General features: G+C 49.1%; 1 protein-coding gene across 1 annotated transcript; it reads left to right on the top strand.

Annotated features, from left to right (window-relative positions):
• The first annotated feature begins 38,303 nt into the window (after nucleotides 1–38,303).
• Nucleotides 38,304–131,177, top strand: CACNG4 (calcium voltage-gated channel auxiliary subunit gamma 4). Its single transcript, XM_077460650.1, has 4 exons — nucleotides 38,304–38,801; nucleotides 86,551–86,634; nucleotides 104,036–104,176; nucleotides 124,886–131,177. Exons 1-4 carry the CDS (start codon nucleotides 38,579–38,581, stop codon nucleotides 125,419–125,421), a joined length of 984 nt encoding a protein of 327 aa, XP_077316776.1. The 5' UTR covers nucleotides 38,304–38,578; the 3' UTR covers nucleotides 125,422–131,177.
• Nucleotides 131,178–144,179: the final 13,002 nt, after the last annotated feature.

Genomic DNA, 144,179 nt, shown 5'->3' with positions numbered 1-144,179 from the left:
ACCGGGGGAGGGAAAATGGCTAATTGGGCCCAATTTGGAGATTTTCCCTTAGGGGTGTACTGACTTTTGTTGCCAGCGGTTTAGACATTAATGGCTGTGTGTTGAGTTATTTTGAGGGGACAGGAAATTTACACTGTTATACAAGCTGTACACTCACTACTTTACATTGTAGACAAGTGTCATTTCTTCAGTGTTGTCACATGAAAAGATAATAGAAGAAAAGATTCACACACATGTGAGGGGTGTACTTACTTTTGTGAGATATAGTATATATATATATACAGTATGTGATGACAGGTCCACTTCAATCCCATCAACATGCTGTGTCCCTTTTCCCCCATCACAGGGGGTGTGTGGTCGGGGTGTGGGGTTGGCGGGGGTGGGTAATGAGGTGGGGGGGCGGTGGAGTGACACCCTGGGATCTCCTGGGACGGGGGGGTCACAGATGTTCAGGCTCAGTGTGTGTCAGGAGCAGCTGACTGGCCGCAGGCGCAGCGCACGCCAAACACAGCACCAACCTGATGAATAATAGACCGTGGCGGCTTCTTATTCTGAGGCTGGAAATTTGTGGGATTTCACAGACCGGGCCCACATGGGGGAGGGGGGGATTTAACCTCTTCATCACCATGACTCTGAATGACCTTGTGATAAAAGGTTACAGCTGATGTTACATTGTATAGGAAATGAGGACTGAGATTCATGGAGCTTCTCTCCCCTTCCTCATCTCATCGGCTGCACATTTCAGGATAGACACAGAGATCCGGGGGAAGAGAAAAGTTCACCAAGAAAAGACGAGGAGAGCCGCGGACGGCCATGACACTTCAGTGAGGAGGGACATGGGGATCCAGCCATAGTCCCTGTACTCACTGAATGATGAGGACTACCACCCCCAACTTCTACACACACTGTACAGAGGGTGCTCCTCCGCTGATAATGGAGACCCGGGGCCCCAAACTACAAGAGCCACATTAAATATTTTACTATTAATCATGGGCCAAACAAAATCCCCATATGGGTTCTTCTTACATCATGGTCCCCATTAAAATCTCCCTTAGCGTCTCCCCTTACATCAGGGCCCCCCCCATCAGAGTCCACTCTTACATTAGGGTCTCCAAAAGTGTCCTTCCTTAAATCAGAGTTTCCCCTCAAATCAGGGTCCCCATCAAAGTCCCCCTACTACATATAAAAGGTCCTTACCACAGTGCATCCTTACATCAGGGTCCCCCTCATAGTCCACTTTTACATAAGGGTCCCCATCAAAGTCCCCCATACATTGGAGGCTGCCATAGGAGTCTTCCCTTAAATCAGAGTTTGCCTTAAGTGTCCCCCCTTACATCAGGGTCCCCATTACAGTCACCCCTTTTCAGGGTCCCCAGCAGAATCTCCCCTTACATCAGAGTCCCAATTACAGTCAACCCCAGGGTCCCCATTACAGTCACCCCTTATCAAGGTCCCCATTACAGTCACCCCTTTTCAGGGTCCCCAGCAGAATCTCCCCTTACATCAGGGTCCCCATCAAAGTCCCCCTACTACATATAAAAGGTCCTCTCACCACAGTGCATCCTTACATCAGGGACCCCAGCATAGTCCACTTTTACATAAGGGTCCCCATCAAAGTCCCCCATACATTGGAGGCTGCCATGGGAGTCTTCCCTTAAATCAGAGTTTGCCTTAAGTGTCCCCCCTTACATCAGAGTCCCCATTACAGTCACCCCTTATCAAGGTCCTCATTACAGTCACCCCTTTTCAGGGTCCCCAGCAGAATCTCCCCTTACATCGGGGTCCCCATTAGAGTCTCCCATACACCAGAGTCTGCCTTAAGAGTCTCCCCATACATCAGGGTCCCTATTACAGTCGCCCATTATCAGGGTCCCCATCAATGTCTCTCCTTACATCAGAGTCTGCCTTAAGCGTTTCCCCTTACATCAGGGTCCCCTTTACAGTCACCCCTTATCAGGGTCCCCAGCAGAGTCTCCCCTTACATCAGGGTCCCCATTACAGTCTCCCATACATCAGAGGTTGCCTTAGGTGTTGCCCCTTACACCAGAGTCTGCCTTAAGCATGCTGCCTTACATCAGGGTCCCTATTACAGTCACCCCTTATCAGGGTCCCCATCAGGGTCTTACATCAGAGTCTCCCCTTACATCAGAGTCTGCCTTAAGCGTCTCCTATTAGATTAGGGTCCCCATAAGAGTCCAGCTTATATTGGGGTCCCTATCAGAGCCCCCCCCCCCTTTATTCTTTATGCAGCTATAAGACCATACAACAGAACAACATATTACATATTACAGCGCGCACATGCAAAAAAGACATTTTCCTCCCGCAAGGCTATTTAAAACACCTAGACATTTTCAAAAAACATTATCAAAAAATCTGGGGATTTGGTCGCACTGTATTGCTATACGGTGCTTAAGCCCACTTACTGCGACAAAGTACCCCATGATTAGGGGGTCCTACACTATCCATAGAATGGGGGATCCGGCTCCTCTGAACCATGGGGGCCACACACTCCTCTATATGGGAGAACTAAAGGACTCCACCTATGACACAGAGACATTAATGAGAGGCCAATTACTTCTCCCATATAGAAGAGTATAGCTCCCATGGTTCAGAGGAGCAGGATCCCCCACACAGCCACTGTGCCCATCAAATGCAGCCATTTGTGCCCATCAAATGCAGCCACTTGTGCCCATCGAAGGCAGCCACTTGTGCCCATCATATGCAGCCACTTGTGCCCATCATATGCAGCCACTTGTGCCCATCATATGCAGCCACTTGTGCCCATCAAATGCAGCCACTTGTGCCCATCAAATGCAGCCACTTGTGCCCATCAAATGCAGCCACTTGTGCCCATCAAATGCAACCACTGTGCCCATCAAATGCAGCCACTGTGCCCATCAGATGCAGCCACTTGTTCCCATCATATGCAGCCACTTGTGCCCATCAAATGCAGCCACTTGTTCCCATCATATGCAGCCACTTGTTCCCATCATATGCAGCCACTTGTGCCCATCAAATGCAGCCACTTGTGCCCATCAAATGCAGCCACTTGTGCCCATCAAATGCAGCCACTTGTGCCCATCAAATGCAGCCACTGTGCCCATCAAATGCAGCCACTGTGCCCATCAGATGCAGCCACTTGTTCCCATCATATGCAGCCACTTGTGCCCATCAAATGCAGCCACTTGTTCCCATCATATGCAGCCACTTGTGCCCATCAAATGCAGCCACTTGTGCCCATCAAATGCATCCACTTGTGCCCATCAAATGCAGCCACTGTGCCTATCAGATGTAGCCACTTTTTCCCATCATATGCAGCCACTTGTGCCCATCAAATGCAGCCACTTGTGCCCATCAAATGCAGCCACTGTGCCCATCAAATGCAGCCACTGTGCCCATCAGATGCAGCCACTTGTTCCCATCATATGCAGCCACTTGTGCCCATCAAATGAATCCACTTGTGCCCATCAAATGCAGCCACTGTGCCCATCAGATGTAGCCACTTGTGCCCATCAAATGCAGCCACTTGTGCCCATCAAATGCAGCCACTGTGCCCATGAGTCCGGTCGCGGGACCTGCGGACTCGATCGCCGCCGGGCATACCCGCGATCGTCTCACGGGACGGCTGAATGGACAACATTTCTCCATTCTGCCTAGCAACTAGTGACGCTGATCTCTGCTCCATGTGATTGGAGCAGAGATCAGTGTTCACTAAATGAAAGCCCAACCCCCCCCCCAGTTAGTAACACACCCCTAGGAACACTTAACCCCTACACTGCCACCCACTGGTTAACCCCTTTCACTGCCAGTGTCATTTACACAGGAATCACTGTATTTATATAGCACTGATTACTGTATAAATGACAATGGTCCCAAAAATGTGTCAAAAATGTCCGATGGGTCCCCCACAATGTCGCAGTCACAATAAAAATCGCTGATCGCCGCTATTACTAGTAAAAAAAAAAATAATAAAAAATTATTAATAAAAATGCTATAAAACTATCCCTATTTTGTAAACGCTATAACTTTTGCGCTAACCAATCAATAGTCGCTTATTGCGATTTTTTTTACCAAAAATATGTAGAAGAATACGTATCGGCCTAAACTGAGGGAAAAAAATGTTTTTTTTATATATTTTTGGGGGATATTTATTATAACAAAAATAATGCGTTTTTTTCAAAATTGTCGCTCTATTTTTGTTTATAGCGCAAAAAATAAAAACTGCAGAGGTGATCAAATACCACCAAAAGAAAGCTCTATTTGTGGGGAAAAAAAGGACGTCAATTTTGTTTGGGAGCCACGTCGCACGACTGCGCAATTGTCAGTTAAAGCGACGCAGTGCCGAATCGCAAAAAGTGGTCTGGTCTTTGACCAGCAAAATGGTCCGGTCTGCAAGTGGTTAAGAATATATACCGGGGTTATGGCAGCTACCCGCATCGATCTGCTGCCATAACCCCGGTATTCTACGCCCAAGTACTGACGGACACCGACTCCGATTTGGATGGACATACCCTCAAATGAAATGTGAGAGTGCGACCTTTCAGCCCATATCCATTATATAACTATAGCTTGAAAATGTTTTGGTAAATACCTGAAAAAACGTAAACGTGTGCCTGTGTCCAAATATATATATATATTGGACCTAACTGTATATGTGAATATGCCCCATTGGGGTTTACAAGTGTAGAAAAGTTTCCACTTTGTATCCATCTTCACCTGCAACCTTTACAGAGAACCAGAAGGGATGTGTGAAACAATGGCTGGTGGGGAAAAAAATAAAATAAGGTTTACAAGCGGAGTGTTCCTTTAAGGGGCCGATGCTGCGGTTGAATTCTGTACAGCGGGATGTTGGCGCCCCAACATGGAAGATTTGTTTTATGCCCCAGAGTTCTGCCAGGAAATGTGTGATCTACACCAGATGAAGGAACGTCTGATCATTAATATTTCACCGACTGAGAATACTGGAAGAAAAGCATTTGGGAGCCGAGGGGGGTGCAGCGCTCCAGTTTGGGGGGGGGGGTGTATCGCTCCAGTTTGGGGGGGGTGCAGTGCTCCAGTTTGGGGGGGGGTGCAGTGCTCCAGTTTGGGGGGGGGTGCAGTGCTCCAGTTTGGGGGGGTGTATCGCTCCAGTTTGGGGGGGTGCAGCCCTCCAGTTTGGGGGGGTGTATCGCTCCAGTTTGGGGGGGTGTATCGCTCCAGTTTGGGGGGGTGTATCGCTCCAGTTTGGGGGGGGTGTATCGCTCCAGTTTGGAGGGGGTGTATCGCTCCAGTTTGGAGGGGGTGTATCGCTCCAGTTTGGAGGGGGGTGTATCGCTCCAGTTTGGGGAGGGTGTATCGCTCCAGTTTGGGGGGGGTGTATCGCTCCAGTTTGGAGGGGGGTGTATCGCTCCAGTTTGGAGGGGGGTGTATCGCTCCAGTTTGGGGGGGTGTATCGCTCCAGTTTGGAGGGGGGTGTATCGCTCCAGTTTGGGGGGGGTGCAGCGCTCCAGTTTGGGGGGGGTGTATCGCTCCAGTTTGGAGGGGGGTGTATCGCTCCAGTTTGGAGGGGGGTGTATCGCTCCAGTTTGGGGGGGTGCAGCCCTCCAGTTTTGGGGGGGTGCAGCGCTCCAGTTTGGGAGGGTGGGTGCAGCCCTCCAGTTTGGGGGGGGGTGCAGCGCTCCAGTTTGGGGGGGGGTGTATCGCTCCAGTTTGGGGGGGGGTGTATCGCTCCAGTTTGGGAGGGTGGGTGCAGCCCTCCAGTTTGGGGGGGGTGTATCGCTCCAGTTTGGGAGGGTGGGTGCAGCCCTCCAGTTTGGGGGGGGTGTATCGCTCCAGTTTGGGAGGGTGGGTGCAGCCCTCCAGTTTGGGGGGGGGTGCAGCGCTCCAGTTTGGGGGGGGGTGTATCGCTCCAGTTTGGGGGGGGGGTGTATCGCTCCAGTTTGGGGGGGTGCAGCGCTCCAGTTTGGGGGGGCAGAGTTCAAGATGTTAAGATGTTACCACTTCAGGGGTCTGGAAAAATATCAGATCTCACGCTGCTTATACATTCTTCTTCTGTAACACATTTGTGATTTTTCTCACTTATAAAAGAGATACAGACATTTCTATCAGTTTTGTGAATGTCATAAAAAATTGATACAAATATAAAAAAAAAAAAAAAAAAAAAAAAAAAGAGAGAGTAAAAGCGTCAGAAGATCTGCCATTTATAAAATAAGTTCGGGTGAATTCACACACATACACACATGATTGCATTGTAATGCGTGTTTTCATGGCGGCGCACATGTGCGACGTGCGGATTTCATGCAGTGGACCTTCCATGCACATTTATGCATCGAAAACTGCCCATTAATAAAGGTCCAGATTACGTCCTACAGCTCTCCCCCCACACCTGATGTGATGGGGGTCTTGGAGAAACCTCTAATACAATGAAGCCGGCTACTCAGTAACATTAATCGCAGCAATCCTTTACTGGCTACATGGCGGGACGCAGCAGTAACACCATAATGCGTTTTGGTCAAAGCCTTACTCATGAGTAAGGCTTTGGCTGAAACGCGTTAGCACGTTGCTACTGTGTCTTGCCATGTGGTCAATAAAGAGATTGTTGCAATGAATGTTACCAAGTAGACGGCTTCATTGTATTAGAGCAGGGGTCTCTGAACTTTCTGAACAAGGGGCCAGTTTACTGACCTTCAGACTTTGGTGGGGCCGAACTGGGACTGTGGCCAGTGGGAGTAGAAAATGCCCTATCACTGGTGTCAGTGGGAGGAATAGTGCCCCATTATTGGTGTCAGTGGGAGGAATAGTGCCCCATTACTGGTGTCAGTGGGAGGAATAGTGCCCCATTATTGGTGTCAGTGGGATGAATAGTGCGCCATCATTGGTGTCAGTGGGAGGAATAGTGCCCCATCATTGGTGTCAGTGGGGGGAATAGTGCCCCATCATTGGTGTCAGTGGGGGGAATAGTGCCTCATCATTGGTGTCAGTGGGAGGAATAGTGCCCCATCATTGGTGTCAGTGGGAGGAATAGTGCCCCATCATTGGTGTCAGTGGGAAGAACAGTGCCCCATCATTAGTGTCAGTGGGGGGAATAGTGCCCCATTATTGGTGTCAGTGGGAGGAATAGTGCCCCATCATTGGTGTCGGTGGGAGGAATAGTGCCCCATCATTGGTGTCAGTGGGAGGAATAGTGCCCCATCATTGGTGTCAGTGGGAAGAACAGTGCCCCATCATTGGTGTCAGTGGGGGGAATAGTGCCCCATCATTGGTGTCAGTGGGGGGAATAGTGCCCCATCATTGGTGTCAGTGGGAAGAACAGTGCCCCATCATTGGTGTTAGTGGGAAGAACAGTGCCCCATCATTGGTGTCAGTGGGAGGAATAGTGTCCCATCATTGGTGTCAGTGGGAAGAATAGTGCCCCATCATTGGTATCAGTGGGGGGAATAGTGCCCCATCATTGGTGTCAGTGGGAGGAATAGTGCCTCATCATTGGTGTCACTGGGAGGAATAGTGCCCCCGTCATTGGTATCAGTGGGGGGAATAGTGCCCCATCATTGGTGTCAGTGGGAGGAATAGTGCCCCATCATTGGTATTGGTGAGAGTCTACCTACTGTAAGGTCTACCATCCCACCCCTGACATATAATGGAATTGAGACAATGCTCCATGTCCTGCAATGGGTACTTTAGAAGCCGTTGTCGGTGGATGCCACCTCTTTAGAATGATACGTGTCTTTATGCACCAAGAATTAGAATGTCTATCCTCCCTTCTGATTGGTTACCACTCTGTTAACACTTTGATAATTTCTTTGTCTCTGTTAACCACTTCAGCCCCGGGCCAATTGTCAGCCTAAGGACCAGAGGTCTTTTTACAATTTGGCACTGCGCTGCTTTAACTGGTAATTGCGCGGTCATGCAATGTTGTACCCAAACTAAATTTGCGTCCTTTTCTTCCCACAAATAGAGCTTTCTTTTGATGGTATTTGATTGCCTCTGCGATTTTTATTTTTTACGATATAAAAGGAAAAAGACTGAAAATTTTGAAAAAAAAGATATTTTCAAATTTTTGTTATAAGAAAAATCAAATAAACTAAATTTTAGTCATACATTTAGGCCAAAATGTATTCAGCCACATGTCTTTAGTAAAAAAAATGTCAATAAGCGTATATTTATTGGTTTGCGCAAAAGTTATAGCGTCTACAAACTAGAGTACATTTTCTGGAATTTACACAGCTTTTAATTTACGACTGCCTATCTCATTTCTTGAGGTGCTAAAATGGCAGGGCAGTACAAACCCCCCCCCCCAAATTACCCCATTTTGGAAAGTAGACACCCCAAGGAAATTGCTGAGGGGCATGTTGAGCCCATTTAATATTTATTTTTTGTCCCAAGTGATTAAATAATGACACAAAAAAAAAAAAAAAAAGTTTACAAAAAGTTGTCACTAAATGATATATTGCTCACACATGCTATGGGCAAAAGTGGAATTGCACCCAAAATATATTCTTCTGCTTCTCCTGAGTACGGGGATACCACATGTGTGGGACTTTTTGTGAGTCTAGCCGCGTACGGCACCCCGAAAACCAATCACCACCTTCAGGATTTCTAAGGGTGCAAATTTTTGATTTCACTCCTCACTACCTATCACAGTTTCGAAAGGCCATAAAATGCCAAAATAACAGTTTTTCAGGATTTAAATATAAAACGCTACAAAAAAAAACTGTTAGCGATGGCAGGGATCGGGCCTGACTCTGCGATCGCTGCAGTTATGTGTTTAGTGTTTTGTAAGTGACAGTGATCGATCGATACTGCACTTGGGTGGGCTGGGTGGAGGGGCAAAACGCAGGTGCTAGCAGGTATCTGGGCTGATCCCGCTAACAATGCGTTTTTTTGGAACCCTAAACTGCTGGGGACGCTAGTATAGATCTGATCAGATCAGATATTGATCTGTTTAGATACTATACCACTACGTGAGGTGTATGCTTTGCGCGTGGGTATTAGCGGTCACGGCACTAACCTAGCACTGCCTGGGGCGACGCAGACCCTGACCCTAAAACCTAATTGATATCACCCGCCGGGTGATCAGGGGGTTAAACCTTTATTGGGTAATAAATGGTGGGTGCTCTGATGCTATAAAAAGCAAACTAACCAGAGTCACCCGTAACACTTATACGGTGATCACTGGTGAAAGGGTTAACTAGGGGCAATCAGGGGGTTCAAATTTTTATTAGGTAGTATATGGGGGTCCCTGGCGCTATATAAAAACCTGATGGGGAACCTAAATAACTAACTGGCTAACCAGCGTCACCAGTGACACTTATACAGTGATCGCTGGTGAAAGGGTTAACTCTAGGGGCAATCAGGGGGTTAAAACCATTATTGGGTAGTATAGCGGGGTACCTAAGGCTATAAAAACCTGGCGGTGAACCTAAAAAAATAACTAGCTACCTAACGACACTAGCGACACTGATGCAGTGATCAGAAAAACGATCACTTAGTGACACTGGCAAAAGGGAGTGAAAGGGTTAACTAGGGGCAATCAGGGGGTTAAAACCATTATTGGGTAGTATATCGGGGTACCTAGCGCTATAAAAACCTGGCGGTGAACCTAAAAAAATAACTAGCTACCTAACGACAGTAGTGACACTAATGCAGCGATCAGAAAAATGATCGCTTAGTGACACTGGCAAAAGGGGGTGAAAGGGTTAACTCTAGGGGCAATCAGGGGGTTAAACCTTTATTGGGGGTGGGGTAGGGGGCTACCCTGGACCTAACACTAACTGCCCTGACAGTTTTTCCTGTCACAACTGACACTAAATGCAGTGATCAGTAAATAAATGATCACTGCAATCAGTGACACTGTGACTGGGGGGGGGGGGCGGGGGGACATCGGGGGGGGTGATCTGGGGGGGGGGGGTTGTGTGCCTATGTGTACCTACATGTCAGTGTAGTGATTGGTGTACTTACTATGTCCTCTCCTCGCAGTCCGGTCAAAAAGACCGCCCCAAGGAGAATGGCATCACTTCCTCCCTGCCTGTGTTTACTATACACAGTGGGAGGAAGCTTCTCATTCGCCAGGAGCGATCGAGAGGGGGTGGCCAGAAACCAACGGCCATCCCCTCATCCCGGATCGCTCCTGAAGCGAAACGGACCGCCGCATCCAGCGGGAGGGGGTCCAATCGGACCCCCCCCACCCGCTGGAAGGCAGGCACGTACGGGTACGTGCTTGTGCCGTACATGCCATTCTGCCGACGTAGATTTACATGCGGCGGTCCTTAAGTGGTTAATGTCTAAAACCAAAAATAAAGAATTTATTGAGTTTTCGAGTGATTTGGAGTGGTTTTTTTTTTCTCATTTATTTTGCATCTTTCCGGATGGGAAAGCGGTGTTTAGCGGTGTTTAGAGGCCGCCTTACCTTAGGAGGCAGATGGTAGGGCTGCTGCTCCTCACTCAGAGGCCGTTGATTCTCCTCCCCGCCGAAGAGGACGTGGGTCCTGAGATCGGATTGGCCGGGAGTAATAAGACTCTCTGGCCAATTCGGTCTCAGGACCCACTTCCTGATTGGCCTGGGAGGAGAATCAGGAAGACAATAGCCAACATTTTGGAAGGCCGCCACCGCTCCCACCCTTGATAACACATAGATGTGAACAGGACCAATGTGACAGACCGAGCGTCACAGAAGACTGGTGAATTGGGGGGGGGGGGGTCACAGGTGTCTATGCTGTCAGAAATAACATCTAGAACGAAGGGTAACAGTAGCTTAGATTGAGAGGGAACAAATATTTTAAAGGCACCACATCCAATTTACATCACAATGGTGGAATCTCCACCTCTAAGGCAGGAGGAAGGGAGAGGAGAAAAATGGTGGACAGCGTGGACTTCATCTGGTGACTGAAAGGATCTTTACCAAATTTTATTGGCAATGACAAATAGTTAAAATAAATACCGGTAGATAAATAACAATAAAAATTATATAAAAACTCTATTATAAATTGAGGGCTCCCCAAAGACTGAACAAGGCCATGAGCGGTACATTGGGGGGGGGGGGGAGGGGGTCCTCGTCCACCTTGTTGTTCTCTCTAAAGATTGAACAGAACTCAATCGATGGACGCGGTGAAATGAACCGACGTATGAGATTGTGTTGGAGAAGTTGCATTAGTGAAACGCGTGGCCTTTGCTTTCCTGGTTGTTTGAGGTGAGTCTTCCGCATTGGCGGTATTCAGTAGATCGGCTTAGGGGGACTCTAGGAAGCGGCACCATGCGCCTCGTGCCTCGGTGATCCTACACATGGCACCCAGCTGGGTTTTTGGTTTTCTCTGCCTTGTCTCTCTCTGTCATGTTTATCTTTATTAAACACGGTGCCAGCTTGTCTGATTTCACACCCCACAGGACCTCGGCTGCCACAGAGCCAAAGAAATCCCTTCAGGTGTGCGGGGAAAATGGAAGACGTGACGGATGGCGGATGAACGCACAAAGCCGGTATAAGGAAAGGCTGCGCCCGTTCCAAGCTCTGGTGCCGTACAGGATGCTGAGGATGGGGGATGGGGGGTTCAGCGGAGAGATGGGCCAATATTAAACACTTCCCAATTATCTCTACGTTAGAAATTCCTTCAGTGCATTTTAGAATGCTGCTATAACCGGTGGCATAGCGTTATATGGCATAGCGTGGGTTGTCAGCACCTGGGCCATGGCAAGTAATTTGATCCCCCTAACGCGTGGACTTTTAGATATCGCCACCCTGATCACACCCCCAGATACCCCCATCCCCACACCCTGATCCCTCCACCAGATTCCCCCACTCTGATCACACCTCCATATACCCCTCTCCCCCCACTCTGATCACACCTCCATATACCCCTCTCCCCCCACTCTGATCACACCTCCATATACCCCTCTCCCCCAGATTCAGATTCCTCCACTCTGATCCCAACACCAATCCCCCCCCACCCCCATCCTTCCACTCTGATCACATCTCAAGATCCCCCACCACATCCACCCACTCTGAACACCCCCACCAGATCCCTCCACTAATCAAATCCCCAGATCCCCCACTGAATCCCTCCACTCTGATTACACCCTCAAATACCCCTCTTCTCCAGATTCAGATTCCTCCACTCTAATCACAACCCCAGGTCCTCCACCAATTACCTCCCCCTCTGATCACACCCCGAGGACCCCCCACCAAATCCCTCCACTCTGATCCCACCTCCCATCCCTGGGGTGGAAACACCTGTGCGGGTCAACAGAGCAATGGCACACTGACACTTGGGGGTCCCAGAACAATGACACACTGACACTTGGGGGTCCAGAACAATGACACACTGACACTTGGGGGTCCCAGAACAATGACACACTGACACTTGGGGGTCCAGAACAATGACACACTGACACTTGGGGGTCCAGAACAATGACACACTGACACTTGGGGGTCCAGAACAATGACACCCTGACACTTGGGGGATCCAGAACAATGACACCCTGACACTTGGGGGTCCAGAACAATGACACACTGACACTTGGGGGTCCCAGAACAATGACACACTGATACTTGGGATCCAGAACAATGACACACTGACACTTGGGGGGTCCAGAACAATGACACACTGACACTTGGGGGTCCAGAACAATGACACACTGACACTTGGGGGTCCAGAACAATGACACACTGACACTTGGGATCCAGAACAATGACACACTGACACTTGGGGGTCCAGAACAATGACACTCTGACACTTGGGGGTCCCAGAACAATGACACACTGACACTTGGGATCCAGAACAATGACACACTGACACTTGGGGGTCCAGAACAATGACACTCTGACACTTGGGGGTCCCAGAACAATGACACCCTGACACTTGGGGGTCCAGAACAATGACACACTGACACTTGGGGGTCCAGAACAATGACACACTGACACTTGGGGGTCCAGAACAATGACACACTGACACTTGGGGGATCCAGAACAATGACACCCTGACACTTGGGGGTCCAGAACAATGACACACTGACACTTGGGATCCAGAACAATGACACACTGACACTTGGGGGATCCAGAACAATGACACACTGACACTTGGGGGTCCAGAACAATGACACACTGACACTTGGGGGTCCAGAACAATGGCACACTGACACTTGGGATCCAGAACAATGACACACTGACACTTGGGGGTCCAGAACAATGACACACTGACACTTGGGATCCAGAACAATGACACACTGACACTTGGGGGGTCCAGAACAATGACACACTGACACTTGGGGGTCCAGAACAATGACACACTGACACTTGGGGGTCCAGAACAATGACACACTGACACTTGGGATCCAGAACAATGACACACTGACACTTGGGGGTCCAGAACAATGACACTCTGACACTTGGGGGTCCCAGAACAATGACACACTGACACTTGGGATCCAGAACAATGACACACTGACACTTGGGGGTCCAGAACAATGACACTCTGACACTTGGGGGTCCCAGAACAATGACACCCTGACACTTGGGGGTCCAGAACAATGACACTCTGACACTTGGGGGTCCCAGAACAATGACACCCTGACACTTGGGGGTCCCAGAACAATGACACACTGACACTTGGGGGTCCAGAACAATGACACACTGACACTTGGGGGTCCAGAACAATGACACACTGACACTTGGGGGGTCCAGAACAATGACACACTGACACTTGGGGGTCCCAGAACAATGACACACTGACACTTGGGGGGTCCAGAACAATGACACCCTGACACTTGGGGGTCCAGAACAATGACACCCTGACACTTGGGGGTCCCAGAACAATGACACACTGACACTTGGGGGGTCCAGAACAATGACACCCTGACACTTGGGGGTCCCAGAACAATGACACACTGACACTTGGGATCCAGAACAATGACACACTGACACTTGGGGGATCCAGAACAATGACACACTGACACTTGGGGGTCCAGAACAATGACACACTGACACTTGGGGGATCCAGAACAATGACACCCTGACACTTGGGGGTCCCAGAACAATGACACCCTGACACTTGGGGGATCCAGAACAATGACACACTGACACTTGGGGGTCCCAGAACAATGACACACTGACACTTGGGGGTCCAGAACAATGACACACTGACACTTGGGGGTCCCAGAACAATGACACACTGACACTTGGGGGTCCCAGAACAATGACACCCTGACACTTGGGGGTCCAGAATAATGACACACTGACACTTGGGAGATCCAGAACAATGACACACTGACACTTGGGGGTCCAGAACAATGACACACTGACACTTGGGGTCCCAGAACAATGACACACTGACACTTGGGGGTCCCAGAACAATGACACCCTGACACTTGGGGGTCCAGAATAATGACACACTGACACTTGGGGGTCCAGAACAATGACACCCTGACACTTGGGGGTCCAGAACAATGACACCCTGACACTTGGGGGTCCAGAACAATGACACACTGACACTTGGGGATCCAGAACAATGACACACTGACACTTGGGGGTCCAGAACAATGACACACTGACACTTGGGGGATCCAGAACAATGACACCCTGACACTTGGGGGTCCAGAACAATGACACACTGACACTTGGGGATCTCCAGAACAATGACACCCTGACACTTGGGGGTCCAGAACAATGACACCCTGACACTTGGGGGTCCAGAACAATGACACCCTGACACTTGGGGGTCCAGAACAATGACACACTGACACTTGGGGATCCAGAACAATGACACCCTGACAATTGGGGGTCCCAGAACAATGACACCCTGACACTTGGGGGTCCAGAACAATTACACACTGACACTTGGGGGTCCAGAACAATGACACCCTGACACTTGGGGGTCCAGAACAATGACACACTGACACTTGGGATCCAGAACAATGACACCCTGACAATTGGGGGTCCCAGAACAATGACACCCTGACACTTGGGGGTCCCAGAACAATGACACACTGACACTTGGGGGTCCCAGAACAATGACACCCTGACACTTGGGGATCCAGAACAATGACACCCTGACAATTGGGGGTCCCAGAACAATGACACCCTGACACTTGGGGGTCCCAGAACAATGACACCCTGACACTTGGGGGTCCCAGAACAATGACACACTGACACTTGGGGGTCCCAGAACAATGACACCCTGACACTTGGGGGTCCCAGAACAATGACACCCTGACACTTGGGGGTCCCAGAACATCATGGACTCCATTACTGAAGGGAATATGATGAGAAGTTTGGAGTGGAGAATAATGATGGGAAATGTCTTGTAGAAGTGAAGGAGAAATGATTAGAAGAAGGAATAATCGGCAGTGACGGAGCTCCTCGGTGAGCGGACTCTGACTCACTAGCTGCGGGGTACACTCCACATTCTTCAAAACTCCAGAATCTGTCAGATCAACCGACGGCTTGGAGAACTCTGCAAAGACCGAGCAGTAAGAAGACGTGACAGTTTGGGGGCTCGGGCCCCTCCGCCACTGCATCAGAATCCTTCCCCACCCCCATCAGCTCCACATACTGGGGATGAATACAGTCGCTGTGCATACAGGTCTGTTGGAGGAGCAATGGACGGAGGTTGTAGCCTCTGATGATGGTGGAGGTCACAGGGCTGTGCTCAGGTCCTATCTTCTAGTAGGAAGTCACAAGGTCAGAGGCTGCCGCAGGGGCTGATCTGTGTCAGACATTTGTAAACACAGCCAAGAGCATGCCAAAGTCGCTGAGAGTTTTATATAAAATAAAGAGGACCTGTCCACAGAGTACACCGATATTTAGAGAATTCAGTCTAATAATGTATTAGTATGTACAAGGCTTTCTCCTCAGGAAATAGGTGCAGGAAACCTCCCACCCAACCCCTCATCTCTGCCCCCTGTCCCCCTCTGAGCACCAGCCCTTGGTTCCACCCCCTACCCACCTCCCAGTACCGCCCTACTTAGAGGATACAATACAAAGTGTCCTTTTGAGGTGTTAAGTCATTTGTATGGAATTTGTTAAAAAAAGCAGTAAAATTAATACCCTTCAGCAACAATAGATCCCCCCAGCAACCCTTCCCAGCAACAAGAGAACCCCCCCAACAAGAGACCCCCCAGCAACAAGAGACCCCCTCACTACAAAATACCTTCCAGTAACAATAGACCTCCCCAGCAACAAGAGACCCCCTAGCAACAAGAGAACCCCCCCCAACAAGAGACCCCCCCCAACAAGAGACCCCCCAGCAACAAGAGACCCCCTCACTACAAAATACCTTCCAGTAACAATAGACCTCCCCAGCAACAAGAGACCCCCTAGCAACAAGAGAACCCCCCCCAACAAGAGACCCCCCAGCAACAAGAGACCCCCTAGCAACAAGAGACCCCCTAGCAACAAGAGAACCCCCCCCAACAAGAGACCCCCCAGCAACAAGAGAACCCCTGCCAGCAACAAGAGACCCCCCAGCAACAAGAGAACCCCCCCAACAAGAGACCCCCCAGCAATAAGAGACCCCCCAACAAGAGACCCCCCAGCAATAAGAGACCCCCCACTACAAAATACATCCAGCAACCAGAGACCCCCTTCTGGCAACAATACACCCCCCAGCAAAAAAAAGACCCCCAGCCACAAGAGACCCCCTTCCGGCAACAATACACTACCCCAGCAACAAGAAACCCCCTGCTAGCAACAAGAGACCCCTCAGCAACAATAGACCCCTCCAGCAACAAGAGACCCCCCCAGCAACAAGAGATCCCCTGCCAGCAACAAGAGACCCCCTGCCAGCAACAAGAGACCCCCTTCCGGCAACAAGAGACCCCCTGCCAGCAACAAGAGACCCCCTTCCGGCAACAAGAGACCCCCTGCCAGCAACAAGAGACCCCTTCAGCAACAAGAGACCCTCCAGCAACAAGAGACCCTCCAGCAACAAGAGACCCCCGAGCAACAAGAGACCCCCTTCCGGCAACAAGAGACCCCTTCAGCAACAAGAGACTCCTCCAGCAACAAGAGACCCTCCAGCAACAAGAGACCCCCCCAGTAACAATAGACCCTCCCAGAAACAATAGACCCCGCAGCAACAAGAGAGCCCCGCTACAAAATACCTCCAGCAACAAGAGACCCCCTGCTGGCAACAATAAACCCCCCAGCAACAAGAGACACCCAGCAACAAGAGTCCCCCTGCCAGCAACAAGAGACCCCCAGCAACAAGAGACCCTTCCCAGCAACAAGAGACCCTTCCCAGCAACAAGAGACCCTTCCCAGCAACAAGAGACCCCCAGCAACAAGAGACCCTTCCCAGCAACAAGAGACCCCCCCAGCAACAAGAGTCCCCCAGCAACAAGAGACCCCCCCAGCAACAAGAGTCCCCCTGCCAGCAACAAGAGACCCCCAGCAACAAGAGACCCCCCCCAGCAACAAGAGACCCTTCCCAGCAACAAGAGACCCCACCAGCAACAAGAGTCCCCCTGCCAGCAACAAGAGGCCCCCAGCAACAAGAGACCCCCCCAGCAACAAGAGACCCTTCCCAGCAACAAGAGACCCCCCCAGCAACAAGAGTCCCCCTGCCAGCAACAAGAGGCCCCCAGCAACAAGAGACCCCCCCAGCAACAAGAGTCCCCCTGCCAGCAACAAGAGGCCCCCAGCAACAAGAGACCCCCCCCAGCAACAAGAGTCCCCCTGCCAGCAACAAGAGACCCCCAGCAACAAGAGACCCCCCCAGCAACAAGAGACCCTTCCCAGCAACAACAGACCACCCGAGTAACAAGAGACCCCACTACAAAATACCCTTTAGCAACAATAGACCCCCCCAGAGCAACAAGAGACCCCTTCCAGCAACAAGAGACCCCCCAGCAACAACAGACCCCCCCAGAGCAACAAGAGACCCCTTCCAGCAACAAGAGACCCCCCAGCAACAAGAGACCCCCCAGCAACAAGAGACCCCCCAGCAACAAGAGACCCCCCAGCAGCAAGAGACCCCGCCAGCAACAAGAGACCCCACCAGCAACAATAGACCCCCAGCAACAACAGACCCCCCAGCAACAACAGACCCCCCCACTACAAAATACCTCCAGAAACAAGAGACCCCCTTCCGGCAACAATACACCCCCCCAGCAAAAAAGACCCCCAGCAACAAGAGACCCCCTGCCAGCAACAAGAGACCCCCTTCCGGCAACAATAGACCCACCCAGCAACAAGAGACCCCCTGCCAGCAACAAGAGACCCCCCAGCAACAAGAGACCCCCCAGCAACAAGAGACCCCCCAGAGCAACAAGAGACCCCTTCCAGCAACAAGAGACCCCTTCCAGCAACAAGAGACCCCCCAGCAACAAGAGACCCCCCAGCAGCAAGAGACCCCCCAGCAGCAAGAGACCCCGCCAGCAACAAGAGACCCCACCAGCAACAATAGACCCCCAGCAACAACAGACCCCCCACTACAAAATACCTCCAGAAACAAGAGACCCCCTTCCGGCAACAATACCCCCCCCAGCAAAAAAGACCCCCAGCAACAAGAGACCCCCTGCCAGCAACAAGAGACCCCCTTCCGGCAACAATAGACCCACCCAGCAACAAGAGACCCCCCAGCAACAAGAGACCCCCTGCTGGCAACAATAGACCCCCCAGCAACAAGAGACCCCCAGCAACAAGAGACCCCCCCAGCAACAAGAGACCCCCCAGCAACAAGAGACCCCCCAGCAACAAGAGACCCTTCCCAGCAACAAGAGAACCCCCCCAACAAGAGACCCCCCAGCAACAAGAGACCCCCTCACTACAAAATACCTTCCAGTAACAATAGACCTCCCCAGCAACAAGAGACCCCCTAGCAACAAGAGAACCCCCCCCAACAAGAGACCCCCCAGCAACAAGAGAACCCCCCCAACAAGAGACCCCCCAGCAACAAGAGAACCCCCCCAACAAGAGACCCCCCAGCAACAAGAGAACCCCCCCAACAAGAGACCCCCCAGCAACAAGAGAACCCCCCCAACAAGAGACCCCCCAGCAATAAGAGACCCCCCACTACAAAATACATCCAGCAACCAGAGACCCCCTTCTGGCAACAATACACCCCCCAGCAAAAAAAAGACCCCCAGCCACAAGAGACCCCCTTCCGGCAACAATACACTACCCCAGCAACAAGAAACCCCCTGCTAGCAACAAGAGACCCCTCAGCAACAATAGACCCCTCCAGCAACAAGAGACCCCCCCCAGCAACAAGAGATCCCCTGCCAGCAACAAGAGACCCCCTGCCAGCAACAAGAGACCCCCTTCCGGCAACAAGAGACCCCCTGCCAGCAACAAGAGACCCCCCAGCAACAAGAGACCCCCTTCCGGCAACAAGAGACCCCCTGCCAGCAACAAGAGACCCCTTCAGCAACAAGAGACCCCTCCAGCAACAAGAGACCCTCCAGCAACAAGAGACCCCCGAGCAACAAGAGACCCCCTTCCGGCAACAAGAGACCCCCTTCCGGCAACAAGAGACCCCTTCAGCAACAAGAGACTCCTCCAGCAACAAGAGACCCTCCAGCAACAAGAGACCCCCCAGTAACAATAGACCCTCCCAGAAACAATAGACCCCGCAGCAACAAGAGAGCCCCGCTACAAAATACCTCCAGCAACAAGAGACCCCCTGCTGGCAACAATAAACCCCCCAGCAACAAGAGACACCCAGCAACAAGAGTCCCCCTGCCAGCAACAAGAGACCCCCAGCAACAAGAGACCCTTCCCAGCAACAAGAGACCCTTCCCAGCAACAAGAGACCCCCCCAGCAACAAGAGTCCCCCAGCAACAAGAGACCCCCCCAGCAACAAGAGTCCCCCTGCCAGCAACAAGAGACCCCCAGCAACAAGAGACCCCCCCAGCAACAAGAGTCCCCCTGCCAGCAACAAGAGACCCCCCCAGCAACAAGAGACCCTTCCCAGCAACAAGAGACCCCCCCAGCAACAAGAGTCCCCCTGCCAGCAACAAGAGGCCCCCAGCAACAAGAGACCCCCCCAGCAACAAGAGTCCCCCTGCCAGCAACAAGAGGCCCCCAGCAACAAGAGACCCCCCCCAGCAACAAGAGACCCCCTGCCAGCAACAAGAGACCCCCAGCAACAAGAGACCCCCCCAGCAACAAGAGACCCTTCCCAGCAACAACAGACCACCCGAGTAACAAGAGACCCCACTACAAAATACCCTTTAGCAACAATAGACCCCCCCAGAGCAACAAGAGACCCCTTCCAGCAACAAGAGACCCCCCAGCAACAACAGACCCCCCCAGAGCAACAAGAGACCCCTTCCAGCAACAAGAGACCCCCCAGCAACAAGAGACCCCCCAGCAACAAGAGACCCCCCAGCAGCAAGAGACCCCCCAGCAGCAAGAGACCCCGCCAGCAACAAGAGACCCCACCAGCAACAATAGACCCCCAGCAACAACAGACCCCCCAGCAACAACAGACCCCCCCACTACAAAATACCTCCAGAAACAAGAGACCCCCTTCCGGCAACAATACACCCCCCCAGCAAAAAAGACCCCCAGCAACAAGAGACCCCCTGCCAGCAACAAGAGACCCCCTTCCGGCAACAATAGACCCACCCAGCAACAAGAAACCCCCTGCCAGCAACAAGAGACCCCCCAGCAACAAGAGACCCCCCAGCAACAAGAGACCCCCCAGAGCAACAAGAGACCCCTTCCAGCAACAAGAGACCCCTTCCAGCAACAAGAGACCCCCCAGCAACAAGAGACCCCCCAGCAGCAAGAGACCCCCCAGCAGCAAGAGACCCCACCAGCAACAATAGACCCCCAGCAACAACAGACCCCCCAGCAACAACAGACCCCCCAGCAACAACAGACCCCCCACTACAAAATACCTCCAGAAACAAGAGACCCCCTTCCGGCAACAATACCCCCCCCAGCAAAAAAGACCCCCAGCAACAAGAGACCCCCTGCCAGCAACAAGAGACCCCCTTCCGGCAACAATAGACCCACCCAGCAACAAGAGACCCCCCAGCAACAAGAGACCCCCTGCTGGCAACAATAGACCCCCCAGCAACAAGAGACCCCCAGCAACAAGAGACCCCCCCAGCAACAAGAGACCCCCCAGCAACAAGAGACCCTTCCCAGCAACAAGAGACCCTTCCCAGCAACAACAGACCACCCCAGTAACAAGAGACCCCACTACAAAATACCCTCTAGCAACAATAGACCCCCCCAGAGCAACAAGAGACCCCTGCCAGAAACAATAGACCCCCAGCAACAAGAGACCCCCCAGCAACAAGAGACCCCGCCAGGAACAAGAGACCTCGCCAGCAACAAGAGACCCCGCCAGCAAAATAATACCCTCCAGCAACAAAAGTCCCCCCCAGCAACAAGAGACCCCCACCAACAAAAACCCCCCAGCAACAAGAGACCCCTCCCCCAACAACAGATCCTTCCCAGAGACAAATGACCCCCAGCAACATTCGAGCACATAACAAAAGATTCCCCAGCAGCAAGCACCAATAAACCCTCAAACACTTCTCAGCAGATGCCAAAGCCCCCCCCCCCAAAAAAAAAAAAAAAATAATGAGCATTATCTGTCAGCAAACCCCCCCCCCACAAAAAAATATGAGAACTCATTTTCACACTTACCCACTAAGCATACATTCCCTTTGCAAGCCAACATTTTTCCCAAACAAAAATTCCCCCTCTTCCAGTATAAATTCCCCCTCCCAGCTCAAATCCCCCTTCCTTCCCCAACTCCTCCCCTTCCCAACCACCAACCCCAGTACAAATCCCCTCCCTCCCCAAATCCCCTCCCATCCCAAATCCCCCCCAGCACAAATCCCCTCCCTCCTTAAATCCCCCCCAGCACAAATCCCCTCCCTCCTTAAATCCCCCCCAGCACAAATCCCCCACTTCCCAAATCCCCCCCAGCACAAATCCCCTCCCTCCCCAAATCTCTTCCCTTCCCAAATCCCCCCCAGCACAAATTCCCTCCCTCCCCAAATCCCCTCACTTCAGAAATCCCCCCCAGCACAAATCCCCTCCCCCTCAAATCCCCCCCAGCACAAATCCCCTCCCTCCCCAAATCTCCTCTCTTCCCAAATCCCCACCCAGCACAAATCCCCTCCCTCCCCAAATCCCCCCCACCCAACACAAATCCCTCCCTCCCCAAATCCCCTCCCTTCCCAGTACAAATCCTCTACCACTTACATTTTCACCGCACACATTCTGTATGTAAACGGTGTTCACACCACACTTATACAAACACAGAGTAATTAGACCTCCCCCGTCACTCTAAACTGGCAACCTGTAAAGGCTAATGGAGATTTTTAGGTACCGTAGTTTGTCGCCATTCCGCCATTCCGCGGGTGAATGGAATTTTAAAGCGTGAAAATGTTAGGTATCTATTTACTTGGCGTAACATCATCTTTTATATTTTAGCAAAATGTTATTTATTATATAGTGTTTCTGTGCAATAAAATTCATTAAAGCGTTTTTCCCCTCCCCAAAAAATTGTTCTTGAAAAACCGCTGCGGAAAATCATGAGACATAAAAATTTGCAACACCCACCATTTTATTCTCCAGGGCAGTGATGGCGAACCTTGGCACCCCAGATGTTTTGGAACCACATTTCCAATGATGCTCACACAGTGTAGTTGAGCATCATGGGAAATGTAATTTTCCATCACTGTTCGAGGGTCTCTGCTAAAATATATATATATACAGTGCCATGAAAAAGTATTCATACCCCTTGAAATTTCCCACAGTTTGTCATGTTACAACAAAAATGTAAATGTATTTTATTGGGATTTTATGTGATGGACCAACACAAAGTGTCACATAATTGTGAAGTGGAAGGAAAATGATAAATGATACAAATAAATATGTGAAAAGTGTGGGGGAGGGGCATTTGTATGGCGCCCCCTTTACTCCAATACCCCTAACTAAAATCTAGAGGAACCAATTGCCTTCAGAAGTCACTTAATTAGTAAATAGAGTCCACCTGTGTGTAATCTAATCTCAGTATAAATACAGCTGTTCTGGGAAGCCCTCAGAGGTTTGTTAGAGAACCTTAGCGAACAAACAGCATCATGAAGGCCAAGGAACACACCAGACAGGTCAGGGATAAAGTTGTGGAGAAGTATAAAGCAGGGTTAGGTTAGAATAAAATCTCCCAAGCTTTGATCATCTCACGGAGCTCTGTTCAATCCATCATCGGAAAATGGAAAGAGTACGGCACAACCGCAAACCTACCAAGACATGGCCGTCTCCCTAAACTGACCGGGCCGGGCAAGGAGAGCATTCATCAGAGAAGAGCCAAGAGGTCCATGGTAACTCTGGAGGAGCTGCAGAGATCCACAGCTCAGGGGGAGAATCTGTCCACAGGACAACTATTAGTCGTCTCTCCACAAATCTGCCCTTTATGGAAGAGTGACAAGAAGAAAGACATTGGAGAAAGAAAGTCATAAGAAGTCCTGTTTGTAGTTTGTGAGAAGCCATGTGGGGGAGGGGGCAGCAAACATGTGGAAGAAGGTGATCTGGTCAGAGGAGACCAAAATTCTACTTTATGGCCTAAAAGTAAAATGCTATGTGTGGGGAAAACTAACACCGCCCATCCCCCTGAACACACCATCCCCACCGTGAGACATGGTGGTGGCAGCATCATGTGGTGGGGATGGTTTTCTTCAGCAGGGACAGGGAAGCTGGTCAGAGTTGATGGGAAGATGGATGGACACTCCTAAACCTTGTTGACGGTATTCCCAGAAGAGGTGAAGCTGTTATAGCTGTAAAGGGCGGGGCCAACTCAATACTGAACCCTACAGACTGAGACTGGGATGTCATTAAATGGGCGTGTAAAGGCAGACACCCCAATACTTTTGGTAATTCAGTGCATGTTTGGGGGGATCCAAGTAATTTTCTGGCAAAAAAATGCTGATGGCTACATGTAGGAGAGAAATGTTAGAATTGGCCTGGGTGGGAACTGGTTAAAGGGGTTATAAACCCTCAAGGTTTGCATTCTATGCATTGATGTAAAAAACCTCTTACTTACCTGAGCCCGATCGTTCCTGCACACCCGCTCCAGCCAGTGTCTCAGGTCCGGATTGGATAGATTGATAGCAGAGCAGCCATTGGCTCCCGCTGCTGTCAATCAAATCCAATGATGAGAGAGCCGAGCCTACCCCGACTTGTTCACCCCCCGACTTTGTTGGGGTAGGCGGAACACTTTGGTGGGGGTGGGACAGCCAGACCCCTTTGACCTCTGGGGGACATGCCTGCTGACCTTTGATCTTTGGGGGAGGTCCCTATTCCAATCCCTAAGTCCTAACCCAGTTCTTCTAGGGGAAACCCTAACCCTAAACCATAACCCTAACTCTAAACCCTAACCCTAACCCTAAGGCGGAACACTTTGGTGTGGGTGGGTGAGCCAGATCCCTTTGACCTCTGGGGGACATGCCTGCTGACCTTTGATCTTTGGGGGAGGTCCCTATTCCAATCCCTAAGTCCTAACCCAGTTCTTCTAGGGGAAACCCAGCCCTAAACCATAACCCTAAGGCGGAACACTTTGGTGGGGGTGGCTCAGCCAGATCCCTTAACATTTGACCTCTGGGGGACACGCCTGCTGAACTTTGACCTTTGAGGGGGGTCCCTATTACAATCCCTGAGTCCTAACCTTGTGCTTCTAGGGGAAACCCTAACCCTGAGTCCAAACCCTAACCCTAAGACCTAATCCTAAACCCTAACCATAAAACCTAACCCTAAAACTAAGCCCTAACCCTAAACCCAAACCCTAATCCTAAACCCTAATCCTAAAACCTAACCCTGACACTAAGGCCGCGTACACACGGGCGGACTGTTCGCTCAACTTTGTCCGCTGAACAGTGTTTCAGCGGACAGTCCGCTCGTGTGTGGGGCTTCAGCGGACAGTTTCAGCGGACAGTTTGACGAACAAAGTTTTTCGGAAATTCCGAAAAACTGTCCGCTGAAACTTTGTTTGAGCGAACAGTCCGCCCGTGTGTAGGCCACTTTCGAAATGAGCAAACTGTTCCCGCTCGGAGGAAAGTCTGCTCATTACGAGCGCGTCTCCAGGTAGGCGGGGCCCGCGACGGAGACGTCGCTGGCCCCGCCGCCTGGTATGGACTTAAAGGGGAACCCCAACGCCGAAAAAAATCAGCGTGGGGGTCCCCCCAAAGTCCACAACAGACCCTTGTCCGAGCACGCTACCCGGCCGGCCAGGAAAGGGGGGCGAGCGAGCGCGCCCCCCCTCCCGAGCCGTACCAGGCCGCGTGCCCTCAACATGGGGGGTGCCTTGGGGAAGGGGGGCCGCGCGGCCCCCCCACCCCAAAGCACCTTGTCCCCATGTTGATGAGGACAAGGGCCTCTTCCCGACAACCCTGGCCGTTGGTTGTCGGGGTCTGCGGGCGGGGGGCTTATCGGAATCCGGGAGCCCCCTTTAATAAGGGGGCCCCCGGATACCGGCCCCCCACCCTATGTGAATGAGTATGGGGTACAATGTACCCCTACCCATTCACCTGTAAAATAAAAGTACCCAAAAAAAAAACACAACACACGAGATAAAATATTTTATTGCACAGCTCCGGGGGTCTTCCGTCTTCGGGGGTCTTCTCGCCGGACTCCTCCGCTATCTTCGTGTAGCTCTTTTGCTAGCGGAGGAGTCCGGCTTTCTTCCTCCCCGCCGCCGGCCTCTTCTCCCGACTTCGGGGGTCTTGTCCCCCTCTTCGGTTCTTCTGCCGGGCCACCGCGCCTTCTTATAGCTCTTTTGCAGGCGGTGGCCCGGTCTTCTGTCGCCGCCGCCTTCCGTTCTTCTGCCGGGCCACCGCGCCTTCTTATAGCTCTTTTGCAGGCGGTGGCCCGGTCTTCTGTCGCCGCTGTCGCCTTCCGGTCGCCTTCCGTTCTTCTTCTTGTTCTTCTTCTTCTTCTCCAGGAGATGTTGACACGTCGCTCTCTCCGGCCGGAATGCCAGAGCCGCGCTGTGCGGCCACTTATATAGTGACAATGGGGCGGTGTCACATGGTATATGTCACATGGGTTGGTCACATGGGTTGATGTCACATGGGGACTATGACATCGTAAGGGCGCGGGGTCACCATGTGACCAACCCATGTGACATATACCATGTGACACCACCCCATTGTCACTATATAAGTGGCCGCACAGCGCGGCTCTGGCATTCCGGCCGGAGAGAGCGACGTGTCAACATCTCCTGGAGAAGAAGAAGAAGAACAAGAAGAAGAACGGAAGGCGACCGGAAGGCGACAGCGGCGACAGAAGACCGGGCCACCGCCTGCAAAAGAGCTATAAGAAGGCGCGGTGGCCCGGCAGAAGAACCGAAGAGGGGGACAAGACCCCCGAAGTCGGGAGAAGAGGCCGGCGGCGGGGAGGAAGAAAGCCGGACTCCTCCGCTAGCAAAAGAGCTACACGAAGATAGCGGAGGAGTCCGGCGAGAAGACCCCCGAAGACGGAAGACCCCCGGAGCTGTGCAATAAAATATTTTATCTCGTGTGTTGTGTTTTTTTTTTTGGGTACTTTTATTTTACAGGTGAATGGGTAGGGGTACATTGTACCCCATACTCATTCACATAGGGTGGGGGGCCGGTATCCGGGGGCCCCCTTATTAAAGGGGGCTCCCGGATTCCGATAAGCCCCCCGCCCGCAGACCCCGACAACCAACGGCCAGGGTTGTCGGGAAGAGGCCCTTGTCCTCATCAACATGGGGACAAGGTGCTTTGGGGTGGGGGGGCCGCGCGGCCCCCCCTTCCCCAAGGCACCCCCCATGTTGAGGGCACGCGGCCTGGTACGGCTCGGGAGGGGGGGCGCGCTCGCTCGCCCCCCTTTCCTGGCCGGCCGGGTAGCGTGCTCGGACAAGGGTCTGTTGTGGACTTTGGGGGGACCCCCACGCCGATTTTTTTCGGCGTTGGGGTTCCCCTTTAAGTTCATTCCAGGCGGCGGAGCCCGCGACGTCTCCGTCGCGGGCCCCGCCTACCTGCACACGCGCTTGAAATGAGCGGACTGTTGCCTCGTGTGTGGGCGAGTCCGTTCATTTCAAAAGTTGCGCGGACTTAGTACGACAAACAAAGTTTGCCGTATTTGTCCGCTCAAAAAGTGCCGTGTGTGGGCGTGTTCGTTCATTCAAAAGTTTGAGCGGACTGTTTGACGAACTTAGTTTCGGCAGACAGTCCGCCCGTGTGTACGCGGCCTAAGCCCTAATCCTAAACCCAAACCCTAACACCTAACCCTAACACTAAACCCTAACCCTAAGCCCAAACCCTAAAACCTAACCCTAAACCCTAATCCTAAACCCTAATCCTAAACCCTAACCCTAAGACTTAACCCTAACACTAAACCCTAACCCTAAGCCCAAACCCTAACCGTAAGACCTAACCCTAAACCCTAATCCTAAACCCAAACTCTAATCCTAAACCCTAATCCTGAGCCCTAACCCAGTCCCGCTGTCTGTGTCAATAGATGCAGCAGCAGGACACCGTAGCACGCCCGAACGGGTGCCTCGAGGAACGGCGCACTCGAGAAGAGGAGGAGCCAGGAGGGGCGCTGAGGGACTCCAGAAGAGGAGGATTGGGGGCCACTCTGTGTAAAACAAACTGCACAGAGGAGGTAAGTATGACATGTTTGTTTAAAAAATAAAATAAAAAATGGAACCTTTAGTTATCATTTAAAAATAGAAGTGATGTGTAGACTGGCTTTGCTCTGATAAGGTGGTCTGTCCCTGGAAACACTTTAGCTGGAGAGTTTCGGTGGCACTCGGTTTGTGTTGGTAAATCACCATACGAGGGTTCCCCCGTCACTTGGGTCTGGTCTATAATGCTGTATTAGCCTATGGCTGTTGGGAATATGCACTCCTTACTGGTCCTAGTCCAGTAAAGTTTGGTCTGGTAATGCACTGGGGGTCTTTGCACCCCTTCTTTTTTTTTATTTTTTATTTTTTTATATCTTTGTAATCACAGAAAGGTTGAAGGATCGCCCCATCTAGACGACAATTTTCTTGGTCATCAGATGAAGAGACCTGCGTCCTCATATCATTTCATAAAAACGCTAAAAATGAAAGCCCGGCTGCTAAATATCAGGCATTTCCAGCGGCAGCCGCGGTTGGCAGGACTCAGACATCACGTTTTATTACTGGTACAATGACAGTGATTGGTGACAAGGCGTTTTCCATGTCACTCACAATAGCTATTCAGATCTGAGCGGTACGATGAGGTGGGGGGTGGGGGGGTAAATCTGCGCCTGAGAGATTGTTTAGATCTTTACTCCTTGGGGGGGAACTCTTTTAAAGAAAAGCGAATTGGGCCTTTCGCCTTCCCTGCGGTAAGCGGAGATGGCGATATTGTCTCTTAATTGATAAGAGGAAAGCGTCGCCCCGCAGTGTTTAAATGTCAGCCGGAGGGATTTGTCTTTTCCGCGTCTCGGAGGCACAATGAAGGAGACGTACGGCTTTCTCCGGGAACAATCCTCAGATGAAGGCTGAGCCAAGGCTTCATTAAAAAAAAAAAAAAAAAAAAAAGACGATGACTTCATGAACGCCGCCAAAAAGCCGAGCCACAAAAAAGGAACGCGTAAAAAAAAAAAAAAAAAACGCACAAAGACAATCGGAACCTCGTACCAGCCAATCGTGTTTACAAAAAATAATAGTTACGGCATCAATTATGTTCATCAATACCTTTCATTGATGTCGTTCCATCAAACTGTGTGATTGACGGCGGGCGGGGGGGGGGGGGTGTTGGACAGACCAGTGGTTGTCAACTTATGAACTAAAGGGGGCCCACATGTGGCCCCTGACAAAGGCCGCACATAATGTTCAATATACACTATATTACCAGTCGTATTGGGGCGCCTGCCTTTACACACACACACAAGCTTTAATTGCATCCCAGTCTTGGACCAGAGGGTTCAGTATTGAGTTGGCCCACCATTCGCAGTTATAACACCTTCAACTCTTCTGGGAAGGCCGTCCGCAAGGTTTAGGAGGGTGTCTATGGGAATGTTTGACCATTCTCCCAGAAGAGCATGGAGAAGTGCACTGATGTTGGATGAGAAGGCCTGGCTCGCAGTCTCAGTTATAATTAATTTCTATCGGGTTGAGGTCAGTCAAGTTGCTACACCCCAATCTCGCTCATCCATGTCTTTATGGACCTTGCTTTGTGCACAGGTCAAAATCATTTGATGGAGGGGGGATTTTGGTGTGGGGGTGAAGGGGGATTATGGTGTGGGGGGAGGGGTGATTATGGTGTTGGGGTTGTTTTTCAGGGGTTGGGTTGGGCCCCTTAGTTCCAGTGAAGAGAACTCTGAAGGTGACAGCATACCAAGACATTTTGGACAATTTCATGCTCCCAACTTTGTGGGAGGAGTTTGGGGACGGCCCCTTCCTGTTCCAACATGACTGCCCACCAGTGTACAAAGCAAGGTCCATAAAGACATGGATGAGTGAGTTTGTGGAGGAACTTGACTGGCCTGCACAGAGTCCTGACCTCAACCTGATAGAACACCTTTGGGATGAATTAGAGTGGGGATTGTGAGCCAGGCCTTCTCCAACATCAGTGCCTGACCTCCCAAATGCTCTTCTGGAAGAATGGTCAAACATTCACCATAGACACCCTCCTAAACCTTGTGGACGGCCTTCCCAGAAGAGTTATAGCTGCAAAGGGCGGAGCCAACTCAATATTGGGATGCCATTAAAGTTCATGTATGTGTAAAGGCAGGTGTCCCAATACTTTTGGTAATATCGTGTATGTTTAGGGGTTCTACTTCTAAAGAAATGATTGCGTGTAAGCAGGGGTTAGTATCCCTTTTAGGGAAAGCCCCCCGCTGGGTGGACATGGCGAGTGTGGCTAGCTCATAGAAGGGATGCAGCGTGGTGTGGCAGCAATAATACGCTCAGTCCAAGGGCGATGTAAAGAACTTGTATTAAAGTATTGCAAAGACAGTTCATACTAAACCTGGTGGGAAGACATCCCAAGCGGGAGCACTCGCAGGTCCCAACAACATGTGGAGCGCAGGTTTCAGCCAAACTGACAGCGCCTGTTAGAAGGGGCAGAATGCAGCCTGGTTGTCTTGGGCCCAAGCGGGAAGATGTCCAGAGAAGCTGTGAACCCTCCGCTTTCCCTCCTAGTCAAAAACCTTTCCCTGTCGCTAGATCTGTCCCGAACAGATGGGGAACATGTCCCTACTCTACCCACTCGCAAAAATGCACGCCAAGTCTATAGGCAGGGCCTTAAATATGCTCTGCCAGACCCAAGAGGGACGTCAGAGTCACATGGGCAGCAGCATCCAATCGAATAGCTTCCCCAGTGACCCAGGAAACCATAGAGGAACCATGTTCCTCCTGACTTCCTCTCCAACTGCAATGCCAGTGCAGACAAGCGCCACCTACTGTGGAGAAAGTAGACTGCAGCTGCCTACAAGCTTAGCCCTTTTATAGTCTAGAACTTCAGGAGCCTGGGGTAGAGGGTGATGGGAAGAGACTACCCCCTAGTATAGTGGTATGTAAGCTTGTAGTCTCAGGAAGTAAGCCCCTTGGGTTAGGCCTGATTAAGGCTGGGTTGGAGAGCCCATTTCTGGGGACGCAGTGTGAGGAAACTGGAAGAGCTGGGTGGCAAGCCTATCTTTAAGGTGAAATGTGAACAGTGTTGCTGATGTCGGTTGTAAAGAGGCAGACATGAAGAACCGTACATTATGCTCCCGCTACAGTAACATGTTAGACGGCTGAAGATGTGGACACGCCTTATTTCTGCAGGTGGGCCTCGGGCCAGGAGAACGCGAGTGACCAAAGATAGAGGAGGCCTCTCCATGTTTCAGGTTCCTGTGCAGAAATATGATGGGGAGGACCCCAGACCAGCACGACCATAGCTGCTGGCAAATCAAGGGCCCTGCTTACATACAGGGCCATCTTTAATATTGATTGTACCCCCCCTGGGCAAACATTTTCTCCAAACCCCCTGAATCCACTTATCAACTATTTGCAGGCAGAGCGGACTCAAAAGGGGCAAAAGGGGCAGCTGCCCTGGGCCCGGTCATTGCTGTGGGGCCCAAAGCAGCTGCCCCCTTTGCCCAGTGTTAAAGATGGCCCTGCTTACATATATAACAATCTGATCTGAAATTAAAGGTGGCTTTCCTACACCTATGAATAATGCCTCAACCCAGGAAATCCTTGGTGGTGACAATCTTCACAAACTGGTGAAATAAGAGATTCATCTCTGTGGGATCACGTTCTCCTTGGATGAGATAACATGAAAATAAATATATTTATTATTAGAATTTATACTTCCCATTACAAGTACAGTAAAGTATCAATTTAAACTGTTATAAGACAATAGATTGGTTGGTACAATTTGTTACATAGTTATTTATTGATTGAACAGGGCGGGGTCCTGTACTGGTGACAGAGATCCGTTAAGAGGTGATTCCTGGTTGGTTGTGGCGGGGACCTCCCATCACTTTCTTTTGGAATAAGCCTTCCATTTATGATATCATCATTCCTCATTTATGATATCATCATTCCTCATTTATGATATCATCATTCCTCATTTATGATATCATCGGCACTCATTTATGATATCATCATTCCTCATTTATGAGATCATCATTCCTCATTTATATCATCGGTCCTCATTTATATCATCATTCCTCATTTATGATATCATCGGCACTCATTTATGATATCATCATTCCTCATTTATATCATCATTCCTCATTTATGAGATCATCATTCCTCATTTATGATATCATCATTCCTCATTTATATCATCGGTCCTCATTTATATCATCATTCCTCATTTATATCATCATTCCTCATTTATGATATCTTCGGTCCTCATTTATGATATCATCATTCCTCATTTATGATATCATCGGTCCTCATTTATGATATCATTGGTCCTCATTTATGATATCATCATTCCTCATTTATGATATCATCGGTCCTCATTTATATCATCATTCCTCATTTATATCATCATTCCTCATTTATATCATCATTCCTCATTTATGATATCATCGGTCCTCATTTATATCATCATTCCTCATTTATATCATCATTCCTCATTTATATCATCATTCCTCATTTATGATATCATCATTCCTCATTTATGATTCCTCAGTTATGATATCATCGGTCCTCAGTTATGATATCATCGGTCCTCAGTTATGATATCATCGGTCCTCATTTATGATATCATCATTCCTCATTTATGATATCATCGGTCCTCATTTATGATATCATCGGTCCTCATTTATGATATCATTGGTCCTCAGTTATGATATCATCATTCCTCATTTATGATATCATCATTCCTCATTTATGATTCCTCAGTTATGATATCATCGGTCCTCAGTTATGATATCATCGGTCCTCAGTTATGATATCATCGGTCCTCATTTATGATATCATCGGTCCTCAGTTATGATATCATCGGTCCTCAGTTATGATATCATCGGTCCTCAGTTATGATATCATTGGTCCTCAGTTATGATATCATCATTCCTCAGTTATGATATCATCATTCCTCAGTTATGATATCATCGGTCCTCAGTTATGATATCATTGGTCCTCGGCGAGCTCTGCCCAGACTACAGAGAACTGCTTACTAATGAAAGCCAACAGTTAACCCTTCCACAGCCAGCAGTCCATTGCTGAGCAGTCTTCAAAGTAATTAGACATATTCGCAGCATACCTCTAAATCAGACCCCCCCCCCCCCCCCCATTTATGGTATCTGTAAATGCCCCTCCCCCACCCCGGCAAACAAAGAAGAGGGGTCTGCGATGAGTTCTGCTCCCATCTGCAGGATCAGCGGCTCTGTCACCTTACTGAGTGAAAAGGGGTTAATAAAGGGGTGAGGATTTAACTCTTAACATGAGATGTGAAGTGATGGTGCTGGGCTTACATGTGACATGTATGTGAAGTGATGGTGCTGGGCTTACATGTGACATGTATGTGAAGTGATGGTGCTGGGCTTACATGTGACATGTATGTGAAGTGATGGTGCCGGGCTTACATGGGACATGTATGTGAAGTGATGGTGCTGGGCTTACATGTGACATGTATGTGAAGTGATGGTGCTGGGCTTACATGTGACATGTATGTGAAGTGATGGTGCTGGGCTTACATGTGACATGTATGTGAAGTGAGGGTGCTGGGCTTACATGTGACATGTATGTGAAGTGAGGGTGCTGGGCTTACATGTGACATGTATGTGAAGTGATGGTGCTGGGCTTACATGTGACATGTATGTCAAGTAATGGTGCTGGGCTTACATGGGACATGTATGTGAAGTGATGGTGCTGGGCTTACATGGGACATGTATGTGAAGTGATGGTGCTGGGCTTACATGTGACATGTATGTCAAGTGATGGTGCTGGGCTTACATGTGACATGTATGTCAAGTAATGGTGCTGGGCTTACATGTGACATGTATGTGAAGTGATGGTGCTGGGCTTACATGGGACATGTATGTGAAGTGATGGTGTTGGGCTTACATGTGTGACATGTATGTGAAGTGATAGTGCTGGGCTCACATGTGACATATATGGGAAGTGATAGTGCTGGGCTCACATGTGACATGTATGTGAAGTAATGGTGCTGGGCTCACATGTGACATGTATGGGAAGTGATAGTGCTGGGCTCACATGTGACATGTATGTGAAGTGATGGTGCTGGGCTTACATGTGACATGTATGTGAAGTGATGGTGCTGGGCTTACATGTGTGACATGTATGTGAAGTGATGTTCTGGGCTTACATGTGTGACATGTATGTGAAGTGAGGGTGCTGGGCTTACATGTGACATGTATGTGAAGTGATGGTGCTGGGCTTACATGTGAAATGTATGTGAAGTGAGGGTGCTGGGCTTACATGTGACATGTATGTGAAGTGATGGTGTTGGGCTTACATTTGACATGTATGTGAAGTAATAGTACTGGGCTCACATGTGACATGTATGGGAAGTGATGGTGCTGGGCTTACATGTGACATGTATGTAAAGTGAGGGTGCTGGGCTTACATGTGTGACATGTATGTGAAGTGATGGTGCTGGGCTTACATGTGATATGTATGTGAAGTGAGGGTGCTGGGCTTACAATTATGATATCATCGGTCCTCATTTATGATATCATCGGTCCTCATTTATGATATCATCGGTCCTCGGCGAGCTCTGCCCAGACTACAGAGACATGTATGTGAAGTGATGGTGATGGGCTGACATGTGACATGTATGGGAAGTGATAGTGCTGGGCTCACATGTGACATATATGGGAAGTGATAGTGCTGGGCTCACATGTGACATGTATGTGAAGTGATGGTGCTGGGCTCACATGTGACATGTATGGGAAGTGAGGGTGCTGGGCTCACATGTGACATGTATGTGAAGTGAGGGTGCTGGGCTTACATGTGTGACATGTATGTGAAGTGATGGTGCTGGGCTTACATGTGACATGTATGTGAAGTGATGGTGCTGGGCTTACATGTTACATGTATGTGAAGTGATGGTGCTGGGCTTACATGTGACATGTATGTGAAGTAATAGTGCTGGGCTCACATGTGACATATATGTGAAGTAATGGTGCTGGGCTCACATGTGACATGTATGGGAAGTGATAGTGCTGGGCTCACATGTGACATGTATGTAAAGTGATGGTGCTGGGCTTACATGTGACATGTATGTGAAGTGAGGGTGCTGGGCTTACATGTGTGACATGTATGTGAAGTGATGGTGCTGGGCTTACATGTGACATGTATGTGAAGTGATGGTGCTGGGCTTACATGTTACATGTATGTGAAGTGATGGTGCTGGGCTTACATGTGTGACATGTATGTGAAGTAATAGTGCTGGGCTCACATGTGACATATATGGGAAGTGATAGTGCTGGGCTCACATGTGACATGTATGTGAAGTGATGGTGCTGGGCTTACATGTGACATGTATGGGAAGTGATAGTGCTGGGCTCACATGTGACATGTATGGGAAGTAATGGTGCTGGGCTCACATGTGACATGTATGGGAAGTGATAGTGCTGGGCTCACATGTGACATGTATGTGAAGTGATGGTGCTGGGCTTACATGTGACATGTATGGGAAGTGATAGTGCTGGGCTCACATGTGACATGTATGGGAAGTAATGGTGCTGGGCTCACATGTGACATGTATGTGAAGTGATGGTGCTGGGCTTACATGTGTGACATGTATGTGAAGTGATGGTGCTGGGCTTACATGTGACATGTATGTGAAGTGATGTTCTGGGCTTACATGTGTGACATGTATGTGAAGTGAGGGTGCTGGGCTTACATGTGACATGTATGTGAAGTGATGGTGCTGGGCTTACATGTGTGACATGTATGTGAAGTGAGGGTGCTGGGCTTACATGTGACATGTATGTGAAGTGAGGGTGCTGGGCTTACATGTGACATGTATGTGAAGTGAGGGTGCTGGGTTTACATGTGAAATGTATGTGAAGTGAGGGTGCTGGGCTTACATGTGACATGTATGTGAAGTGATGGTGTTGGGCTTACATGTGACATGTATGTGAAGTAATAGTGCTGGGCTCACATGTGACATGTATGGGAAGTAATGGTCCTGGGCTCACATGTGACATGTATGGGAAGTGATAGTGCTGGGCTCACATGTGACATGTATGTGAAGTGATGGTGCTGGGCTTACATGTGTGACATGTATGTGAAGTGATGGTGCTGGGCTTACATGTGACATGTATGTGAAGTGATGTTCTGGGCTTACATGTGTGACATGTATGTGAAGTGAGGGTGCTGGGCTTACATGTGACATGTATGTGAAGTGATGGTGCTGGGTTTACATGTGAAATGTATGTGAAGTGAGGGTGCTGGGCTTACATGTGACATGTATGTGAAGTGATGGTGTTGGGCTTACATGTGACATGTATGTGAAGTAATAGTGCTGGGCTCACATGTGACATGTATGTGAAGTAATAGTGCTGGGCTCACATGTGACATATATGGGAAGTAATGGTGCTGGGCTCACATGTGACATGTATGGGAAGTGATAGTGCTGGGCTCACATGTGACATGTATGTAAAGTGATGGTGCTGGGCTTACATGTGACATGTATGTGAAGTGAGGGTGCTGGGCTTACATGTGTGACATGTATGTGAAGTGATGGTGCTGGGCTTACATGTGACATGTATGTGAAGTGAGGATGCTGGGCTTACATGTGTGACATGTATGTGAAGTGATGGTGCTGGGCTTACATGTGTGACATGTATGTGAAGTGAGGGTGCTGGACTTACAATTATGATATAATCGGTCCTCATTTATGATATCATCATTCCTCATTTATGATATCATCGGTCCTCAGTTATGATATCATCGGTCCTCATTTATGATATCATCATTCCTCATTTATGATATCATCGGTCCTCAGTTATGATATCATCGGTCCTCAGTTATGATATCATCGGTCCTCATTTATGATATCATCGGTCCTCATTTATGATATCATCGGTCCTCAGTTATGATATCATCATTCCTCAGTTATGATATCATCATTCCTCAGTTATGATATCATTGGTCCTCAGTTATGATATCATCGGTCCTCAGTTATGATATCATCATTCCTCAGTTATGATATCATTGGTCCTCAGTTATGATATCATTGGTCCTCAGTTATGATATCATCATTCCTCAGTTATGATATCATCATTCCTCAGTTATGATATCATTGGTCCTCAGTTATGATATCATTGGTCCTCAGTTATGATATCATCATTCCTCAGTTATGATATCATCATTCCTCAGTTATGATATCATCGGTCCTCAGTTATGATATCATCGGTCCTCAGTTATGATATCATCGGTCCTCAGTTATGATATCATCGGTCCTCGGCGAGCTCTGCCCAGACTACAGAGAACTGCTTACTAATGAAGCCAACAGTTAACCCTTCCACAGCCAGCAGTCCATTGCTGAGCAGTCTTCAAAGTAATTAGACATATTCGCAGCATACCTCTAAATCAGACCCCCCCCCCCCCATTTATGGTATCTGTAAATGCCCCTCCCCCACCCCGGCAAACAAAGAAGAGGGGTCTGCGATGAGTTCTGCTCCCATCTGCAGGATCAGCGGCTCTGTCACCTTACTGAGTGAAAAGGGGTTAATAAAGGGGTGAGGATTTAACTCTTAACATGAGATGTGAAGTGATGGTGCTGGGCTTACATGTGACATGTATGTGAAGTGATGGTGCTGGGCTTACATGTGACATGTATGTGAAGTGATGGTGCTGGGCTTACATGTGACATGTATGTGAAGTGATGGTGCTGGGCTTACATGGGACATGTATGTGACGTGATGGTGCTGGGCTTACATGTGACATGTATGTGAAGTGATGGTGCTGGGCTTACATGTGTGACATGTATGTGAAGTGATGGTGCTGGGCTTACATGTGTGACATGTATGTGAAGTGATGGTGCTGGGCTTACATGTGACATGTATGTGAAGTGATGGTGCTGGGCTTACATGTGACATGTATGTGAAGTGATGGTGCTGGGCTTACATGTGTGACATGTATGTGAATTGATGGTGCTGGGCTTACATGTGTGACATGTATGTGAAGTGATGGTGCTGGGCTTACATGTGTGACATGTATGTGAAGTGCTGGTGCTGGGCTCACATGTGACATATATGTGAAGTGAGGGTGCTGGGCTTACATGTGACATGTATGTGAAGTGATGGTGCTGGGCTTACATGTGACATGTATGTGAAGTGAGGGTGCTGGGCTTACATGTGCCATGTATGTGAAGTGATGGTGCTGGGCTTACATGTGAAATGTATGTGAAGTGATGGTGCTGGGCTTACATGTGACATGTATGTGAAGTGATGGTGCTGGGCTTACATGTGAAATGTATGTGAAGTGAGGGTGCTGGGCTTACATGTGACATGTATGTGAAGTGATGGTGCTGGGCTTACATGTGAAATGTATGTGAAGTGAGGGTGCTGGGCTTACATGTGACATGTATGTGAATTGATGGTGCTGGGCTTACATGTGACATGTATGTGAAGTGATGGTGCTGGGCTTACATGTGACATGTATGTGAAGTGATGGTGCTGGGCTTACATGTGACATGTATGTGAAGTGAGGGTGCTGGGCTTACATGTGACATGTATGTGAAGTGAGGGTGCTAGGCTTACATGTGACACGTATGTGAAGTGTGCAGGCTCTTCGCACCGCTCTCTCCTGATACTGGAAGAAAGGGGGCTGTGTTGTTTTCCTCTATGTAGACTTCCCTGGGGGTCTCATCCAGCCAGAACCCCACATGCCTATTTGCATATCTCTTGTCTGATTGGAGCAGAGGGAAAAAGGGGAGTGTCTGAGGTGGAGGGCTTCTACCCCAATGAGTTAACATTAGGAGAGGCTCTGATTAGCAGATACTTTTTTTTGTCAGTGATAAGCCTCCCTTTGTGTTCCCTATAGAGGAAGGGTAGCTGTTAACCCTTTCCTGGGAGGAAGAGGGGAAGGGGCACCCATGCCCAGCTGCTTTCCTTTGTCTGAGGTTGCTGTTGGATGGAAGCATTGTCTGTGGCTGGGCTCCCAGGGGACTCGCAGCGCTCCGCTCCTGTTGCTCAGTCTCGCTCCACCTCCAGCCTGGGCTTCTGGAATATGAGGCACCATGGGCTGGTGTGATCGTGGGGTCCAGATGCTGCTGACCACCGTAGGGGCTTTCGCAGCCTTCAGCCTGATGACCATCGCCATTGGCACCGACTACTGGCTCTACTCCCGGGCTCACATCTGCAACGGGACCAACTTCACCATGGACGACCCCCAGAGCCAACCTAAGAAGACCAAGGGGGACCTCACCCACTCAGGACTCTGGAGGATCTGTTGTATTGAGGGTGAGTGTGTGGGGGGGGGGGGGGGGGCATCCTAGAAATGATATCATTGCCGCTCTCTGAGGGCCCCCTGTTGGCTCTAAGCTGATCTTGACCAGGTGGTACCTCAGTCTTTTTTATTGTGTTTTTGATGTGGTTGCTTAGTAACCAGCATCTGGAGATCCAGCAGCATCCCTGTGATAGATAGCAAGACATTACCAGGATCTTTACACATCTTTGTGTGGCCTGCTGTGAGAATCCTCCCTTCAACCCTGTACTTAGCTATAGAAAGTAATACTGTACACCGGGGGGGTGCCCGACATTGTGATAGAATAAGATGTTTAACTCGCCCTTGTATAATAATACTCTGCAGAACTATGGTGGTGTCAGCTCTTCAGGTCTGTTCATGGCTCAGAGAAATATTCTGCAATATAATAGGATGTTTTATCTAATATACAATAAGTTTATACAGACTCTGAAAGGGAAGGGCTTTCACATGGTAATGGAAATTATGGAAAGGGTTCATTTAGCTTCTATTCTGACACCACAGACTGTGTTACAGTGTGCATTGATGGGAGGGGAATGAATGTCATGAAATCTTGATGGGAAGCTTGTTTAGGTGAGTTTGGATAGAGGAGCTGTCCAACCGGCTCTGATGCTGAAAAAGCCCAGCTGTTACGTGATGGAGATGCAAATTGACCGCGGTGCTGAAGCTGACCAGCTGTTCGGTGATGGAGATGTCCATTGACTGTGGTGCTGAAGCTGACCAGCTGCTAGGTGATGGAGTTGTCCATTGACTGTGATGTTGAAGTTGACCAGGGATGGAGATATCCATTAACTGTGGTGCTGAAGCTGACCAGCTGCTAGGTGATGGAGCTGTTCATTGATTGTTGTGCTGATGCTGCCCAGATATTAGGTGATAAGGGATTGTCCATCAGCTTTGGTGCTGTTAAGTGATGGAGATGTCCATCGGGTCTGGTGCTAAAACTGTCCAGCTGTTAGGTGATGGAGATGTCCATTGACTGTGGTGCTGAAGTTGACCAGGGATGGAGATATCTATTGGCTGTGGTGCTGTTAGATGATGGAGCTGTTCATTGATTGTTGTGCTGATGCTGCCCAGATATTAGGTGATAAGAGATTGTCCATCGGCTCTGGTGCTGTTAAGTGATGGAGATGTCCATTGGGTCTGGTGCTAAAATTGTCCAGCTGTTAGGCAATAGAGCTGTCCACTGACTATGGTGCTGAAGCTGGCCAGCTGTTAGGTGATAGAGATGTCCATTGGCTGTGGTGCTGAAGATGACCAGCTCTTAAGTGATGGAGCTGTCCATCAGGTCTGGTGCTAAAACTGTCCAGCTGTTAGGTGATGGAGATGTCCATTGACTGTGGTGCTGAAGTTGACCAGCTGTTAGATGATGGAGCTGTTCATTGATTGTTGTGCTGATGCTGCCCAGATATTAGGTGATAAGAGATTGACCATCAGCTCTGGTGCTGTTAGGTGATGGAACTGTCCATCAGGTCTGGTGCTAAAACTGTCCAGCTGTTAGGAAATGGAGCTGTCCACTGACTGTGGTGCTGAAGCTGGCCAGCTGTTAGGTGATGGAGATGTCATTGACTGGAGTGCTGAAACAGCCAAGCTGTTAGGTGATTGAGATTGTCCATTGGCTTTGGTGCTGAAGCTGCCCAGCAGTTAGGTGATGGAGCTGTCCATCAGGTCTGGTGCTGAAGCTGTCAATTGCCTCTGGCGCTGGAGGCGACTGGGCTATCCATCGGTTCTGGTGTTGAAACCAAACATCTATGAAGTGATTGAGCTGTCCATTGGTTCTGCTGCTAAAACTGTCCAGCTGTTAGGCAATGGAGCTGTCCACTGACTGTGGTGCTGAAGCTATCCAGCTCTTAGGTGATGGAGATGTCCATTGGCTGTGGTGCTGAAGCTGAGCAGCTGTTGGATGATGAAGATGTCCATTGGCTGTGGTGCTGAAGCGGAGCAGCTGTTAGGTGATGGAGATGTCCATTGACTGTGGTGCTGAATCTAACCAGCGGTTAGTTGATGGAGATGTCCATTGACTGTGGTGCTGAATCTAACCAGCGGTTAGGTGATGGAGATGTCCATTGACTGTGGTGCTGAATCTGACCAGCGGTTAGGTGATGGAGATGTCCATTGACTGTGGTGCTGAATCTGACCAGCGGTTAGGTGATTGAGATGTCCATTGACTGTGGTGCTGAATCTAACCAGCAGTTAGGTGATGGAGATGTCCATTGACTGTGGTGCTGAATCTGACCAGCGGTTAGGTGATTGAGATGTCCATTGACTGTGGTGCAGAAATTGCCCAGCTGTTAGGCAATGGAGGTGTTAAAGTGTATGTAAACCCCCACCTTGTAAAACAACTCATTCAGTTTAAAATAGAAATAAAAGGCAAAATATTTGTGTATAGATATTTAAAAAAAAAAATTTTAAATTTGAAACTCTTTTTTTTTAATAAGTGATCACATTTCTCTGTTCTCAGCTGCATAAGAGCTGGGGGAGTAAAAACAGCAGCACACTTAGCTTTCCAGTGAAAGACTGTGTGAAAAAGGGGGGGGGGTGCATAATGTGTTTTTTCATAGGAAAGCAAAAGGAGGACTTTCTCATACAAGTACATGGTAAAGCAGCCACATATCTGTCAATTGCCTCTGGCGCTGAAGGTGGCTGAGCTAGCTAACCATCGGTTCTGGTGTTGAAGCTAAACAGCCATGAAGTGATTGAGCTGTCCATTGGGTCTGCTGCTAAAACTGTCCAGCTGTAAGGTGATGGAGATGTCCATTGATTGTGGTGCTGAAGCTGGGCAGTTGTTAGGTGATGGAGATGTCCATTGACTGTGGTTCTGAAGCTGGGCAGTTGTTAGGTGACGGAGTTGTCCATTGATTGTGGTGCTGAAGCTGGGCAGTTGTTAGGTGACGGAGTTGTCCATTGATTGTGGTGCTGAAGCTGGGCAGTTGTTAGGTGATGGAGTTGTCCATTGAGTGGTGCTGAAGCTGGGAAGTTGTTAGGTGATGGAGATGTCCATTGATTGTGGTGTTGAAGCTGGGCAGTTGTTAGGTGATGGAGTTGTCCATTGATTGTGGTGTTGAAGCTGGGCAGTTGTTAGGTGATGGAGATGTCCATTGATTGTGGTGCTGAAGCTGGGAAGTTGTTAGGTGATGGAGATGTCCATTGATTGTGGTGTTGAAGCTGGGCAGTTGTTAGGTGATGGAGTTGTCCATTGAGTGGTGCTGAAGCTGGGAAGTTGTTAGGTGACGAAGTTGTCCATTGATTGTGGTGCTGAAGCTGGGCAGTTGTTAGGTGATGGAGTTGTCCATTGAGTGGTGCTGAAGCTGGGAAGTTGTTAGGTGACGAAGTTGTCCATTGATTGTGGTGCTGAAGCTGGGCAGTTGTTAGGTGATGGAGTTGTCCATTGAGTGGTGCTGAAGCTGGGCAGTTGTTAGGTGACGAAGTTGTCCATTGATTGTGGTGCTGAAGCTGGGCAGTTGTTAGGTGATGGAGATGTCCATTGATTGTGGTGTTGAAGCTGGGCAGTTGTTAGGTGATGGAGTTGTCCATTGAGTGGTGCTGAAGCTGGGCAGTTGTTAGGTGATGGAGATGTCCATTGATTGTGGTGTTGAAGCTGGGCAGTTGTTAGGTGATGGAGTTGTCCATTGAGTGGTGCTGAAGCTGGGAAGTTGTTAGGTGATGGAGATGTCCATTGATTGTGGTGTTGAAGCTGGGCAGTTGTTAGGTGATGGAGTTGTCCATTGATTGTGGTGTTGAAGCTGGGCAGTTGTTAGGTGATGGAGATGTCCATTGATTGTGGTGCTGAAGCTGGGAAGTTGTTAGGTGATGGAGATGTCCATTGATTGTGGTGTTGAAGCTGGGCAGTTGTTAGGTGATGGAGTTGTCCATTGAGTGGTGCTGAAGCTGGGCAGTTGTTAGGTGATGGAGATGTCCATTGATTGTGGTGTTGAAGCTGGGCAGTTGTTAGGTGATGGAGTTGTCCATTGAGTGGTGCTGAAGCTGGGAAGTTGTTAGGTGATGGAGATGTCCATTGATTGTGGTGTTGAAGCTGGGCAGTTGTTAGGTGATGGAGTTGTCCATTGATTGTGGTGTTGAAGCTGGGCAGTTGTTAGGTGATGGAGATGTCCATTGATTGTGGTGCTGAAGCTGGGAAGTTGTTAGGTGATGGAGATGTCCATTGATTGTGGTGTTGAAGCTGGGCAGTTGTTAGGTGATGGAGTTGTCCATTGAGTGGTGCTGAAGCTGGGAAGTTGTTAGGTGACGAAGTTGTCCATTGATTGTGGTGCTGAAGCTGGGCAGTTGTTAGGTGATGGAGTTGTCCATTGAGTGGTGCTGAAGCTGGGAAGTTGTTAGGTGACGAAGTTGTCCATTGATTGTGGTGCTGAAGCTGGGCAGTTGTTAGGTGATGGAGTTGTCCATTGAGTGGTGCTGAAGCTGGGCAGTTGTTAGGTGACGAAGTTGTCCATTGATTGTGGTGCTGAAGCTGGGCAGTTGTTAGGTGATGGAGATGTCCATTGATTGTGGTGTTGAAGCTGGGCAGTTGTTAGGTGATGGAGTTGTCCATTGAGTGGTGCTGAAGCTGGGCAGTTGTTAGGTGATGGAGATGTCCATTGATTGTGGTGTTGAAGCTGGGCAGTTGTTAGGTGATGGAGTTGTCCATTGAGTGGTGCTGAAGCTGGGAAGTTGTTAGGTGATGGAGATGTCCATTGATTGTGGTGTTGAAGCTGGGCAGTTGTTAGGTGATGGAGTTGTCCATTGATTGTGGTGTTGAAGCTGGGCAGTTGTTAGGTGATGGAGATGTCCATTGATTGTGGTGCTGAAGCTGGGAAGTTGTTAGGTGATGGAGATGTCCATTGATTGTGGTGTTGAAGCTGGGCAGTTGTTAGGTGATGGAGTTGTCCATTGAGTGGTGCTGAAGCTGGGAAGTTGTTAGGTGACGAAGTTGTCCATTGATTGTGGTGCTGAAGCTGGGCAGTTGTTAGGTGATGGAGTTGTCCATTGAGTGGTGCTGAAGCTGGGAAGTTGTTAGGTGACGAAGTTGTCCATTGATTGTGGTGCTGAAGCTGGGCAGTTGTTAGGTGATGGAGTTGTCCATTGAGTGGTGCTGAAGCTGGGCAGTTGTTAGGTGACGAAGTTGTCCATTGATTGTGGTGCTGAAGCTGGGCAGTTGTTAGGTGATGGAGATGTCCATTGAGTGGTGCTGAAGCTGGGCAGTTGTTAGGTGATGGAGATGTCCATTGAGTGGTGCTGAAGCTGGGCAGTTGTTAGGTGACGAAGTTGTCCATTGATTGTGGTGCTGAAGCTGGGCAGTTGTTAGGTGATGGAGTTGTCCATTGAGTGGTGCTGAAGCTGGGCAGTTGTTAGGTGACGAAGTTGTCCATTGATTGTGGTGCTGAAGCTGGGCAGTTGTTAGGTGATGGAGTTGTCCATTGAGTGGTGCTGAAGCTGGGCAGTTGTTAGGTGACGAAGTTGTCCATTGATTGTGGTGTTGAAGCTGGGCAGTTGTTAGGTGATGGAGTTGTCCATTGAGTGGTGCTGAAGCTGGGCAGTTGTTAGGTGATGGAGATGTCCATTGATTGTGGTGTTGAAGCTGGGCAGTTGTTAGGTGATGGAGTTGTCCATTGAGTGGTGCTGAAGCTGGGAAGTTGTTAGGTGATGGAGATGTCCATTGATTGTGGTGTTGAAGCTGGGCAGTTGTTAGGTGATGGAGTTGTCCATTGAGTGGTGCTGAAGCTGGGAAGTTGTTAGGTGATGGAGATGTCCATTGATTGTGGTGCTGAAGCTGGGCAGTTGTTAGGTGACGAAGTTGTCCATTGATTGTGGTGCTGAAGCTGGGCAGTTGTTAGGTGATGGAGTTGTCCATTGAGTGGTGCTGAAGCTGGCCAGCTGTTAGGTGACTGAGCTATCTACTGGCTATGGTGTTGAAGCTATACAGCTGTGAAGTGATGGAGCCATCCATTGGGTTTGGTGCTAAAGCTGCCCAGTTGTTAGGTGATTGCCCATTGGGTCTGAAGCCGAAGCGTCCATTCGGTCTTTGCGCTGGGTTCATCGTGTCTGATGCTTAAAGTGGTATTAAACCCTCAAGGTTTTTCACCTCCTATACATGAAGGTGAAAAACCTTCTGTAGTGCAGCAGCCCCCCCCGGAGGCCCCATTTGACTTACCTGAACCCGATCGATGAGAACGAGGCCATCAGCTCCAGCCGCTGTCTCGGGTCCTCATTGAACAGATTCATAGCGGCAGGAGCCATTGGCTGCTGGGGGGCGGGGCTGAGTCCTGCTGTCTGTGTCAAAGGACGCAGTAGCAGGACTCGGTAGAGCGTCTGCACAAATGCCCCCATGGAATGCGGCTCTCCATGGGGGCACTTGACGCGGGGAGGAGCCAGGAGTGTCGCTGGGGGACCCCAAAAGAGGAGGATCGGGGTCGTTCTGTGCAAAACCCTTGCACAGAGGAGGTAAGTATGACATGTTTGTTATTTAAAAAAAAAAAAAAAAAAAAAACCTTACAACCCTTTTAAGCTCAAAAACAAAAATGTTATATATTACGGCTTAACAATCATTAGATGCGGCGGCTGCATTCATTTTCTTTTTTAGGTTCTTTCCCTCTGTCTTCACCTGGTTATTTGGTCAGTAACACACCTCCTGTATGAAGGAGCACAGGGGGTGCCTTTGGAAAGCAGCATTCTTGGTCTGGGGGGAGGGGAGTGTTTGATGGACTAGCAGATTTAAATACACTAACAAATTGAAGCCGCACTCCAGCTCACAATTTTATAATCAGACACATTTATTTCGTTTTTTTTTTTTTGCTTGTTTGTTTTGGGTCTGGGGGTGAAGCTGGCCGGCGGTTGTGGTGCTAAGGCTGGTCTGTGGTTGTGCTGAATAAAGGGATACAGCAAGAAAGGAAGGCGAGGATTATTGATAGTTACCCCCAATGCTGCCCCCCTCTCCATCCACTGGGTGGGCGGGAGCCCTATGAACAGGAGTGGGGAGTAGAAAGGGAGGAGGCTTGTATGGATTTCTACTTCTTATCCATAGATTTCCCTTTACTTTCCTAATTAGCAGCCAAGCTGTGGCATTAATGATCTCCTCCGGGGCTGATGTTCTGAGCGGCTGAATTGTGCTTGTTAGAGGGCTGCAGCGCAGGTTGGACAGCTTGGGGGTCTTGCTGGTGGCACAGTGACTGCAATGAAGAGGTTTTATGTCAGGGACGGATCCAGCCCACCTGATCTGGGGGTGCAGGAACAAAAGTCAGGTGGGCATGGGGGGTCAATGCTGTGTGTGAGTCGCTGACAGTCGGTCGCACAGTGTGGTAGAGAACCCGCATTCCCCGCTCACCCACCGCACTTCTCTACCACCAGTCACCCCCTGGAAGTAGACATGTGACATTCCTTTCCTTCCGAATTAATATTCAGACACATTTTTTGTAATTCGGAGATTCGGATATATCCAAAAACCAGAATTACAATATAAACAAATTTTACCAAAAGCTCCGAATAACGTAACAAAATTCGGACTGAAATTCGAATCGAATTTTACATTAACCACTTGCAGACCGGACCAATTTGCTGGTCAAAGACCAGACCCCTTTTTGTGAGTCGGCACTGCGTCGCTTTAACTGACAATTGCGCGGTCGTGCGACGTGGCTCCCAAACAAAATTGACGTCTTTTTTTTCCCCACAAATAGAGCTTTCTTTTGGTGGCATTTGATCACCTCTGCGGTTTTTATTTTTTGCGCTATAACCAAAAATAGAGCGACAATTTAGAAAAAAACGCATTATTTCTTACTTTTTGGTATAATAAATATCCCCCAAAAATATATAAAAAAACATTTTTTTCCCCTCAGTTTAGGCCGATACGTATTCTTCTACATATTTTTGGTAAAAAAAATCGCAATAAGCGATTATTGATTGGTTTGCGCAAAAGTTATAGCGTTTACAAAATAGGGATAGTTTTATAGCATTTTTATTAATAATTTTTTTTTTTTTTTTACTAGTAATGGCGGCGATCAGCGATTTTTATTGTGACTGCGACATTGTGGGGGACCCATCGGACATTTTTGACACATTTTTGGGACCATTGTCATTTATACAGTAATCACTGCTATATAAATGCAGCGATTCCTGTGTAAATGACACTGGCAGTGAAAGGGTTAACCAGTGGGTGGCAGTGTAGGGGTTAAGTGTTCCTAGGGGTGTGTTACTAACTGTGGGGGGGTTGGGCTTTCATTTAGTGAACACTGATCTCTGCTCCAATCACATGGAGCAGAGATCAGCGTCACTAGTTGCTAGGCAGAATGGAGAAATGTTGTTTACACAGCATTTCCTCCATTCGGCTGCTCCGTGAGACGATCGCGGGGATGCCTGCGGCGATCGAGTCCGCGGGTCCCGCGACCGGACTCACGGGGGTCCCGACCAGCGCGGGAGCGCGCCGCTGGCGGCGCGCTCCCGATGGCAGGGCGGCATTGAATATTGGACGTACCTGTATGCCAATATGCCTGCCCGTGCCATTCTGTCGACGTACATCACGTGCGCTGGTCGGGAAGTAGTTAAACTCCAGTCGAATTCTAACTACACATTAGAGCTGCACGATTAATCGTTAAAAAACCGCAATCTCGATTCACTCACCCCCCCCCCCCCCCCCACGATCTCTTCCACTGAGAGTAGGTGATTCTTTCATATAAACAAGTGGAGAGATTATCTGCTCACTCAGCTGACAAAAGAAAGCATCCCGGGCAATCTGCCAAGTTTAGAACTTGAAACATTGTAACTAACGCTTACTTCTTTAGGTCAAAGGGATAAACAAATAATCTGGGCAGCCTGACAAACTTTCAACTGTGTTAATGCAGGAAGTTTAATCACTTAAAGTCTAAATCTTTTTCCGACACTTCTTTTTTAATTTAAAATCAATATTTTTTGCTAGAAAATTACTTGGAACCCCCAAACATTATAATATATATATAATTTTAGCAGAGACCCTAGGGAATAAAATGGCAATTGCTGCAATATTTTATGTCACACTGTATTTGCCCAGCAGTTTTTCAAATGCAATTTTTTGGGAAAAAATACAATTCAATAAATAAAAAAAAAAAATGAAACAGTAAAGTTAGCACAATTTTTTTTTGTTTTAATGTGAAAGATGATGTTACGCCGCGAGAATCGTGAGAGAATCGTGATCTATCTTCTAAGCAAAAAAAATCGTGATTCTCATTTTAGCCAGAATCGTGCAGCTCTACTTCACATTTTGCTGAAATCAAAGACTGTGTGTTATTAGAGGACCACTTCGATAAATAATGCTGTTTTTGTTCATCCAAAGGCGATTTAAGGAGTCATTGTAATCACTTGATGAAAATTGTATTTTTTATTTTTTTGTTTGTTCACTTTGCTGCATTCAAGTTTGAAAACTTTATAACATTTTCGTTTCGACGGATTCGAAAATGTATCGATCTGAACGCTTCGAACCGAAAAGAATCGGTGAATTCGAAGAAAATGTGAAAATTCCGAATACGAATTGAACGAATCAACCAAATTGAACTAAACAAAATAATTAGATTAACTCATCGAAACAAAACAAATTTTGACGTCATTGACATGTACCCTGGAAGTAAAGTCTGACAGGTAGTGCAGAGGGGATGAGGGCGTGCACAGGGAACAATAGTATGTATTATCAGAGTCCTCACTATATCAGGTGTCCCTATCAGAGACCCCCCACATATCAGGGTCCCCATCAGGGCCCCACTTTATGTCAGGGTCCCCATCAGAGCCACACCTTATGTCAGGGTTCCCATCAGGGCCCCACCTTATGTCAGGGTCCCCATCAGGACCCCACCTTATATCAGGGTCCCCATCAGGGCCCCACCTTATGTCAGGGTCCCCACCAGGGCCCCACCTTATGTCAGGGTCCCCATCAGGGCCCCACCTTATGTCAGGGTCCCCATCAGGGCCCCACCTTATGTCAGGGTCCCCATCAGGGCCCCACCTTATGTCAGGGTCCCCATCAGGGCCCCACCTTATGTCAGAGTCCCCATCAGGGCCCCACCTTATGTCAGGGTCCCCATCAGGGCCCCACCTTATATCAGGATCCCCATCAGGGCCCCACCTTATATCAGGATCCCCATCAGGGCCCCACCTTATATCAGGATCCCCATCAGGGCCCCACCTTATATCAGGATCCCCATCAGAACCCCACCTTATGTCAGGGTCCCCATCAGAGCCCCACTTTAGGTCAGGGTCCCCATCAGAGCCCACCGCCCTTACATCAGGTGTCCCCATCAGGCTGGCTCATGGACCAGTGGATGCGCTCTCAGAGACTTGGGGGGGGGGGCACAACTATGTAACTATGTAACAACTAAAATCTAGGAGAAGTATAGCCCACCCAGCACCCCCTAGATCTGGGCCTGTTTTATGTATGGACTGTATATGGTCTGGAGTGGAGATGAAGGCTGTACTTTTATCCTTCACCTGAGGTGAGAGATTGACCCGGATTCTGTAACTTAAACCCCCCCCCCCCCCCACCCCCTTCAGATACAATACTGATCAATCCGCAATGTAGAAAAATGAATACAATGAAATCACAACTGTCTGTGTTCCCTACGGCAACCATCACACTCCTTCCATCCCCCTCTAATGTAGATTGGGAAACCGAGTGACTGAGGCCTATCATAGCTGGAAGCAGGAAATGTCTGGTGCTCCATTGTATCGTTCTACTCATTGTATCCTTCTACTCCTTGTATCCTTCTACTCCTTGTATCCTTCTACTCCTTGTATCCTTCTACTCATCGTATCCTTCTACTCATCGTATCCTTCTACTCATCGTATCCTTCTACTCATCGTATCCTTGTATCCTTCTACTCCTTGTATCCTTCTACTCCTTGTATCCTTCTACTCATTGTATCCTTCTACTCCTTGTATCCTTCTACTCCTTGTATCCTTCTACTCCTTGTATCCTTCTACTCCTTGTATCCTTCTACTCATCGTATCCTTCTACTCATCGTATCCTTCTACTCATCGTATCCTTGTATCCTTCTACTCCTTGTATCCTTCTACTCCTTGTATCCTTCTACTCATTGTATCCTTCTACTCATTGTATCCTTCTACTCCTTGTATCCTTCTACTCATCGTATCCTTCTACTCATCGTATCCTTCTACTCATCGTATCCTTCTACTCATCGTATCCTTCTACTCATCGTATCCTTCTACTCATCGTATCCTTCTACTCCTTGTATCATTAATGATGGGAGTAATACCCTAGTGAGACCCACACAAGACTTCTCTCTCTCTCTTCTCTTCTTTTTCTCTCTCCTCTTCTCCTACTCAATCCTTTGTCTCCTTTTGCTTCTATTTTCGAATTCTTCCTCTCTTCTCTTTTTCCTCATCTTTTCTTTCTCTAGCTCTCTCTTTCTTTTTATCATTCCTCCCCCCCCCCCCCCCCCCCCCACTTATTCTCTTCTCTCTCATCTCCTCCAGTTTACTCCTTCCTTTCTCTTTATTTCTGCTCCCTCTCCTTTTTTCCCCTCTCTTACTCTGTTCTTCTCCAGCTCATTTTTCCATCTCTAGCTCTATTAACACCCCCCTCCCCCAAAGAAAACCAACCCCCCCCAAAACCCATTACTCTCTCCACATTCCTCTCTCTTTCTCCACCATCTTTCCTTTCCCTCTCTTTGTTTCTCACTTCTTATTCCACTTCTGTCCCCCTCCCTTCTTTCTCCTCTTCTCTCTCTGCTCTTCTCTTTCTCTCATCTTCTCCACCTCACTCCTCCCCTTTTATTTCTATTACCCCCTCCCCCAAACCCTCTCACTCTCCAGGTTCCTCCTCTCTCATTCCCCCTTTTTATTTCTATTACCCCCCCCCCCCAAACCCTCTCACTCTCCAGGTTCCTCCTCTCTCATTCCCCCTTTTCTTTCCTCACCATCTTTTCTTCCTCTCTCCATCTCTCTCTTTCTTACTCCTTTTCTCACTTCTGTTTCCCCCTCTGCCCCCCACCCTGTCTCTCTCTTCTCTTCCCTCATCTTCCCCATCTTACTCCAGTTCTCTCTCTACCCCCCCCCCCCCCCATGTTCCTCTCTAATTCACTCTTCTATTTTTCCCCACCATCTTTTCTTTCCTTCTCTATCCCTCTCTTTCTTCTTTCTTACTCTGTTTCTCACTTCTCTTGTCCCCCTCTGTCCCCACCCTCTCTGGCTCACTCCTCCATTTCTCTCAACCCCTCCAACCCCTCCCCCACCCTCTCTCCATGTTCCTCTCTCATTCCCTCTTCTCTTTTTTTGCCCTCTTTTCTTTGCCTCTCTGCAGTATCCTGTTTTCTGCCCCCCCCCCCCCCCCCGTCCCGTCACCCACCCTTCATCTTTCTCCTCTTTTCTCTCTCTTTTCTTCTCTTTCTATCATCTTCTTTATCTCACTCCTCCCTTTTTCCTTCTATTACCCTCTCCCTCTAATGCCCTGTAAGACTTTCCGACAGAAAATGTACGATCGGATCGTGTTGTCGGAAAATCCGATCGTGTGTGGGCTCCATCTGACTTTTTCCATCGGAATTTCCAACACACAGAGTTTGAGTGCTGGCTTTAAAATTTTCCGACAACAAAATCCAATTGTTTAAATCCCGATCGTGTGTAGACAATTCCGACAGACAAAGTGTCACGCATGCTCAGAATAATTTCCGAGACGAAAGCTATTGGCTACTGGCTTCTTTATAGTTCCAATGTACGTGTTGTACGTCACCTCGTTCTGATCAATCAGATTTTATGACAACTTTGTGCGACCGTGTGTATGCAAGACATGTTTGGGCCAAAATCCATCGGAAAAATTCGAGGGATTTTGCTGTCGGAATGTCCATCTCTACTTTCCATCTCCCTCTTCCCCACCATCTCTTCCCGGGTCTGTACACCCGCTGTGCCCATTATGAGGGGTTCCCACCATCCCTGTGCTGAGTTCCCGGCTCTGTACACCCGCTGTGCCCATTATGAGGGGTTCCCACAATCCCCGTGCTGAGTTCCCGGGTCTGTACACCCGCTGTGCCCATTATGAGGGGTTCCCTCCATCCCTGTGCTGAGTTCCTGGGTCTGTACACCCGCTGTGCCCATTATGAGGGGTTCCCACCATCCCTGTGCTGAGTTCCCGGGTCTGTACACCCGCTGTGCCCATTATGAGGGGTTCCCACCATCCCTGTGCTGAGTTCCTGGGTCTGTGCACCCGCTGTGCCCATTATGAGGGGTTCCCTCCATCCCTGTGCTGAGTTCCTGGGTCTGCACACCCGCTGTGCCCATTATGAGGGGTTCCCACCATCCCTGTGCTGAGTTCCTGGGTCTGTACACCCGCTGTGCCCATTATGAGGGGTTCTCACCATCCCTGTGCTGAGTTCCCGGGTCTGTACACCCGCTGTGCCCATTATGAGGGGTTCCCACCATCCCTGTGCTGAGTTCCCGGCTCTGTACACCCGCTGTGCCCATTATGAGGGGTTCCCACAATCCCTGTGCTGAGTTCCCGGGTCTGTACACCCGCTGTGCCCATTATGAGGGGTTCCCACCATCCCTGTGCTGAGTTCCCGGGTCTGTACACCCGCTGTGCCCATTATGAGGGGTTCCCACCATCCCTGTGCTGAGTTCCTGGGTCTGTACACCCGCTGTGCCCATTATGAGGGGTTCCCACCATCCCTGTGCTGAGTTCCCGGGTCTGTACACCCGCTGTGCCCATTATGAGGGGTTCCCACCATCCCTGTGCTGAGTTCCTGGGTCTGTGCACCCGCTGTGCCCATTATGAGGGGTTCCCTCCATCCCTGTGCTGAGTTCCTGGGTCTGTGCACCCGCTGTGCCCATTATGAGGGGTTCCCACCATCCCTGTGCTGAGTTCCTGGGTCTGTGCACCCGCTGTGCCCATTATGAGGGGTTCCCACCATCCCTGTGCTGAGTTCCTGGGTCTGTACACCCGCTGTGCCCATTATGAGGGGTTCCCACCATTCCTGTGCTGAGTTCCCGGGTCTGTACACCCGCTGTGCCCATTATGAGGGGTTCCCACCATCCCTGTGCTGAGTTCCTGGGTCTGTACACCCGCTGTGCCCATTATGAGGGGTTCTCACCATCCCTGTGCTGAGTTCCCGGGTCTGTACACCCGCTGTGCCCATTATGAGGGGTTCCCACCATCCCTGTGCTGAGTTCCTGGGTCTGTACACCCGCTGTGCCCATTATGAGGGGTTCCCTCCATCCCTGTGCTGAGTTCCTGGGTCTGTACACCCGCTGTGCCCATTATGAGGGGTTCCCACCATCCCTGTGCTGAGTTCCCGGGTCTGTACACCCGCTGTGCCCATTATGAGGGGTTCCCACCATCCCTGTGCTGAGTTCCTGGGTCTTTACACCCGCTGTGCCCATTATAAGGAGTTCCCACCATCCCTGTGATCTGTTAAATGTTAGAAAGGTAAGGTTTTAGTGTTAGGTAGACGCTCGTGGATTTAAGAGGGAGTAAAAATATATGTAAACCTAATCATTAAATGTCAAATTATGGTGATCCTGCCATGGAGGTCTCATTTAGATTTGCGGTTGGGTGTAATTAAAAAAAACACATGGGTGGGCCAAGTTTTTAGAGCCTCCCCAACTACCCCCCTTCCCTGGACCTGCAGAGGCAGTGGATGGGGGTGTTTACATGACGCAGTTATTATGCTTTGCGGTAGAAACCATCACTCTTGTCATGTTCAGTGGGCAGTAAGACCGCCTAAGGCAACCGATTCAAGTGAGTGGGGTTGAGCTGCAAAGCCCCCCCAACTGTATGTAACACGCACTCTTGTGTCGCACCGGTGCGCCAATTACAGGGCTAAAACAGGCAGTGAGAAAGCATCTCACTGCCCATCAAATGTCTCTAAAGAGCAATCCAAACGTGGATCACTTTTCAGGAGCCAGGCAGTTAAGATGTAAAATGTATGCTTAGAGAGTGAAAACGGTCTGTTGTCTGTCTCTCAGTTGTGCTTTTGCATTGTCACCCCGTCACATGCTCAGACATGGTCCAGTGAGACGGCCCAGATCAATGAAGTGCAGCCGACACTATAGCAAGTGCATGTGGACAAGAAGTGGCTGAAAGAGGCCGCAGGGGATGAGCAGCACTGAGATATAAAATAAAAAGGGGGGTGAAAATAATACTTTAAATCAGGCCAATTGTTAATAATTCTGTGCATAGAAGAAGCGAAATGTGGCAGATTTCTCATTTACATCTACTGACTTGTTTCAGTGTCAGGTCTGGCGGGTTTAGGCAGGCAAGGGGGGGAGGGAGGGGGTAGTTGTTAGGGGGGAGCGGTAAGATTAAGGACACGTTTTAGCTCAGGGACACTTCGGGGAGATTTCCACTTGATTTCCGCGCTGAAAGCCAAATACAGCGAAAACTAACAAGCAGCAATTAATGCAGCTCCGTGTTCATTAAAAGATAATGAAATGTATTTTTTATTGTGTAAGGATCAGGATTGTACTTTGTATCAGCCTCTTGTATTCTCAGATACAGCAGCACTCTGACAGGGGAAGGCTGCGCCACCAGGGCCGGGACAAGGGGTGGGCGGGCTGGGCGCAGCAGTAGGAGGGCCAGGGCCGCTGGTGAGGCAGTACAGGCAGCCCTCCTGTACCAGGCCCAGGCCCCATCAGTTTAAAAAGGGGGGCCCAGATACCTCCCCAGCAGGCAGGGGCGGACTGACAACTCATGGGGCCCCCGGGCAATAGGAGATTATGGGGTCCCCAGGCAATCAGAGATTATGGGGCCACATAGTATACACAAACACACACACAGTATAATATCACACACACAGTACACACAGACATGTTACTATTGGCTGAGAAGGTACTGGAGAGGTGGGGCAACTATAATCTCAGGTTTTACTGAGGCTGGCAACCCTGATGGGGCCCCCTAGTGGCATGGGGCCCTCAGGCAGTGCCCGAGTAGCCCAATGGTCAGTCCACCCCTGCCAGCAGGAGTGATGACTGCACTGCGTTACTGCCAGCTCTTGTTGCCCCCGCCCGCAGCTCTGCCACCTTCTCCTACATTTTCTCCCACCGGTTGCACTGCAGGGGGATTGGTGTCTTGGCCCTCATTCTGCTGTCCAGGCCCCCCCTATGTGCCCCTCCTTCCCAGTGCTGCTGGCTTCCCTCCCCCCACCAGCAGATGCTGAGGGCACACGGGGGGAGATTCAGGGTGGAGAGCGAAGGGGGGGCATTAGATATGTCTCATTTACCAGCCCCTTCCTTTCAACAATGAACACACTGAGCGATTGGTGCCGATCACTCGCGGTGTTCATTCACCACTGATTCATAGTAGGTTGTGTTTACTATGCTTCACTTTGTGAATGAACAGGAAACCTCAGAGCACTTCCCAGTCATTCCCTGTCCAGTGTGGCTGAGGCAGCAGAGAAAGGAACTGGGGAATCTCTTTCCTCAATCCCTTCTCTGTCTCAAATGTGAGATATCACCCTGATATTTCACCAAAAAAACAAAACGGGGGGGTGGGGGGGGGGGGGAACCTGTCAGGTAGGCTGTATGGGGCCGCGTGATTTCTAACAGCAGCCCTTCACCACACACCCGCTGCAGACCAGTGACCAGCAACTAGTGGGCGTCATATGTCTGCTCTGATAGCTACCAATGCCACAAAAACACCCCGCAGGGGCAACTACATTCCAGAATGCAAGACACGCATCTGCAGTGCATGCTCTGTGCCCATGGATCCCAACCGTCCCGGATTTGGAGGGACTGTCCCTGATTTGGAGCAATGTTCCTCTGTCCATCATTTCCCCTCCTTTATCCCTCATATAGTTGTATATAAACTTTTTATCTTTCAAAAATTGTTTTCCCGCGCTAAACCTTTCATTCAAATTCTAAATTGTTGCATTTGTAAATTCCAAAGGCCAATATAAAGAAATAATAATAAAAAAAAAAAAAAAGCACTTGTGGGTTTAACTAATCGTTATTTTGTACAATTCTCCTTTAAGGGGGCGTGACAGGGGGTACATACTTTTGCTAATAGGTGTCCCTCATTCCCATCTCAAAAAGTTGTAAGGTAGGCCCATGCCAACCATGGGCAGCCGGGGGAAAGGTGGGCACAAAATGGGCATGGGGCCATTCTACGCCATGCATTAGCAGCGGGAGGGGGTGGCACAGTTCTGCATCTTTGCCCTGGGCGTTGCACGAACTGGGCAGCACTATTAAGAACCAGTAAGGTGTGCTGCATGGGAATGTGCTGACAAGGAACATGCAGATACAAGAAAAGTGCAAAGCGAGCAGAAAGATGACCTCCCCGGTCTTCTGCTGCTCCATTACCCAGTTACAGGCTGCATTTCTTTAACTTCTTCAGATCCGCGCTATAGCCGAATGACGGCTACAGTGCAGACCTACTTTGCCGGGAGTATGTCAATAAGTGTCCTCCCGTGCCCGAGCGGGCCTGTGCACGCTGCTCGCTCTGTAATCAGGAAGTTAATGAGACTCGGCTGAACACAGATCGGAGTAAGGGGTCGACTCCGACCCTTTACCGCGTGATCAACTGTTAGCCAATGACAACTGATCGTGTGATGTAAACAGAGCCGGTAATAGGTAATCCTTGCGCTGACAGCGTGAGGAGACAAAAAAGGCGATCACCGGCGGCTCTCAGAGGGACATCGGTCCCAATCAAGGAGACCTTCCTGCCAGCTCATCTGTGCCAGTGCCAGCTACCAGTGCACAACAGTGCCGCCTACCAGTGCCCACCAGCACCACCTACCAGTGCCCACCGTGCCACCCATCAGTGCCCACAGTGCCACTTATCAGTGCCTCATCAACAGTGCTGCCCATCAGTGTCACCTACCACTGTCCATCAGTAACACCTATCAGTGGCCATCAGTACCGCTTTATCTGTGCCCATCAGTAATGCCTTATCTGTGCCCATCAGTAATGCCTTATCTGTGCCCATCAGTACCGCCTTATCTGTGCCTATCAGTAACGCCTTATCGGTCCCCATCAGTAACGCCTTATCTGTGCCTATCAGTAACGCCTTATCTGTCCCCATCAGTAACGCCTTATCTGTGCCTATCAGTGCCGCCTTATCTGTGCCTATCAGTGCCGCCTTATCTGTGCCTATCAGTGCCGCCTTATCTGTGCCTATCAGTACCGCCTTATCTGTGCCTATCAGTACCGCCTTATCTGTCCCCATCAGTGCCACCTTATCTGTGCCTATCAGTGACACCTATCAGTGCCATCAGTAACACCTATCAGTGCCCTTCAGTGCCACCCATCAGTGCCATCTTAACAGCGGCCATCAGTGCCACTTTATCTGTGCCCATCAGTACCGTCTTATCTGTGCCTATCAGTAACGCCTTATCTGTCCCCATCAGTAACGCCTTATCTGTGCCTATCAGTGCCGCCTTATCTGTGCCTATCAGTGCCGCCTTATCTGTGCCTATCAGTACCGCCTTATCTGTGCCTATCAGTACCGCCTTATCTGTCCCCATCAGTGCCACCTTATCTGTGCCTATCAGTGACACCTATCAGTGCCATCAGTAACACCTATCAGTGCCCTTCAGTGCCACCCATCAGTGCCATCTTAACAGCGGCCATCAGTGCCACTTTATCTGTGCCCATCAGTACTGTCTTATCTGTGCCTATCAGTGCCCATCAATGCAGCCTATCAGTGCCCACCAGTGCCACCTCATCAGCGCATATCAATGAAGGAGTAAAAATTACCTGTTTGCAAAATTTTCTAACAATCTATGAAACATGATTTTTTTTCTTTTCTTTTTCAAAATTGTCCACCTTTTTTATTTGTTTAGCAGAAAATAAAACCCCCAGCTGTGATTAAATACCACCAAAAGAAATCTCTATTTGTGTGTGATATAAATTTCATTTGGGTACAGTGTTGTATGATTGCGTAATTGGTCAATTGGTCTGGGCACGGGGGGGGGGGGGGGGGGGGGGGTTGGGGGGGGTGATGCTTGGTAAGCAAGTGGTTAACAGTAGAGAAAAGAAAGGTTTTTGTATTTGCTATAAAATCTTTGGGGTTGATTTAGGAAAGGCAAATAGACTTCTCACTTTGCGAGGGAAGTTGGACTTTGCTAGGGAATGTTTCCACACAGCTTAGTGAATTGGGAAAAGCTCTGGCTTTTATCACGCAATCATCTGCAAGCATTTTTTTATTTTTTTCCTTGCATGTGTTCTAACTGTCACCACCTCCACTAAGCGCTGTGGGAAAATCCCTTGCAAAGTAAAGAGCCTTCTTGCCTTCAGTAAATCAATCCCTTTGTCTTAGAATTCCTTGAGGGACACCGGACGATAGAAATCCGTATGCCGCGTACACACGACCGGACTTCCCGGCAGACTAGGTCCGACGGTCTTCCCGACTGACTTTTTGGTGGAGTTCCGACGGAGTTCCCAAAGGAACGGACTTGGCCACACGCGAATGGACTAAGTCCGTTTCAAAAGTACGTTTGTTTTGAACGTGATGACGTAAGGCGGGACTAAAAAAGGAAGTTTAGTAGCGAAGGCAGTTATTGGCTACTGGCTATGAACTTCCTTATTCTAGTCCGGTTGTACGTCATCAAGTTCAAGTCCGTCGGACTTTGGTGTGATTGTGTGTGGCCAAGTCCGTTCATTCCGAAAGTCCGTCGGAAAGACCGTCGGGACCTAGTCCCTCGAAAAGTCCGGTCACGTGTACGCGGCATAAGGTGACACTTGTTATTCTGAAAGAATGATTGGCCTCTGACAATGATGTGAAGGACAGCAAGGCAACCGCCATAAGAAGAAAAAAGGTGGGAGGAAACTTAAAGCTAAAGAGAAAGGAAAAAAGAAAAAAGAAAGAAAGAAAAGAAAGAAAAGAAAGAAAAAGAAAGAAAGAAAAAAAGAAAGAGGGGGGAGAGAGGGGGGGATAGAAAGAGAGAGAGAAAGAGAGAGAAAGAAAGAAAGGAAAAAAAGAAAAAAGAAAGAAAGAAAGAAAGAAAGAAAAAGAAAGAAAGAAAGAAAAAGAAAGAGGGGGGAGAGAAAGTGGGGGGGGAGAGGGGAGGAGAGAAAGTGGGGGGGGAGAGAAAGTGGGGGGGGAGAGGGGGGGATAGAAAGAGAGAGAGAGAGAGAGAGAGAGAGAGAAAGAAAGAAAGAAAAAAGAAAGAAAGAAAGAAAGAAAGAAAGAAAGAAAGAAAGAAAGAGAAAAATAAAGTACGAGAGTGATGGCAGGGCTGAGGCAAAGTCCTTACTGTCTGCCTGCGACATGGCGTCAGCTAAAAGCAACGGGGGGGGGGGGGGGGGGGTTGCGTATGTTTGAGGTAGGTTGCGAAGGTAGGAGGGGATAGTTGCGTTTGGGTAGATAAGATGAAATTCGGAAGGAAAACAAAAGGAAAGGAAATGAAAAGAAAGAAAGAAAGAAAAGGAAGTACATTGCCTGGTAAGAAAGAAAGGAATGCATAGCCTTGTTACGCCCTGACGCTCTCCTGATACCGTCACCCAGAAAGGATTTCCCTTTGTCAAGCCTGCCAGGCTTGACAAAGGTGATTCCTCCAAAACGCGTTGCCTGGTTAAGCCCTGATGCTCTCCTACTACCCCATCACCCGCACTAAGGCCAGAACAAGGTCTGCATGCAGCAAGCTTTTGGTAGCAGTGTACCGCCTCTCCCTTCCAGCTTTTCATACCGACACTTGTCACCGATCCCTCCTGAGCCAAGACACACAGACATACTGATCGCAATATATGATCGCAGAACAGAACTCCTTTACTGCTCCATCCCTAATCAGAAGTGTTATGTGATAGCTTATGTCAGCCTTGCCGCCTTGTATTCCAAGCACCAGGTGTATTTATGAATTCACAGACTCATCCCCCTCTTGCCTTCTCACCTCAGGATTCTGGAATGTTAGGGGCCATGCTCTGGAATGTTAGGGGCCATGCTCTGGAATGTTAGGGGCCATGCTCTGAAATGTTAGGGGCCATGCTCTGGAATGTTAGGGGCCATGCTCTGGAATGTTAGGGGCCATGCTCTGGAACGTTAGGGGCCATGCTCTGGAACGTTAGGGGCCATGCTCTGGAACGTTAGGGGCAATGCTCTGGAACGTTAGGGGCCATGCTCTGGAATGTTAGGGGCGATGCTCTGGAATGTTAGGGGCCATACTCTGGAATGTTAGGGGCCATGCTCTGGAATGTTAGGGGCCATGCTCTGGAATGTTAGGGGCCATGCTCTGGAATGTTAGGGGCCATGCTCTGGAATGTTAGGGGCCATGCTCTGGAATGTTAGGGGCCATGCTCTGGAATGTTAGGTGCGATGCTCTGGAATGTTAGGTGCGATGCGATGCTCTGGAATGTTAGGGGCCATGCTCTGGAATGGGGCGATGCTCTGGAATGTTAGGGGCGATGCTCTGGAATGGGGCGATGCTCTGGAATGTTAGGTTTGATTTTACTTCTCATTTCCTGACAAGAGCCGGTATATTTCACTGTTCTTTATAAACGGGACAATACCAGCTATACTCAAAAAGTAGAGAGAAGGTGACACTTTGTATAGCAGGAACTGCCAGAATCCAGGACATTGACGATGTTCAATGAGGATCTATTAGGCATTCCACGATGGGAATGCTAGGAAGATGAGGAGCACTGGAGTGGACATAATGGTCTGTGCTGGAGCAGAATCCCAACAGCTTCAGGAAACTGAATACAATCAGCACCATATTCAGGAAAATGATGTTTGACGACCTTGCCGAGAGTCTAGAAGCTGCTCTTGGAAGAGGCAGGATTCAGGAGAGATACAAACCACAAGGAGAGCAATGATCCTAATATCAATTATCTCCAATGTAGAAAAGGGGATGGGGGTATAAAAAAGAAAAGAGGTAGCATGCTCCTAGATACACTCCAGGCAATAAAGGAGGACATAAGTCCTAGGATGCGGGGAGCCCAAATAATTCTGGAATATGTACACTGGGGTACAGAGAATCCAGAAAAGGCAAATGAATCCAATACTTAGATACAGAGTCCAAAGAAGAAGCTAAAGGTTGGAGCCGAGGTCGGACACTGAAAGAATGAAAATTCAAGTTCTGGGAGACCAAACAGCTTGAGGAAACAATAACCCACAAAAAGTCGGGGTGTACAGTACCTCTAAATAGAAAATGTATGGGTATGACATCTGAATATCATGTGGGCCACAGACTTGATGGCCAATAAGATATTACAGCTGTACTAGCTGAAGACTGGAGTACTTCTGTTTCATTAACAGATGTCTTATTTTGAAGCCGTGTCTGAAGAAAGAGAAATAAGAGGTTTGGGCAACTGTAGATGCTGGGTGACCAGAGATGCCATCCGTCAACAGTAAGCGAACAAAGGGTTTGTCATGGTCAGGGGTCAGGCTCGGAGACCAATAACCAGGAATGTACTGGCTATCGGGACTATCGGGAGTTTCCCGGTGGGCCAATAGTTCAGTGGGCCGGTTTCAGTGACAGCCAGTGGCATTGCTAGGGGGGGACTTTTGGGGCTATAGCCCCGAATCTGGGGCCCATAGCTCAGAGTCAGACCAGGAGTCCCCAACCACAGGGTCCCGGCCCACTATTGGGCCATGGGCTCACTGCAGCCATGCGGCGGCAGCTCGAGAGAGCTGGAGAGCGGGCAGGCAGCTCTCACTACCCTCTTTCTGATGACTCTGATGTAAGGGGGAGGCTCTCTGGGGAACCTGATGTAAGAGAGAGGCTCTCTGGGGACCCGGATGTAAGGAGGGTTCTCTGGGGACCTGGATGTAAGGGGGATGTTCTCTAGGGACCCCGATGTAAGGAGGGGCTCTCTGGGGACCCTGATGTAAGAGGGGGCTCTCTGGGGACCAAATGTAAGGAGGGGCTCTCTGGGGACCCTGATGTAAGAGGGGGCTCTCTGGGGACCAAATATAAGGAGGGGCTCTCTGGGGACCCTGATGTAAGAGGGGGGCTCTCTGGGGACCCAGATGTAAGGAGGGGCTCTCTGGGGGCCCTAATGTAAGGGGGTTCTCTAGGGACTTTTTTGCGCTATTGCGTACAGTTTATATACTGTTTTTGAGCGTGTTTGCAAAATGTAAGTGGGCCGGTCTGGATGAAGTCCAGGGCCAAATTTTTGCCCCAGTCCAGCCCTGCCAATAACTCTAGCAGTAAAGAGGCTCCCACTAAGCACAAACCAGTATTCACCAGAGCTCCTGATGGGTTTTGCTGCATCTTGGTACCAGGTTGTGGTCCTCAGGATCCCACCAGGAGATGAGCAAGCCAAGGTCCAATAGCAGATATAGAAGGTAGTGATCAAGCAGAAGCGTAGTCAGTAAACAAGCCAAAGGTTGGTAGCAAAGTGTTTGCAGGTTGGGCTCAAGCGGTAGCGTAGCTGAGGAACAAGCCAAAGGTCAGTAACAAGTGGTAATTGAGATACCAACTGCGGCAGGATTGACAACAGCGAGAGATCGGCTGGAGAGAGCACAATAATCTGGCAAACAAGAAGTGCAGAGACATGGCCTAAATCAGGGATATGCAATTAGAGGACCTCCAGCTGTTGCAGAACTACAACTCCCATGAGGCATAGCAAGACGCTGACAGCCACAAGCATAACACCCAGAGGCAGAGGCATGATGGGACTTTTTGCAACAGCTGGAGGTTCTGCTAATTGCAGATCCCTGGCCTAAATCATGAAGTTCATGGGAGGAGCAAAAAGATCAAGGTTGCAGAAAAACAACGTTCAAGGCGAGATCGTTGAAGGAATTGTCCAGCAGACATCATCAGTCATAGCAGAGGTCGCAGGTTCAGATTTGGATCCTGGCAGGGTTATTTAGGCGTACCCTCTACATACCATGCATGTAGTTAAAGTGCTGGACAGACATGATTGCCATGCGAGACACCAACCTAGATGCCCCTAAAAGGCCATCCGAACTGAAGTGAAGGGACACAGACAGCTATGGGACTGCCAACACGGGGGTGCACACAACACCTGTGTAGGTAAAATATTGCCCTGCACAGGGCAGGAACAAAGATAAAGGATAAGAAGAAGAACTGGACAGTCTACAAAAGGGGGAGCCCATTTGTTAAGGAATTCCCCATCAATGTGAAAATGATTCCTCACACAACCAAAAGGAAGCCATGATTGCAATGAAAGTTCCCAGTCTATAGGAAGGAAATGTTCTAGATCAGAGGAGACAGAGAAGGTCTTGATGTTAGAACAAGCTCTAAAAGACTCATTAACAGGTACAGCAGGTTCATCCTCTAGACCTGTGGTCTCCAAACTGTGGCCCTTTGCTTGCTTTTCTCTGGCCCTTAGGGCACTGTTCCTCTCACTGATATGAGGCACCATTCCTCCCACTGACACCAACAGTAGGGCAAGATTCCTCTCACTGACACCAATAATGGGGTACAATTCCTCCCACTGACACCGAATATGGGCATGATTCCTTTCACTGACACCATGTTGGGGCACTATTCCTCACGCTGATACTAATAATGGGGCCGAGATTCCTTCCACTTCTAGGAAGGGTAACAAATCCTACCCACTGTCACCAAGGATGAAGCACGATTCCTCCACTGACACCAACAATGGGTCAAATTCCTCCAACTGATACTAACGATAAGGCCCAATTGCTCCTACTGACACCAATGAAGCTGCATGATTTCACCCACAAGCTCCAACAATGGGGCATGATTTCTCCCATTGACTCCAATGATGGGGCTATATTCCTTCTACTAACACCAATGATGGACCTTGATTTCTCCCACTGACACCAATAATGGGGCATGATTAATTTCCCTACTGACGACAGGCGCTGCCACTTACTGCCATTGACCCCCAAAACCCAAGACATTGCTTGCCCCCACTGATGCTGGGGCATTTTCTGCTCCCACTGACATAGTGCAGCCCCCCCCCCCAAACATGAAGGAGAGTAAACTGGCCCATTGTTTAGAGATTTTGGAGACCCCTGTTCTAGATGCATAGTCAGGGCTGGACTGGGAAATTTGGCCCTGGACTTCATCCAGACCGGCCCACTTACATTTTCAGTGTCCCATCAGCACCCCCTTACATCAGAGTGTCCCATCCCCAGCCCCATTACTTTAGAGTGTCCCATCACCAGCCCCCTTACATCAGAGTGTCCCATCACCAGCCCCCTTACATCAGAGTGTCCCATCACCAGCCCCCTTACATCAGAGTGTCCCATCACCAGCCCCCTTACATCAGAGTGTCCCATCAGCACCCCCTTACATCAGAGTGTCCCATCACCAGCCCCCTTACATCAGAGTGTCCCATCACTAGCCCCCTTACATCAGAGTGTCCCATCACCAGCCCCCTTACATCAGAGTGTCCCATCACCAGCCCCCTTACATCAGAGTGTCCCATCACCAGCCCCCTTACATCAGAGTGTCCCATCACCAGCCCCCTTACATCAGAGTGTCCCATTACCAGCCCCCTTACATCAGAGTGTCCCATCACCAGCCCCCTTACATCAGAGTGTCCCATCACCAGCCCCCTTACATCAGAGTGGCCCACTAAGCCATCGGCCCACCGGGAAACTCCCGATAGTCCCAATGGCCAGTACATGCCTGTGCATAGTAGAGAGTACATCATCAATCAGATCAGTTTGCATATTCAAACCATAAGGGACCTGAAGTAATACGGACTCTGCAGGAGCAGTTTTGTAGGGGCCCTGAATCTGAATCAGACTTAACGATTGTGCGCTCGGGGTTGATGGAGAGAAGTGCCCGGTGGGGTCAGAACTCAGTTCTCTAGTAGATGCCATGGAGTACGTTTGGGATGTCGGAAAGCAGATTGTTCCACTAAGTGATGAAATGGATAGGAGAAGCCTGTTGGACAGTACAGGTCCGAGGCTCAGCTGACGAGAACGATCCTATAGAAATAGTCCCAGGGGGTGAGCAGGCGATGGGTCCCTGGTTGGATGTACTCTTGATTCTTCGTTCTTCTCTTCTCTTTTCCATTTCTGCTGACCACGCTATTCTTTTACCTTCATTGCAAGTAGTTTAACGTGGTCCAGACTTATGGTTACCTTATGGTTTACCACTAGTAATACATTATTGTACAAGAGAACAATGCGGTCTCATGGCCTCAAAGTGGATGGGCATGAATAGGAAACCTTCTGCCAGTTTAGGTCCAGGGATGAAATTGGGTCTGGAGAAGATCCAGGAAGAAGCTGGTGGGAAGGATTCCAGCTGTCCTATGGTGGTGTCAACATCTCCCTCACTACCAACAGCCTGGTGGATATCGGCCAGAGGCAACCGATGATCCCCTGATAAGCGAGTGGAAGACCCAGGGGACAAGTCCTGGGGAAAAAAGTGTGGGAACTCCCACCCAAGATCCACTCCCCCACCAAAACAAAAATGATACGCTCATATGCACAAACACTTCAAAAGTGGTATTTTTCATCCAATTTTCGTATTGTGTGTATGAAGCTTAACTGTTAGTACATAAAAAAAAACAATCCTCAATAAACATAAATACGGTAATTCTCTGAAAAATCAGCATTCATTCCATTGTGCTTCCATGCAAATGTGAACATCATGTTCTGATCTTTATTGGGGATGTTATTTTGTATATAGAGTGTTTATGTGGTGAGTTTACACTTTTCATTGAACAGAGTTTGGATAACACAGGGTTAAATGGAAAGGTGATAAATGAAGTGCACATTATCTGGACAGAATGCTTGGGGAGATAGTGATGTGTTCCTGCTTAGGAGATGTATGTTAGCTTGGGGGGCTGCAAACTCTGCAGGGGCTCCAACACACACTCACTGCTATTTCAACCCTTCACATATTTCCACATAAACTTCCCTCCTGGCATTAAACTTTGCCAGGCATTGTTCTCAGCTTACCACCCCAAACTGATGTTCCTCCTTCAGCTCACCTCTCTCCCTGCATGTCCTGTGAGCAGAATAGCTGATCTACCCGTCAGCTAGACCTAGACCTGATCTACCCGTCAGCTAGACCTAGACATGATCTACCCGTCAGCTAGACCTGACCTACCCATCACCTAGACCTAGACCTGACCTACCCATCACCTAGACCTAGACCTGATCTACCCATCAGCTAGATGTGATTGACAGGTAGATCGAAGTGGAAGCTGTCATGGGACCCCCTACTGGCAATGCCTGAATGGTCAGGTGTGCGGCACTTACTATTGCAAGCTGTGTCGGCGGCTGCTGGTGTAGCACCTGCCACACAGCTCACATACTTCAAAGTCTTGCAGGACACTGCTTATAACGGGAACTGAGTTCCTCTTGTGGAAAAAGTACAGGAACTTAGTTCCCATGCGTTCCCACAGGACTTGAGCCCTGGGAAGACCCCAATGCTGAAGAATAGTGATTGTGTATAGCTTTTACCTCTGGAAGGAGTACAGGTCACCATCAGCATAGAGATCCTGTGGAACATTCCGTGTGTCCTACAATTCAACCAGAAGGGTCCTCAAGTTGTTCTGTTCTGCAGTTTACTGGGGAATCTCATGTCCCCTCCCCCCCCCCCCATCCAAATTCATAGTTCTCAATAAAAAAATAAAACAATAAGAAGCCCATAGATCAGGGGTCTCCAGACTTTCTAAACAAAGGACCAGTTTATTGTCTTTTAAATTTTAGGCGGGCCGGACTGTGGCCAGCAGGAGTAGAAAATGTCCTGTTGTCAGTGGCAGTTAACAATGCCCCATCTTTAGTATTAGAAGAAGAATAGTGCCCCATTATAAGTGTCAGTAGGAGGAATATTCCCCTTATCATTGGTGTCAGTGGGAGGAATAGTGCCCCATCGTTGGTGTCAGTGGGAGGAAAAGTGCCCCATCGTTGGTGTCAGTGGGAGGAATAGTGCCCCATCTTGGTGTCAGTGGGAGGAATAGTGCCCCATCTTGGTGTCAGTGGGAGGAATAGTGCCCCATCTTGGTGTCAGTGGGAGGAATAGTGCCCCATCGTTGGTGTCAGTGGGAGGAATAGTGCCCCATCGTTGGTGTCAGTGGGAGGAATAGTGCCCCATCGTTGGTGTCAGTGGGAGGAATAGTGCCCCATCGTTGGTGTCAGTGGGAGGAATAGTGCCCCATCGTTGGTGTCAGTGGGAGGAATAGTGCCCCATCATTGGTGTCAGTGGGAGGAATAGTGCCCCATCGTTGGTGTCAGTGGGAGGAATAGTGCCCCATCGTTGGTTTCAGTGGGAGGAATAGTGCCCCATCGTTGGTATCAGTGGGAGGAATAGTGCCCCATCGTTGGTATCAGTGGGAGGAATAGTGTCCCATCATTGGTATCAGTGGGAGGAATAGTGTCCCATCGTTGGTATCAGTGGGAGGAATAGTGCCCCATCGTTGGTATCAGTGGGAGGAATAGTGCCCCATCGTTGGTATCAGTGGGAGGAATAGTGCCCCATCATTGGTATCAGTGGGAGGAATAGTGCCCCATCATTGGTATCAGTGGGAGGAATAGTGCCCCATCATTGGTATCAGTGGGAGGAATAGTGCCCCATCATTGGTATCAGTGGGAGGAATAGTGCCCCATCATTGGTATCAGTGGGAGGAATAGTGCCCCATCATTGGTATCAGTGGGAGGAATAGTGCCCCATCATTGGTATCAGTGGGAGGAATAGTGCCCCATCGTTGGTATCAGTGGGAGGAATAGTGCCCCATCATTGGTATCAGTGGGAGGAATAGTGCCCCATCATTGGTATCAGTGGGAGGAATAGTGCCCCATCATTGGTATCAGTGAGAGGAATAGTGCCCCATCGTTGGTATCAGTGGGAGGAATAGTGCCCCATCATTGGTATCAGTGGGAGGAATAGTGCCCCATCATTGGTATCAGTGGGAGGAATAGTGCCCCATCATTGGTATCAGTGGGAGGAATAGTGCCCCATCGTTGGTATCAGTGGGAGGAATAGTGCCCCATCATTGGTATCAGTGGGAGGAATAGTGCCCCATCATTGGTATCAGTGGGAGGAATAGTGTCCCATCATTGGTATCAGTGGGAGGAATAGTGCCCCATCGTTGGTATCAGTGGGAGGAATAGTGCCCCATCGTTGGTGTCAGTGGGAGGAATAGTGCCCCATCGTTGGTGTCAGCGGAAGGAATTGTGCCCCATCGTTGGTGTCAGCGGAAGGAATTGTGCCCCATTGTTGGTGTCAGTGGGAGGAATAGTGCCCCGTTGTTGGTGTCAGTGGGAGGAATAGTGCCCCATTGTTGGTGTCAGGGACAAGAACTGCTAGCAACAGTAGGGGGAATAATGCCCCAGGGGCCAGATAAAAGTAAAGTATCGCAGTTTGAAGACCACTGCCCTAGACTGTTCTTTGAAGCCAGTGGAATAGTGCAGGAAATGCTGTGTGCCTGGCTGTGAGTGCTGTAGGGGGGGAAATAGGACCAGATTTCCCCAGCGTCTCTATAGGGGGTGCGCTACTCCCGTCTAACAAATGACTGTAAGTGAAATGTTATATTCGTATAGAATTGTGATTTGGAACACTTGTATGTGTCACCTGATTGGCTGCCATCAGATGTGCCCCCCCCCCCCCCATACACCATTTGCAGGTCCCTGGGCCAGTCGCTGTCTCTCGCTACGGGAAAAACCTGATGGGTTTGTCACTCTGTAAGGAGCGCCACCACTCCGAGGTTGCGGTTTCCAGGTATCTGGCGACACGTCGGCGACACGAAGGCAACGCCGTCCCTAAATGGACTTTCCAGCGATCGTTTCCTTCCTCGTTCAGGAATATCGGATTCCCAGAGGCATCATCGGCGATAAGACGGCGGCAGCCCATTACGGCAAATGAGAGGCACGGCGCGGCAAAGCTATAGATTCCGATTCCCCGCCCGCCTGGAGGGCATGGAATGTAAATTGCGTGTAGATTGGCGCCGATTGGAATAACGCCATAGAAATGGCGGCTTCCTCTGTGCAGCCATAGAAGCTCTGCGTGTAAAAATCCCACTTTATATTATGGAGCCACAACCCGCCATCCGTATACAGAGAGCCGCGACTATTCCATTACAGCACCCCATTATTCTATACACTCCACCCCCGACATCCGCCAGAACCCCCACCCTGCAAGATAAGTACCACATATATAAGACGGAGCTCCCAGTCTAGTCACTGACTTTGCCTAGGCTGAGATGACATCAGTCTCCCCTCCCCCAATGATTACACTGTACATTGTATCTTTGTAGAAGGAAGAGGAAGCATTTCCTCAGTCTCCCCTCCCCCAGTGATCAGACTGTACATTGTATCTTTGTAGAAGGGGGAGCAGGCATTTCCTCAGTCTCCCCTCCCCCAGTGATCAGACTGTACATTGTATCTTTGTAGAAGGAAGAGGAAGCATTTCCTCAGTCTCCCCTCCCCCAGTGATCAGACTGTACATTGTATCTTTGTAGAAGGAAGAGGAAGCATTTCCTCAGTCTCCCCTCCCCCAGTGATCAGACTGTACATTGTATCTTTGTAGAAGGGGGAGCAGGCATTTCCTCAGTCTCCCCTCCCCCAGTGATCAGACTGTACATTGTATCTTTGTAGAAGGAAGAGGAAGCATTTCCTCAGTCTCCCCTCCCCCAGTGATCAGACTGTACATTGTATCTTTGTAGAAGGAAGAGGAAGCATTTCCTCAGTCCCCCCTCCCCCAGTGATCAGACTGTACATTGTATCTTTGTAGAAGGAAGAGGAAGCATTTCCTCAGTCTCCCCCCCCCCCCCAGTGATCAGACTGTACATTGTATCTTTGTAGAAGGAAGAGGAAGCATTTCCTCAGTCTCCTCCCCCCCCAGTGATCAGACTGTGGGGAGCTCAGTGTACCAGGGGAAGGGGAGGGAGTCACTAGAGGGTGAGGGGAGATCTGTACTTGGTGGGGGGGGGGGGACTCTATGTATTTGGGGATGGAGGAGCTCTGTGTATTGTGGGGCTAGGGGTTAAGGGGAGTTTTGTACTGGGGAAGTGTGAGGAACAGAGAACAGTGTGTGCTTGGGGGGGGGGGGGGGGGGGGTGAGCGGAAATCTGTTTGGGGGGAGCTAGGGCATGAGGGGAGCTATGCACTTGGTGGAGGGGACTCTATGTATTAGGGGGTGATTGGAGCTCTGTACTGGGGGCTAGGGGGTGAGCAGAACTATGGGGGGGGGAGGGCTAAGGGGTGAGGTGAGGTGAGCTCTGCACTGGGGGTGTAGGAGGAGGGGAGCTCTGTGTACTGGGAGGCTAGGGGGTCGGGGGGACTCTGGGGGGCAAGGGGAGCTCTCCACTTGGTGGAGGGAACTGTATGTACTGGGGGTGGGAGGAAAGGGAAGCTTTGTGTACTGGGGGGCTAGGGGGTGAGGAGAGTTCTGTACTGGGGAGTGGGAAGAGCTAGGAGCTCCGAGTAGTGTGGGGGGGGATTTAGATGGTGACGGGGGCTCTGTACTAGGGGGTGTAGGAGGAAGGGGGAGCTCTGTACTAAAGGGGGGGTGGGAGGAGGGGGAGTTCTGTACTGGGGGAGTGGGAAGAGCTGGGAGCTCTGAGTAGTGGGGGGGATTTAGATTGTGAGGGGGCTCTGTACTAGGGGGTGTAGGAGGAAGGGGGATCTCTGTACTAAAGGGGGGTGGGAGGAGGGGGAGTTCTGTACTGGGGGAGTGGGAAGAGCTGGGAGCTCTGAGTAGTGGGGGGGGATTTAGATGGTGAGGGGGGCTCTGTATTAGGGGGTGTAGGAGGAGGGGGGAGCTCTGTACTAAAGGGGGGGTGGGGGGAGTGGGGAGTTCTGTACTGGGGGAGTGGGAAGAGCTGGGATCTCTGAGTAGTGTGGGGGGGGGGGGTTTAGATGGTGAGGGGGGCTCTGTACTAGGGGGTGCAGGAGGAGGGGGGAGCTCTGTACTAAAGGGGGGGGGGGGTGGGAGGAGGGGGGAGTTCTGTACTGGGGGAGTGGGAAGAGCTGGAAGCTCTGAGAAGTGGGGGAGATTTAGATGGTGAGGGGGGCTCTGTACTAGGGGGTGTAAGAGGAGGGGGGAGCTCTGTACTAAAGGGGGGGTGGGGGGAGGAGGGGGGAGTTCTGTACTGGGGGAGTGGGAAGAGCTGGAAGCTCTGAGTAGTGGGGGGGATTTAGATGGTGAGGGGGGCTCTGTACTAGGGGGTGTAGGAGGAGGGGGGAGCTCTGTACTAAAGGGGGGGTGGGGGGAGTGGGGAGTTATGTACTGGGGGAGTGGGAAGAGCTGGGATCTCTGAGTAGTGTGGGGGGGGGGGGGTTTAGATGGTGAGGGGGGCTCTGTACTAGGGGGTGTAAGAGGAGGGGGGAGCTCTGTACTAAAGGGGGGGGTGGGAGGAGGGGGGAGTTCTGTACTGGGGGAGTGGGAAGAGCTGGAAGCTCTGAGAAGTGGGGGGGGATTTAGATGGTGAGGGGGGCTCTGTACTAGGGGGTGTAAGAGGAGGGGGGAGCTCTGTACTAAAGGGGGGGGTGGGAGGAGGGGGAGTTCTGTACTGGGGGAGTGGGAAGAGCTGGAAGCTCTGAGTAGTGGGGGGGATTTAGATGGTGAGGGGGGCTCTGTACTAGGGGGTGTAAGAGGAGGGGGGAGCTCTGTACTAAGGGGGGGGTGGGAGGAGGGGGAGTTCTGTACTGGGGGAGAGGGAAGAGCTGGAAGCTCTGAGTAGTGGGGGGGATTTAGATGGTGAGGGGGGCTCTGTACTGGGGGTGTAGGAGGAGGGGGAGCTCTGTACTAAAGGGGGGGTGGGGGGAGTGGGGAGTTCTGTACGGGGGGAGTGGGAAGAGCTGGGATCTCTGAGTAGTGTGGGGGGGGGGGGTTTAGATGGTGAGGGGGGCTCTGTACTAGGGGGTGTAAGAGGAGGGGGGAGCTCTGTACTAAAGGGGGGGGGTGGGAGGAGGGGGAGTTCTGTCCTGGGGGAGTGGGAAGAGCAGGGAGCTCTGAGTAGTGTGAGGGGGGGTTTAGATGGTGAGGGGGGCTCTGTACTAGGGGGCAGGGCTGGAGTTACCATTGGGCTTGACTGGGCTCAAGCCCATGGGCCCTGTCCAACAGGGGGCCCCGTGGGCCCCACCGAGATACATAGCCGAGTGTACTCGGCTCGGCTCCGCTCACAGTCATGCTCAGTCCCACCCTACGATGGACATAATACAGGGACTGGGCGTGACTGTAAGCCGAGCCGAGTACACCCGGCTACTCTTGGCTCCGCTCGGGACTGCGAGAGGACCCGAGAGCCACCGAGATACACAGGACTCTGTATCTCCACGGCGCCATTTTTAAACTTCAAGCCTGCAATGACAAGGCTGCAAATGACAAGGTGACACTGGACAAGGCTGCAGATGGATGGGTAAGGCTGTAGATGGACACTGATAAGGCTGCATTGATGGGCATTTAAATGAAAGCTTTTTTCCTTAAAGGGGTTGTAAAGGTAAATGTTTTTTCACCTTAATGCATTCTATGCATTAAGGTGAAAAAACATCTGACAGTCCCGGCTAGGGGGTGTAGGAGGAGGGGGAGCTCTGTACTAAAGGGGGGGGTGGGAGGAGGGGGGAGTTCTGTACTGGGGGAGTGGGAAGAGCTGGGAGCTCTGTGTAGTGTGGGGGGGGGGGGTTTAGATGGTGAGGGGGGCTCTGTACTAGGGGGTGTAAGAGGAGGGGGGAGCTCTGTACTAAAGGGGGGGGGTGGGAGGAGGGGGAGTTCTGTCCTGGGGGAGTGGGAAGAGCAGGGAGCTCTGAGTAGTGTGAGGGGGGGTTTAGATGGTGAGGGGGGCTCTGTACTAGGGGGCAGGGCTGGAGTTACCATTGGGCTTGACTGGGCTCAAGCCCATGGGCCCTGTCCAACAGGGGGCCCCGTGGGCCCCACCGAGATACATAGCCGAGTGTACTCGGCTCGGCTCCGCTCACAGTCATGCTCAGTCCCACCCTACGATGGACATAATACAGGGACTGGGCGTGACTGTAAGCCGAGCCGAGTACACCCGGCTACTCTTGGCTCCGCTCGGGACTGCGAGAGGACCCGAGAGCCACCGAGATACACAGGACTCTGTATCTCCACGGCGCCATTTTTAAACTTCAAGCCTGCAATGACAAGGCTGCAAATGACAAGGTGACACTGGACAAGGCTGCAGATGGATGGGTAAGGCTGTAGATGGACACTGATAAGGCTGCATTGATGGGCATTTAAATGAAAGCTTTTTTCCTTAAAGGGGTTGTAAAGGTAAATGTTTTTTCACCTTAATGCATTCTATGCATTAAGGTGAAAAAACATCTGACAGTCCCGGCTAGGGGGTGTAGGAGGAGGGGGGAGCTCTGTACTAAAGGGGGGGGTGGGAGGAGGGGGGAGTTCTGTACTGGGGGAGTGGGAAGAGCTGGGAGCTCTGTGTAGTGTGGGGGGGGGGGGTTTAGATGGTGAGGGGGGCTCTGTACTAGGGGGGTGTGGGAGGAGGGGGAGTTCTGTACTGGGGGAGTGGGAAGAGCTGGGAGCTCTGTGTAGTGGGGGGGATTTAAACTTTTCACTGGTACAATTTCATTGCATGCCACAAACAAACATTTAGGGGCTCACCCCTATTGGCGTTGTCCCCTTCTTTACCCAATGGGAGGGTGTGGTGGGGGTGCACTTTCCTATCTTTACCCTGGCCACCGGTTCTCACTAGGCATGTGCGATGAGTTTCGTACGAATCCGAAATACAAATTTTTATGCATACGAATTCAGTACGAAATACGTAATTTCACTAACGAATTTCGCATCCAAATTCAACGAAAATTCATAATTAATGAAAAGTTAAAGAACCTAAAAGTTAAAAACCCCAGGAAGTCAGCACAGCACAGCACAGGGATGGTGGGAACCCTATGGGAATTTCTATGCTTATGAAATTTCATACGAAATACGAAATTTCATACGAAATACGAAATTTCATTAACGAATTTCAGATCCAATACAATTTTTTTTTTCGTACGGAACAAAACACATTTTTGGATGGCGCCCATGTCTAGTTCTCACCAGGTTTGGGGCTATAGACCCAAAAGCCACCACCTAGCGATGCCACTGGGCACAGGTATATTAGAAGGATAGGGCACAGGTATATTAGAAGGATAGGGCACAGGTATATTAGAGGGATGGGCACAGGTATATTAGAAGGATAGGGCACAGGTATATTAGAAGAAGGATAGGGCACAGGTATATTAGAGGGATAGGGCACAGGTATATTAGAGGGATAGGGCACAGGTATATTAGAGGGATAGGGCACAGGTATATTAGAGGGATAGGGCACAGGTATATTAGAGAGATAGGGCACAGGTATATTAGAAGGATAGGGCACAGGTATATTAGAAGGATAGGGCACAGGTATATTAGAAGGATAGGGCACAGGTATATTAGAGGGATAAGGCACAGGTATATTAGAAGGATAGGGCACAGGTATATTAGAGGGATAGGGCACAGGTATATTAGAGGGATAGGGCACAGGTATATTAGAGGGATAGGGCACAGGTATATTAGAAGGATAGGGCACAGGTATATTAGAGAGATAGGGCACAGGTATATTAGAAGGATATGGCACAGGTATATGAGAGGGATAGGGCACAGGTATATGAGAGGGATAGGGCACAGGTATACGAGAGGGATAGGGCACAGGTATATGAGAGGGATAGGGCACAGGTATATTAGAGGGATAGGGCACAGGTATATTAGAAGGATATGGCACAGGTATATGAGAGGGATAGGGCACATGTATATGAGAGGGATAGGGCACAGGTATATTAGAGGGATAGGGCACAGGTATATTAGAAGGATAGGGCACAGGTATATTAGAAGGATAGGGCACAGGTATATTACAGAGATAGGGCACAGGTATAGTAGAAGGATATGGCACAGGTATATGAGAGGGATAGGGCACAGGTATATTAGAAGGATAGGGCACAGGTATATTAGAAGGATAGGGCACAGGTATATTAGAGGGATAGGGCACAGGTATATTAGAGGGATAGGGAACAGGTATATTAGAGAGATAGGGCACAGGTATATTAGAAGGATAGGGCACAGGTATATTAGAGAGATAGGGCACAGGTATATTAGAAGGATATGGCACAGGTATATGAGAGGGATAGGGCACAGGTATATTAGAGGGATAGGGCACAGGTATATTAGAGGGATAGGGCACAGCTATATTAGAAGGATAGGGCACAGGTATATTAGAGGGATAGGGCACGGGTATATTAGAGGGATAGGGCACAGGTATATTAGAGAGATAGGGCACAGGTATATTAGAAGGATAGGGCACAGGTATATTAGAGGGATAGGGCACAGCTATATTAGAAGGATAGGGCACAGGTATATTAGAGAGATAGGGCACAGGTATATTAGAAGGATAGGGCACAGGTATATGAGAGGGATAGGGCACAGGTATATTAGAGGGATAGGGCACAGGCATATTAGAAGGATAGGGCACAGGTATATTAGAAGGATAGGGCACAGGTATATGAGAGGGGTAGGGCACAGGTATATGAGAGGGATAGGGTACAGGTATATTAGAAGGATATGGCACAGGTATATGAGAAGGATAGGGCACAGGTATATGAGAAGGATAGGGCACAGGTATATTAGAAGGATAAGGCACAGGTATATTAGAGGGATAAGGCACAGGTATATTAGAGGGATAAGGCACAGGTATATTAGAAGGATAGGGCACAGGTATATTAGAAGGATAGGGCACAGGTATATTAGAGGGATAGGGCACAGGTATATTAGAGGGATAGGGCACAGGTATATTAGAGGGATAGGGCACAGGTATATTAGAGGGATAGGGCACAGGTATATTAGAAGGATAGGGCACAGGTATATTAGAGAGATAGGGCACAGGTATATTAGAGGGATAGGGCACAGGTATATGAGAGGGATAGGGCACAGGTATATTAGAGGGATAGGGCACAGGTATATTAGAAGGATATGGCACAGGTATATTAGAGGGATAGGGCACAGGTATATTAGAGGGATAGGGCACAAGTATATTAGAAGGATAGGGCACAGGTATATTAGAAGGATAGGGCACAGGTATATGAGAGGGATAGGGCACAGGTATATTAGAGGGATAGGGCACAGGTATATTAGAGGGATAGGGCACAGGTATATTAGAGGGATAGGGCACAGGTATATTAGAGGGATAGGGCACAGGTATATTAGAGGGATGGGCACAGGTATATTAGAGGGATAGGGCACAGGTATATTAGAGGGATAGGGCACAGGTATATTAGGGGATAGGGCACAGGTATATTAGAGGGATAGGGCACAGGTATATTAGAGGGATAGGGCACAGGTATATTAGAGGGATAGGGCACGGGTATATTAGAGGGATAGGGCACAGGTATATGAGAGGGATAGGGCACAGGTATATTAGGGGATAGGGCACAGGTATATTAGAGGGATAGGGCACAGGTATATTAGGGGATAGGGCACAGGTATATTAGGGGATAGGGCACAGGTATATTAGAGGGATAGGGCACAGGTATATTAGAGGGATAGGGCACAGGTATATTAGAGGGATAGGGCACAGGTATATTAGAGGGATAGGGCACAGGTATATTAGAGAGATAGGGCACAGGTATATTAGAAGGATAGGGCACAGGTATATTAGAGGGATAGGGCACAGGTATATTAGAAGGATAGGGCACAGGTATATGAGAGGGATAGGGCACAGGTATATTAGAGGGATAGGGCACAGGTATATTAGAAGGATAGGGCACAGGTATATTAGAGGGATAGGGCACAGGTATATTAGAAGGTTGGGGCACAGGTATATTAGAGGGATAGGGCACGGGTATATTAGAAGGATAGGGCACAGGTTTATTAGAAGGATAGGGCACAGGTATATTACAGGGATAGGGCACAGGTATATTAGAGGGATAGGGCACAGGTATATTAGAGGGATAGGACACAGGTATATTAGAAGGATAGGGCACAGGTATATTAGAGGGATAGGGCACAGGTATATTAGAGGGATAGGGCACAGGTATATTAGAAGGATAGGGCACAGGTATATGAGAGGGATAGGGCACAGGTATATTAGAAGGATAGGGCACAGGTATATTAGAGGGATAGGGCACAGGTATATTAGAGGGATAGGGCACGGGTATATTAGAGGGATAGGGCACAGGTATATTAGAGGGATAGGGCACAGGTATATTAGAAGGATAGGGCACAGGTATATTAGAGGGATAGGACACAGGTATATTAGAAGGATAGAGCACAGGTATATTAGAGGGATAGGGCATGGGTATATTAGAGGGATAGGGCACAGGTATATTAGAGGGATAGGGCACGGGTATATTAGAGGGATAGGGCACAGGTATATTAGAAGGATAGGGCACAGGTATATTAGAAGGATAGGGCACAGGTATATTAGAAGGATAGGGCACAGGTATATTAGAAGGATAGGGCACAGGTATATTAGAGGGATAGGGCACAGGTATATTAGAGGGATAGGGCACAGGTATATTAGAGAGATAGGGCACAGGTATATTAGAGGGATAGGGCACGGGTATATTAGAGGGATAGGGCACGGGTATATTAGAGGGATAGGGCACAGGTATATTAGAAGGATAGGGCACAGGTATATTAGAGGGATAGGACACAGGTATATTAGAAGGATAGGGCACAGGTATATTAGAGGGATAGGGCACAGGTATATTAGAAGGATAGGGCACAGGTATATTAGAGGGATAGGACACAGGTATATTAGAAGGATAGGGCACAGGTATATTAGAGGGATAGGGCACAGGTATATTAGAAGGATAGGGCACAGGTATATTAGAGGGATAGGGCACAGGTATATTAGAAGGATAGGGCACAGGTATATTAGAGGGATAGGACACAGGTATATTAGAAGGATAGGGCACAGGTATATTAGAGGGATAGGGCACAGGTATATTAGAGGGATAGGGCACAGGTATATTAGAAGGATAGGGCACAGGTATATTAGAGGGATAGGGCACAGGTATATTAGAGGGATAGGGCACAGGTATATTAGAGGGATAGGGCACAGGTATATTAGAGGGATAGGGCACAGGTATATTAGAGGGATAGGGCACAGGTATATTAGAAGGTTGGGGCACCGCAGTAAATTGGTTATTTTTATTGTCTTGTTGTTTCGATTGATAGTTTGATATGATGCCAAGGATAGGACACATGACCGATTTTATGCTGTGTAGAGTTCTCCTTTAAGGCGGGGAACGTGTCAGAAGAAATGAGTGTAAAAGACGGTGGTTTGGGTCTCGTGGCGGAGACGTGGTGATCGGCACGGAATGAGGGACATGCGGGGGGCCGGCAGGAACGGCTCCCAGCTTTGCCTCCCCTCACATCATTAGAAGCGTCTTGTTAACGCGCCTGTCTCCCGGAGCTGTGCAGTGAAACGTGCGCACATCTGAGCCCCCATCGCTCCGCGGCGTCCGTCTCCTCTCTGAAAACATGTTTCTCTTCACTAGAAAAATTATCTTTTTTTTTTTCCATGGGCCCAGACCCGTCTTTAGCTCAGCGATTCCCTGAAGTTGAGGGCGCTTTGCGGCGGCGTCCTACTTTTACACAAAACGATAGCAGGTCACACGAGGCGCAACGTTTTTCCTTTTTTTTTTTTCTTTCTTTTTTTTTTTTTTTTACAAGCGCAGAACCACTTTAAAATGCAGTAAGATCTCACTTCCGTGATGTGCCGACGGCGACTGTCAGAATCTCCACAGAAGCGTCATCGCACCAGATTTCTGCTAGTATGGGGGGGAGGGGGGGGCGCCGGCCTTCAGGGGCAAACCGAGGGGACAAGACTACAAGAACACAAGTCTGCAGCTTTATAGCTGAACATAAATGGGAGGAGCTCTGTACATTCTCATCATTTTCATCTTCTCCAAAATGTTTGAACAAATCTTTCTGCAGATGAACTATGAAGGACTTTACTGCCGGGATGCCGGCGCTGTCAGATCTGAGGGGTTTCCGGTCACCGGCTCCCGGCACCGGTCATGGTGACTCTACACAATAGGGGCTCATTAGTGTTAGGACTAAGACCATAGCTTACTATGGGGGGTAAATCAGCCTCTCTCTCTTTTTTATCCCAAAAGGAACCCTTAAGACAACGTTCAGGTCTGGGGGACACCTGATTAAAAAAATTCCATCAGTGGTTGGTAGGAAGATTGCAGCTAACATTGGAGCAATGCTCTCCAAACTGGGGCCTGTTCTTCATCCAACATCATTCCGCCCACTGACACCAATGATGGGGCACTATTCCTCCCACTGACACCAAACATGGGGCACTATTCCCCCCACTGACACCAAACATGGGGCACTACTCCTCCCACTGACACCAAACATGGGGCACTATTCTTCCCACTGACACCAAACATGGGGCACTATTCCTCCAACTGATGGGGCACTATTCCTCCCACTGACACCAAACATGGGGCACTATTCCTCCCACTGACACCAAACATGGGGCACTATTCCCCCCACTGACACCAAACATGGGGCACTATTCCTCCCACTGACACCAAACATGGGGCACTATTCTTCCCACTGACACCAAACATGGGGCACTATTCTTCCCACTGACACCAAACATGGGGCACTATTCTTCCCACTGACACCAAACATGGGGCACTATTCCTCCCAACTGATGGGGCACTATTCCTCCCACTGACACCAAACATGGGGCACTATTCCTCCCACTGACACCAAACATGGGGCACTATTCCTCCCACTGACACCAAACATGGGGCACTATTCCTCCAACTGATGGGGCACTATTCCTCCCACTGACACCAATGATGGGGCACTATTCCTCCCACTGACACCAAACATGGGGCACTATTCCTCCCACTGACACCAAACATGGGGCACTATTCTTCCCACTGATACCCTGAGGCCCGGTAGAAAAAAATGCCCCCCCCCCCCGGGAAAAGGCCAGGCCCTAACAGGGGCAGTGCAGAAAAAGCTTTTGTGACTGTGACCATGAGTTCTTTTCACTCAGTGGGGTCCCACACCCATAGTGTTACTAAGAGCCCCCCTAGGGCGACCACTCCCAGGGAGCACAGACACAGTGGATCACCTGCCTTCCCAGCCCATGGCCACACAAGGTAGACCGCTCAAACCAGGAGGTAATGAACCCTTCCGGCTTTCTCGGTGAGAACCTACTCCCAGCCCCCAATTATGGTCAGGCGCCCCGGTTCCAGTTCCTGCCGATACCAACCTTCCAGTTCCCCATCACACCAGCGGATTTGCATAGCCACCACCCCAACCCCCGGTCAGGTTAGGATAGTAGCACAGCGCCTCCACTGGATCACTGATAAGAACAGATCCTACACTTGATCTCAGCCAGAAGGAGAACCTGTTATGTGCGGTAATCTGGCTTTTCAGCACTGAGAAGGACTTTATTAATGGCTCTGTGTGTAGCCTTCTCCCCCTGTCTATGAAGGCGGCGGAGATCAGACAATGGCGGTGTCAGGGGGACACTCCCAGAGGCATTATGGGAATGTAATTCATGGAAAGGCAGTTGTGTTGTCATGGAGGAAGCATGTAGTAGTCAGAAGGGCCTCGGGGGGAGAAAATCCCTCCTTACCAGTCATTTCTGCAAGCCCTGATCCATGTAATTACCCCCCCCCCCATCTTCTCTCATCTATCTCATATCCATCAACCTATTTATCCATCTACTATGTGTATGTATCTATTTATGTATCTATGTATACACATATCGACTGTATGTATCCAAGTATGTATGTATTTGTATCCATCTATGTACCTACCTGTGTGTCTATGTATCCATCTGTGTACCTACCTGGGTGTCTATGTATCCATCTGTGTACCTACCTGTGTGTCTATGTATCCATCTGTGTACCTACCTGTGTGTCTATGTATCCATCTGTGTACCTACCTGGGTGTCTATGTATCCATCTGTGTACCTACCTGTGTGTCTATGTATCCATCTGTGTACCTACCTGTGTGTCTATGTATACATCTGTGTACCTACCTGTGTGTCTATGTATCCATCTGTGTACCTACCTGTGTGTCTATGTATACATCTGTGTACCTACCTGTGTGTCTATGTATCCATCTGTGTACCTACCTGTGTGTCTATGTATCCATCTGTGTACCTACCTGTGTGTCTATGTATCCATCTGTGTACCTACCTGTGTGTCTATGTATACATCTATGTACCTACCTGTGTGTCTATGTATCCATCTGTGTATCTCCCTGTGTGTCTATGTATCCATCTATGTACCTACTTGTGTGTCTATGTATCCATCTATGTACCTACTTGTGTGTCTATGTATCCATCTATGTACCTACCTGTGTGTCTATGTATCCATCTATGTACCTACCTGTGTGTCTATGTATCCATCTATGTACCTACCTGTGTGTCTATGTATCCATCTATGTACCTACCTGTGTGTCTATGTATCCATCTATGTACCTACTTGTGTGTCTATGTATCCATCTATGTACCTACTTGTGTGTCTATGTATCCATCTATGTACCTACCTGTGTGTCTATGTATCCATCTATGTACCTACCTGTGTGTCTATGTATCCATCTATGTACCTACTTGTGTGTCTATGTATCCATCTATGTACCTACTTGTGTGTCTATGTATCCATCTATGTACCTACCTGTGTGTCTATGTATCCATCTATGTACCTACTTGTGTGGCTATGTATCAATATATGTATCTACCTGTGTGTCTATGTATACATCTATGTTTCTACCTGTGTGTCTATGTATCCATCTGTGTACCTACCTGTGTGTCTATGTATCAATCTATGTACCTACCTATGTGTCTATGTATACATCTATGTTTCTACCTGTGTGTCTATGTATCCATCTATGTACCTACCTGTGTGTCTATGTATCCATCTATGTATCCATCTGTGTACCTACCTGTGTGTCTATGTATCCATCTATGTACCTACCTGTGTGTTTAAGTATCCATCTATTTACCTACCTGTGTGTCTATGTATCCATCTATGTATGCTTGTATCTATTTCTGTAACTATGTATATACAAGTGTACAGCCGGGGCCAAAAGCTGTGAGAATGAGACAAATATTAATTTTCACAAATTCTGCTGCCTCTGTGTTTATGGATCTTTGTGTTGGATGTTATTATGGGATACTGAAGTATAATTACATAGAATTACAAGCATTCCATAGGTGTCGGAGGAATGCTGCACTCCACTTCTGGGCCACATCCTGACTGATGGCGGCTCCCCCATCCTTCTATAATCAATGTTCGGAGTTTGCCAGAATTTGTGGGGTATTTTCTTCACCCGCAATGACCAATGGGATTAAGGTCTGGACAGTTTCCTGGCCGTGGACCCAAAATTTCCATATTTTTTTCCCCAAGCCACTTACTTGTCAGTCACTTTTGCCCTATGGCAAGACGCTCCATCATGCTGGACAAGGCATTGCTCCTCACCACACTCTTCTTGGATGGTTGGTGAAAGTTGCTCTCGGAGGATGTTTTTATTCCATCCTTTATTCATGGTGGTGTTCTTACCCACAATTGTGAGTGAGCCCCCCAGTCATTTGGCTGAGAAGCCCCCCCACAAATGAATGGTCTCAGGAAGCTTTACTGTTGGGCAGTGGCGTAACAACGGGAGGGAGGGGGGGGGTCCGCCCCCAGGTGCCACACATTGGGGGTGGTGTCAGCCTGGTGCCCCCGCCCCCCTGTGAGTGAATTGGTGACAGCAGGGCTCGGGCAGCTGTGCTGTGACAGCCAGGGCAGGGGAAGGCGAGCTGTGACGGGGTGCCCGGGTACGGACTGTACCTGGGTGACTGATATCCAGGGCTGGCCACTGGATTCACTCCAGCAGGTGATTGGTTGCTAGGTGGTCCTAGCAACCAATCATTAGCTTGATAATATGAAAAATTAACTCCAGCAGTTCCTGTCCTCTGTTCAGCGCTGCTGTGTCTCCAGCTCTGCATGCATGCCCCAGTCAGGTAGGGAGGGGCAGTGTGTAATGTGCAGGGGTCCAGAGATGGGGGGGATATGTGTAATGTGCAGGGGTCTAGAACAGGGGGGGAGGGCAATGTGTAATGTGCAGGGTTCCAGAGATGGGAGGGCTGTGCACTGTGCAGGTGTCCAGAGCTGGGGGGGGGGGGGGGCTCTGTAATGTAAAGGGATCCAGAGCTGTGGGGGGGCTGTGTAATGTAAAGGGATCCAGAGCTGTGGAAAGCATCCTGGCTTTCTCTCTCTGGCGCGTGCAGCCTGTGTGGAATGGTCGGAATGAGATGGGCTACACTACACAGGTAAGGCTGAGCTGCAGGAGTGTCAAGAGGTCACCTGTCATGGGGGGGTCAATGTATGTGTCAGGGGGGTCAGTGTATGTGTTGGGGGGATCAATGTAGGTGTCGGGGGGGCAGTGTATGTGTCAGGGGGGTCAATGTAGGTGCCAGGGGGGTCAATGTAGGTGTCAGGGGGGTTAATGTAGGTGTCAGGGGGGTCAATTTAGGTGTCAGGGGGGTCAATTTAGGTGTCAGGGGGGTCAATTTAGGTGTCAGGGGGGGTCAATGTAGGTGTCAGAGGGGTCAGTGTATGTGTCAGGGGGGTCAGTGTATGTGTCAGGGGGGTCAATGTATGTGTCAGGTGGGTCAATGTATGTGTCAGGTGGGTCAATGTATGTGTCAGGTGGGTCAGTGTATGTGTTGGGGGGATCAATTTAGGTGTCAGCGAGGTCAATGTAGGTGTCGGGGGGCAGTGTATGTGTCAGGGGGGTCACTGTACTGCAAGCAAGTGAGCCTAACCCCCCCCCCCCTCCTCCCCCATGCCACCGCCGGGCTTGGACACCAGCCCGAAGCCCCTGGTCTTTTTCACACCTAGCAACGCCCCTGATTGCAATTCATCTGATCGCTCTTCATAACATTCTGCAGTAAATGCAAATTGCCATCATAAAAACTGAGGCAGCCGACTTTGTGGAAATTAATATTAGATACTGTATGAATCAATCTATCTATCTATGAATCAATCAATCAATCTATCTATGAATCAATCAATCAATCTATCTATGAATCAATCAATCAATCTATCTATCTATGAATCAATCAATCAATCTATCTATCTATGAATCAATCAATCAATCTATCTATCTATGAATCAATCAATCAATCTATCTATCTATCTATGAATCAATCAATCTATCTATCTATCTATGAATCAATCAATCTATCTCTCTATGAATCTCTCTATGAATCTATCTATGAATCAATCTATCTATCTATGTAAGTCAGGTATAAGTCGGGTGTCAGTCAGTCGTGTGTCAATCGGGTGTCAGTGAGTCTGGTGTCAGTCTGGTGTCAGGTGGATGTCAGTCGGGTGTCAGTGAGTCGGGTGTCAGTGAGTCGGGTGTCAGTGAGTCGGGTGTCAGTGAGTCGGGTGTCAGTGAGTCGGGTGTCAGTGAGTCGGGTGTCAGTGAGTCGGGTGTCAGTGAGTCGGGTGTCAGTGAATCGGGTGTCAGTCGGGTGTCAGTGAGTCGGGTGTCAGTGAGTCGGGTGTCAGTCGGGTGTCAGTGAGTCTGGTGTCAGTCTGGTGTCAGGTGGATGTCAGTCGGGTGTCAGTGAGTCGGGTGTCAGTGAGTCGGGTGTCAGTTAGTCGGGTGTCAGTTAGTCGGGTGTCAGTGAGTCGGGTGTCAGTGAGTCGGGTGTCAGTGAGTCGGGTGTCAGTGAGTCGGGTGTCAGTCGGGTGTCAGTGAGTCGGGTGTCAGTCGGGTGTCAGTGAGTCGGGTGTCAGTCGGGTGTCAGCGAGTCGGGTGTCAGTCGGGTGTCAGCGAGTCGGGTGTCAGTCGGGTGTCAGTGAGTCTGGTGTCAGTTGGGTGTAAGTCTGGTGTCAGTCGGGTGTCAGTCGGGTGTCAGTGAGTCAGGTGTCAGCGAGTTGGGTGTCAGTCGGGTGTCAGTCAGTCTGGTGTCAGTTGGGTGTCAGTCAGTCTGGTGTCAGTTGGGTGTCAGTCAGTCTGGTGTCAGGTGTCAGTCGGGTGTCAGTCAGGCGTCAGTCAGGCGTCAGTCGGGTGTCAATTGGGTGTCAGTGAGTCTGGTGTCAGTCTGGTGTCAGGTGGGTGTCAGTCGGGTGTCAGTGAGTCGGGTGTCAGTCAGTCTGGTGTCAGTCAGTCTGGTGTCAGTCAGTCTGGTGTCAGTCAGTCTGGTGTCAGTCAGTCTGGTGTCAGGTGTCAGTTGGGTGTCAGTCGGGTGTCAGTCAGGCGTGTGTCAGTTGGGTGTCAGTCAGTCTGGTGTCAGGTGGGTGTCAGTCGGGTGTCAGTCAGGTGTCAGTCGGGTTGGGTGTCAGTGAGTCGGGTGTCAGTGAGTCGGGTGTCAGTGAGTCGGGTGTCAGTGAGTCGGGTGTCAGTGAGTCGGGTGTCAGTCAGTCTGGTGTCAGTGAGTTGAGTGTCAGTTGGGTGTCAGTCAGTCTGGTGTCAGTTGGGTGTCAGTCAGGTGTCAGTCGGGTCGGGTGTCAGTGAGTCGGGTGTCAGTGAGTCGGGTGTCAGTGAGTCGGGTGTCAGTGAGTCGGGTGTCAGTGAGTCGGGTGTCAGTTGGGTGTCAGTCAGTCTGGTGTCAGTGAGTTGAGAGTCAGTTGGGTGTCAGTCAGTCTGGTGTCAGTCGGGTGTCAGTCAGGTGTCAGTCGGGTGTCAATCGGGTGTCAGTCAGTCTGGTGTCAGGTGGGTGTCAGTCGGGTGTCAGTCAGGTGTCAGTCAGGTGTCAGTGAGCCGGGTGTCAGTGAGCCGGGTGTCAGTGAGCCGGGTGTCAGTGAGTCGGGTGTCAGTGAGTCGGGTGTCAGTTGGGTGTCAGTCAGTCTGGTGTCAGTGAGTTGAGTGTCAGTCAGTCTGGTGTCAGTGAGTTGAGTGTCAGTCAGTCTGGTGTCAGTGAGTTGGGTGTCAGTCGGGTGTGAGTTGGGTGTCAGTCTGGTGTCAGTGAGTCAGTTGTCAGTTGGGCGTCAGTCAGGTGTCAGTCTGAATTATAAACACTCCTCCGCTCTGTAATGTGTGAGGAGATGGAGGTCCCGGGGGGCACCAAATGTCACATATGTGTTACCCAATTATCCATGGGGGGCAGTTCAGGGAAGAACATGGGATAAAACGCACAGCCAGAGATCCTCATCTTTTAGAGTAATGGAGGGAAACCCTTCGGAGGCCATGAGAGCCTCTCCTGTATCTCTCATCTCTGCTTAGAAGGTGCATTGAACCCGACAAGCACCGTCTACCAGTTCATATGAGCACCGTTCTGGCCAAATGGTCAATTAGGTGGAGCTCAGACCTGCACTGAGCAAAATATGGCGGCTGTCATGACTAAACTCAGTGTGAAAATGCTAGGTGCCTGGCTGCCTTTGGCTTCAGTTTTTTTTTTTTTTTTTTTTTTTGCATGGCTGACCTGTAGCAAGCATGCAAGAGACAGGATTTACCTGCTGTATACAAAACCTACTATTGTTTGATGAAGAGTGGGAGGGTTAGACCCTCTGCCAATCACATCGGTCAGATGATGGCTTTTTAATTAATATAATAATAATTTATAATAATTATAGTTCTATAATTAATAGGATGAGGGTGGAGGGCTTGGGGGGGGGGGGGGGGGCACAAAATGGTGTTAGTGAGTCTGGTGTCAGTCGGGTGTCACACGGGTGTTAGTGCGTGTGACTGAGGGGGCAGACAAGGATCTCCAGGGGAAAGGGGTCATAGAAAGCCGGAGCGGCTTATAGATGTGGAGCCCCATTATTGAAGATGGGGGTATGGGAGCCCCTGTCACCGCAGGAAGTGGGTGGACTACTACTTAAGAGATGGTAGTATGAAGGCGATAGGGCTGACACCACTGGAGTCTGATGGGAGTTGTAGTCCCACAATGACAGGACAAGCAGAGGTCACATTGGGGGTGTATCGCCCCTTCCATGGACCACCTGATGATGATGTCTGCTTTATTCTCTTTCTTCAGGTCTGTACAAAGGAAACTGCTTCCGAATTAATCACTTTCCTGAAGACAATGACTACGACCACGACAGCTCCGAGTACCTCCTACGTGAGTACGCACCTTTACTATCATCACACAACCAATCAGCGTGCGTCTGTGGTGTATGGTGGTGGGACTAGGAACAGGGGATTGTGGGAAGGAGTGCAGAGGGACAGCCATGATGTCGGCCATCTTTCTCTCCCTGCACAAATATTCATGGCTGGGGGGTGATCAATCGATCGATTGATCTAGAAGATTTATTTAGCGCTAACAGATTGCAAAGCATTTTTCAATATAAATTGAGACAATTCAGTGACAATATCATCATCTAAAAATCTATGAAGTGGTTGTAAAATTAAAAATGAGCAAAGCATATCCTTCTATAGTGTGTACTTATCTCAATCCAGAGCACAGCGTGGGGCTTCTGTCTGCTGCCTCCTTCCTCTGCAATCTCCAGGACTCACATCTGACAGGTTATGGGGCTCTAGAAGGGGCGACCCGTCCATTAGGGGCGCACGGGCCCCGCCACCCTATCCATGCATCCAGCCCCCTGATCTACATACAGGGCGCCGGACTATGGATTCTATTTGGAGGGGCCAGAGGCTCTAATAGGCTTCAAAAAAAGGGTGGGGGTGGGTGAGTCCACCAAGTTGTGTGACAATAGTGAATTAATATTTGCTATTTTCACACTAAATATCCTCCCCGCCAATCAGGAAGCCAGATTTCCAGATTGGCCAAAACGTCAGGCAATCCTATTGGACGCTTGGCGCCTAGGAGAAGGAGAGAGGAGACTCATGGCAGAAGTCGCCCTGCTGGAGGAGAGGACACTGGAGCCACTGCTCGCAGCCCACTGCTCCCCGCCACCTAGATAGAGTCCGCCGTGCTGGAGGAGAGGAGACCCAAGCCGCTGTGCGCAGCCCGCCACCTAGACAGGATCCGCCGTGCTGGAGGAGAGGACACTGGAGCCACTGCCCACCACCTAGATAGGGTCCACCATGCTGGAGGAGAGGACACTGGAGCCGCTGCTCGCAGCCCACCGCTCCCCGCCACCTAGATAGGGTTACTATGTGCTGGAGGAGAGGACACCGGGGCTGCTGCCTACAGCCTGCCACCCGCTACCTAGATAGGGTCTGCTGTGCTGGACGGAAGGGGCCCGGATTCCGCTGGCCACCGCCCGTCACCTAGATAGAGTCCGCTGTGCTGGAGGAGAGCACACTGGCGCCACTGCCCACAGCCTGCCATCTAGATAGGGTCCACCGTGCTGGAGGACAGGACACCAGAGCCGCTGTCCACTGCCCGCCACCTAGATAGGGTTTGCCACGCTGGAGGAGAGGACACCGGGGCCGCTGCACGCAGCCCACCACCTAGACAGGGTCTGCCATGCTGGAGGAGAGGACACTGGAGCCACTGCCCGCCACCTAGATAGGGTTCGCCACGCTGGAGGAGAGGACACCGGGGCCGCTGCACACAGCCCGCCACCTAGACAGGGTCTGCCATGCTGGAGGAGAGGACACTGGAGCCACTGCCCGCCACCTAGATAGGGTTTGTCATGCTGGAGGAGAGGACACCGGGGCCGCTGCATGCAGCCCACCACCTAGACAGGGTCTGCCATGCTGGAGGAGAGGACACTGGAGCCACTGCCCGCCACCTAGATAGGGTTCGCCACGCTGGAGGAGAGGACACCGGGGCCGCTGCACACAGCCCGCCACCTAGACAGGGTCTGCCATGCTGGAGGAGAGGACACTGGAGCCACTGCCCGCCACCTAGATAGGGTTTGCCATGCTGGAGGAGAGGACACCGGGGCCGCTGCACGCAGCCCGCCACCTAGATAGGGTTCGCTGTGCTGGAGGAGAGGAGACCCGAGCCGCTGTCCGCAGCCTGCCACCTAGACAGGGTCTGCCATGCTGGAGGAGAGGACACTGGAGCCACTGCCCGCCACCTAGATAGGGTTCGCCGTGCTGGAGGAGAGCTGCTGCTCGCCACCCAGACGGAGTCCGCCGTGATGGCAGAGAGGACACTGGAGCCGCAGCCTGCCACTTAGATGGGGTATGTGCCGGACCAACCAGCAGACAGTGAGTGGGGGGGAGGCTTCCCTGCTGGCAGAACACAAGGATTACTGCTGGAGGCTTTAGTTGCCAGCAGTAATCACATGCAAAAGATCTGACAGGCTAGCTGTACTTTAGTCGATCAACTTCAGTACAACCAGCCTGCCCATAGATTGATAAAATCTCAGGTGGTGCTTGCTGAACCAGCAGAGATTCGATCCATCTATGGCCAAATTAAGTTGTGCATGTTTCCCTTTGAGAGTGTGCAGGGGGGGAGGTGTCCATTCCTTTCACTCAAGTCTCAGATTACACAAAGCTCTTTGCTGTGCAGTGTGTGATATCAGATCCCCCACCCCCTGCCTTTTTACAATCAGTAATGCTATGTAAACTGTACACTCTAAATGGCTGCAGATGAACAGGTACAACTTGTGTAGGAGTATTTGTTTGTATCTCTTTGTATCACTTCACTGGGTAAATGGACGGGTTTTACAACCATTTTAAAGCCCAATCCAACCAAAATGTTTGTCTATGGTGATAAAGAGTGGGGGAAGAGTGAAGAGGGGCCTCGGTTAGGTTTTCCTAACTGTCTGTGTCCCCAGCAGAGAGATTTATTCTCACTTCCTCTCAGGAGGACAAGTGATGGTGAAAAATCTCTCCCATGGGGACACAGACAAAATGCAAGATGGGTTTTTCATAGAGTGGGGGAAGGTTAGGTTGCCATGGAATGTGCCCGGTCCCCTAATCTACATGCGGGGCGCCGGACACATGGATTCCAATGGGTTTTTTTTTTTTTTTGAAGCACGTGATTTGAGCCTGAGGCTCTAATTGGCTTTAAAAAAGGGTGGGCTCGGGGAGCAGAGCACTGTGCCCTAAACCCACCTAGTTGTGTGACAACAGCAAATTAATATTCGCCATTGTTTTCCTGCTTCTCCTCTTGAGACCCGATTGGCCGAGAGGAGAAGTGACCGTATTGGGGTAGGTGCGGGGCTGGTGGGCGGACGGGCAAGCTACTGGGAGGGGGTGGGGGGTTTGACTGCTGGCCGACTGACTGACAAAACGGGGAAGGGGGGTGGTCTTTGGTTTGTTTAAAGCCCCCCCCCCCAAAAAAAAATGAAGCACCAGCCGCACTGTTGCCCTATAAATGATGTTACACTGCATGTCCCGGTGACAACCACTGGCAGCATTTTGTTATACCAGTTGTCACAGGGACAGGAAGTGTCCTGAAATCACCCGAGATAATGGAAGTGCGCAAATTTCCCCCCAATGCGCAGAGCGCCGTTCTATAATCCGCACGCCAGTAAAACATAAAACATGAAAACAATTCCCTCCACAACAAAGACTTCCACCGGATTGTCTGGAAGATGTGATAAAAGCCCTTTCACCTTAAACGTTTCATCTTTAATTTGCCACCCCTCCCCCATTTACCGTCGTCTTACATCGCGGATTGTCAGGGAGGGTGCATGCTTTGATGTCTGAGAAGATTACAGCCATTACCGCTCCGGTTCTTCAAATTACAATTCCGGCTCCTGTCAGCAAAGATCGCGGTGCGCCGACTGCGCTCGTTAAAGGGGAACACACACATTTCTTCATTACGAAAACGTGAATAGTGATTTTTTTATTTTTTTTTCCCAACCTCGGTTATTGAAATTTACACGATATTCAAATATACGATCTCATATCCCATCAGTAGAACGACCTGCGCAGTGTCTGCGGGGGTTTCAGCGCTCTGAAAACACGTGGAGGTCTTTTCCTGCCAACATTAATGATTTTTTTTTTTTTACCGTAATTCCCCAGACAGAGATATGTCACATCCCATCTACATACAAGACCCCTTTCACACTGAAGCGCCACTAAAACGGCGATAAAGCGCCGGCCGTTTTTGTGGCGCTTTTCGGGTGCTAGCAGGGCGTTTTTAGTTTTTTTTTTAAAGCGGTAGTAAACCCGCAATTTTTTTTTTTTTTTTTTTCTTTTTTAAACCTGCAAAGCAAAAGGCATAATGAGCTAGTATGCACCGCATACTAGCTCATTATGAAATACTTACCTTCGAACGAGGCCCCGACATCTGGCCCGATCCACGCCGAGGGAGCTGACATGCTCCCTCGGCGTTTCTTCCGGGTATCGCGTCTCCGGCGCTGTGAGTGGCCGGAGCCACGATATCGTCACTCCTGCGCATGCGCGTGGGAGATTTCATTCCGGCCGGCCGGCCGGCCACTGCCGGATTTTCAGGCCGAGAATCCCCTTGTGCGCATGCGCCGCTGCAGTCAGCGGCGCATACCGAGGGGAATATCTCCTAAACCGTACAGGTTTAGGAGATATTTTTTTTACCTACAGGTGAGCCTTATTATAGGCTTTCCTGTAGGTAAAAGTTAAAAAAATTCAGTATACAACCACTTTAAGGTCACGCGACCTTAAAAAAATCCCCAAAAAAACACTTTTACGGTGCTTTCGCGTCTCTTTTTAGGCCCCTTTCGCACTTGTGCGACCTGAAAGTCGCGCGATTTTGCCGTGATTTTTTTTGCCGCGATTTTGATGCAACTTTAAAGCAATGCCTGTGTAATCTTGAAGTCTATGGACCTCAAATCGCATCAAAGTAGTGCAAGGACTGCTTTGCAGTCGCCCAGATATGAACGGTACTCATTGGAAATCATGAGGGGGTACGACTTGTCATGCGACTTTGCAGTCCCAAGTCGCAGGACAGGTCGACACAACTGTGAAAGGGGCCTAAAGGCGCTTTAGGAAGCGCTGCCCATTCATCTCAATGGGCAGGGGCGTTTTTGGAGCGTTTATTTTCACAGCACCCGCCCCAAAGATGCGCTGCTTTGCAGGCAAAGCGCGCCGCCCGAGTGTGAAAGCGCTCATGTAAACGAACGGGAGGCATTTTTCAGGCGCTATTTCTAGCGATAAAAATGCTCGAAAACGGCCTCGCACCAATGCGAATTGGATGAGGGGTTTCTCCCGCATCCAATTCGCATTGCAGGAGATTGTGACCGGCTCTCTATGGAGCTCTCTATGGAGCTCTCTATGGAGCCGGTTCACAAAACCTCTGTTGCGGCCGCGGAGCGGCCTGCGCAGGAACGCCGTGCGTCTTTGGCTCCGTTTCAGGGGCGAATTCAGGCAAAAATTCCCCCCCCCCCCCACCCCCGATTCGTCCCTGAAACGGAGAGAGCTGCATCCGCCGGAGGTGCCAACCCAGCCTTAGCCCTTGTACACACGATCGGATATTCCGATGGAAAATGTCCGATCGGACCGTGTTGTCGGATAATCTGACTGTGTGTGGGCTCCATCAGACTGTTTCTGTCGGAATATCCGACGGACCAAGTTTTCCAGCTGGGCTATAAAACTTTCCGACAACATGATCCGATTGGACCTTGTCCGATCATGTGTAGAGAATTCCGATCGGACAAAGTGCCACGCATGCTCAGATCAAATTCCTACACCAAAGCTATTGGCTACTAGCCTGAACGTAGTCCCATCGTAACGAAATAACGTCACCACGTTCTGAACGATCGGATTTTCCGACAACTTTGTCCGACCCGTGTGTATGCAACAGTTTCGGACAAAATCCGTCAGACAAGATCCAACGGATTTGGTTGTCAGAATGTCCGACCGCGTGTACAAGGGCTTAGTGTGAGAGGGGTCTAATGCCCCGCACACACACACACGATGAGATTGTCGGACGAATGATCGTGCGTTTTCTTTTTGCATGCGAATCTCAGATCGAACCTGAAGAGTTTACTAAAGTCAGGAAAATTCTCGAACGACAGAATAAAAATTCCGAAGTGATGTCATGTGCTGTATCGTATTTTCGAAGGACAGCTGTGCTGATTAAATGAAAATCGCACGATCTGGCATCGTACGGAAAAAATTTCCGTGAACGTCTGATAGAATAATATCGGATGAACTGTCCTGATCGGCTCTCGAAAGCTCGTACTAAAGATCTGATTATCGTACGATCGATTCGAAAGCGTCATTTTTCATACGATTTTCGGATCGCGTGTACGGGGCTTTACTGTCATACAAAGAATCCTTCCAGGGGCCCCAGTGATACCATTTAAGATGATCAGTGGCGGTGCGTCTGTAAAGGGCGCAGGAGCGCCGCCTCCCCCCCCCCCTCCTGTCACTCTCTAATCATCATAGATAGATTCATGCATTCCATGAATCTATCTATGGTTGCTGCTGACACCCCCTATTCAGGTGCCCGGCCCCTTTTCGGTCACCGGGCACCTGAATTACAGCGGCGGGGGTGTTTTTTTGGAATCACCTGATTAGACCTGTAGGCTCTAATAGGCGCCCAAAAAAGTGAGAAGCGGGCACAACGCTGTGCATTCCTTGTCACTCAGCTCAATGTTAGCAAAGCCGAGGGAATTCGCTTTGCTAACATTGACCCGCCTCTCCAATCAGATGGCCGGGGCTGTTACTGGTCGCCTGATTGGCTGAAACGTCAGGCGCTGTGATTGGATGCCTATCAGTTGTCCAAACATAGGAGAGGACTGAAGGAGAGGAGGATGGGAGAAGACACATGGAGGGGAGAAGACGCATGGAAGACAACGCTCGCCGTCACCCGCTGCCCCGCCGAGACAGGGTAAGTGCCCAGCAGATGGCGAGCGGGCAGGGGCAAAGGGGGATCACATTGGCAGCATTGGATGGCACAGTGGCAGCATTGGGAGCATTTGATGTCACAGTGGCAACATTGGGAGCATTGGATGGGACAGTGGCAGCATTGGATGGGACAGTGGCAGCATTGGGAGCATTTGATGGCACAGTGGCAGCATTGGGAGCATTTGATGGCACAGTGGCAGCATTTGATGGGACAGTGGCAGCATTGGATGGCACAGTGGGAACATTTGATGGCACAGCAGCATTATTGGGAGCATTTGATGGCACAGTAACAGCATTGGATGGCACAGTGGGAGCATTTTATGGCACAGTGGCAGCATTGGGAGCATTTGATGGCACAGTGGCACCGTTTGATGATTACAGTGGCTGCAACTGAGCAGCACAGTGGCTGCGTTTGATGGCATAGTGGCGGTATTTGATGGGCACAGTGGCTGCGTTTGATGGCACAGTGGCTGCGTTTGATGGGCACAGTGGCTGCATTTGATGGCACAGTGGCACCGTTTGATGGCACAGTGGCACCGTTTGATGGCACAGTGGCACCGTTTGATGGCACAGTGGCTGCGTTTGATGGCACAGTGGCTGCGTTTGATGGCACAGTGGCACCGTTTGATGGGCACAGTTACAGTGGCTGCGTTTGAAGGCACAGTGAGGCTGCAATTGATTTTTTTTTTTTTTTGAATTTTTTAATTTGTTTGCGCCCCCCAAAAAAATGTGAGCACCAGCCGCCACTGAAGATGAGAGGAGAAATCTTCAAACACTGGAAAGGTTCAACTGCTACATAGTTATACAGGATAAAAAAAAAAAAAAAAAGATACAAAGCAACACAAGAACTGTAATGCCCCATACACATGGTCGGACCATGGTGCTTCTCCACTATGGCTGCCCCAGATCTTTCTACACTATGGATCCCCCAGATCCTTCTCCACTATGGATCCCCCAGATCCTTCTCCACTATGGATCCCCCAGATCCTTCTCCACCATGGATCCCCCAGATCCTTCTCCACCATGGATCCCCCAGATCCTTCTCCACTATGGATCCCCCCAGATCCTTCTCCACCATGGATCCCCCAGATCCTTCTCCACCATGGATCCCCCAGATCCTTCTCCACCATGGATCCCTCCAGATCCTTCTCCACCATGAATCCCTCCAGATCCTTCTCTACCATGGATCCCTCCAGATCCTTCTCCACCATGAATCCCTCCAGATCCTTCTCCACCATGGATCCCTCCAGATCTTTCTCCACTATGGATGCCCCAGGTCCTTCTCCACCATGGATCCCCCAGATCCTTCTCCACCATGGATCCCCCCAGATCCTTCTCCACCATGGATCCCCCCAGATCCTTCTCCACCATGGATCCCTCCAGATTCTTCTCCACCATGAATCCCTCCAGATCCTTCTCCACCATGGATCCCTCCAGATCCTTCTCCACCATGGATCCCTCCAGATCTTTCTCCACTATGGATCCCCCAGGTCCTTCTCCACCATGGATCCCCCAGATCCTTCTCCACCATGGATCCCCCCAGATCCTTCTCCACCATGGATCCCCCCAGATCCTTCTCCACCATGGATTCCCCCAGATCCTTCTCCACTATGGATCCCCCCAGTTGTACTCCCCCTAGTATGTATGATGCATGCATATTCTAATGCCCCGTACACACAATTGGGAATTCCCCCCAGCAAAAGTCCGATGTGAGCTTTTGGTTGGAAATTCCAACCGAGTGTACGCTCCATTGGACTTTTGCTGGCGGAATTCCCGCCAGAAAAAGATTTAGAGAAGGTTCTCAATTTTTTGGTCGAAAAAAAGTTTCGATCATCTGTACCACTTTTCGGTCAAAAGTTCCGAGAACTTGTGTGACCCGTGTGTATGCAAGCCAAGCTTGAGAAGAATTCCGTCTGAAAAACTATCCAAGATTTTTCCGATGGAAATTCCGCTCGTGTGTACGGGGCATCAGCCCTCAAGTGCATAACTTTACATTTATCAACATTAAACATCATTTGAAACTTAGTTGCCCAATTAGACATGCATTGAGGTCAACTTGTAAATTGGAGACAAAGCTCGGTGTCATCTGCAAAGACAGAAGTGGTACTTTTAATCCCAGACCCGATATCATTTATAAAGATATTAAAAAGTAAGGGTCCCAACACTGAACCTTGGGGTACACCACTAATAACCTTGGACCATTCAGAGTAAGAATCATTAACCACTTTGGAATGAATTGGAACGCTAATTACAAGTCACATCTTCTGGATATAAACCCAGCACCATAAAGACATGGTTTGGCCAGTTTGGTGTGGAGGAACTGGAGAGTCCTGCACAGAGCCGTGACCTCAACCCTACTGATCACCTTTTGAATGAATTGGAACGCCAATTTCAAGCCAGCCCTATAAAGACATGGTTTGACCATGTCATGGTGTGGAAGAACTTGAGTATCCTGCACAGAGCCCCCATCTCAACCCTACTGAACACCTTTGGAATGAATTAGAGCTCCAATTACAAGCCAGCTCCGTAAAGACATGGTTTGACAATGTCATGGTGTGAAGGAACTGGAGTGTCCTGCACAGAGCCCTGACCTCAACCCTACTGAACACCTTTTGGTTGAAACAGAGCATCAATTGTGATCCATGTCTTCTCACACAATATCAATATCTGACCTAACAGTGGGCACAGATTTGCCACAGACACCCTCCAACATCTTGTGTCCTTCCTGAAAGTGTGAAGGCTGTTAAAGATGCAAAAGGGCAACTCCATATTAAAGGCCATGGGATATGAGGGCAACTCCATATTAATAATAATGGGAGGTGGGGGTAATTCTATATTAATGACCCTGGGAGATGGGAACAGCTCCATCTTCATAGCCATGGGAGGTGAGAGCAGCTCTATATTAATGGCCATGAGAGGTGGGGGCACCTCCATATTAAGGCACTGAGGGGTGGGGGCAGCTCCATAATAATGGCCATGGCAGGTGGGGGAAGCCCCATATTCGTGGCCATTGGAGGTGGGGACAGCTCCATATTAATGGTCATAGGAAGTGGGGGCAGCTCCATATTAATGACAATGGAAGGTGGGGTTAGTTCCATATTCATGACCATGAGAGGTAGGCAGCGCCATTTACTGACAATGGGAGGTGGGGGCAGCTCCATATTCATGGCCATGACAGGTGGGGCAAATCCATATTAATGGCCATGGGAGGTGGAGGAAGCTCCAAAAGAATGGCCATGGAAGGTGGGGCAACTCCATATTAATGGCCATAGGAGGTGGGGGCAGCTCCATATTAATGACAATGGGAGATGGGCCATGGGAGGTGGGGGAAGCTCCAAAAGAATGGCCATGGAAGGTGGGGCAAATCCATATTAATGACCGTGGGAGGTGTGGGGCAACTCCATATTCAATGGCCATGGGAGGTGGGGGCAACACCATATTTATGGCCATGGGAGGTGGGGGAAGCTCCATTACAATGGCCATGGAAGGTGGGGCAACTCCATAGTAATGGCCATAGGAGGTAGGGGAAGCTCCATATTAATGACAATGGGAGGTAGGGGAAGCTCCATATTAATGACAATGGGAGGTGGGGAAAATCCATATTGATGACCATGGGAGGTGGGGACAACTCCATAATAATGACCGTGGGAGGTGTGGGGCAACTCCATATTCAATGGCCATGGGAGATGGGGGCAACACCATATTTATGGCCATGGGAGGTGGGGGAAGCTCCATTACAATGGCCATGGAAGGTGGGGCAACTCCATAGTAATGGCCATAGGAGGTAGGGGAAGCTCCATATTAATGACAATGGGAGGTAGGGGAAGCTCCATATTAATGACAATGGGAGGTGGGGAAAATCCATATTGATGACCATGGGAGGTGGGGACAACTCCATAATAATGACCGTGGGAGGTGTGGGGCAACTCCATATTCAATGGCCATGGGAGATGGGGGCAACACCATATTTATGGCCATGGGAGGTGGGGGAAGCTCCATTACAATGGCCATGGAAGGTGGGGCAACTCCATAGTAATGGCCATAGGAGGTAGGGGAAGCTCCATATTAATGACAATGGGAGGTGGGGCAAATCCATATTGATGACCATGGGAGGTGGGGACAACTCCATATTAATGACCATGGGAGGTGGGGCAACTCCATTTTAATGACCATGGGAGGTGGGGGAAACTCCATATTAATGACCATGGGAGGTGGGGCAAGTTCCATATCAATGGCCATGGTTTTGAAATGAACTGTTCAATAAGTTCATATAGATGTTAGCATAGAGTGCATTTGCCTGCAGACCTTGGGGCTCAGAGCTGGTAGCCCATTTATATATGTATCTCAGCTGTGCATTTAGCTCTTTGGCAGAGACCCCCTATTTCTCATGTCTATAGGGGAAGCACGAAGAATGGTTTTCGTCCCCTCTAACAGATTGTGTTTTCACAACTGAGACACTCAATTAGGAAGGCAGACAATACAAGCTTCTACCTTCACCGGCAGCTGAAAACAGCTCAATCTGGGTCTCGGAAATCAATATCTGCAACAAGCTGACGTCTTTCCATGTTTCCGCTTGGTTTGGCGACTTCAAAACTGAAGACGAGAAGTGCGCACTTCTTAAAAATAGGCCAGGCCCTGAGTGTTTTTTCACTGACTGGCAGAACGTCTAGGAGGGGTGACCCTATCGCAATTATACACGCAGCAAATCTGTGATAAAATGTCATTTACTGCAGGCGAATATAACATGACGCATCCCAACCGTGAAAAGAATTCTTTCCAGCAAAGTAACCCCCGACGCGCTTCGCTCCGAATCCACCGAAAGTTCAGTTGTATAAAACTGCCGCTTACAGCGATCGTGAAACTTTGCGCACCTCTGCAGAACGTGAATTTCGGTTATCGGATTTATTACTTGGGGCTCCTTTACACTCGCTTAGACTTCAACACACATTAAAGCGCCTATTGCTTCAACATGCTTTTTTTATACGTTTTTGAGGCTTCGTGATGCTTTTTTTTTTAAGCTTTAATGAAGTTGGCAAATGCCCTGTGTGTGTTGGTTTTCTGTTTTAAAGGGGTCCAGTAGAACCCCAGCTCATTTGTACCCCCTGTTCAGCAGATCCCCCAGCTCAGTCATACATTTGTTCAGCAGATCCCCAACTTATTAGTACCCTTGTTCCGCAGATCCCCTACTCATTAGTATCCTTGCGATCCCCTACTCATTAGTATTTTCGCTTGGGAGAGCCCCAGCTCCCTAGAACCCTCGTTCAGCAGATCCCCAGATTATTAGTACCCTTGTTCAGCAGATCCCCTGTACAGTAATAACCCCCAGCTCTGCTGATCCCCTACTCAGTAGTAACCCCCAGCTCTGCATGCTCCATTCAGAGGCAAATTTGTTGGGATTTTGAGCATCCTTCACTGCACAGGTGGAGTGTGTGCCCAGCTCATTTGTACCCCTGTTCAACAGATCCCCCAGCTCAGTCATACATTCGTTCAGCAAATCCCCAACTTATTAGTACCCTTGTTCCGCAGATCCCCTACTCATTAGTATCCTTGCGATCCCCTACACATTAGTATCTTCGCTTGGGAGAGCCCCGCCCTCGTTCAGCAGATCCCCAGGTTCTTAGTACCCTCGCTCAGCAGATCCCCAGATTATTAGTACCCTTGTTCAGCAGATCCCCTGCTCAGTAATAACCCCCAGCTCTGCTGATCCCCTACTCAGTAGTAACCCCCAGCTCTGCATGCTCCATTCAGAGGCAAATTTGTTGGGATTTTGGGCATCTTTCACTGCACAGGTGGAGTGTGTGCCATGTGGGGGGGCTACATCTCACATCTCGGGGGGGGGGGGTGTGTCAGTGTCACCAGTGTGGACAGGAATACTTGCACCGGATCTGGGTGGCTGCTTGCCTGAACCCAGAAGAGGCAGCTGAGCTCCTGATGACACCAGTGAAGAAGTTGGTGGACCCAGACTATGGTACTTGGGTGGGTCACAGCAGGACAAGACTGGATTTGCTGAATATGTGTATGGAGGTAAAGTGGAGGCGGTGGGGCATGGTGTGGAAACCTCCACTTTAGCACCTTGAATTTAGAAACACTCCCGCTTTTTGGTGCCACTTAGCGGTTTTGTGCCCAGATAACCCCACAACGCGGCCACGTCTTTCCTACTAGCTGTTGAGCTTTTTGGACAGAAGACGATGTTCCTCGGTGGCCCGATGTGAGCCTGGAGTCACAGAACTAGACACCGCGAGCTACGCCCCGTCAATCACCCCTTTTCCCAGCCCAGCTTTCATTATACATAAATGTCACCCGGCCGTGACACCAGACTCTGAGAGACAAAATGCCACGCTGCTCGGGTCTTACCGGCTCAGAACTGGGAAGAATAATTACCGGAGGTCATTAAATACCAGCAGAAGCCAGTGAAGGGGGCTTGAAAATCTGCTGCGTGTGCTTTGGGGAAATAATATCCTCTGCTTCTAATTACTTTGTACCTTCAATAAAACATGCCATCTCAGAAGAATCCTACTCTTCTGATTACATCGTGTTATTAATATAGTAACGCAGCTTCAAGTACTGTGAGCAATTCTACACCACCATAAAACAGCGCCCCCTGGAGGATGTAAAGAAATTGGGGCTGCACAGAGCAGTAAAGTCTATACTAAAGGATTTCGGGAAGGGGGGGGGGGGGGGGGGTTGAACCATGTAGCAAACTGTATATATCATTAATGTTATTATGCCCCAAAAAATAATGTCTAGGAAGATTACCAGCAGAAGAATAAAGATATATTTCTTTTTGCACATAAAAGCTCATCCATGAAGGGTGTAAATATAAGCAGCATATTCATACAAGTCACTCTTTATGGAAGGAAAAGTACCTTTAAGCTGCAGTTTGTCTCTGAGCGGTGGTCAGCTCTCCGGCAGGCCATGCTTGGATCACATTCACAACTGTGCGGGGAGAAAAAAAAACAAGAAGATAATGAATAGAATAAAAAAAAAAAAAAACAAGAATAAATTAAAACAATGAAATGTAACGGATTTAATTAAAATTGCATTGTCACTTGTTCAAAAATATTTCTCCGATTGAGGTCTGGCGCCGCCCTTGTGTCCCCTCCAGGCACACGATGGCCTGTCACACAACCTGTGAACTTTAGTCTGTGAAAGCCATATATAGCGCTATAACCCCTGAAAACTGCCTCAGTGCGAGAGGGGGTCTCTTACACCCCTTTCACACTGGGGCGCTTTACAGGTGATATAGCGTTAAAAATAGCGCCTGTAAAGCGCCTCTACTGTCTCTCCAGTGTGAAAGCCCGAGTGCTTTCACATGGGGGCGCTGCGCTAGCAGGATGCTCAAAAAAGTCCTGCAAGCAGCATCTTTGAGGCACTTGTAGGAGCGGTCTATACCCCCGTGAGTCCGGTCGCAGGTCCCGTGGACTCGATGTATTCGATCGCCATGGGCATACCCCCCTGTGCCGGTCAGGACCCCCGTGAGTCCGGTCGCGGGTCCCATGGACTCGATCGTCTCACGGGGGCGGCTGAACTGGGAGATGCCATTGTAAACAGCATCTCCCCGTTCTGCCTAGCAACAAGTGACGCTGATCTCTGCTCCATGTGATTGGAGCAGAGATCAGTGTTCACTAACACAAAGCCCAGCCCACCACAGTTAGTAACACGCCCCTAGGAACACTTAACCCCTACACTGCCACCCACTGGTTAACTCCTTCACTGCCAGTATCATTTACACAGGAATCACTGCATTTATATAGCACTGATTGCTGTATAAAATGACAATGGTCCCAAAAATGTGTCAAAAATGTCCGATGTGTCCGTCACAATGTCGCAGTCACAATAAAAATCGCTGATCGCCGCCATTACTAGTAAAAAAAAAATTATTAATAAAAAATGCCATAAAACTACCCCCTATTTTGTAAACGCTATAACTTTTGCGCAAACCAATCAATAATTGCCAATTATTTTACCAAAAATATGTAGAAGAATACGTATCGGCCTAAACTGAGGGAAAAAAAATGTTTATATATTTTTGGGGGATATTTATTATAACAAAAAGTAAAAAATAATATGTTTTTTTCAAAATTTTTGTTTATAGCGCAAAAAATAAAAAACTACAGAGGTGATCAAATACCACCAAAAGAAAGCTCTATTTGTGGGGAAAAAAAGGACATCAATTTTGTTTAGGAGCCACGTCGCCACGACCGCGCAATTGTCAGTTAAAGCGACGCAGTGCCGAATCGCAAAAAAGTGGTCTGGTCTTTGGCCAGCAAAATGGTCCGGGGCTGAAAGTGGTTAAGATCCCTTTGACACGGAGGCAGTTTTCAGGTGTTTTAGTGCTAGAAATAGCCTCTGAAAAGTGTCTAAAAAAGCCTCTGTATAGGATTGAAATCAATGGGCAGCACTGCCACGGCAATGGCGCTTTGTGGGCGCTTTTAACCCTTTATTCGGCCGCTAGCAGGGGTTAAATGCGCCCCGCCAGCGGCTGAAAAGCACATCTAAAACGTCAGTAAAACGCTGCTAAAACTAGGATGAGAGGAGGAATCTTCAAACACTGGAAATGTTCAGCTGCTACATAGTTATACAGGATGAAAAAAAAGGATACAAAGCAACACAAAGACTGTTACTTCTACACAACAAAGTATTGGCCGCCGCCATCTTCAGTAAGGGAATCAGGAAGTGAAGCCTCGTGGCTTCACTTCCTGGTTCCCTACTGCCTATGCGTGACTCGCGCTGCGCGTTCCCACTGGTCCCTGCTGTCTCCTGGGACCCATATATATATATATATATATACACACACACACACACACACACGTGATCCTACACTTCCAGGTGTCCGATGTCTGCCGGCACCCACTGATCATTTGGTACACAGGCAGAACGGCAATCCGATTGGGAGGTAATGATGGAGCATCGTCACCCCTGTAACAGGAAGTGCCAGAACAAGTATTTGCATGGCAGGAGCATGTTTTAATGGAAGCTGCAGATTTAAAGTGACTTTTCAGATGCCATTAGACGGAGGGTTAGAATTACTGTCAAGTTTTTATTTCTAAATGAAATCAGAAAAAAAGGGCGCCAGAGCGTCTTAGGAGCCCCTGCACAATTATCTCTAAGCACACGTCTATCATAAGTAATATAGAAGACTCCCCAGGAGGTTATAGTTGAGAGTCCTATAGAAAGCCTCGTCAATTTTTATTGAGACCTGATGAAGAAGGACTGTTGGCTGCCGAAACGTGTTGGTTACTTTCTGAATTTAATCTGCAATTAATTAATATAACTTTCTGGCAATTTTTGGGAGGGCATCGCCCCTTGAGAGCGATACCCTATTATAGTAAAACTGACAAGCTCCAGTTCTTAACCCCTTGGCGCCGGCTGTATGCAATCGGGTGTATGGGTGTATATATAGCTGTATACACCCACCTTCCTTCCTTTATATAGAGACCTTCCTCAATCATCACTGGCTGCAGTTATACATCCTCTGTCCTGTATACAGCTATATACATCCACCTTCCTTCCTGTATATGCTAATACCATCCACCCCCTCTATATACACATACTGTACACTCGTCGTACTGTACAGGCCGCATTCGATATGATGGGCTCATGCCTGCACTTTATGTGATAATGACTAAGCCCCTCCCCTTCATGACATTGTCAAAAAAAGGCGGGGCATGGGTGACCTTAAAATTATACCCCCCCCCCTCCCGAAAATAGTTCTGCGGTCGCCCATGCCTCCAAATGAAAGCCCATGGGGTCCTGTCGGGTAGGCTGTGTGGGGTCCTCCGGGTAGGCTGTGTGGGGCCATGTCGGGTAGGCTGTGTGGGGCCCTGTCGGGTAGGCTGTGTGGGGCCCTGTCGGGTAGGCTGTGTGGGGCCCTGTCGGGTAGGCTGAGTGGGGCCCTGTCGGGTAGGCTGAGTGGGGCCCCGTCGGGTAGGCTGAGTGGGGCCCTGTCAGGCAGGCTGTATGGGGCCCTGTCGAGTAGGCTGTATGGAGTTCTGTCGGGTAGGCTGTATGGGGCCCTGTCGGGTAGGCTGTATGGGGCCCTGTCGGGTAAGCTGTGTGGGGCCCTGTCGGGTAGGCTGTGTGGGGCCCTGTCGGGTAGGCTGTGTGGGGCCCTGTCGGGCAGGCTGAGTGGGGCCCTGTCGGGCAGGCTGAGTGGGGCCCTGTCGGGCAGGCTGAGTGGGGCTCTGTCGGGCAGGCTGTGTGGGGCCCTGTCGGGTAGGCTGTAAGGGGCCCTATCAGGCAGGCTGTATGTAGCCCTGTCAGGCAGGCTGTATGTGGCCCTGTTGGGTAGGCTATGTGGGGCCCTGTCGGGTAGGCTGTGTGGGGCCCTGTCGGGTAGGCTGTGTGGGGCCCTGTCGGGTAGGCTGTGTGGGGCCCTGTCGGGTAGGCTGTGTGGGGCCCTGTCGGGTAGGCTGTGTGGGGCCCTGTTGGGTAGGCTGTGTGGGGCCCTGTCGGGTAGGCTGTATGGGGTCCTGTCAGGCAGGCTGTATGTGGCCCTGTTGGGTAGGCTATGTGGGGCCCTGTCGGGTAGGCTGTATGGTGCCCTGTCGGGTAGGCTGTGTGGGGCCCTGTGATTTCTAACAGCAGCCCTGGCAATAAAAAACCTGACAGAGGCTCTGACTCTCGGCTGATCTATTCAAAAGCAGAATAATACATTCTAGTTGGAGTTGGGTTTTTTCGGGATAAAGAATAATTATTGCTGATTTTTGTATTTCATGAACCAATCAGAATGTTGTTTTTGCCAGCGATGGGGAAATGTTATATCCTTGGAAGGAAATCTCCCCTCCCCCTCCCCCGGTCACTGATCATTGTATTGTTGTCCCCAGGCATTGTCCGCGCCTCCAGCGTCTTCCCCATCCTCAGCACCATCCTGCTGTTACTGGGCGGCCTGTGTGTTGGCGCCGGGCGGATTTATAATCGGAGGAATAACATCATCCTCAGCGCCGGGATACTCTTCGTGGCAGCCGGTAAGCATCCAATTTTACGAAAAAAAAAAAAAAAAACAGACATTTACTGACAATGAACTGCGCCCTCTGCACAACGCACACAGGTGTGACTGAGAATACCGGATTCTGTGCCTAGAGGGCGCCACTGCTGACTCCCCTATAAATGTTTTCTGCCTGTGTTTCTAATCTGATCAACTCAAAAAATATATCTCAAGCATGCGCACAGTGAAAGCTGCCAATCTGCTTCCTGTTAAAACAACAACAAAAATTCTAGAGTTATAATGAGGATAATGCCATTAATGATAGTATAGTAATAATGACGATTACAGGTTGGTGAAGACGTATTATATCACTCCGGTATCAGGTTATTTGAAATGAACAACTTTATTGTGAATGAAATCACAAAGATCAGGATACAAAAAACAAAAAGAGACGGCGGGCTACCTAGTGCCTAAGGCATGCTACAATGACATACACTCATTGGCTGAGGGCCATTCGAATATTTCTTAAAGGAGAAGTGTCAGGTTCTGAAAAAAAAAAACATCTATACTCACCTCCATGCTGGAGCTGTCTCCTGCTGGCTCTTTGACCCAGAACCGAGCGATGACTTGACTGCTGATCACTCAGTTTTCGGGTTCCGCTCTGAGCAGGGAGCAATGACTACCAGTCTCTGCCCCTCCACAGCTCACTAAAGTGCTGGGCTGAGGAGGGGTTGGTAGCGGCTGGCTCAGGCTCTCAGCGGCACACTGAAAGGCTGAGGCCAGCTGCCAGTCAGGCACCTGGGTGGATCCTGAATTATATTCCACTCACTGATCACCAATGTAAGGAACATTCTTCCCACTGATCACCAATGTAAGGAACATTCTTCTCACTGATCACCAATGTAAGGAACATTCTTCTCACTGATCACCAATGTAAGGAACATTCTTCTCACTGATCACCAATGTAAGGAACATTCTTCTCACTGATCACCAATGTAAGGAACATTCTTCTCACTGATCACCAATGTAAGGAGCATTCTTCTCACTGATCACCAATGTAAGGAACATTCTTCTCACTGATCACCAATGTAAGGAACATTCTTCTCACTGATCACCAATGTAAGGAACATTCTTCTCACTGATCACCAATGTAAGGAACATTCTTCTCACTGATCACCAATGTAAGGAACATTCTTCTCACTGATCACCAATGTAAGGAACATTCTTCTCACTGATCACCAATGTAAGGAACATTCTTCCCACTGATCACCAATGTAAGGAACATTCTTCTCACTGATCACCAATGTAAGGAACATTCTTCTCACTGATCACCAATGTAAGGAACATTCTTCTCACTGATCACCAATGTAAGGAACATTCTTCTCACTGATCACCAATGTAAGGAACATTCTTCTCACTGATCACCAATGTAAGGAACATTCTTCCCACTGATCACCAATGTAAGGAACATTCTTCCCACTGATCACCAATGTAAGGAACATTCTTCTCACTGATCACCAATGTAAGGAACATTCTTCTCACTGATCACCAATGTAAGGAACATTCTTCCCACTGATCACCAATGTAAGGAGCATTCTTCTCACTGATCACCAATGTAAGGAACATTCTTCTCACTGATCACCAATGTAAGGAACATTCTTCCCACTGATCACCAATGTAAGGAACATTCTTCTCACTGATCACCAATGTAAGGAACATTCTTCTCACTGATCACCAATGTAAGGAGCATTCTTCTCACTGATCACCAATGTAAGGAACATTCTTCCCACTGATCACCAATGTAAGGAACATTCTTCCCACTGATCACCAATGTAAGGAACATTCTTCCCACTGATCACCAATGTAAGGAACATTCTTCCCACTGATCACCAATGTAAGGAACATTCTTCCCACTGATCACCAATGTAAGGAACATTCTTCCCACTGATCACCAATGTAAGGGACATTCTTCTCACTGATCACCAATGTAAGGAACATTCTTCCCACTGATCACCAATGTAAGGAACATTCTTCTCACCGATCACCAATGTAAGGGACATTCTTCTCACTGATCACCAATGTAAGGAACATTCTTCTCACTGATCACCAATGTAAGGAACATTCTTCTCACTGATCACCAATGTAAGGAACATTCTTCTCACTGATCATCAATGTAAGGAACATTCTTCTCACCGATCACCAATGTAAGGAACATTCTTCTCACCGATCACCAATGTAAGGAACATTCTTCTCAGCGATCACCAATGTAAGGAACATTCTTCCCACTGATCACCAATGTAAGGAACATTCTTCCCACTGATCACCAATGTAAGGAACATTCTTCTCACTGATCACCAATGTAAGGAACATTCTTCTCACTGATCACCAATGTAAGGAACATTCTTCTCACTGATCACCAATGTAAGGAACATTCTTCTCACTGATCACCAATGTAAGGAACATTCTTCCCAATTTTTCTTTATTAAAAGTCTTGCAATCATTAACCACTTTCAGACCGGACCATTTTGCTGGTAAATGACCAGAGGTCTTTTTACACTTTGGCACTGCGCTGCTTTAACTGGTAATTGCGCGGTCATGCAATGTTGTACCCAAACAAAATTTGCGTCCTTTTCTTCCCACAAATAGAGCTTTCTTTTGATGGTATTTGATTGCCTCTGCGATTTTTATTTTTTGCGATATAAACGTAAAAAGACCGCAAATTTTGAAAAAAAATGATATTTTCTACTTTTTGTTATTAGAAAAATCCAATAAACTCAATTTTAGTCATACATTTAGGCCAAAATGTATTCAGCCACATGTCTTTGGTAAAAAAAAAGTCAATAACTGTATATTTATTGGTTTGCGCAAAAGTTGTCACATCTACAAACTAAGGTACGTTTTCTGGAATTTACGCAGCTTTTAGTTTACGACTGCCTATCTCATTTCTTGAGGTGCTAAAATGGCAGGGCAGTACAAAACCCCCCCAAATGACCCCATTTTGGAAAGTAGACCCCCTAAGGAAATTGATAAGAGGCATGTTGAGCCCATTGAATATTTTATTTTTTTGCCTCAAGCGATTGAATAATGACAAAAAAAAAAATTTTTTTTTTTTTTACACAAAGTTGTCACTAAATGATATATTGCTCACACATGCTATGGGCGTATGTGAAATGACACCCCAAAATAAATTCTGCTGCTTCTCCTGAGTATGGGGATACCACATATGTGGGACTTTTTGGGAGCCTAGCCGCGTACGGGGCCCCGAAAACCAAGCACCGCCTTCAGGCTTTCTAAGGGCGTAAATTTTTGAGTTCACTTCTCACTACCTATTACAGTTTTGAAGGCCATAAAATGCCAAGATGGCACAAAACCCCCACAAATGACCCCATTTTAGAAAGTAGACACCCCAAGCTATTTGCTGAGAGGCATGTTGAGTTCATGGAATATTTTATATTTTGCCACAAGTTGCGGGAAAATTACAAACTTTTTTTTTTTTTTTTTTTTTTTAACAAAGTTGTCACTAAATGATATATTGCTCATGCATGCCATGGGCATATGTGAAATGACACCCCAAAATAAATTCTGCTGCTTCTCCTGAGTACGGGGATACCACATATGTGGGACTTTTTGGGAGCCTAGCCGCGTACGGGGCCCCGAAAACCAAGCACCGCCTTCAGGCTTTCTAAGGGCGTAATTTTTTGATTTCACTCCTCACTACCTATTACAGTTTTGAAGGCCATAAAATGCCAAGATGGCACAAAACCCCCACAAATGACCCCATTTTAGAAAGTAGACACCCCAAGCTATTTGCTGAGAGGCATGTTGAGTCCATGGAATATTTTATATTTTGCCACAAGTTGCGGGAAAATTACAAACTTTTTTTTTTTTTTTTTCACAAAGTTGTCACTAAATGATATATTGCTCACGCATGCCATGGGCATATGTGAAATGACACCCCAAAATAAATTCTGCTGCTTCTCCTGAGTATGGGGATACCACATATGTGGGACTTTTTGGGAGCCTAGCCGCGTACGGGGCCCCGAAAACCAAGCACCGCCTTCAGGCTTTCTAAGGGCGTTACAGTTTTGAAGGCCATAAAATGCCAAGATGGCACAAACCCCCCCCAAATGACCCCATTTTGGAAAGTAGACACCCCTAAATTTAGGGGTACACTAGTGAGACTAGGTAATAAATGGCGGGTGCCCTGAAACTATAAAAAAATAACTAACCAACCAGCGTCACCTGTAACAGTTATATGGTGATCACTGGTGAAAGGGTTAACTAGGGGGCAATCAGGGGGCTTTATGCGGTAGTATATGGGGGTCCCTGGCGCTATAAAAAGCTGCAGCGAACCTAAATACCTACCTGCCTAACTAGCGTCACCTGTGACACTAATACAGCGATCAGAAAAACGATCGCTTATTAGGCTGGGTTCACACTGGAGCGATGCGGGAACGCCACGAATGCGCGGCGGGTTCCTGCATCGCATGCCTCCCGGCGGCAGTTCACACTGCCCTATGCGAACTGCTGGGAGTGTCAGTGAAATGTTACTGACACCCCCAGATCAGTTCGCATATCGCAGTGCGATCTGCAAACTCGGATCGCATGGTGTGAACACCCATGCGATCCGATTCTGCTGCGGGCCAAAAAAAGGGTCCCGTGCGAATTTGCGGCGGGTGCGGCGAATGGCTGAACTCGAATCGCACAGAGATCGGATGTGATTTGCACTGCAGTGCGGTGCGAATCACATCCGTTCTCATAAACCGCTGCAATGTGAACCCAGCCTTAGTGACACTGGCGACGGGGGGTGATCACGGGGTTAAACCTTTATTGGGGGGGTTAGGGGGGTACCTTAGAACTAAAGGGGGCTAACCCTAACTGCCCTAACAGTTATTAGTCACAAATGACACCCGCCGGGTGATCAGGGGGTTAAACCTTTATTAGGTAATAAATGGCGGGTGCCCTGAAACTATAAAAAAATAACTAACCAACCAGCGTCACCTGTAACAGTTATATGGTGATCACTGGTGAAAGGGTTAACTAGGGGGCAATCAGGGGGCTTTATGCGGTAGTATATGGGGGTCCCTGGCGCTATAAAAAGCTGCGGCGAACCTAAATACCTACCTGCCTAACTAGCGTCACCTGTGACACTAATACGGCAATCAGAAAAATGATCGCTTATTAGGCTGGGTTCACACTGGAGCGATGCGGAAACGCCGCGAATCCGCGGCGGGTTCCCGCATCGCATGCCTCCCGGCGGCAGTTCACACTGCCCTATGCGAACTGCTGGGAGTGTCAGTGAAATGTTACTGACACCCCCAGATCAGTTCGCATATCGCAGTGCGATCTGCAAACTCGGATCGCATGGTGTGAACACCCATGCGATCCGATTCTGCTGCGGGCCAAAAAAAGGGTCCCGTGCGAATTTGCGGCGGGTGCGGCGGGTGTGGCGGGTGCGGCGGGTGCGGCGAATGGCTGAACTCGAATCGCACAGAGATCGGATGTGATTTGCACTGCAGTGCGGTGCGAATCACATTCGTTCTCATAAACCGCTGCAATGTGAACCCAGCCTTAGTGACACTGGCGACGGGGGGTGATCACGGGGTTAAACCTTTATTGGGGGGGTTAGGGGGGTACATTAGAACTAAAGGGGGCTAACTCTAACTGCCCTAACAGTTATTACAGTCACAAATGACACCAATGCAAAAAAAAAAAAAAAAAAAAAAAAAAAATGACATTGGTGTCACTGTGACTGGGGGGCAGGGGTAATTGGGGGGGTGATCGGGGGGTAAAGGGGGGGTGTGAGTGTGCCTGGCATGTTCTACTGTGTGTGTGAGTGTTGGTGCAACTTACTGATCCGCTCTCCTCCGTGTCGGAACGAAAAATACCGACACGGAGGAGAGAATACATCACTTCCTCTCCTGTGTTTACATTACAGGAGAGGAAGTGATGTCACCGGGGATTTCTATTCGTCGGGAGCGATCGCGAGGGGGTGGCCATGAATGAATGGCCGTCCCCTCGTCCGGGATCGCTCCCGTACGAATACCGACCGCCGCAGGCACCGGGCGGGGGCCCGATCGGGCCCCCGACCCGCGGGAGGCAAGGGACGTACATGTATGTCCTTATGCCTGCCCGTGCCATTGTACCGACGTACATCGGCGTGCGGCGGTCGGCAACTGGTTAAGCATAAAATCACAATATATAAATATACATAAATATATACATATTTACATAAATTAAAATATAGCAAATCTGCTCTCAAAACAAATAAAAAATACTTTAAGCAATAACATAAATCCTATTACGACTCACACCATTACACCAGACATCAAACTTGTGAGGTTAAGAAACAATCCCGCACCTATTATGCATGCAGCCCTTCTTCAAAAAGAAGATACTAACCAACAAAAGCTAAGGGAGTGAAAGAAACAGAAAAAGAAAAGAGCTCCTCACCCAGAGATGGGCAGTTCACCAAAGGCAAGTCTGATATTCCTCCACGCCCTTATCCAGACTGCCCGAGGCTCCCTGCCCTTCTCAAGACCCCGAATTTTCCCAACCTCACCCAGAATATTGTGCACCACCACCTCAACAGAGAGGACTTTCTTCCGCAGGGTAATCTGGCACCGTGCATTCCATGTGAAGTAACGGATAACTATACTAACTAAAAACAGTGTATCCAAATCAAAATCCCAGTGAGTCGGGAATGCCCCATACACCCACTCCGCATAACTCATGCGATAGAAAAAGGGGATACCTAGAGCCCTCCCCACCCTTTTATACACCTCTATGTTAAAGGGACACCGGAGCAAAAAGTGGTCCATAGACTCCACTTTACCAACACACTCCGCTCTAGGGCAATCCCGATCATCCACAGGGCGATGCTTCAAGTTCCCTCTCACATAGAGCCTTCCATGGAAGGCGAGCCAGGCTTGATCCCTAAACTTCAAGGGGATTCTTTCTAAATTGATTAAACACAACCCTTCCCTCATTACAGAGCCTGGGCAATCCCTTAAGGCCAGTGACACACTGAAAGCAGAGCCCAAAATCCTCTTCTCCAGAAGCTTCCTGGGGAGGGACTTGATATCCTCCACTGTCACCTGCCACTGCCGAAGTATTTTCAGACACGGGGCAACATAAGCCGGGAGCTTGCCATGTCAGACTCTCAGACTTTTCACTGGCCCGCCATCTTCCCAGCATCGCAGAAAAGGCCTAAAACAAGATTGAAAAATACCCACCCATCCCGGCGGGTTCTCTGCTAGCATGTTACCAAGATTGTACTTTAAAAACAGCAGAGAAAAGAAAACTATTGGGTTGACCATTCCTAGGCCACCCTCCCGCCTAGACAGGTAAGTTAGATTGGGTTTTATCAGGTTCAGCCTACTTCCCCATAACAGTTGGAAAAAGCAGCTGTACACCCTTGCATAGAGAGATACTGGCAAGATACAGACGAAGCTGACATATAAAAAAATTGGGACCAGGTACGTTTTGATCAAGTCAACCCTCTCCCTCAATGAAAGCTTCCATTTCTTCCAGCTTGCTACTTTGGCATTGGCACACACCAACCTGCTTTCCCAATTTCGATGACCATAGTCACCAGGACCAAATTTGATGCCCAACACTTTAATTTCCTGCTGGGGCTCTGGGAAGGCATCCGGAAGTTCGAAGCTTTCACCTTCCTCACCCATCCAGAAAACTTCACTCTTTTCATGGTTGACTTTAGAACCAGAAGCCTCCGTGTACTGCTCTATCATAGAGACCACCTCCTGCACCTCCTCCGTTCCAGAGACAATAACAGACACATCATCGGCATAGGCCACGACCTTCAAAGGTGGCACACCAGCAATGCCCAAAGGCACCCCGCACAAAGATCCACACTCTAGCCTTCTTATAAAGGGGTCAATTGCAAATACATATAACAGGGGGCTCAGAGGACATCCCTGGCGCACACCAGAGCCAACCTCAAAAGGCCGTCCAACCCAACCATTAACCAGTGGGAAGCTCTCAGCCCCTTTATATAATGTCTTCAGCCAATCTATAAACCTCCCCTGCAGGCCGTATCTACCAAGTAGCAAATACAGGTACTCGTGATTGACTCTATCAAAAGCCTTCGCCTGATCCAATGCCAGCAAGTACTTTCTCCATCCAGCAGCCCTGCATCGTTCCAAAGCCTCCCGGACAGCTAAAACCGCTGAAAAGGTACTTCTACCTTGGACCGAGCAGTGCTGATGACTGGACAACAAATCGCCTGCCACTGACGACAAGCGCCAAAAAAGAATCTTCGCCAAGATCTTTCTATCAACATTGAGAAGACTGATGGGGCGCCAGTTCTCAATCATTGAGGGGTCTTTACCTTTTGACAGAAGAATCACAGCGGATTGCCTCATGGAGGGAGGGAGCGAACCCTCTTCTAGACAGCTGTTATAAACCTCCGCTAAAAAGGGAGCCAGAATGGACTTAAAACACTTGCAGAATTCAGCTGTCAACCCATCTGGCCCAGGCGATTTTTTGGTAGCCAGCTTCTCTATAGCATGAACTACCTCATCCACTGAAATTGGTTCTGTCAAATCCATCAAAGGCAATGTACCATTTCCCAATCCTGGAGTAGAATCCAGAAAGCTTTCCATCTTGTCCCGACAAAGGTCCTTTCTTCCTAGAAGATCTGCATAATATGATCTGAAGATTTCCAGGATCCCTGATCTGGACTTCACCAGGGAACCCGTACTATCCCTCAGGCCTGTGACTGTCTTAACTGCTATGCCTTGCTTACAGTTCTGGTAAGGATCAGGCGAGTGATATTTTCCATAATCCCTCTCCAGAACCAAGGAGGCATGCCGGTCGTATTGACACTTTCTAAGAAGAAACTTCACCTCAGAGATCTCCCCTGGATCTCCTCTATACGAGACAAGACGATCAAGCTTCCTCCGCAAATGCTGGTAGGCAATGTACATACCAAGCTGCTTCTTCTTACTTATGGCCTTGAAAAGTCCAATCGCCCTTTGTTTCACAAGCTCCCACCACTCTGACTTAGTGCTGCAAAAGTCCAGAATAGAAATCAGTGCCTGGAAAAAATCCTCAAAGGATTGTCTTACCTCTACGTCTTCCAGGAGAGCCGAATTCAGTTTCCAGGTACCCCTTCCCCTGGGTGGAGTGTCCGAGGCATTCAGAGTCACAGACAGCATACAGTGGTCAGAGAACTCCACCGCCCTCAACTCAGGAGCAGAGAAAGCAGAGTTCTCCTTTAAAAAAAAACTATCTATCCTACTCTGACTATTCCCTCTCTGAAATGTGAATCTCGTGCTGCCAGGGCAGTGCTTAATATGCACATCTACCAGGCCTGCTTGTCTCACCATATCTCTAAGAAAAACGCTATCGTACGCTAGCCTGTCTATGGAGCCTCTCCTGTCTTCAGGCCTAATTATGGTGTTAAAATCACCTCCAAAGACAACCTGCTGGGACGTAAAAAGGAAGAGCTTGATCTCTGTGAGGAGGCATTTCCTGCCCCATCTTGACTGCAGTCCATAGATATTGATCAGACGCAGGTCCTGCCCCCTAACAGAGACGTCCAAGACCATGCATCTCCCAATCTCTACCTCAATTACCCGCCGGCACGTTACCATATCGGTTTTAAAAAGGACCGCAACTCCGCTGCAGGGCTCAGCCGCAAGAGACCAAAAGGAGGGACCACATCTCCACTCCCTTTTTGCTAGATGGACATCGGCCAAAGTATTGAGCCAGGTCTCTTGCAAAAATAAAATCTCAGCATCAAACTCGCTGAGCAAAAATAAGGCAATATCACGAGCTCTTGCAGATTTCATGCTGGCGACATTAATGGTCGCCACCTTTATCGGAGTGGGAACTGCCATCAGGATGATTGGGGTAGTCGTTTCTTAACCTTTGCCACACTCTCATCACCAGAAACAGCTCTCTTCAAACTATGTGACACCCCCTCATCCATGGATGGTAAAGAAAAAGATAAATCAGACACCCCATCACCTGACAAAACTGAAAAAGGGTTACCAGGAGGAACCCCTCCTGGGTCCGACTCTGAGGAAGAAATAACCACCTTATTTGTCTTCCTCTTCTTCTTTTTCTTCCTCCTAAACGTCTCCCACCCCTCATCATCCGAATCCCCCTCAACAGAGGGTGAGACATGGGATATGGACACCCTTCCATCAGCCCCACCCCCATCCAGCACCCCCACACTCCCCTGACCACGTTTGCGCTGCCGAGGGACAGGGACTGGAGGCTGAGAAGGAAGATCCACCCAACCTGCCCCCCCAGCAGCTTCCGCTAGCCCGGAGGATCTACGTACAGCAGGAATAGGGACCACCACATGGGGGACAGACTTAGGGACCACATTACTAGAGGGAACAGAATCTGAAGCAACAGATGGAACAGACACAGGAGGGACAGACTCAGGGACAACATTACCAGGGGAAACAGAACCTGAAACAGATGGAACAGACACAGGGGGGACAGACTCAGGGGCCACATTACCAGGGGAAACAGAATCCAAATCAACAGATGGAACAGACACAGGAGGGACAACAACAGTTACAGCGGCCTCATCCTCCTTATCCAGCCTCTGCAGCTCAGCCTCCAATCCTGGCAAGTTATGTAAAGCCTCTGGACACTTACTATAAGGATGGCACAAATTGCACCGAATGTGGGTACAATCCTTTGCCAAATGGTCCAAATCCTGGCGTAGCGAACACTTTTTACGGGTGCAGGTAGATGCAAAATGGCCCTTTTCACCACACTTATTACAAACTTTGGGCTGCCCCTGGTAGAATATAGTCAGCCGATCTCTTCCCAGAAAAGCTGAGCAGGGTAGATGTTGGACTACATTTCCCAGCATCCCCAATTTTAGTGACACTGTCCAGGCCCCTGTCCATATCCCATGTTCATCCAGGACCTTCCGCAGTGGAGTGAGGACCTCACCATATCGGCGTAGCCATACTATCAAATCAGCCTCTGGTATGGATTTGTTGCGCACCAGGATGGTCACCGATTTTATCAGAGGCTGCCTGGAAATCACCTTTGGCACCAAACCACTCCACTGCGGAAGGCCCTGGCACCTCCTATGTCGCTCCCAAAATAAATCCAACCCCTCAGGTTTTACAAAAGATAAATCAAATTCATAACTCCCCACTGGGCAAATCAAAGCAAAAATATCCACAGCTTTAAACCCCATTTCCAAAACCAGCTCAGCCACCCTCCCCCTCCCACTTCAACTGAACCACATTCCTCCTCCTGTACCCACTACCAATCCCACCACCAAACCTCCCCAAATTATGACCACCAATATTTACAACATTCCCCCCACCCTCCTTGGTGCGACTCCCCAAAACTGATGCATAACTCCCCATATTCCTCCCAGCAGAAGAGACATTTGTTTGTTTTGAACTGTCTGAGACATTTCTAGCAGATATCGATTGTACAGATTTGGTCTGCACAATCGATGAGTCTTTCCTCTGAGCAGAGAGAGAAATGTATTAACCCCTTCACCTCCACCACCCACCACATTCATTGTTTTATCATGACTGTCATTGTTAATACTTGCTGGTATATTCACATGTCCTGCAGTCTTCCCAGCAGTGTCAGTTCCCACTGCTGTGCTGGTGGAATCTTCAGCTGGCCTGTTCTCTTCCATCAGGACAGGACTTTCTGCAGAGGACAGTGCAGGCTGGACTGACACATCCATGGCTTCCATTGCACATGGTGCAGTATTCTGACCCCCTCCCCCACCAGCATCAATCAGCTCTGCTGGAACACAGAGAGGCTCAGGTGAGGCAATCACATTGCAGGTGTCAGACACAGTGTGTGAAACAGCAAACTTGATAGAGGGACTACAGGTCTCAGCACATGCAGGTGCAGCAACATCCATGTTCAGGGGGTTTGGTGCAGGTTCATCCTCATTCCCTGGCTGATTTTTCTGAACTTCCCTGGGACCTCTGATGGATTATCAGACATTACAAGCTTGTCCCCTCTCAGGGGGGATTCCATCCGCTGTATGAAGGTCAGGGTGCCATTCTCACTCTCAACCCCCTGGCTGGTTGCCGCTGGCGACTCCAAGGCCTTACATGGGGGGAGAGGAGCAGAGGCAGATGGACCCGGGTCATCCATATGCTGAGGCTGATCCACAGAACATGCTGAGGACTGGCTGACAAATCTCCTCTCATTTTCAAATTTTTCTTTAAATGCTCCACTTTTTTCTTTTAGTTTTTGCAACAATAAAATTTGCTGCTTCACTTTTTCTTCCAGTTCCTGTAGCTCAGGCTTCATGGCGGTGCCATTCTTACTCCAGGCCTGGAAGTATTTGGCTTTGAAGTTTTTAAGCTCCACTCTCAAAACCTTCAGCTTCTCCTCCGCTCTCCCAATCGCCCTAAAGCGATTAACAACCTTCTGGCTGAAGACACTGGCATCCACACCAGGGGCCGGACCCACAGACAGATCCTCCACCTCCTCCTCACTGGGCCCCGTGTCATTAGGGGGATCCATCTCAGGGCCTCCCCCAGGATCAGGCATTATTCCTGGGCCAAGCTAGCAGGCAAGGCCCAGGCTTGAAACATGGGTGGTTCTCACAGAGAGCTCCTTGGGTGTGTCCTCCTCCTCCTTCCCAATTTTTCTTTATTAAAAGTCTTGCAATCATTAAGCATAAAATCACAATATATAAATATACATAAATATATACATATTTACATAAATTAAAATGAATATAGCAAAACTGCTCTCAAACCAAAAAAAAAAAAATACTTTACAGCAATAACATAAATCCTATTACGACTCACACCATTACACCAGACATCAAACTTGTGAGGTTAAGAAACAATCCCGTACCCATTATGCATGCAGCCCTTCTTCAAAAAGAAGATACTAACCAAAAAAAGCTAAGGGAGTGAAAGAACCAGAAAAAGAAAAGAGCTCCTCACCCAGAGATGGGCAGTTCACCAAAGGCAGGTCTGATATTCCTCCACGCCCTTATCCAGACTGCCCGAGGCTCCCTGCCCTTCTCAAGACCCCGAATTTTCCCAACCTCACCCAGAATATCGTGCACCACCACCTCAACAGAGAGGACTTTCTTCCGCAGGGTAATCTGGCACCGTGCATTCCATGTGAAGTAACGGACAACTATACTAACTAAAAACAGTGTATCCAAATCAAAATCCCAGTGAGTCGGGAATGCCCCATACACCCACTCCGCATAACTCATGCGATAGAAAAAGGGGATGCCTAGAGCCCTCCCCACCCTTTTATACACCTCTATGTTAAAGGGACACTGGAGCAAAAAGTGGTCCATAGACTCCACTTTACCAACACACTCCGCTCTAGGACAATCCCGATCATCCACAGGGCGATGCTTCAAGTTCCCTCTCACATAGAGCCTTCCATGGAAGGCAAGCCAGGCTTGATCCCTAAACTTCAAGGGGATTCTTTCTAAATTGATTAAACGCAACCCTTCCCTCATTACAGAGCCTGGGCAATCCCTTAAGGCCAGTGACACACTGAAAGCAGAGCCCAAAATCCTCTTCTCCAGAAGCTTCCTGGGGAGGGACTTGATATCCTCCACTGTCACCTGCCACTGCCGAAGTATTTTCAGACACGGGGCAACATAAGCCGGGAGCTTGCCATGTCGGACTCTCAGACTTTTCACTGGCCCGCCATCTTCCCAGGATCGCAGAAAAGGCCTAAAACAAGATTGAAAAATACCCACCCATCCCGGCGGGTTCTCTGCTAGCATGTTACCAAGATTGTACTTTAAAAACAGCAGAGAAAAGAAAACTATTGGGTTGACCATTCCTAGGCCACCCTCCCGCCTAGACAGGTAAGTTACATTGCGTTTGATCAGGTTCAGCCTACTTCCCCATAACAGTTGGAAAAAGCAGCTGTACACCCTTGCATAGAGAGATACTGGCAAGATACAGACGAAGCTGACATATAAAAAAATTGGGACCAGGTACGTTTTGATCAAGTCAACCCTCTCCCTCAATGAAAGCTTCCATTTCTTCCAACTTGCTACTTTGGCATTGGCACACACCAACCTGCTTTCCCAATTTCGATGACCATAGTCACCAGGACCAAATTTGATGCCCAACACTTTAATTTCCTGCTGGGGCTCTGGGAAGGCATCCGGAAGTTCGAAGCTTTCACCTTCCTCACCCATCCAGAAAACTTCACTCTTTTCATGGTTGACTTTAGAACCAGAAGCCTCCGTGTACTGCTCTATCATAGAGACCACCTCCTGCGCCTCCTCCGTTCCAGAGACAATAACAGACACATCATCGGCATAGGCCACGACCTTCAAAGGTGGCACACCAGCAATGCCCAAAGGCACCCCGCACAAAGATCCACTCTCTAGCCTTCTTATGAAGGGGTCGATTGCGAATACATATAACAGGGGGCTCAGAGGACATCCCTGGCGCACACCAGAGCCAACCTCAAAAGGCCGTCCAACCCAACCATTAACCAGTGGGAAGCTCTCAGCCCCTTTATATAATGTCTTCAGCCAATCTATAAACCTCCCCTGCAGGCCGTATCTACCAAGTAGCAAATACAGGTACTCGTGATTGACTCTATCAAAAGCCTTCGCCTGATCCAATGCCAGCAAGTACTTTCTCCATCCAGCAGCCCTGCATCGTTCCAAAGCCTCCCGGACAGCTAAAACCGCTGAAAAGGTACTTCTACCTTGGACCGAGCAGTGCTGATGACTGGACAACAAATCGCCTGCCACTGACGACAAGCGCCAAAAAAGAATCTTCGCCAAGATCTTTCTATCAACATTGAGAAGACTGATGGGGCGCCAGTTCTCAATCATTGAGGGGTCTTTACCTTTTGACAGAAGAATCACAGCGGATTGCCTCATGGAGGGAGGGAGCGAACCCTCTTCTAGACAGCTGTTATAAACCTCCGCTAAAAAGGGAGCCAGAATGGACTTAAAACACTTGTAGAATTCAGCTGTCAACCCATCTGGCCCAGGTGATTTTTTGGTAGCCAGCTTCTCTATAGCATGGACTACCTCATCCACTGAAATTGGTTCTGTCAAATCCATCAAAGGCAATGTACCATTTCCCAATCCTGGAGTAGAATCCAGAAAGCTTTCCATCTTGTCCCGACAAAGGTCCTTTCTTCCCAGAAGGTCTGCATAATATGATCTGAAGATCTCCAGGATCCCTGATCTGGACTTCACCAGAGAACCCGTACTATCCCTCAGGCCTATGACCGTCTTAACTGCTATGCCTTGCTTACAGTTCTGGTAAGGATCAGGCGAGTGATATTTTCCATAATCCCTCTCCAGAACCAAGGAGGCATGCCGGTCGTATTGACACTTTCTAAGAAGAAACTTCACCTCAGAGATCTCCCCTGGATCTCCTCTATACGAGACAAGACGATCAAGCTTCCTCCGCAAATGCTGGTAGGCAATGTACATACCAAGCTGCTTCTTCTTACTTATGGCCTTGAAAAGTCCAATCGCCCTTTGTTTCACAAGCTCCCACCACTCTGACTTAGTGCTGCAAAAGTCCAGAATAGAAACCTGTGCCTGGAAAAAATCCTCAAAGGATTGTCTTACCTCTACGTCTTCCAGGAGAGCCGAATTCAGTTTCCAGGTACCCCTTCCCCTGGGTGGAGTGTCCGAGGCATTCAGAGTCACAGACAGCATACAGTGGTCAGAGAACTCCACCGCCCTCAACTCAGGAGCCGAGAAAGCAGAGTTCTCCTTTAAAAAAAACCTATCTATCCTACTCTGACTATTCCCTCTCTGAAATGTGAATCCCGTGCTGCCAGGGCAGTGCTTAATATGCACATCTACTAGGCCTGCTTGTCTCACCATATCTCTAAGAAAAACGCTATCATACGCCAGCCTGTCTATGGAGCCTCTCCTGTCTTCAGGCCTAATTATGGTGTTAAAATCACCTCCAAAGACAACCTGCTGGGATGTAAAAAGGAAGGGCTTGATCTCTGTGAGGAGGCATTTCCTGCCCCATCTTGACTGCGGTCCATAGATATTAATCAGACGCAAGTCCTGCCCCCTAACAGAGACGTCCAAGACCATGCATCTCCCAATCTCTACCTCAATTACCCGCCGGCACGTTACCATATCGGTTTTAAAAAGGACCGCAACTCCGCTGCAGGGCTCAGCCGCAAGAGACCAAAAGGAGGGACCGCATCTCCACTCCCTTTTTGCTAGATGGACATCGGCCAAAGTATTGAGCCAGGTCTCTTGCAAAAATAAAATCTCGGCATCAAACTCGCTGAGCAAAAATAAGGCAATATCACGAGCTCTTGCAGATTTCATGCTGGCGACATTAATGGTCGCCACCTTTATCGGAGTGGGAACTGCCATCAGGATGATTGGGGTAGTCGTTTCTTAACCTTTGCCACACTCTCATCACCAGAAACAGCTCTCTTCAAACTATGTGACTCCCCCTCATCCATGGATGATAAAGAAAAAGATAAATCAGACATCCCATCACCTGACAAAACTGAAAAAGGGTTACCAGGAGGAACCCCTCCTGGGTCCGACTCTGAGGAAGAAATAACTACTTTATTTGTCTTCCTCTTCTTCTTTTTCTTCCTCCTAAACGTCTCCCACCCCTCATCATCTGAATCCCCCTCAACAGAGGGTGAGACATGGGATATGGACACCCTTCCATCCGCCCCACCCCCATCCAGCACCCCCACATTCCCCTGACCACGTTTGCGCTGCCGAGGGACAGGGACTGGAGGCTGAGAAGGAAGATCCGCTAAACCTGCCCCCCCAGCAGCCTCCGCTAGTCTGGAGGACCTACGTACAGCAGGAATAGGGACCACCACATGGGGGACAGACTTAGGGACCACATCACTAGAGGGAACAGAATCTGAAACAGAAGGAACTGACACAGGAGGGACAGACTCAGGGACCACATTACCAGGGGAAACAGAACCTGAAACAGATGGAACAGACACAGGAGGGACAGACTCAGGGACCACATTACCAGGGGAAACAGATGGAACTGACACAGGAGGGACAACAACAGTTACAGCGGCCTGATCCTCCTTATCCAGCCTCTGCAGCTCAGCCTCCAATCCTTGCAGGTTATGTAAAGCCTCTGGACACTTACTGTAAGGATGGCCAAGCTGTTGGCACAGATTGCACCGAATTTGGGTACAATCTTTCGCCAAGTGGTCCAGACCCTGGCATAGCGAACACTTTTTACGGGTGCAGGTAGAGGCAAAATGGCCCTTTTCACCACATTTATTGCAGACTTTGGGCTGTCCCTGGTAGAAAATAGTCAGCCGATCTCTTCCCAGAAAAGCTGAGCAGGGCAGATGTTGGACTACATTGCCCAGCACCCCCAGTTTTAGTGACACCGTCCAGGCCCCTGTCCATATCCCATGCTCATCCAGGACCTTCCGCAGTGGAGTGAGGACCTCACCATATCGGCGTAGCCATACTATCAAATCAGCCTCTGGTATGGATTCGTTACGCACCAGGATGGTCACCGATTTTATCAGAGGCTGCCTGGAAATCACCTTTGGCACCAAACCACTCCACTGCGAAAGGCCCTGGCACCTCCTATGTCGCTCCCAAAATAAATCCAACCCCTCAGGTTTTACAAAAGATAAATCAAATTCATAACTCCCCACTGGGCAAATCAAAGCAAAAATATCCACAGCTTTAAACCCCATTTCCAAAATCAACTCTGCCACCCTCCCCCTCACTGGTGGGGTCCCCTCCCCCTCCCACTTGAACTGAACCACATTCCTCCTCCTATACCCACCACCAAACCCCCCTATATTGTGACCACCAATATTTACAGTATTCCCCCCACCCTCCTTGGTGCGACTCCCCACAACAGATGCATAACTCCCCATATTCCTCCCAGCAGAAGAGATATTTGTGTGTTTTGAACTGTCTGAGACATCTTTAGCAGATATCGATTGTACAGATTTGGTCTGTACAATCGATGAGTCTTTCCTCTGAGCAGAGAGAGAAATGTCATTTTTGTTTTTCCCAGCAGTATTAACCCCTTCACCATCACCTCCACCACCCACCACATTCATTGTTTTATCATGACTGTCATTGTTAATACTTGCTGGTATATTCACATGTCCTGCGGTCTTCCCAGCAGTGTCAGTTCCCACTGCTGTGCTGGTGGAATCTTCATCTGGCCTGTTCTCTTCCATCGGGACAGGACTTTCTGCAGAGGACAGTGCAGGCTGGACTGACACATCCATGGCTTCCACTGCACATGGTGCAGTATTCTGACCCCCTCCCCCACCAGAATCAATCAGCTCTGCTGGAACACAGAGAGGCTCAGGTGAAGCAATCACATTGCAGGTGTCAGACACAGTGTGTGAAACACATGCAGCAAATGTGGTAGTGGAACTACAGGTCTCAGCACATGCGGGTGCAGCAACATCCATGTTCAGGGGATTTGGTGCAGGTTCATCCTCATTCCCTGGCTGATTCTTCTGCACATCCACAGGGACCTCTGATGGATTATCAGACATTACAAGCTTGTCTCCTCTCAGGGGGGATTCCATCCGCTGGATGAGGGTCAGGGTGCCATTCTCACTCTCAACCCCCTGGCTGGTTGCCGCCGGCGACTCCAAGGCCTTACATGGGGGGAGAGGAGCAGAGGCAGATGGACCTGGGTCATCCATATGCTGAGGCTGATCCACTGAACACGATGAGGACTGGCTGACAAACCTTCTCTCGTTTTCAAACTTTTCTTTAAATGCTCCACTTTTTTCTTTTAGTTTTCCCAACAATAAAGTTTGCTGCTTTACTTTTTCCTCTAATTCCTGTAGCTCAGGCTTCATGGCGGTGCGATTCTTACTCCAGGCCTGGAAGTATTTGGCTTTGAAGTTTTTAAGCTCCACTCTCAAAACTTTAAGTTTCTCCTCCGCTCTCCCAATCGCCCTAAAGCGATTAACAACCTTAAGGCTGAAAACGCTGGCATCCATACCAGGGCCCGGACCCACAGACAGATCCTCCACCTCCTCCTCACTGGGCCCCGTGTCATCAGGGGGATCCATCTCAGGGCCTCCCCCAGGATCAGGCATTATTCCTGGGCCGAGCTAGCAGGCAAGGCCCAGGCTTGAAAAATGGGTGGTTCTCACAGAGAGCTCTTTGGGTGTGTCCTCCTCCTCCTTCCCACTGATCACCAATGTAAAGAACATTCTTCCCACTGATCACCAATGTAAGGAACATTCTTCTCACTGATCACCAATGTAAGGAACATTCTTCCCACTGATCACCAATGTAAGGAACATTCTTCTCACTGATCACCAATGTAAGGAACATTCTTCTCACTGATCACCAATGTAAGGAACATTCTTCTCACTGATCACCAATGTAAGGAACATTCTTCTCACTGACCACCAATGTAAGGAACATTCTTCTCACTGATCACCAATGTAAGGAACATTCTTCTCACTGATCATCAATGTAAGGAACATTTTTCTCATTGATCACCAATGTAAGGAACATTCTTCTCACCGATCACCAATGTAAGGAACATTCTTCTCACCGATCACCAATGTAAGGAACATTCTTCTCACCGATCACCAATGTAAGGAACATTCTTCTCACAGATCACCAATGTAAGGAACATTCTTCTCACTGATCACCAATGTAAGGAACATTCTTCTCACTGACCACCAATGTAAGGAACATTCTTCCCACTGATCACCAATGTAAGGATCATTCTTCTCACTGATCACCAATGTAAGGAACATTCTTCTCACTGACCACCAATGTAAGGAACATTCTTCTCACTGATCACCAATGTAAGGAACATTCTTCCCACTGATCACCAATGTAAGGAACATTCTTCTCACTGATCACCAATGTAAGGAACATTCTTCTCACTGATCACCAATGTAAGGAACATTCTTCTCACCGATCACCAATGTAAGGAACATTCTTCTCACTGATCACCAATGTAAGGAACATTCTTCTCACTGATCACCAATGTAAGGAACATTCTTCTCACTGATCACCAATGTAAGGAACATTCTTCTCACTGATCACCAATGTAAGGAACATTCTTCTCACTGATCACCAATGTAAGGAACATTCTTCCCACTGACCACCAATGTAAGGAACATTCTTCTCACTGATCACCAATGTAAGGAACATTCTTCTCACTGATCACCAATGTAAGGAACATTCTTCTCACCGATCACCAATGTAAGGAACATTCTTCTCACCGATCACCAATGTAAGGAACATTCTTCTCACTGATCACCAATGTAAGGAACATTCTTCTCACTGATCACCAATGTAAGGAACATTCTTCTCACTGATCACCAATGTAAGGAACATTCTTCTCACTGATCACCAATGTAAGGAACATTCTTCTCACTGATCACCAATGTAAGGGACATTCTTCTCACTGATCACCAATGTAAGGAACATTCTTCTCACTGATCACCAATGTAAGGAACATTCTTCTCACTGACCATCACACTAATGTACCATGTAGTGTAGTTATGGTATTTTAGCAGGGGTGCCCTGAGACCAGAAAGATTTTTTAGGGATTCCTTTGTGCTAAAAAGGTTGAAAAAGGCTGCTATAGATAAAGATGGATTATTCCTCTCTAATAGCAGATATTAGCACATTTTTGCCTCTATATCCAACCACTGTCATTCTTAGGTTTGAAAAGCAAACCACAATTTCATAACTAGTGATAGCATCCATAAAGCTATGCCTTATATAATCTTTGAGTTTCATCAATGTAACAATGTTTTGTACCTCTTGCAGGGCTCAGCAACATCATTGGCATCATCGTCTACATCTCCAGCAATGCAGGGGACCCCAGCGACAAGAAAGACGAAGACAAAAAGAACCACTACAACTATGGCTGGTCCTTTTATTTCGGGGCCTTGTCCTTCATCGTGGCCGAGACTATAGGAGTATTGGCTGTAAACATTTACATTGAAAGGAACAAAGAGATCAGGTTTAAGTTGAGGAGGGAATTTCTTAAGACCTCCTCTTCTCCATACGCCAGGATGCCGAGCTACAGGTACCGTAGAAGAAGGTCGAGGTCCAGCTCTCGCTCCACGGAAGCGTCTCCTTCTCGGGAGGTGTCCCCCCTTGGAATTAAATATGCCACAACCATTCCGATGGGCGAGATTTCTATGTACACACTTTCTAGGGAACCTTTGAAAATCACCACAGCGGCTAGCTTTAACCCGGACCCAGACGGAAATTTCATGCAAGTCCACAACTGTTTCCAGAAAGAACTGAAGGAAGGCTTTAACATCAATGTGGTTAATCGAAGGACAACTCCGGTTTGATCATGGATTCTTAGTGCGGTGAGGATTTTATATACAAAAGGAAAGCTATAAGTGGACATTCATGGATAAATAACCACAATGGTGCCACTAAACTCTAAAACATGAAAGTGCCATCGGGCAAAGAAGAACGGGTAGGACACGCTCAGTTCTTCCCCTACCCAGAAGACAGTTTCAGTGGATATGTGTACTCCTAACCAAATGTTTGTATACTGTTCATTGTTAATTTCTTCCTGACAAAGTGAAAACCTGTGCACTTTTTGGTTTCCTGTGTCGTGAAGAACACAGGAGATTCCATGTAAGATGACGTATTGGTGACCAACACTTGGTTTTTGCTGGACACTGAAACATTTGGTAAAGTAGTAAGGGTGGAATTGCCCTCAACTCCCTTTGCCAGAATAAGCCATGTTGAATTTATTTTGCCAACCCTGTTTTATTGTATTAAAAGCTCCAAAGCAAAACTACCACTATGGCCTCCACTTAACACTAGTGGTTGATAGAATGGAAATAACCATCGAGATTGTTTTATAGAATGGAAATAACCCTCAAGAGTGGTTGGGAAAATGGAAGCAACCATCAAAAGTGGTTGATAGAATGGAAATAACCCTCAAGAGTGGTTGGGAAAATGGAAGTAACCATCAAGAATGGTTGGGGAAATGGAAATAACCCTCAAGAGTGGTTGGGAAATGGAAGTAACCCTCAAGAGTGGTTGGGAAAATGGAAGTAACCATCAAGAGTGGTTGGAGAAATGGAAATAACCCTCAAGAGTGGTTGGGAAAATGGAAGTTACCATCAAGAGTGGTTGATAGAATGGAAATAACCCTCAAGAGTGTTTGGGAAAATGGAAGTAACCATCAAGAGTGGTTGATAGAATGGAAATAACCATCAAGAGTGCATCAGAGTCGGTACGCTCTGCTTGCTTCACCCATTCTTGGTGGATGATCCTTGGTACATTTACAATGTGATGCACTGGGACAAGGTTTGCTGTCAACATATTAGCAATCTAGAACCCCAAAATGTTCCCTCCATGACGGAGAGAACAGATTTGTCTGGGTGGCCCCAAGGCAGACACTGTGGATTTTTTTTGTTTAGCTTACTTGATTTCCTCCTCCTCTTCCTCAGTCTTGGTAGGAAATGGCACAGACTGGACCGATGCCTTTTGTATCTATGTTTTGGATTCTGATCTGACTGTTTGGAACTTTGACTGTTACGTGAACCATGTTAAAAAAAAACTAAATATGGGCCAATCTCATGCATAATCTGCAAAATAAAAAATATGAATATGATCTAAGGCCAAAAACACCAACAACAATGGATTAAAAATAATACTAGAAAAAAAAGTAATTCAATTAAGTTTTGATTTAATGTATTTCTTTGTTTTACAAAAGGAAAGCCAAGTAACCCAATTGTCATAGATCATATTATAGGTGAGATTTGCCCCTATTTGGCTCATATTAACTGTGCGAAGAAAAGAAATAAAAACTGAGACAAAACAAACTAGTAAAAAATACAAACAAGGGACAACTTTTTAATATAAGGAGAATAAGGGCTCATTTACACTTTCTTCGACTTTAACACACATTAAATCGCCTACCGCTTTAACATGCTTTTTTTTTCATGTGTTTTTGAGGATTCTGTGATGCTTTTTTGAAGCTTTAATGAAGCTTGGCAAATGCCCTGTGTGTGTTCATTTTTTATTTGTTTTTAAAGGGGCCCAGTAAAATCCTGGCTCAGTACTACCCCCACTCGGCAGATCCCCAGCTCATTAGTACCTCTGTTCAGCAGATTCCCAGCTTATTAGTACCCTCGTTCAGCAGATCCCATGCTCAGTAGCACCCTCAGCTCTGCTGATGCCTCACTCAATAGCACCTCCAGCTTTGCTGATCCCCCGCTCAATAGTAACCCCCAGCTCTGCCGAACCCCACTCAGAGGAAACCCCCAGCTTTGCGGATCCCCTGCTCAGTATTTAGCCCCAGCTCTGCCGATCCCCCACTCAGAAGAAACCCTTAGCTTTGCTGATCCCCCACACAGTGGTAACCCCCAGCTCTGCTGATTCCCCACACAGAGGTAGCCCCCAGATTTTCTGAACCCCCTCTCAGTAAAACCCCCACTCTTCTGATCTTCTGGTTTTCTGATCCAACTCTCTCTCCAGCCCCCGCTCACCTCCCGCTATATTGCTCCCATGCTGCACACCATGCGCTAGTTTCTCTTGCTCAGGTCCCCCAGCTCTGATGATCCTCCGCCGCTCAGTCCTCACTCTCCAGCCCCCCTCACCTTCCGCTATAGCGTTCCCATGTTGCACACCACGTGTGATGTCTGCTAGTTTTTCCAGTCTGGAACCCACTCACCTCCCTGCTGCTCCACACTGCACTCCAGATGTTATGTCTGCACCAGACACTCCCAGAATATATACACATGAACTGGAAGTGACTGCTGATGACGTCACCTGCTGTGGTCCCTCAGCTCTGCTGATCCTCTGCCACTCAGTCCTCTTTCTCTGGTCCCTGTTCACCTTCTGCTATAGCGTTCCTATGTTGCACATGACCTGCGTCAACTGCTAGTTGCTCTTCTCTATTTCAGACCCTGCTCACCTTCTTGCTGCTGGTGTCTGCACCACACACTCCCAGAACTGCTAAAGACGTCTTTCCGGTTTGCTTGCTGGTTTCCCAGTGCATCCTGGGACATCGCATACCTGCAATACCTTCAAAACAAAGCTAAGCTAATGCTGAATAAAAGCTCCACAAAAGCTTCAGGTGCTGTAAACGAGTGTTGTCAGACTTCTATGGAGGCTTTGGAGATGCTTCAAAGCACCAAGAAAGTGACATGGGGTATACATTTTTTAAGCAAAACAAACACATCATGTGACCAGGACTGTAAGCTAATCATTTTAATTAGTGACAGGGGCTTTGCTTAGTATTCAGACTTCTCAAAAAAAAAAAAAAGCACATCCAAGGCCGCATTTTGAAGAAAGTGTAAACAAGCCCTTATAACCTTAAATTAGAGGCAATGGGTGGCCTAAACAGATATAGGCAAATCCTAAATCAAAATCTTATGTATCCAACTCCTATTCACGCAATGTTTACCAATTTTGTACTAAGACTTTTTTCAAGACTGTACTTTTTAAATAACTTTATTACTTCAAAACTGTGCCCAGGGTTCTACGTTTTTATTGCAACAAGGTCTGCCCTCTACACTATGAATCATTTTTGTCAAATGAGAATATAACTATACTATATTATGGTTTCTAAGAAAGCTATGGATCTCCATTCATGCCAGATCTGTAGTGTGTCCTCTACAGGTAACTACCAAAACACAGGGTTTCCAATATGTCCTACCATTATGGTGAGACCTGCACACTGAAGTGTCAAAAAACACAAACCTAGTACCCGTCCCTTGGGTTTCTTGGTTAAGTGTTCAATTGTAGGGCATTAGAACATGTTTGCCAACATTGGGACATCACTGTGCATCCAGGATTTTATTTCTAAAGCCATGTCTTTGGAAGCCACCAAACTTTCCTCAATGATGGCTATTACCCAAATTTGCTCAGGAACACCAACATCCTTGTTCCACCCATCTATTACGGTAAGTCTTTTGTTTTGGTAGTTGCTTGTGTTCCACTGTGAATCTTCGACTGTTAGAACCAGCAAGCCCAACCCTGGTTGTATAAAGACTGTCAACTCCAAATGCCAAATTTTATTTTTGGTGTTGTGAAGAAGTAATCCCCCCCGCAGTGGACACCACCCAACCATTTACCCTCAACATTTCATGAATTAGTGCAATACTTTTTAACAAGAAACTTAATAAGCTTGACCTATAGAAAAACAGTACCTGACCAGTGGTTTATAAGGCAGTTGGTTTTGTCTTTTTTAGGCCACCATTCTAGTATTTGAGGAACTAAAGCATATCATAAATGGCTAAAATCCAAAATTTCATGACAAAAAAAAAAAAATATACGCAAAAGCCTTTGTAAGATTTTATGCTATTATTCAGCCGCTGTATATATAGAAGTCATTTTCTGAGATGTAAAATTTTGAATGAATATTCTGCTTGATAAAGGAGCCTAGATTTTTTTTCTTGATCTCATTGCTTTTGTAGGAATTTTACAGTATTTGTATACAATGATACTCTCACATGATGCTTGATGAGATGATATGACCTGATGGGGAATAAAAAGGACATTGGATGTCCAATGGGTTGAAAAGGACATTGGATGTCCAATGGGTTGAAAAGGACATTGGATATCCAATGGGTTGAAAAGGACTTTGGATGTCCAATGGGTTGAAAAGGACTTTGGATGTCCAATGGGATGAAAAGGACATTGGATGTCCAAGGGGATGAAAAGGACATTGGATGTCCAATGGGTTGAAAAGGACATTGGATATCCAATGAGTTGAAAAGGACTTTGGATGTCCAATGGGTTGAAAAGGACATTGGATGTCCAATGGGTTGAAAAGGACATTGGATATCCAATGGGTTGAAAAGGACTTTGGATGTCCAATGGGTTGAAAAGGACTTTGGATGTCCAATGGGTTGAAAAGGACATTGGATGTCCAATGGGTTGAAAAGGACTTTGGATATCCAATGGGATGAAAAGGACATTGGATGTCCAAGGGGATGAAAAGGACATTGGATGTCCAATGGGTTGAAAAGGACATTGGATATCCAATGAGTTGAAAAGGACTTTGGATGTCCAATGGGTTGGAAAGGACATTGGATGTCCAATGGGTTGAAAAGGACATTGGATGTCCAATGGGTTGAAAAGGACATTGGATGTCCAATGGGTTGAAAAGGACTTTGGATATCCAAGGGGATGAAAAGGACTTTGGATGTCCAATGGGTTGGAAAGGACATTGGATGTCCAATGGGTTGAAAAGGACATTGGATGTCCAATGGGTTGAAAAGGACATTGGATGTCCAATGGGTTGAAAAGGACATTGGATGTCCAATGGGTTGAAAAGGACTTTGGATATCCAATGGGATGAAAAGGACATTGGATGTCCAAGGGGATGAAAAGGACTTTGGATGTCCAATGGGTTGGAAAGGACATTGGATGTCCAATGGGTTGAAAAGGACATTGGATGTCCAATGGGTTGAAAAGGACATTGGATGTCCAATGGGTTGAAAAGGACATTGGATGTCCAATGGGTTGAAAAGGACATTGGATGTCCAATGGGTTGAAAAGGACTTTGGATGTCCAATGGGATGAAAAGGACATTGGATGTCCAAGGGGATGAAAAGGACATTGGATGTCCAAGGGGATGAAAAGGACATTGGATGTCCAAGGGGTTGAAAAGGACATTGAATGTCCAATGAGTTGAAAAGGACTTTGGATGTCCAATGGGCTGGAAAGGACATTGAATGTCCAATGAGTTGAAAAGGACTTTGGATGTCCAATGGGCTGGAAAGGACATTGGATGTCCAATGGGTTGAATAGGAGATAGAATATCCAAGTTGGATCCCTGCTAGCATTGGGAACTGTTTGTCCTACTCCTCCGAGATTATATTTTGCTAATTAAGGACAAAGGAGCGGAAAAGATTTAGAATTATGCGAAAGAGTAACCCACTAAAAGTAGTCCTCTACCTTTTTGGCCTACGTACCCTATCATGGGTCATCTCTGAGCTCAGGTACCATAAGAATTTATAAGTTCATTGTCTATTAAAAAAGTTTAAGATCCCCTCTTTTTATTCAAATAAATGTAAAGAAATATCCTCTATTACAGAAATAAAATAAAATAAAACAGACCTTCCAGTTAATGAAATACACGTTGCTGCTTGTTTTCTGCGATTGTTTCTGTAATCTGGTGCCAGAGATGACGGCTGTGCCAGTTCTTCCCGGCTGACACCTCTAGACACTGCAGCTCTTCAAAAAAGATCTTTTGGTTGTTTTCCTTTCAGCCACAAAATAATACCGTCTCTGCGTTCGCCTCTTTGCCTGCCTCACCCAACATGAAGAGAAAATTCTGAAAAACTGAACTGCTCTGCTTTCTCTTTTCCCTCCAAAATTTGGTAAAAATAAAGAAATAGAGATTATTCCATTTGTAAATTGTTTTTGCAGCTCAGCCATTCTCAACTAGGGTTCTGTGGAACTCGGAGGTTCCTCCAGAGGTTGTTAGGGGTGTCTTGAGTTAGCCACCACTTTAACAAGTATTCCTGGCACTGACCTCCAACGTAAGGAAGACTCTTCCCACAGACCACCAATGTAAGAGGGGCATTCTTTCCACTGACCTCCAATGTAAGGAGCATTCTTTCCACTGACCTCCAATGTAAGGAACATTCTTTCCACTGACCTCCAATGTATGGGTTATTCTTACCATGGACCACCAATTGATTGGTTTTAGCCGGGGTTTCTGAGATCTGAAAATTATTTCAGGTGTTCCTCTGGGGTAAACTTTGGCTAATTGAATACTGTGAAAGTGTCTTAATTTCACAAGCATTTACGAGACGTGAGCTGGTGAGGTATGGGGGGGTGGCAGAGACATGAGCTGGTGAGGTATTGGGGGGGGGGTGGCAGAGACGTGAGCTGGTGAGGTATGGGGGGCAGAGACGTGAGCTGGTGAGGTATGGGGGGGGTGGCAGAGACGTGAGCTGGTGAGGTATGGGGGGGCAGAGACGTGAGCTGGTGAGGTATGGGGGGGTGGCAGAGACGTGAGCTGGTGAGGTATTGGGGGGGTGGCAGAGACATGAGCTGGTGTGGTATGGGGGGGCAGAGACGTGAGCTGGTGAGGTATGGGGGGGTGGCAGAGACGTGAGCTGGTGAGGTATTGGGGGGGGGTGGCAGAGATGTGAGCTGGTGTGGTATGGGGGGGGCAGAGATGTGAGCTGGTGAGGTATGGGGTGGCAAAGACGTGAGCTGGTGAGGTATTGGGGGGGTGGCAGAGACGTGAGCTGGGAGGGCTGATGGTTGCTGTCAGGTCCCCATCCTTGTTGTACCTTTGTTTCTATACTCATACAGAAGACTGTTGGAGAACGTTGTGGACACCATTCATGGAAATATGGCAATATTTTTACACTCTATTGTACCTGCGATTTCCCAAGGAACTGTGATTTTTCTTTTTTTAAACAAAAATTGTCCAACCTCTGTGTTTGAATGGATGTTGATGTTTTCTGTCAGCCAATCAAATTTGGTCTCTTCTAATACAAAAAAATTAAAAAAGTGTTCTGGTATCTGGATTTTGTTACTTTCAAAACATCAAACCTTCTGTATATCAAATCTACGACATCTACAAGCCTTATCAAAAGTGTAGTCAGCTACATATACAGATTAAATACTAACTGGATTACGGTTTTACCTGCTAAAAGATATGTATTCTGTTCAGCTGGTCTTATCATTTACACACCAGCCAAGAAGATGCCTCCCTGTACACCTCGGCTTCTGGTGCGCTCACCCAGATGGGGCGGGGGGGTCATTCCTGGGTCTTCCCTCTGGATCCTGAGAGGGTAGGGATGTACATATACTGTGCTGGAGCATTTTCCTGAAAAGTGTTGATTACATACCACTAAAAGAAAGCTCTATCTGTCTCATAAAAAAAATGATAAAAATATGGGTACAGTGTTGTATAACTGCGCAATTGTCATTCAAAGTGCGACAGCGCTGAAAGCTAAAAATTGGCCTCGGCAGGAAGGGGCTGAAATGTCCTGGTATTGAAGGTGACATGGCTGGCCAAAGATCATTGATGGAGGTGGGGAGGGAAGACTCATTGATGGAGACAGAGGAGGGAAGGCCCCCCTGGTGGAGGTGGGGAGGGATGGCTCATTGATGGAGACGGGGGAAGGAAGGCTCATTGATGGAGGCGGGGGAGGGAAGGCTCATTGATGGAGGCGGGAGAGGGAAGGCTCATTGATGGAGGCGGGAGAGGGAAGGCTCATTGATGGAGGCGGGAGAGGGAAGGCTCATTTATGGAGGCGGGAGAGGGAAGGCTCATTGATGGAGGCGGGAGAGGGAAGGCTCATTGATGGAGGTGGGGAGGGAAGGCTCATTGATGGAGGTGGGGGAGGGAAGGCTCATTGATGGAGGTGGGGGAGGGAAGGCTCATTGATAGAGGTGGGAGAGGGAAGGCTCATTGATGGAGCTGGGGGAGGGAAAGCTCATTGATGGAGGTGGGAGAGGGAAGGCTCATTGATGGAGGTGGAGAGGGAAGGCCCATTGGTGGAGGTGGGGAGGGAAGGCCCATTGATGAAGGCGGGGAGAGGGAAGGCTCATTGATGGAGGTGGGGGAGGGAAGGCTCATTGATGGAGGTGGGGGAGGGAAGGCTCATTAATGGAGGTGGGAGAGGGAAGGCTCATTGATGGAGGTGGGGGAGGGAAGGCTCATTGATGGAGGTGGGAGAGGGAAGGCTCATTGATGGAGGTGGAGAGGGAAGGCCCATTGGTGGAGGTGGGGAGGGAAGGCTCATTGATGGAGGCAGGGGAGGGAAGGCTCATTGATGGAGGTAGGAGAGGGAAGGCTCATTGATGGAGGTGGAGAGGGAAGGCCCATTGGTGGAGGTGGGGAGGGAAGGCTCATTGATGGAGGCAGGGGAGGGAAGGCTCATTGATAGAGGCGGGGGAGGGAAGGCTCATTGATGGAGGCGGGAGAGGGAAGGCTCATTGATGGAGGTGGGGGAGGGAAGGCTCATTGATGGAGGTGGGAGAGGGAAGGCTCATTGATGGAGGTGAGGAGGGAAGGCTCATTGATGGAGGTGAGGAGGGTAAGCCCATTGGTGGAGGTGGGGAGGGGAGGCTCATTGATAGAGGTGGGGAGAGAAGGCTCATTGATGGAGGTGAGAGAGGTAAGGCGCATTGATGGAAATGGAGAGGGAAGGCTCAGTGATGGAGGTGGGAAGGGAAGGCCCATTTGTGGAGGTGGAGAGGAAACGCTCATTGACAGAGGTGGAGAGGGAAGGCTCATTATGGAGGTGGGGAGGCAAGACTCATTGATGGAGGTGGGGAGGGAAGACTCATTGACGGAGGTGGGGAGTGAAGGCTCATTGATGGAGGTGGGGAGTGAAGGCGTATTGATAGAGGTGGGGAGTGAAGGCGTATTGATGGAGGTGGGGAGGGAAGGCTCATTGATGGAGATGGGGAGAGAAGGTTCATTGATGGCGGTGGGGGAGGGAAGACTCACTGATGGAGGTGGGGAGGGAAGACCCATTGATGGAGGTGGGGAGGGAAGACCCATTGACAGAGATGGGGAGGGAAGGCTCATTGACAGAGGTGGGGAGAGTAGGCTCATTGATGGAGGCAGAGAGAGGGAAAGCTCAATGATGGAGGCGGAGAGAGGGAAGGCTCGTTGATGGAGGTGGGGAGGGAAGGCTCGTTGATGGAGGTGGGGAGGGAAGGCTCGTTGATAGAGGTGGGGAGAGAAGGCTCATTGATGAAGGCGGGGAGAGGGAAGGCTCATTGATGGAGGTTGGGAGGGAAGGCTCATTGATGGAGGTGGGGAGGGAAGGCTCATTCATGGAGGTGGGGAGGGAAGGCTCCCTGATGGAGGTGGGGAGAGAAGGCTCATTGATGGAGGTGGGGAGGGAAGGCTCATTCATGGAGGTGGGGAGGGAAGGCTCATTCATGGAGGTGGGGAGGGAAGGCTCCCTGATGGAGGTGGGGAGGAAAGGCTCATTGATGGAGGTGGGGAGGGAAGGCTCATTGATGGAGGTGGGGAGGGAAGGCTCATTGATGGAGGTGGGAGAGGGAAGGCTCATTGATGGAGGTGGGGAGGGAAGGCTCATTGATGAAGGTGGGGAGGGAAGGCTCATTGATGAAGGCGGGGAGAGGGAAGGCTCATTGATGAAGGCAGGGAGAGGGAACGCTCATTGATGGAGGTGGGGAGGGAAGGCTCATTGATGGAGGTGGGGAAGGAAGGCTCATTGATGGAGGTGGGGAGGGAAGGCTCATTGATGAAGGTGGGGAGGGAAGGCTCATTTATGAAGGCGGGGAGAGGGAAGGCTCATTGATGGAGGTGGGGAGGGAAGGCTCATTGATGGAGGTGGGGAGGGAAGGCTCATTGATGGAGGTGGGGAGGGAAGGCTCATTGATGGAGGTGGGGAGGGAAGGCTCATTGATGGAGGTGGGGAGGGAAGGCTCCCTGATGGAGGTGGGGAGGGAAGGCTCCCTGATGGAGGTGGGGAGGGAAGGCTCATTGATGGAGGTGGGGAGGGAAGGCTCATTGATGGAGGTGGGGAGGGAAGGCTCATTGATGAAGGCGGGGAGAGGGAACGCTCATTGATGGAGGTGGGGAGGGAAGGCTCATTGATGAAGGCAGGGAGAGGGAAGGCTCATTGATGAAGGCAGGGAGAGGGAAGGCTCATTGATGGAGGTGGGGAGAGGGAAAGCTCATTGATGGAGGTGGGGAGGGAAGGCTCATTGATGAAGGTGGGGAGGGAAGGCTCATTGATGAAGGCGGGGAGAGGGAAGGCTCATTGATGAAGGCGGGGAGAGGGAAGGCTCATTGATGGAGGTGGGGAGGGAAGGCTCCCTGATGGAGGTGGGGAGGGAAGGCTCCCTGATGGAGGTGGGGGGGGCTCACTGATGGAGGTGGGGGGGAGACTCATTGATGGAAGTGGGGAGGGAAGCCTCACTGATAGAGGTGGGGGAGGAAGGCTCGTGGATGGAGGTGCGGACGGAAGGTGCATTGATGGAAATGGGCGGCACAGTGGTGTTTTGCGGCACAGTGGTGTGGGCGGTACAGTGGTGTAGTGGTTAGCACTCTCACCTAGCAGTAAAAAGGGTTGCTGGTTCAAATCCCAACCACGACACTACCTGCCTGGAGTTTGCATGTTCTCCCTGTGCCTGCGTGGGTTTCCTCCGGGTACTCCGGTTTCCTCCCACACTCCAAAGACATGCAGGTAGGTTAATTGGCTTCTGTCCAAAATTGGCCTTAGTATATGAGTGGGGACCTTAGATTGTGGGCTCCTTGAGGGTAGGGACCAATGTGAGTGTGCAATGTACAGGAATAGGGGTAGACACTCACTCAGGTTGAACTGGATGGACTGGTGTCTTTATTCAACCTTACTAACTATGAAACTATGAAACTATGAGAGGGAAGGCTCATTGATGGAGGTGGGGAGGGAAGGCCCATTTGTGGAGGTGGAGAGGAAACGCTCATTGATAGAGGTGGGGAGAGAAGGCTCATTGATGGAGGTGGGGGAGGGAAGGCTCACTGATGGAGGAGGAGAGGGAAGGCTCATGGATGGCGGTGGGGGAGGGAAGGCTCACTGATGGAGGAGGAGAGGGAAGGCTCATGGATGGATGTGGGGGGAAGAGAAGGCTCATTGATGGAGGTAAGGAAAGGCTCATTAACTGAGGTGGGGTGGGAATTCTCATTGACAGAGGTGGAGAGGGAAGGCTAATTGATGGAGACGGGGAGAGGGAAGGCTCATTATGGAGGTGGGGGGGAGACTCATTGATGGAAGTGGGGAGGGAAGCCTCACTGATAGAGGTGGGGGAGGAAGGCTCTAGGATGGAGGTGCGGAGGGAAGGCTCATTGATGGAGGTGCGGAGGTAGGGCTCATTGTTGGAGATGCGGAGGGAAGACTCATTGATGGAGGTGGGAAGGGAAGACTGATTGACGGAGGTGGGGGTGAAGGCTCATTGATGGAGGCGGAGAGAGGGAAGGCTCATTGATGAAGTTGGGGAGAGAAGACTAACTGATGGAGGTGGGGGGGAGACTTATTGATGGAGGTGGGGGGGGAGACTCATTGATGGAGGTGGGGGGGGGGCTCACTGATGGAGGTGGGGGGGGGACTCATTGATGGAGGCGGAGAGAGGGAAGGCTCACTGATGAAGTTGGGGAGAGAAGACTCATTGAGGAGGCCCCACCTCACAACTTACAGGACTTAAAGGATCTGCTACTGACGGCTTGGTGCCGGACACCACAGCGTACCTTCAGAGGTCTAGTGGGGTCCATCCCCGGATGGGTTGTGGTGGGTGGTGATAATGTTATGTCTGATCGGTGTGTGTTTTTGTGTTTACTTAGTAGAAAGCTTTTAATGGATATTTTATGATGTTTCATAAATATTCTACAGCAGTAGAAGAAGAACATTGAAATGAGAGCGGAATAAGTGGAGCGGAGGAGGAATTCCGCCATTGTCCCAGTCCTGAGCAGACGGATATAGAGCTTCTTATTGGTGTATTAACCTCTGTGACCGCGCCGCGTGTCGTAATGTGGGGGGTCACGTTCTGAATCATCCGCCACGCAGCGGAGGCGCACTGTCGTTGGGGGGGAGGGGGGGTTGGAACACCCGGCCGCGGCAAACTATATTTATAGAAGAGAAACGAGTCAATTTTCTGCCTAAAAATGGGAGCCGTCCGAGAAATCATTATTTGAGCTGCGAGGCAATTGGCTGCGTGTGCGTAACCTCAGAAGAGGTCGCTGCGCTTGCGATGATGCCAGACGCCTTCGCCATCGCTGTGTAAAACAAGAAGCTCACCAATTCCCGAACTGCTGGTTCAGATATATTACTCCATGCCGACGAGGCGTCCCCGGAATAATGATCCCATTACATCAGTCACAGATCCGCTTCTTCACAGAGCAAATCACAGGCGGCTACGGAAAGGCGATCCGTACCGCGACAGACACTACTCAGAGCATGGGGGGGGGGGAGCAGCCCAACCCCCCACTCAGAGCATGGGGGGGGAAGCAGCCCAACCCCCCCCCCCCATGCCCCCAAAGCAAGCCAAGGCTATATTTGCCTTAATGGCCCAGTGCGCAAGGTAGCAGGATCAGAGGGGGCACACCCAAAATTCACAAACTGGGATACCTTTTTCCTAATTTTGTGTCCCTTTTCTACACAATTGTACCCCAACTAGGAAAGGCAAATGTGGGGGGATGGGGGGGCACTCTGCGCAGGAGATGTTCAGAGGAGTCAGAAGACTTGTTATATATTCAGAACCCCAGAGCGGTCCCTTGTTATAGCCAGAACCCCAGAGCACGCCCCTATTATTGCCAGAGACCCAGAACAGTCCCTTGTTCTAGCCAGGACCTCAGAGCAGTCCCATGCAAACCTAGGTCAGTCCCTTGTTATAGCTAGAAACTCCAGAGTAGCCCCTTTTTATAGCCAGAACCCCAGAGTAGTCCCTTGTTATAGCCAGAACCCCCAGAGCAGTCCCTTGTTAATGCCAGAACCCCAGAGTAGTCCCTTGTTATAGCCAGAACCCCAGAGCAGTCCCCTGTTATAGCCAGAACCCCAGAGCAGTCCCCTGTTATAGCCAGAACCCTAGAGTAGTCCCTTGTTATAGCCAGAACCCCAGAGCAGTCCCTTGTTAATGCCAGAACCCCAGAGCAGTCCCCTGTTATAGCCAGAACCCCCAGAGCAGTCCCCTGTTATAACCAGAACCCCCAGAGCAGTCCCCTGTTATAGCCAGAAACCCCAGAGCAGTCCCTTGTTATAGCCAGGACTCCAGAGCAGTCCCTTGTTATAGCCAGAACCCCCAGAGCAGTCCCTTGTTATAGCCAGAACCCCAGAGCAGTCCCTTGTTATAGCTAGAACCTCAGAGCAGTCCCTTGTTATAGCCAGAACCCCAAAGCAGTCCCTTTTTATATAGCTAGAACCCCAGAGCAGTCCCTTGTTATAGCCAGAACCCCAGAGCAGTCCCTTGTTATAGCTAGAACCTCAGAGCAATCCCTTGTTATAGCTAGAACCCCAGAGCAGTCCCTTGTTATAGCTAGAACCCCAGAGCAGTCCCTTGTTATAGCCAGAACCCCAAAGCAGTCCCTTGTTATAGCTAGAACCCCAGAGCAGTCCCTTGTTATAGCTAGAACCCCAGAGCAGTCCCTTGTTATAGCTAGAACCCCAGAGCAGTCCCTTGTTATAGCCAGAACCCCAGAGCAGTCCCTTGTTATAGCTAGAACCCCAGAGCAGTCCCTTGTTATAGCGAGAACCCCAAAGCAGTCCCTTGTTATAGCCAGAACCCCAGAGCAGTCCCTTGTTATAGCTAGAACCCCAGTCAGAGCAGTCCCTTGTTATAGCCAGAACCCCAGAGCAGTCCCTTGTTATAGCCAGAACCCCAGAGCAGTCCCTTGTTATAGCTAGAACCCCAGAGCAGTCCCTTGTTATAGCTAGAACCCCAGAGCAGTCCCTTGTTATAGCTAGAACCCCAGAGCAGTCCCTTGTTATAGCCAGAACCCCAGAGCAGTCCCTTGTTATAGCCAGAACCCCAGAGCAGTCCCTTGTTATAGCCAGAACCCCAGAGCAGTCCCTTGTTATAGCTAGAACCTCAGAGCAGTCCCTTGTTATAGCCAGAACCCCAGAGCAGTCCCTTGTTATAGCCAGAACCCCAGAGCAGTCCCTTGTTATAGCCAGAACCCCAGAGCAGTCCCTTGTTATAGCCAGGACCCCATAGCAGTCCCTTGTTATAGCCAGGACTACAGAGCAGTCCCTTGTTATAGCCATGGCCTTCATGTTCCTTGGCCTTCATAATGCTGTTTGTTCACTAAGTTTCTCTAACAAACCTCTGAGGGCTTCACAGAACAGCTGTATTTATACTGAGATCAAATGACACACAGGTGGACTCTATTTACTAATTAGGTGACTTCTGAAGGCAATTGGTTCCACTAGATTTTCGTTAGGGGTATCAGAGTAAAGGGGGCTGAATATAATTGCCCCCCCCTCCCCTCCACACTTTTCACATATTTATTTGTATCATTTATCATTTTCCTTCCACTTCACAATTATGTGACACTTTGTGTTGGTCCATCACATAAAATCCCAATAAAATACATTGACGGTTTTGGTTGTAACATGACAAGATGTGGGAGATTTCAAGGGGTATGAATACTTTTTCAAGGCACTGTAGGTGTACTTGGAGAACCCCCCCCCCCCCCCGCATTATAGCCGGAACAGCCATCGGGGTACAGGTGCAGTGCTGTCAGCCCCTAAGCAGCCCACAGGTGTACCCTAACAGTAGCCCAAAGGTAGAAGCAGAAAGCATTGCGCTTCCATTTGCCATCCTCTCATCCATGAGATCCATCACTCCATATTATCAATAGAGCAGAACACGGCCTGGAGGTGAAGCCGCAGGATGGCGGCCTCAGACACGAGCAACTGTTATCACAGTGCAGCTTGTAGTAGAGGATGGTGAACACCCCCCCCCCCCAAATGAGTGTCCGGTCACATGACTATTCCCTTCTACTCCATACGACACGTGCGCTCCTGACTTCACCGCCATCAGGACGAACGATCGCAAAGGAGGAAGGAAAATTTCATTTGTTACCAGATTCATATTATGGTAGAAATTTCCACACATATTAGTGTAATGCCGCGTACACATGATCGGAATTCTCGTTGGGTTTCCCCGTCAGAATTCCGCTCAAGCTGTCTGGCCTACACACGGTCACACCAAAATTCCGACCGCCAAGAATGCGGTGACGTACGACGGGACTAGAAAAAAGGGAAGTTCAATACCCAGCAGCTTCCGTCTCGGAGTTGAATCTGAGCATGCGCGTGAGTTTTTTGCGCGTCGGAAATTGCGTACACGCGTTCGGAATTTCCGGTAGAAAGTTTTTCCATCGGGAAAGTTGAGAACCTGCTATCGGATTTTTGGCTGGCGGGAATTCGGCCTAGCTGAATTCCGATTGGAGCGTACACGCGGTCGCATTTTCAGAAGAAAAGCGCTCATCGGTCTTTTGCTGGCCGGAATTCCGACCGTGTGTACGCGGCATTAGTGAGCTGGAAGAAAATCAACAAATAAAGTATTGAAGCCGTCACCATTTCTCTAGGTAAATCTGTTGGTAAAGGTGATGGTGACATGTCGGGAACAACCCATCCAATCCATACATACAAAGACACCAAAACAAATCCGATCAGAAATGAAGTTCTGTGTAATAAAACGGAAGGACACCGGGAAAAGTATTGAACACTTGAAGAACGGGAGGTGCACAAAGGCACGGAAAGCCAAGACACCAGCTGAAATCTATCAGTAATTAGAGAGAAATCCTGCCCCTTGACAGGGCAAATTAATATCAGCGGGTTCAGTCTCACCTGATGGCCTATAAAAGGTGTCTCATTACCAAGGTGTCACACAACAAACATCTCATGATGATGGGTAAAAGCAAAGAGCTCTCTCAATACCTTCGCAAACCTTATTGTTGCAAAACATACAGATGGCATTGGTTGCAGAAGGGTTTCTAAACCTCTGATTGTTCCAGTGAGCGCTGTTGGGACCATAATCCAGACGTGGAAAGAACAAAATGTCATCATAAACCGGCCACGGCCAGGTGCTCCTCGCAAGATTCCTGACAGAGGAGTAAAAAGAAGTATCAGAAGAGTTGTCCCAAGAGCCAAGGAGCACTTGTGCAGAGCTTCAGAAAGACCTGGAATGAGCAGGTACACAATAAGTAATGCCCTCACCCGCCAAGGCCTGTAGGCACGCTCACCACACAGCACTCCGTTGCTGGAGAAGAAGCACGGTGAAGCTCGGGTAAAGTTTGCTGCACAACATTTAGACAAGGCTGTGAAATACGGGGAGAATATAGTCAGTTCAGAGGAGATCAAATTGGAACTCTTTGGATGCCATAATACACCCCATGTTTGGAGGTCACATCACCCCAAAAACACCCCCCATACCAACAGTAAGGTCCGGAGGCGGGAACTTCATGGTGTGGGGGTACTGGCCAACGTCATATCATTGAAGGAAGGATGAATGGTGATAAAAATCTGCTGCCATCTATCAGGATGATGAAGATGAAATGAGGGAGGACACCCCAGGAGGACATCCCAGGAGGACATCCCAGGAGGACACCCCAGGAGGACATCCCAGGAGGACACCCCAGGAGGACATCCTAGGAGGACCCCTCAGGAGGACATCCCAGGAGGACATCCCAGGAGGACATCCCAGGAGGACATCCCAGGAGGACACCCCAGGAGGACATCCCAGGAGGACACCCCAGGAGGACATCCCAGGAGGACACCCCAGGAGGACATCCCAGGAGGACCCCTCAGGAGGACATCCCAGGAGGACATCCCAGGAGGACATCCCAGGAGGACACCCCAGGAGGACATCCCAGGAGGACACCCCAGGAGGACATCCCAGGAGGACCCCTCAGGAGGACATCCCAGGAGGACATCCCAGGAGGACACCCCAGGAGGACATCCCAGGAGGACACCCCAGGAGGACATCCCAGGAGGACACCCCAGGAGGACATCCCAGGAGGACATCCCAGGAGGACACCTCAGGAGGACATCCCAGGAGGACACCCCAGGAGGACATCCCAGGAGGACCCCTCAGGAGGACATCCCAGGAGGACCCCTCAGGAGGACATCCCAGGAGGACATCCCAGGAGGACATCCCAGGAGGACCCCTCAGGAGGACACCATAGGAGGACATCCCAGGAGGACACCCCAGGAGGACACCTCAGGAGGACATCCCAGGAGGACACCCCAGGAGGACATCCCAGGAGGACACCCCAGGAGGACATCCCAGGAGGACACCCCAGGAGGACATCCCAGGAGGACCCCTCAGGAGGACACCCCAGGAGGACATCCCAGGAGGACATCCCAGGAGGACATCCCAGGAGGACACCCCAGGAGGACATCCCAGGAGGACACCCCAGGAGGACATCCCAGGAGGACACCCCAGGAGGACATCCCAGGAGGACACCTCAGGAGGACATCTCAGGAGGACATCCCAGGAGGACACCCCAGGAGGACATCCCAGGAGGACACCTCAGGAGGACATCTCAGGAGGACATGCCAGGAGGACACCCCAGGAGGACATCCCAGGAGGACAATCATCCCAAACACAAATCCAAGGAAACGCTCCATTGGTTCTCGCAAACAGTTGATAAGGGGATTTGGCTATCACTCAGGAGATGGGGCGAAATTGAATGATGGGGGGTGCTGGTGATTGGTTGGGTGTTACGTCTCCAGTCTTTGTGGTGATTGGACAGCTTGGTAAGGAAGACCTTGTCCAGGGAGAGTGCCTGTCAGTCCCAGGCACAGTCAAACGGACCCCTCTCTCTCACCATGTCTGACAAGCTGCAGACCATGGCATGCTGAAGTACGGGTTCAGTTCTCCTGACACCCTCTGAGTCTGGACACCATCAATGCAGAATTGAGTTTACAATTTCTAATCTTATTTTTGTTTAAACAATTATCAAATTTGCCCCCCAACACTAAGCAATGTTTATAATCTAGCACCCTCAATCTAGGCTATGTTTATAATCTAGCACCCTAAATGTAGGCTATGTTTATAATCTAGCACCTTAATCTAGGCTATGTTTATAATCTAGCACCCTAACTCTAGGTGATGTTTATAATCTAGCACCCTAAATCTACGCTACGTTTATAATCTAGTACCCTAACACTAAGCAATGTTTATAATCTAGCACCCTAAATCTAGGCTATGTTTATAATCTAGCACCCTAAATCTAGGCTATGTTTATAATCTAGAACCCTAACTCTAGGCAATGTCTATAATCTAGCACCCTAACTCTAGGCAATGTTTATAATCTAGCACCCTAACTCTAGGCAATGTTTATAATCTAGCACCCTAACTCTAGGCAATGTCTATAATCTAGCACCCTAACTCTAGGCAATGTTTATAATCTAGCACCCTAACTCTAGGCAAAGTTTATAATCTAGCACCCTAATTATAGGCTATGTTTATAATCTAGCACCCTAACTCTAGGCAATGTTTATAATCTAGCACCCTAACTCTAGGCAAAGTTTATAATCTAGCACCCTAATTATAGGCTATGTTTATAATCTAGAACCCTAACTCTAGGCGCTGTGTATAATCTAGCACCCTAACTCTAGGCAATGTTTGTAATCTAGCACCCTAACTCTGG

This window comes from Lithobates pipiens, unplaced genomic scaffold (genome assembly GCF_037356315.1).
Source record: "Lithobates pipiens isolate NorthernLeopardFrog02 unplaced genomic scaffold, aLitPip1_a1.2 Scaffold_28, whole genome shotgun sequence".
NCBI lineage: Eukaryota > Metazoa > Chordata > Amphibia > Anura > Ranidae > Lithobates > Lithobates pipiens.
Note: the sequence above shows the minus strand (reverse complement) of the source record. Positions and strands in the feature narration are given on the sequence as shown.

What these genes read in the sequence shown, in the direction of transcription:
- CACNG4 (XM_077460650.1), top strand. Translation starts at nt 38,579, where the DNA reads ATGGGCTGGTGTGATCGTGGGGTCCAGATGCTGCTGACCACCGTAGGG. An exon ending in GAGGATCTGTTGTATTGAGG is followed by an intron (nt 38,802 to 86,550) that starts GTGAGTGTGTGG and finishes CTCTTTCTTCAG; the next exon opens with GTCTGTACAAAGGAAACTGC. An exon ending in CAGCTCCGAGTACCTCCTAC is followed by an intron (nt 86,635 to 104,035) that starts GTGAGTACGCAC and finishes TGTTGTCCCCAG; the next exon opens with GCATTGTCCGCGCCTCCAGC.